General features: G+C 40.3%; 2 protein-coding genes and 1 long non-coding RNA gene across 6 annotated transcripts; 2 read left to right on the plus strand and 1 right to left on the minus strand.

Annotated features, from left to right (window-relative positions):
* The first annotated feature begins 40,114 nt into the window (after positions 1-40,114).
* Positions 40,115-41,526, plus strand: LOC309479502. The gene is made up of 3 exons (XR_014199238.1): positions 40,115-40,253; positions 40,761-40,835; positions 40,967-41,526. It is a non-coding gene; the product is annotated as an uncharacterized lncRNA (long non-coding RNA).
* A 1,131-nt stretch (positions 41,527-42,657) lies between these two features.
* LOC309479906 (uncharacterized protein) lies at positions 42,658-44,438 on the minus strand. Its single transcript, XM_082144178.1, has 2 exons — positions 43,995-44,438; positions 42,658-43,653 (listed from the first exon to the last, which is right to left on the minus strand). The coding sequence occupies exon 2, from the start codon at positions 43,581-43,583 to the stop codon at positions 42,663-42,665; it is 921 nt and encodes a 306-aa protein (XP_082000304.1). The 5' UTR covers positions 43,584-43,653; positions 43,995-44,438; the 3' UTR covers positions 42,658-42,662.
* A 9,246-nt stretch (positions 44,439-53,684) lies between these two features.
* On the plus strand, positions 53,685-107,392 carry LOC309479489 (uncharacterized protein). 4 transcript variants are annotated; one of them, XM_082143678.1, is made up of 7 exons: positions 53,685-53,907; positions 54,638-54,872; positions 56,109-56,163; positions 58,418-58,616; positions 67,445-67,500; positions 69,388-70,143; positions 70,388-71,788. In XM_082143678.1, exons 2-6 carry the CDS (start codon positions 54,828-54,830, stop codon positions 69,414-69,416), a joined length of 384 nt encoding a protein of 127 aa, XP_081999804.1. In that variant the 5' UTR covers positions 53,685-53,907; positions 54,638-54,827; the 3' UTR covers positions 69,417-70,143; positions 70,388-71,788. The 4 variants fall into 4 exon arrangements, 1 of the variants encoding a protein (XP_081999804.1); XR_014199228.1 differs by lacking the exons at positions 53,685-53,907; positions 67,445-67,500; positions 69,388-70,143; positions 70,388-71,788 and adding an exon at positions 106,886-107,392 and having other exon boundaries at positions 54,560-54,872; positions 58,418-58,494; XR_014199227.1 differs by lacking the exons at positions 54,638-54,872; positions 56,109-56,163; positions 67,445-67,500; positions 69,388-70,143; positions 70,388-71,788 and adding an exon at positions 106,886-107,392 and having other exon boundaries at positions 53,700-53,907; positions 58,418-58,494.
* The last annotated feature ends 36,787 nt before the right edge of the window (positions 107,393-144,179 follow it).

Here is a 144,179-nt window from a genome sequence, read left to right on the forward strand (position 1 = left end):
GTTATTTTTAGTGTAATACGCGCTGCTCTCAGGGCAGGAGTACTCAATAGATTCAAATTGCTTTTATTTGAGTGTATTAAGCGCTGCTCTCAGGGCAGGAGTACTCAATAGATTCTAATCGCTGTTATGTTAGTGTATTAAGCGCTGCTATCAGGGCAGGAGTACTCAATAGATTCAAATCGCTTTTATTTTTGTGTACTACGCGCTGCTCTCAGGGCAGGAGTACTCAATAGATTCAAATCGCTTTTATTTTTAGTGTATTACGCGCTGCTCTCAGGGCAGGAGTACTCAATAGATTCAAATTGCTTTTATTTTAGTGTATTAAGCGCTGCTCTCAGGGCAGGAGTACTCAATAGATTCAAATCGCTTTTATTTTAGTGTATTACGTGCTGATCTCAGGGCAGGAGTACTCAATAGATTCAAATCGCAGTTATTTTTAGTGTATTACGCGCTGCTCTCAGGGCAGGAGTACTCAATAGATTCAAATTGCTTTTATTTTAGTGTATTACGCGCTGCTCTCAGGGCAGGAGTACTCAATAGATTCAAATCGCTTTTATTTTTGTGTACTACGCGCTGCTCTCAGGGCAGGAGTACTCAATAGATTCAAATCACTTTTATTTTTAGTGTATTACGCGCTGCTCTCAGGGCAGGAGTACTCAATAGATTCAAATCACTTTTATTTTTAGTGTAATACGCGCTGCTCTCAGGGCAGGAGTACTCAATAGATTCAAATCGCTTTTATTTTTAGTGTATTACGCGCTGCTCTCAGGGCAGGAGTACTCAATAGATTCAAATCGCTGTTATTTTTAGTGTATTACGCGCTGCTCTCAGGGCAGGAGTATAGATTCAAATCGCTTTTATTTTTGTGTATTACGCGCTGCTCTCAGGGAAGGAGTAACGTTACTCAATAGATTCAAATCACTTTTATTTTTAGTGTATTACGCGCTGCTCTCAGGGCAGGAGTACTCAATAGATTCAAATCACTTTTATTTTTAGTGTATTGCGCTGCTCTCAGGGCAGGAGTACTCAATAGATTCAAATCACTTTTATTTTTAGTGTATTACGCTCTGCTCTCAGGGCAGGAGTACTCAATAGATTCAAATCACTTTTATTTTTAGTGTATTACGCGCTGCTCTCGAGACAGGAGTACTCAATAGATTCAAATCGCTTTTAGTTTTAGTGTATTACGCGCTGCTCTCAGGGCAGGAGTACTCAATAGATTCAAATCACTTTTATTTTTAGTGTATTACGCGCTGCTCTCAAGACAGGAGTACTCTAGATTCAAATCGCTGTTATTTTTAGTGTATTACGCGCTGCTCTCAGGGCAGGAGTACTCAATAGATTCAAATCGCTGTTATTTTTAGTGTATTACGCGCTGCTCTCAGGGCAGGAGTATAGATTCAAATTGCTTTTATTTTTGTGTATTACGCGCTGCTCTCAGGGAAGGAGTAACGTTACTCAATAGATTCAAATCACTTTTATTTTTAGTGTATTACGCGCTGCTCTCAGGGCAGGAGTACTCAATAGATTCAAATCGCTGTTATTTTAAGTGTATTACGCGCTGCTCTCAGGGCAGGAGTACTCAATAGATTCAAATCGCTTTTAATTTTAGTGTATTACGCGCTGCTCTCAGGGCAGGAGTACTCAATAGATTCAAATCACTTTTATTTTTAGTGTATTACGCGCTGCTCTCAAGACAGGAGTACTCCATAGATTCAAATCGCTTTTATTTTTGTGCATTACGCGCTGCTCTCAGGGCAGGAGTACTCAATAGATTCAAATCGCAGTTATTTTTAGTGTATTACGCGCTGCTCTCAGGGCAGGAGTACTCAATAGATTCAAATCGCTGTTATTTTTAGTGTATTACGCGCTGCTCTCAGGGCAGGAGTACTCAATAGATTCAAATCGCTTTTATTTTAGTGTATTACGCGCTGCTCTCAGGACAGGAGTACTCTAGATTCAAATCGCTTTTATTTTTAGTGTATTACGCGCTGCTCTCAGGGCAGGAGTACTCAATAGATTCAAATCACTTTTATTTTTAGTGTATTACGCGCTGCTCTCAAGACAGGAGTACTCCATAGATTCAAATCGCTTTTATTTTTGTGCATTACGCGCTGCTCTCAGGGCAGGAGTACTCAATAGATTCAAATCGCAGTTATTTTAGTGTATTACACGCTGCTCTCAGGGCAGGAGTACTCAATAGATTCAAATCGCAGTTATTTTTAGTGTATTACGCGCTGCTCTCAGGGCAGGAGTACTCAATAGATTCAAATCGCTGTTATTTTTAGTGTATTACGCGCTGCTCTCAGGGCAGGAGTACTCAATAGATTCAAATCGCTTTTATTTTAGTGTATTACGTGCTGCTCTCAGGTCAGGAGTACTCAATAGATTCAAATCGCTTTTATTTTAGTGTATTACACGCTGCTCTCAGGGCAGGAGTACTCAATAGATTCAAATCGCAGTTATTTTAGTGTATTACGCGCTGCTTTCAGGGCAGGAGTACTCAATAGTTTCAAATCGCTTTTATTTTTGTGTACTACGCGCTGCTCTCAGGGCAGGAGTACTCATTAGATTCAAATCGCTTTTATTTTAGTGTATTACGTGCTGATCTTAGGGCAGGAGTACTCAATAGATTCAAATCGCAGTTATTTTTAGTGTAATACGCGCTGCTCTCAGGGCAGGAGTACTCAATAGATTCAAATTGCTTTTATTTGAGTGTATTAAGCGCTGCTCTCAGGGCAGGAGTACTCAATAGATTCAAATCGCTGTTATGTTAGTGTATTAAGCGCTGCTATCAGGGCAGGAGTACTCAATAGATTCATATCGCTTTTATTTTTGTGTACTACGCGCTGCTCTCAGGGCAGGAGTACTCAATAGATTCAAATCGCTTTTATTTTTAGTGTATTACGCACTGCTCTCAGGGCAGGAGTACTCAATAGATTCAAAGCGATTTTATTTTAGTGTATTACGCGCTGCTCTCAGGGCAGGAGTACTCAATAGATTCAAATTGCTTTTATTTTAGTGTATTAAGCGCTGCTCTCAGGGCAGGAGTACTCAATAGATTCAAATCGCTTTTATTTTAGTGTATTACGTGCTGATCTCAGGGCAGGAGTACTCAATAGATTCAAATCGCAGTTATTTTTAGTGTATTACGCGCTGCTCTCAGGGCAGGAGTACTCAATAGATTCAAATCGCAGTTATTTTTAGTGTATTACGCGCTGCTTTCAGGGCAGGAGTACTCAATAGTTTCAAATCGCTTTTATTTTTGTGTACTACGCGCTGCTCTCAGGGCAGGAGTACTCATTAGATTCAAATCGCTTTTATTTTAGTGTATTACGTGCTGATCTTAGGGCAGGAGTACTCAATAGATTCAAATCGCAGTTATTTTTAGTGTAATACGCGCTGCTCTCAGGGCAGGAGTACTCAATAGATTCAAATTGCTTTTATTTGAGTGTATTAAGCGCTGCTCTCAGGGCAGGAGTACTCAATAGATTCAAATCGCTGTTATGTTAGTGTATTAAGCGCTGCTATCAGGGCAGGAGTACTCAATAGATTCATATCGCTTTTATTTTTGTGTACTACGCGCTGCTCTCAGGGCAGGAGTACTCAATAGATTCAAATCGCTTTTATTTTTAGTGTATTACGCACTGCTCTCAGGGCAGGAGTACTCAATAGATTCAAAGCGATTTTATTTTAGTGTATTACGCGCTGCTCTCAGGGCAGGAGTACTCAATAGATTCAAATTGCTTTTATTTTAGTGTATTAAGCGCTGCTCTCAGGGCAGGAGTACTCAATAGATTCAAATCGCTTTTATTTTAGTGTATTACGTGCTGATCTCAGGGCAGGAGTACTCAATAGATTCAAATCGCAGTTATTTTTAGTGTATTACGCGCTGCTCTCAGGGCAGGAGTACTCAATAGATTCAAATCGCAGTTATTTTTAGTGTATTACGCGCTGCTCTCAGGGCAGGAGTACTCAATAGATTCAAATTGCTTTTATTTTAGTGTATTACGCGCTGCTCTCAGGGCAGGAGTACTCAATAGATTCAAATCGCTTTTATTTTTGTGTACTACGCGCTGCTCTCAGGGCAGGAGTACTCAATAGATTCATATCGCTTTTATTTTAGTGTATTACGCGCTGCTCTCAGGGCAGGAGTACTCAATAGATTCATATCGCTTTTATTTTAGTGTATTACGCGCTGCTCTCAGGGCAGTAGTACTCCGATTCAAATTGACTTCAACATGCACTAACTGTGATAAGCATGTGACAATATAACTGTGTCCTTAGTGCTGTTTTGAGGGCATTATAAATGTATTTTAGCTTAAAGATCTTAAGATGTTTACAAGTAATTTTATTTGTTTACATTGGTACCACTTTACAATAAGGTTTCATTAATGTCCCTCGCACCAAGTTTACTCCACAAAAGAAATAGTCCAGGAAATATTTTAAAATGAGGATGTTCATTGTGCAATTTCCAAAACTGAAGCTTTCAGGTGAAATATATTTTACGTTTTGTTTTTTTATGACTATCAGCTTACATTGAAACCTTTATGTAATTCTTTTGCAGGAAGACCTACACTTCTGGAGAATTTAAGGAGGAACTGACAGACATTTGACCAGGCGACCCGTAGCGTTGGGCCTGGTTTAACGGGAAGCCCATTCAAGTTCAATGACACCCGTCTAAAAGAAAAATAATAAAGCAATTAAAAACCTCTAAGAATAATGATATGAGCTAGTTAAAAGTACAACAGTTTAATGATAGGCTACATATTTGCTATGCATTTTTTTGTGATATGTTTCTGTTTTATACATTTAATTCACAGGTAATGTTTTGTAATACTATAAAAAAATGGAAAGTCATAATTATGCTTGAATTGATTATTTTGTTGCAAAATTGGACCAAAAGACAGTTCAATAAAAATATAATTAGTAAACTAGTTATTTACAATAAATGTTTGTTCAGTCATTAAATGAAATCAAAATTCCATACTTTTGTAAGGATGGATTTCCTACAGAGGTTCAGGCTGCAAGACTGCCGAATGACTAAAGAAACGTTGTTATTATTATCCATTTTAAAATTCCATACTTTTGTAAGGATGGATTTCCTACAGGGGTTCAGGCTGCTAGACTGCCGAAAGAAACGTTATCAGTAAGATGGTGGAAAACTGTAGATTTCTTGTCTATTACCACCCACTGCTACTTATATCAACAACGGAAATAAGCGCAGTTACAAGTTGTAACAACAGCTAAATATGTGGCAGATTGCTGCTATAGAGTGACGATATTGTTTTGCAATAGGTAGCACTTCAAAGTCAATACCTAATCAAAACTAGTTAGCACATTATATGTAATTGAAAGGGTCTAATGACACTATATATGGTTACACTTAAAGTTACAAAATAGATGTGATGATAAAAACTTATCCCATCCCAAAATACCATTAATTGTACCCCCCATATATGTAAAGTGTTACCTGAGAGATATAAAGAGAGGGAGAGGGTGTAGAAAGAGACAAAGAAAGAGAGCCAGAGAATAAAAGGGACAGAGAAACTGTTATAATCTTTGATGCCTTCCTTGACCATGTGTCTGTAACCCAAATGTGAGACGTTCAAATCGACTAATCCGATAATTAGAATTTCCCCCATTGTAAAAGGTGTGACAATTCGTAGACCCCCGAAGTACACACATTTTGACCTACAGGCCTTGAGCACTATCAGCACCTCTGCCTTTAGGAATTCCAAATGGTACCCTGGGGTAAGAAAGGGGAATTGAAACAGTAAAAGAAAATTTTTTGTTCATTTTCAAATATCTTTAATTATTTTCAATCTTACACTTTTCCACACAGACTTAAAATTGCAATACTCTAGATTTTTCTAACCATATTAAACATTAATGATTCATAAAACATTATATTTTTGGCATACAGTACAATTAGTGTTGCTTTCGTCAACGAAAATTATGACGAAATATTGTCGTCAACGAACCGTTATCACCTGACGAAAACGATACGAGACGAGACGAGACGTAAATGCTGGTCATGTGACGATGACTAAAATACATGTATAATTCAATATCGTTGACGAATAAAAACGTGACTAAATGTGGTTTACAAAATAAAAACTATGCTAAAATGTCTCTTCATTTTCGTTGACCAAAACGAGACGAGACGAAATGTTATAACGTCACGACGAATGAGAGAGTTGTGCGTGAACCCATTGCTTGTCGGCTTTAAATTCTGGTTTGCGATCTGGTCACCCGATTATCAGCGAATTTAACAATATTACTCCATTAGTTATTCTATTAAAATGTCTCATTGATATATTTGACACATTCATAATCATTACTTTTGCCGGTTCTTTGTGACAGCTGTATGTTATTGGCAGCGTCTCTGGTTACATGAACGCGTCACCGCATCAGCACCAGAACATGTAGATTTTATTTTAGAGAATAATCGCACAACCTATTCGATATTCTATAATTAAATGAACTAATCGAATATCCAAAAATCGTGACTCATCCCTGCATGAAATCTCTTGTTTCTTTTCCCAAATCTTCTCTCACGTCTCACCCATTTTCTAAAGGGATTATAAACGTTTCTTCAGTGGTTCGCTTTTAATTAGGCCTATTATATTCGTATTCTTTACTGTGGTAAAGTAGAAAAACGCTGTAGGACAGATAGCCTACATTTGTACTTGCATGTCAAATTCTTTTTAACACAGTTTGTGCTTGTTATATTAGATATAGGGCGCGTCAAGTTTAGTTGTAAAGCGCGTTTCACACGCGCGGGTGATTTTTAGTTTCACTTTCTCTGGCAGCGCAATCTCAAACATAGCCTAAATATCTCGCCCTTGTGGAGGATAAAATTCGCTCTTCAGACCAATTTACATCAAGTAGAAAACACGAAGATATCATAAAGAGATCGATGGTCTCTTTCCTGCTCGTGTCCCACATCCCTCTCAGAGCGCAGATTGGTAGGCTATATCACGCGTCTTTGTGTGGAAATATAAAACGAGTTTTTATTTTATTTAATTTTTTTTAAATAACCCCCCAACCACCGCTGGTAGTTTGTCCATTACCGCGGTGGTAAAAAAAACTGCCACCGTCACAGCCCTAAATATAATAAGATAACCTTGTTTGAAATTCTATATTGACTGGGTTAAATAGAATTGCATTACTAAAAAGAGACTAAAATACAATTTTCATTGACTAAAACTAGACTAAAATGTCATCAGTTTTCGTCGACTAAAACTAGACTAAAATGTCATTAGTTTTCGTTGACTAAAACTTGACTAGACTAAAAAGAGTATGAACGTGACTAAAACTAATAAAAACTAAAACGACAGCTTGACACAAAGACTAGACTAAAACTAAAATTAAAACAGGCCGCCAAAAACAACACTAAGTACAATCAGTACAAAAGTTTTCTGGAAGTGATAAGCACTAACAGGATGAGAAGAAACCTAAAATGCTTTATAACCTGTGTGGTTTGATGTTGCATGACCACTAAAGCCTGGTTCACACGGGACGATTTTAAAATTGTCGGCCGATTTTCCAAACCTGAGAGACCCCACACACGGGGATAAAAAATCACGGGTCTAACAGTTTTGGTCGTACAGTGTGTGGTGCGCAGCCACACGGCAAAATCAACACATCACACACGAACCGATTTGACTCCCGAGCATTCCCAGGTCAGACGGGAAATCTCGCAAAATACCTCGAGATCAAACGTGACTTCAGAGTAAACAATCATGGCGGACGAAGAGGATGCAGTGTCGATAGTTTGTAGTTTGTTTTTAACCGAAAAAAAAAAACTTTATCAAAAGAAAGGCGATGATCTCTGACATCCACCGGACTTTCTGGTGCGCCATGCCGCCGGCTGTTTTGATTATGTTTACCGGTGCTTCCTCGCCATTTCGTCACCTCACTTTCTGATTGGCTACACTCCACAGTCCACAGGCTGCGTGCTCGGGGGACACCACACACGAGAAGAAATCGGGCCAAATAAATCCAACATGTTGGATATCCCCGATTTGAGATCGGAGCGGTCCCGACGTCCTACCGAGCAGACGAGAGCAGCCTTAACACACCACACACGGCAGGTGTTACGGCGTCCAGTGACATGCCTGTTATTCAGTCTCGAGCGCCGTCCCCTGAATACTGAGTATGCATACTTGGCCTAGTTTGGGGTTCCAGAAATCAGAGATAGGTTATATAGATTATCAAAGAATGCTCAGATATGCAACACAGTAGTGGAACAATACTTCGCAAGGAACACTGAGCTGATGAGCCAGATATACGCTAGAGCCCAGCGCTCATTGCGAACAGGTGCATCGATCATCAGCGCACGAATGGCCAAACTAGGACAAGTATGCATACTCAGTATTCAGGGGACGGCGCTCGAGACTGAATAACAGGCATGTCACTGGACGCCGTAACAGAGCCCCCTCCCTGGGAGCGACTCCTGGCGCGAAAACCCGCACGCGCTGATGATCGATGCACCTGTTCGCAATGAGCGCTGGGCTCTAGCGTATATCTGGCTCATCAGCTCAGTGTTCCTTGCGAAGTATTGTTCCACTACTGTGTTGCATATCTGAGCATTCTTTGATAATCTATATAACCTATCTCTGATTTCTGGAACCCCTGCTTGTCCTAACGACTCTGATTCTGTGCAGCCTGCCAAGTGAACCTCTGCCTGTGACCCGACTTCGATTCACGCCGCCTGCCCTGAACTAAGCCTGCCTGACCATTGAGAACGGACTGTACCAGCTACCTTGCCCTCTTTTCCCCTTAACCCTTTACCTTCACTCTAACCATTAATAAAACGTTGCACATGGATCCGTCTCAGTCTCCTGCTTCAAAACAGAATACTTCGCCACCACAGGATCCAGCAACAGTGTCCGTTCTATCTACTGCATTTAAAGCCCAAGCATCTCAACTCGCTACTCACCATCGTCAGTTGACCCATCTAACCTCGTTGACAGAGGAACTTGTGAAGGCAGTGCAGAGTTTACAGAAGCCCACGGAGGAAACCCCTGTGCCAGTCGCGCCAGTTCCAACGCCAGCCGCTGACTCTGCATCCTCCAGCACTCGTATTTCTCTTCCTGAAAAATATGAAGGGGATCCAGGTAAATGCAAGGGGTTCATGCTTCAGTGTTCCATGTATTTCGCCCGGCAGCCCGCTCAGTACGCTACGGACATGGACAAGATTACGTTTATCTGTTCTCTATTCACGGGGCGGGCTTTGGAGTGGATCACCGCAGTCTGGAGGCCGGATGGAACCGCTTTCGCCTCTTATGCCGACTTTCTTGAGCGCTTCAAGGCCGTTTTCGAGCATTCTGTGGAGGGGAAGGGATCGGAAGACCGCCTACTGGAGCTCACCCAGGGGAAGTGTACCGCTGCTGATTACGCGCTCAAGTTCCGCACTTACGCAGCGCAGACGGACTGGACTGATAGCGCCTTAAAGGTGGTGTATCGACGGGGACTCAACTACGACCTCCAAGCTGAGCTGGCCTGTCGCGATGAGGGGAGGAACCTGGATCAGTTCATTTACTTGTCCATTCAGATTGACAACCTCATACGATCACGCCGTTGCGGCATCCGCTCCTCGACTTATGCACACCATATCCCCAGTCCGCACTCTCCGGGTCCCCTGGCATCGGAGGCTGGAGAGCCTATGCAAATTAACGCCACACGGTTGACGGAGGAGGAGCGTGAACGCCGGAGGATGTTAAAGCTGTGCATGTACTGTGGAGGAGATGGACACTTCCGTTTGCACTGTCCCCAGCTATCCACACGCAAAGAAAAGACAACGGTGAGTCTAACTCTTGACAGTCTAAATCCTCTCTCCTGTGTTTCTGTGCCCCTTGAATTTACAAAGATTAATCAAATATTTTTTACTTCTGCACTGATCGATTCTGGGGCGGCGGGGAATTTTATGTCTCAAGAGTTTGCTCATAAGCACAAGATATCTCTAATTCCCTCCACGTCTCCTCTCACAGTCGAAGCCGTTGACGGACGGCCCCTTGGCACGGGGCGCATCACTCATATGACGCAGGAACTGCAAATGCGCACCGGACTGCTGCACTGTGAAAAAATTCAGTTTTACGTTCTTCAAGCCTCACATACTCCTGTCATACTGGGTCTTCCCTGGCTAAGGAAACATAATCCTCACCTGCAATGGTCCACGGGTCAGATCGTTCGCTGGGGTGAAGATTGTTTTTTCAAATGTTTAAGCCAAGTAAAACCATTGTCCGTTCGAAACATCTCAGCACTCAGTGAAAGCGCCGCTCTTTCCAGTCTCCCAGCGGAGTACAGCGATTTGCAGGAAGCATTCAGCAAAGTTAAAGCCACCCAGTTACCTCCACATCGAGAGTACGACTGTGCCATTGAACTCATGCCCGGATCCGCGCCTCCCAGGGGACGCATTTTCCCCCTTTCACAGCCCGAGACAGAAGCCATGGAGAATTACATCCAGGAAGAGTTGGCCAAGGGTTTCATTCGTTCTTCCACCTCTCCTGTATCAGCTGGATTTTTCTTCGTTAAGAAAAAGGATGGAGGTCTACGTCCATGTATAGATTACAGAGCCCTTAATGACTGCACTGTGAAATTCCGCTATCCTCTGCCGTTAGTTCCCGCGGCACTTGAGCTCCTCCGCACAGCAAAGTATTTCACGAAACTGGATCTGCGCTCAGCTTATAACTTGGTTCGTATCCGTGAGGGGGATGAATGGAAGACAGCGTTCTCCACAAGCACCGGCCACTACGAATATTTGGAGATGTCGTTCGGCCTTTCCAACTGTCCAGCTGTTTTCCAGTCATTCATGAATGACGTATTCCGAGACATGCTTCAGCGCTATGTAATTGTCTACATCGACGACATACTTGTGTACTCAGACACTTTGTCGGACCATGTTCAGCACGTACGGGCCGTGCTTCAAAGACTCATACAAAATCAACTTTATGCCAAGTTTGAAAAGTGCGAGTTCCACCAGACATCCACTTCATTCCTGGGTTACATCATCAGTCCTGAGGGCGTGGCAATGGATGATGGTAAGGTCAGAGCGGTGCTGGATTGGCCCCAACCTACCACTCTCAAAGAGTTACAGCGCTTCCTGGGCTTCGCAAACTTTTATCGGCGGTTCATCCGAGGTTTCAGTTCGGTGGCGGCTCCGCTGACTGCGCTGGTGCGTAAAGGTACCACTCGCCTTCCCTGGACTGAGAGCGCCACTCAAGCTTTCAATCAGCTCAAATTCTGCTTCACTACTGCCCCGATCTTGCGTCACCCCAATCCAGAGTGGCCCTTCATCGTAGAAGTTGATGCCTCCAGTACAGGCCTGGGCGCCGTTCTCTCTCAGCGCCAAGGAAATCCCGCTAAATTGCATCCGTGCGCATTCTACTCCAGAAAACTGAACCCTGCAGAACGGAATTACGACGTCGGAGACCGTGAGTTACTGGCCATGAAATCTGCATTTGAAGAGTGGCGGCACTGGCTCGAGGGGTCCTCTCATCCATTTACTGTGTTTACCGACCATAAAAATCTTGAATATCTGCGAACTGCCAAGAGATTGAACCCACGCCAAGCCCGGTGGTCTTTGTTCTTTTCTCGTTTCCAGTTTACTGTGACGTATCGCCCTGGATCAAAGAACACGAAAGCTGACTCCCTGTCTCGTCAGTACGACTCTGAACTCACCAGTCAGACTCCCGAAAACATTCTCCGTCCTGACCTGGTCATCGGTCCCATCCAGTGGGATATTGAGACTGAATTAGAACAAGTTAACACTAACTCCGAACCTCCGCCTGACTGTCCTCCAGGAAAAATGTTCGTGCCCGAAGCGCTCCGGGAGAAGGTGCTTAAACACGTCCATGCACTGCCTAGCTCTGGTCACCCTGGCATCACTACTACGATTCATATTCTCCGGAACCGTTACTGGTGGCCCACACTGCCTCAAGACACGACCAACTTCGTTCAGCAATGCCAGAACTGCAATACCCAGAAATCTTCACGGCTCCTACCTGCAGGTCTTCTACAGCCTCTACCGGTACCCCAACGCCCATGGTCACACATAGCCGTTGATTTCATTACTGACCTCCCTCCTTCTGACGGACATACAACAATCCTTACTGTTGTCGATCGCTTCTCAAAAGCATGTCGTCTTATTCCCCTGCCTAAACTGCCCACAGCCCTGCAAACTGCTGAGCACCTCTGTAATCTGGTCTTCCGTTTCTATGGCTTACCTGATGACATTGTCTCTGATCGCGGACCACAGTTTACCTCTCGTGTCTGGGCAGCCTTTTTCCGGATGCTCCAAGTGAATGTCAGCCTCACATCTGGGTACCACCCTCAGTCTAACGGGCAGGCTGAACGTCTCAATCAGGAGATTATCCGTTTCTTAAGATCCTACTGTCATTTCCACCAGGAGGATTGGAGTCGGTATCTCGTGTGGGCTGAATACGCTCAAAATTCCATTTGTAAGCACTCCACGGGTCAAACGCCTTTCAAGTGCATACTTGGTTATCAGCCACCTCTGTTCCCCTGGTCCGGCGAGCCCTCTACTGTACCGGCTGTGGATGACTGGATGAAGCGCAGTGAGGAGACGTGGAATCTAGCTCACACCCATCTTTTACGTGCCGTCAATCGCACTAAGAGACAAGCTGATCGTCACCGCCGTGCTGGTCCCGTCTATCAGCCCGGTCAGTGGGTGTGGTTATCCACCCGGGATTTCCGACTCAATCTGCCCAGCAAGAAACTCAGCCCTAAATTCATGGGTCCCTACAGGATTATACGGCAAATTACCCCAGTGTCTTTCCGCCTTGCCCTGCCCCGTCAGCTCCGCATTGCTCCCACATTTCATGTTTCTCTATTGAAGCCAGCCACTGCACCTTCCACAGTCAGAAATGTAGAGTCTGAGGATCCCCGTTCCCAGCCCATCCTGATAGAGGGCGAAGAGGCGTACCGTGTGCGCCATCTGCTGGATTCTAGACGTCGGGGCGGGCGTTTACAGTATCTTGTAGAATGGGAGGGCTTTGGTCCTGAAGAACGCTCCTGGGTGGACTCAAAAGACATTCTGGATCCTTTGCTCGTTCAAGTATTTCATCATGATCACCCAAACAAACCCGCTCCTCGTCCCCGCGGCAGACCTCGCCGCCGTCAGGGTTTTCGCGCCAGGAGTCGCTCCCAGAGAGGGGGCTCTGTTACGGCGTCCAGTGACATGCCTGTTATTCAGTCTCGAGCGCCGTCCCCTGAATACTGAGTATGCATACTTGTCCTAGTTTGGCCATTCGTGCGCTGATGATCGATGCACCTGTTCGCAATGAGCGCTGGGCTCTAGCGTATATCTGGCTCATCAGCTCAGTGTTCCTTGCGAAGTATTGTTCCACTACTGTGTTGCATATCTGAGCATTCTTTGATAATCTATATAACCTATCTCTGATTTCTGGAACCCCTGCTTGTCCTAACGACTCTGATTCTGTGCAGCCTGCCAAGTGAACCTCTGCCTGTGACCCGACTTCGATTCACGCCGCCTGCCCTGAACTAAGCCTGCCTGACCATTGAGAACGGACTGTACCAGCTACCTTGCCCTCTTTTCCCCTTAACCCTTTACCTTCACTCTAACCATTAATAAAACGTTGCACATGGATCCGTCTCAGTCTCCTGCTTCAAAACAGCAGGAATATCTGATCAGATTATTTTGCGATAATCGGAGCATCCTTAAGATTGTCGGAAGGGGTGAATCGGGGCTAAAATCGGCCTAATTATCCTGCCGTGTGAACCAGGCTTTAGTTAAATGGTAGTCTGCTCCTTTATCTGTTGCTGGTAGAGGGGTAAATGCACATTAATTTAGTGATATTCAAAAGAGACTCGCTTATCATGAAGACAAACAATCTCTAAATGATCACTTAACTTTTGACATGAATTCAATCTGCTTTTGATAAATGTATTTTTAGAAAATCTTAAATTTATATTTTAGAAAACAGAATGGTGGGAAAAGTATGGAAACTAAAATATTTTTTCCATACTTGGAAATTACTCTAATCAAATGCCAAACTTTTCCAAATTGCCTAGGAACCCTGAAATTAAAAGTCTTTGTTTCTCTGCAATACTCAGTGGAAAATTAAGTATTTGAACATAGATCCACATTTTGCAATCACATTTATGCATCACAAAGTCAACACTGAGATTGTGTGCTTGTATCAGGTGGAACCAAACGCTCTCCATCTTTGCATCCAGGCCTTAATCATAGACTGGGTAGCATCAGGCATCTTCAGTGTTGGCTCCTTTTATTCATCCAGTTTTTGCCAGCTCATTCAGGTAACTGAAGAATGAGATAAAATAAGTTAATAATAGACCAAAAAGAAATGTTCTACTTATGTAACAACAAAACGATTAAAAAGAATCAAATATAGCCTACCCTTAAAAATGTGTAGGGCTATAGATTTACTAGACTAAAAAACCAGCAAAAACATAAACAGAAAAAAAGAGTATTTTGTACTGTATATTTTGGTATTGTGGGACAACTTTGCTTTAGTTTTACAAAAGTGATGCCCTGAAGAATGCCCTGGGAGCTGACAGCCATGTTTACTGAATGTTTTTTTTTTTTTTTTTTTGAATGAACAATGATTAGTTATAGAGAAAAATTAAATTATTCTAGAACTGAGCTTAGTGTATCGAAAATGATTGCAGCACATAGTATCAATACTACTGTATATTCCTGCAATACAGGAATATTACAGGACCTCATTTCTAGGTAAATGCAAAGCAATTAGAATCTCTTGAGTACTCCTTCCCTGACAGCATGGAGTATTGCGCTAAAAGAACAGCGATTTGAATCTATTGAGTACTCCTGCCCTGAGAACAGCGTGTAATGCACAAAAATAAAAGCAATTTGAATCTATTGAGTACTCCTGCCCTGAGAGCAACGCGTAATACACTAAACATAACAGCGATTTGAATCTATTAGAGCAGCGCGTAATACACTAAACATAACTGCGATTTGAATCTATTGAGTACACCTGTCCTGAGAGCAGCGCGTAATACACTAAACATAACAGCGATTTGAATCTATTAGAGCAGCGCGTAATACACTAAACATAACTGCGATTTGAATCTATTGAGTACTCCTGCCCTGAGAGCAGCGCGTAATACACTAAAAATAACTGCGATTTGAATCTATTGAGTACTCCTGCCCTGAGAGCAGCGCGTAATACACTAAAATAACAGTGATTTGAATCTATTGAGTACTCCTGCCCTGAGAGCAGCACGTAATACACTAAAATAAAAACGATTTGAATCTATTGAGTACTCCTGCCCTGAGAGCAGCGCGTAATACACTAAAATAAAAGCGATTTGAATCTAGAGTACTCCTGCCCTGAGAGCAGCGCGTAATACACTAAAAATAAAAGCGATTTGAATCTATTGAGTACTCCTGCCCTGAGAGCAGCGCGTAATACACTAAAATAAAATCGCTTTGAATCTATTGAGTACTCCTGCCCTGAGAGCAGCGCGTAATACACAAAAAATAAAAGCGATTTGAATCTATTGAGTACTCCTGCCCTGAGAGCAGCGCATAATACACTAAAAATAAAAGCGATTTGAATCTATTGAGTACTCCTGCCCTGAGAGCAGCGCGTAATACACTAAAAATAAAAGCGATTTGAATCCATTGAGTACTCCTGCCCTGAGAGCAGCGCGTAATACACTAAAAATAAAAGCGATTTGAATCTATTGAGTACTCCTGCCCTGAGAGCAGCGTGTAATACACTAAAATAAAATCGCTTTGAATCTATTGAGTACTCCTGCCCTAAGAGCAGCGCGTAATACACTAAAATAAAATCGCTTTGAATCTATTGAGTACTCCTGCCCTGAGAGCAGCGCGTAATACACTAAAATAAAATCGCTTTGAATCTATTGAGTACTCCTGCCCTGAGAGCAGCACGTAATACACTAAAAATAAAAGTGATTTGAATCTAGAGTACTCCTGCCCTGAGAACAGCGCATAATACACAAAAAATAAAAGCGATTTGAATCTATTGAGTACTCCTGCCCTGAAGTAATACACTAAAAATAACAGCGATTTGAATCTATTGAACACTCCTGCCTGAGAGCAGCGCGTAATACACTAAAAATAACAGCGATTTGAATCTATTGAGTACTCCTGCCCAGAGAGCAGCACGTAATACACTAAAATAAAAACGATTTGAATCTATTGAGTACTCCTGCCCTGAGAGCAGCGCGTAATACACTAAAATAAAAGCGATTTGAATCTAGAGTACTCCTGCCCTGAGAGCAGCGCGTAATACACTAAAAATAAAAGCGATTTGAATCTATTGAGTACTCCTGCCCTGAGAGCAGCGCGTAATACACTAAAATAAAATCGCTTTGAATCTATTGAGTACTCCTGCCCTGAGAGCAGCGCGTAATACACTAAAAATAAAAGCGATTTGAATCTATTGAGTACTCCTGCCCTGAGAGCAGCGCGTAATACACTAAAAATAAAAGCGATTTGAATCTATTGAGTACTCCTGCCCTGAGAGCAGCGCGTAATACACTAAAAATAAAAGCGATTTGAATCCATTGAGTACTCCTGCCCTGAGAGCAGCGCGTAATACACTAAAAATAAAAGCGATTTGAATCTATTGAGTACTCCTGCCCTGACTCCTGCCCTGAGAGCAGCGCGTAATACACTAAAAATAACAGCGATTTGAATCTATTGAGTACTCCTGCCCTGAGAGTAGTGCGTAATACACTAAAAATAAAATCGCTTTGAATCTATTGAGTACTCCTGCCCTGAGAGCAGCGCGTAATACACTAAAAATAAAAGCGATTTGAATCTATTGAGTACTCCTGCCCTGAGAGCAGCGCGTAATACACTAAAAATAAAAGCGATTTGAATCTATTGAGTACTCCTGCCCTGAGAGCAGCGCGTAATACACTAAAAATAAAAGCGATTTGAATCCATTGAGTACTCCTGCCCTGAGAGCAGCGCGTAATACACTAAAAATAAAAGCGATTTGAATCTATTGAGCACTCCTGCCCTGACTCCTGCCCTGAGAGCAGCGCGTAATACACTAAAAATAACAGCGATTTGAATCTATTGAGTACTCCTGCCCTGAGAGCAGCGCGTAATACACTAAAAATAAAAGCGATTTGAATCCATTGAGTACTCCTGCCCTGAGAGCAGCGCGTAATACACTAAAAATAAAAGCGATTTGAATCCATTGAGTACTCCTGCCCTGAGAGCAGCGCGTAATACACTAAAAATAAAAGCGATTTGAATCTATTGAGTACTCCTGCCCTGAGAGCAGCGCGTAATACACTAAAATAAAATCGCTTTGAATCTATTGAGTACTCCTACCCTGAGAGCAGCGCGTAATACACTAAAATAAAATCGCTTTGAATCTATTGATTTCTCCTGCCCTGAGAGCAGCACGTAATACACTAAAAATAAAAGTGATTTGAATCTAGAGTACTCCTGCCCTGAGAACAGCGCATAATACACTAAAAATAAAAGCGATTTGAATCTATTGAGTACTCCTGCCCTGAAGTAATACACTAAAAATAACAGCGATTTGAATCTATTGAACACTCCTGCCCTGAGAGCAGCACGTAATACACTAAAATAAAAACGATTTGAATCTATTGAGTACTCCAGCCCTGAGAGCAGTGCGTAATACACTAAAAATAAAAGCGATTTGAATCTATTGAGTACTCCTGCCCTGAGAGCAGCGCGTAATACACTAAAAATAAAAGCGATTTGAATCTATTGAGTACTCCTGCCCTGAGAGCAGCGCGTAATACACTAAAAATAACAGCGATTTGAATCTATTGAGTACTCCTGCCCTGAGAGCAGCACGTAATACACTAAAAATAAAAGCGATTTGAATCTATTGAGTACTCCTGCCCTGAGAGCAGCGCGTAATACACTAAAAATAACAGCGATTTGAATCTATTGAGTACTCCTGCCCTGAGAGCAGCGCGTAATACACTAAAATAAAATCGCTTTGAATCTATTGAGTACTCCTACCCTGAGAGCAGCGCGTAATACACTAAAATAAAATCGCTTTGAATCTATTGAGTACTCCTGCCCTGAGAGCAGCGCGTAATACACTAAAAATAAAAGCGATTTGAATCTATTGAGTACTCCTGCCCTGAGAGCAGCGCGTAATACACTAAAAATAAAAGCGATTTGAATCTATTGAGTACTCCTGCCCTGAGAGCAGCGCGTAATACACTAAAAATAAAAGCGATTTGAATCCATTGAGTACTCCTGCCCTGAGAGCAGCGCGTAATACACTAAAAATAAAAGCGATTTGAATCTATTGAGTACTCCTGCCCTGACTCCTGCCCTGAGAGCAGCGCGTAATACACTAAAAATAACAGCGATTTGAATCTATTGAGTACTCCTGCCCTGAGAGCAGCTCGTAATACACTAAAATAACAGCGATTTGAATCTATTGAGTACTCCTGCCCTAGCCTGGTAATACCAAACTCTGCTACTTCGCTTTGCTTCGTAGACAGAGTCTGGAATGGCATAATAGAGAAGTGTTTTCTCTCCCGCGGGGGGGCGCTTGTCTGAAGTTTAAAATCATTGGTTACCCGTAAGCCAATCACATAACGTTTGGTTATGGCGTGTGTTATGCGCATGCTCAGCCGCATCTAACTTCCACTGTAAACACATGTATGATGCGAAAACAAAAACCATCGAGCGAAATATCGGAGTGAACATGGCTGTGAACGACTTTTGCAGATTATGTGAAGTAAATCTATGCATCCACGGTACAATCAGCGTCTACGTCACGGCTCTCAGCCCGCCCTCTGTTCGTTGATTGGCCCGGCTGTTTTCAGGCCGGAGGAAAACGGAAAGCTATGACGCTGTCTCAGACTGAGTACAGAAGCGAAATGAAATTGAGCGGAAGTACGAAGTCTGACGTAGTCAGGCTACTCCTGCCCAGAGAGCAGCGCGTAATACACTAAAAATAAAAGTGATTTGAATCTATTGAGTACTCCTGCCCTGAGAGCAGCGAGTAATACACTAAAAATAACTGTGATTTGAATCTATTGAGTACTCCTGCCCTGAGAGCAGCGCGTAATACACTAAAAATAAAAGTGATTTGAATCTAGAGTACTCCTGCCCTGAGAACAGCGCATAATACACTAAAAATAACAGCGATTTGAATCTATTGAACACTCCTGCCCTGAGAGCAGCGCGTAATACACTAAAAATAAAAGTGATTTGAATCTATTGAGTACTCCTGCCCTGAGAGCAGCGCGTAATACACTAAAAATAACAGCGATTTGAATCTATTGAACACTCCTGCCCTGAGAGCAGCGCGTAATACACTAAAAATAAAAGTGATTTGAATCTATTGAGTACTCCTGCCCTGAGAGCAGCACGTAATACACTAAAAATAACAGCGATTTGAATCTATTGAGTACTCCTGCCCTGAGAGCAGCGCTAAGGCGGGAGATGTATCATTTTGACCGTTGAAATATCGCGGAAAATTTGAACGAGTTCTGTTCTCGCATATCAATTTAACAGACAGCGAGGTAGCATTGGAAAAGCATGTTTTACACCAGTTAACCCATAAGCAGCTTTGTTTTGGTCGACTGATGAAACAGTCAAATCAAAATGCACAATACGACGATGATTATTAGTTCTGTGCATTTTTAAATGTTCGCTTATTATCTTAGTAAACGTTAGAAGATGTTGAATTGTAACAACATATTGTAGTAAATTCACTTACCTTGCAATAAATGCATTCTCCCACGAACATCTGTCTTTTATTCCGACTATTCCTCAAGAATCCCTCCGCACCGCAACGCACCTCAAAATCAAACGTCTAAACCCCGCCCTTGCTTCAGTTTCATTGGTTGAAGCTGTAAACCAATCATTTTCCTTTCTGCCCTCAGAACATGTTTGAGTAAGTAAAACTCCCATCTGCATGCAAAGCGGTGTCCTCGCGCTGACCGTTCTAATGGCCCGATGAGGTCCATACCAATTCGTTCGAAGGGGACCTGCATTAATGGTAGAGGGCACAATGGTGCTTTTGGGGTGGCCGGTGGATTCACCAACTGACATTCACGACAAGACGCGCACCACCTGCGCACATTCTCGTGAATGCCCGGCCAAAAGAACCGGGCCATGAGACGGTTTAGTGTAGCCGTTTGTCCTAAATGCCCGGCCATTGGATTACAATGAGCCGCCTGGAAAAGCATTTCCCGACGGCTTCTAGGTATCAGCAACTGGGTTGTATCTTGCTTTGTCTGGGCGTCTTGGGTCACCCGATACAACCTATCTTTTAAAATTGAAAAATAAGGATAGGAGAGCGGTTGATCAGGACGAAGAAGCTGACCGTCGATAGAGCGAACCTGATCAAAAGCATTTTTCAGCGTTTCATCCCGGGACTGTTCCAGGGGAAAATCATCATGCTCAGGGAGGATGGTTCGCTCCAGAGCACTCGGTTCCCCCGGAACAGGCTCCAGAGGTTCCGGCTCAGCTTCTCCCAACTGTGCAATTGCTATTCTACCCTTCTCTCTTTTCTCCCAAGAGGCATCCGAGCATAAATATCCCAATAATCTATTGAATGAGGGCCAATTAGTTCCCAAAATTATCGGATGCCGGAGGTGCGGATTAAAATAAATTTTTTCGAATACAACATTCGATAAAATGTCCTGGGTCCCCACAGCGCCAACAGGCCGGCCCAGACTTTACCGCCGCCCTGGCGGCAGGAAGCGGGTCAAGTGATTGGCGTGGAGAGAGCGGGGGTGGAGTTGGCGGTGTGACGAATCCCGTGGTCGAACTCCCTCCCCTGGGAGGAGCCATGGGTGCAGCTGTTGGCTCCATCGGATAACCCGTTCTCCACCGGGGCACTGGTTTTGGCGGGAGCCCTCCACGGGACCTAGGAAGGGGAACAGGTTTGGAGAGAGAGAGGGGAGGGGGAGAGAGAGAGAGAGAGAGAGAGAGAGAGAGAGAGATGCGGATGGTAAGGGATCGCCGACCCCTGGGCACGCCACCATCTGGTCCTCCGCCAGCTGGATGGCCTGGTTCAGCGACGTCGGGCGGTGGCACTGGACCCACTGCGCAGTCTTCCTTGGCAGCCTGGCCACGAACTGCTCCAGTACCACACGATCGATCACATCCTCGACGTCGCTACTGGCGGCCATCAACCATTTGCGGCAGGAGTCCCGGAGCTGCTGTGCCATCACGAAGGGTCGGCCGGACTCTTCCAGGGTCAGGGTCCTGAACCTCTGGCGATGTTGTTCCGGTGTCCGACCGACCCGCTGGAGGATGGCACGCTTGAGGTCCTGGTAGACCAGGAGGTTTTGAACTGGCAGTTGGTGGGCGGCTACTTGCGACTCTCCTGACAGCAGGGGGATGAGCCGCATTGGCCAGTCCTCGGTGGGCCATTCCCGATCCTCTGCCGACTTCTCGAATAAATCCAAGAACGCCTCCGGATCATCCTGGGGACCCATTTTGTTGAGCGGCAGAGGAGGTGTACTGTCCTTAGATGAGGGAATGGCCCGAACCTCCCGGTCTACCCAGCTCCGGAACAGCTCGCGGTCTTCCTGCAGGGACCGGAGGAGCGCCTCGAAGCGTTGATCTTGCTCCTCCTTGATCGCCAGCAGATGTTGGTGTTGCTCCTGGTGAAGACCGGCGAGCGACTGGATGATATCCGCAAATGGTGTGGCGGGCGGGGCCCGCATGGCGGCGGCGATCTTCTTCCTTCCCGGGTTTTCGGCACCAGTGTGATGAGGTTCAGTCCACTCAGGGTAAGGAAGGAAGAAGACAGGGGTCGGCTTGAGCTGGGACTCTTGTTTTATTTACGTTTCTTCGAGACAAACAAAAGGTGCGCACAAAGCGCGTTCACCGTGCACATGCACAGCAACAACCAACACAATAACTCAGAATTCTCGTGGTGATTCTTTCAGTTCACAGCAGCACACAAGGTCCCAGCCCGTCTCTCTCCCTCTCTCTCTGCCACGCTCCGGCTTATATCCGGTCTCTCCACGCCAATTACTGAAATCAGACACAGGTGTTTATCATCTGCACTTGACCTACTTACGTTACGCTCTGCTCCGTCCTCTCTCTCCCGCTACAGACTCCGCAAAACCACGCCCCCCTCGCCACACTGTATGTATATGTAGTTCTGTTCTATATTTTGTGATTACTACTCTTGAAATGATGCGCTGTCATTGATTGACATAAGAGTGATTGAACTGTTTTACATTGTATAAAAAAACAATACAGACTCTGATAAGTGAAGCAGCAGCAGCTCCGTGTCCTGTATTAATATATACATATATCTCCCCTCATCAGGCGGTGAGGGTACTACTACATTTTGGAGGCACCGCTGGGATAGATGTTCGATGGAGTGACTCCCTGACCGGTAGAGCCCATTTTGCAACATCGTCCCCTTAGTGACCCAGATGAGCAGCAGTGTGGGATATTCCGGATGAGTGGTGGTAAAGACTGATTGAGCAGTGTGTGCACTTGGAGTTGTCACAAGGTCAAGTCAGTAAGGTAAACACCCTCAAAAGCCTGTCTACATAGCAGCAGAAATGGAGGAGTTTAAACATCTTCAAGAGGAAATTTGTGAGAAATTATGCACACTATCACGGGAAAAACGGACAAAACTCAGTGTCTTTCTTCACCTAACACGAGAAGATGAGGCAAATGTGACTCGTTTATTCCTGTTGAGCCTCCTTAGTAACCATTTACTAAGAGCTGAGCTAGAGGAGTTAGAAGATGGCGGTATGGCTGAACTGTTAACAATTAATGACAAACTGATCCAGCTCACGGGAATCACAAGTAATGCTCCTGAAAAAGATACAGAGAGGGAGGAAATTAAACTTGGAGATGTTAACACAGCCCAGAAAACAATACAAGAAAGTGGAGAGAGTACAGCTGAATTGTTTTCTACCATGTATATTAGCCCCACAGCATTACAAAATACAGCAGATAGACAGACATATGCAGCCCAGAACCCAGCTTATTCTTCACCCACATATCAGAGACAAGTGAACGCGACATGGCAGAAAGACTTCAAAATTTCTGGTCTAATAGGAGATCTAGGGCAGAAGGACCGTCTCGCATTCTCCAGTCTGGCACGGCAGATAGAAGGTGGACTTAAAAAGGGCTATGCAGAACAGGAAATAGTAGATTCTGTCATCAGGGCTATCACACCAGGGCTTCAGCTGCGGAGCTATCTGGAGGGGAAGGCAGGGCTGACACTCCCGACGCTAAGGCGGATACTTCGTTCTCATTATCAGGAGAAAAATGCGACTGAATTATATAAGCAGCTCACCAAAGAAGCTCAGCACGCTAGAGAAACCCCACAAAGCTTCCTAATTCGAGCTCTTGATCTGAGACAGAAAATTCTGTTTGCTTCTCAGGAGGATGACTCCGGGTTGAAATATGATCCCGCCCTAGTTCAGAATATGTTCTTGCACACCGTCTTGACTGGATTACAAAACGACCGCATCCAAAGCCACCTTCAACCATACCTGTCAGATCCCGCTGTTCCAGACGAAGTGTTGCTGGAGAAACTCAATGTAGCTTGCTCCAATGAATCTGAAAGACAAAATAAGCGAAAATATGAAAAAAATGGTACTGTTCATGCTGTACAGTTGAATGAGCCTGCCCCTGAACAAAAGCTTCAGTCCAAACAGTCGAAGTTCGATTTAATGTCACAACTGAAAAGTGATGATATCATACAGATTAAAGAGTCCATCCAGCAGCCCTTACCTGTCCCTCAGCAGTGTTTTGCAGTTTATGACAAAGACCCAGCATCAGCAGTGTCCCAACAGACATCAGGATGGACCCAAGTCCAAGAGCATCAGACCTGGAAACCTGAGACGGCTACACACCAACGGCAGGGAAGCCCATACATGTCTCCACACCAGTTCTCACAAAGCCAACAACAGGTGAGGGAACAGAAAATACCTCCCCGACCTGCAAACCCAGTTCAGTTGTCCACTGTTCCACCAGAACATTCTCTCCAGTCACGTCAGCATTATTCAATAATAGAGACGCACCATGGACAGCCGTATGTGTATCCTTCTCCTCAGCAGCCCCCCATGTCCGTCAACTATGTAACTCAGCCGTCAAGCTTTGCAGCACCGCAGTATTATCCACAGCAGTATATGGAGCCACCACGACAGCACCCCCATCAGTTCCGCCAGTCCCGTCCCTCACGAGCCAGACAATGTTTCCATTGCCAGCAGCGCAACGCAGAAGAACCTTGCACCCATTGTTACCACTGTGGAAGCAGCGAGCATTTCTCAGCTGGCTGTAAGAGTAAAGGTGCCAGGCCTCAGCGTGGAGCTCTGTTAAACGGGAGCGGGTTACCTCCAAGGGACAGGGTGTGGCCTGAGCGGCAGAGAGGTCCCAGAAAAATGAGAAATGTAGCATGGGCCATCAGAGGCAGGTTGAGCCCCAGCCGCTGGATAGTATTTTAACTGCCCCTTGTCAGGTTAACCAGCATTCTGCCATCACGTCCTTAGTGGGAAAACAGTGCCTTGTTACCTGTTATCTACAGGGAAAAAAGACTGAAGCGTTATGGGATACAGGCTCCCAAGTATGCATTATAGATGAGGAGTGGAAAGCCAAATATGCACCTGAAGTGACACTGAGAAATATTTCCGAGGCGACCGAAGCGCCAGACAGTCTGCGCCTGGTGGCAGCAAATGGAGCGAACATGCCATACAGTGGATGGGTGGAGTTGACTTTCAAGCTGGCATCCCCTGTAACCGATGAGAAAGAGTTAAACATTCCTGTGCTTGTTTTGAAGGACCAAGAATTGCCCAGGCCTATCGTCGGGTATAACGTGATAGAACACATAATGAGACGAAGCGAAAGTGGATCCCTTGATGTGACTAATGCTTGTTTGTACAGAACTGTCAGAAGTGCTTTCCCTAGCATAAAGAAGAAAAGTGTACATACCTTCATCAATTTGGTGACTGCAGAGAGGCTCAGCGAGTACGTAGTAAGAACCAGGAAGGAACCTGTGAACATAGAGAAGCACACCATTATGCAAATTCAGTGTCTGGTAAAAATGCCTCACGTGACACAAGATACGGTGCTACTGTTTGAGCCATACGTTAACCCAATGTACCCAGATGGCCTTGAACTCTTTGATACTCTCTTCCTTCTGGAAAAGGGGGCCCGCCCAATAATTACTATCAATGTGCAGAATGGAACAGATTACGACATCACGCTCGGTGGTAGAACAGAGCTAGGAATTCTGCAGCCAGTTAAGTCTGTTTTACCAATATCAAATGCACAGTGTGAAGCCACAGCATCTGTTACGCAGGTCCTACCAGAGATCACTGAGGCAGCTCCCAATACAGATCGATGGGACCCTCCAGTGGATGTGAGCCATTTAACTCCGCCCCAACAACAACAAGTCAAGAGGATGTTACGTGAAGAGTGTCATGCCTTTTCGAAGTCAGACGACGATATCGGCTGTGTCCCAGGTTTGCATCTGAGTATCTTATTAAATGATTACACTCCTGTTGCCCGCACATACACATCAGTCCCTAAACCGTTATATCAAGAGATGAAGGACTACTTACATGACCTGATTGCTCAAGGGTGGGTGGCCAAGTCTCATTCCCCTTACTCGTCCCCAATTGTCTGCGTCCGTAAGAAGGATGGTAGCCTCAGGCTATGTATTGATTACAGGGACCTGAACAGCAAAACAATCCCTGATCGCCAGCCAATACCCAGGGCGCAGGATATCCTGGATGGGCTGGGAGGTAATGCGTGGTTCTCACTGCTAGATCAAGGGAAGGCCTACCACCAAGGTTTCATGTCCCCAGAGAGCCAGTACCTGACTGCATTCGCAACACCGTGGGGCCTATACGAATGGATTCGTATTCCTTTCGGCCTTATGAATGCGCCTGCAGCGTTCCAACGGTTTATGGAAGAGAGCCTGGAAGGGTTAAGAGACAAAATGTGCATACCGTACTTAGACGACATCCTAGTCTTCACTGAGTCCTTCGATGAACAAGTGGAAGCGGTGAAGAAAGTACTGCAGAGGTTACATTCCCGTGGAGTCAAGTTAAAACCAAGAAAATGTGAGCTCTTTAAGAAAGAGGTGCGATATCTGGGGAGAATTGTGTCAGCTGAAGGCAGTCGTATTGATCCCGCAGACACCGTTGCTGTAACGGCACTGAAGGAACAGACACCAAGCACGGTGGGGGAACTATGCAAGATTCTGGGCCTGCTCAGCTATTATCGGCAATACATTAAAGACTTTTCCCGAATTGCCAGTCCCCTCTATGACCTGCTAAAAAGTAACACCGAAGGTGCTGGGCCACAGAGAAAGGGGAGACACAAAGTAAGAAATAACAAACGAAATCATGTGGTGCCGTCAAGTAAATTAATTGAGTGGACAGAAAAACATCAGGAGATACTAGAAAAGTTGATTAACTGCTTGACTCAACCTCCGATCCTGGGATTCCCCGACTTCTCTCAACCGTTCATCCTTCATACGGATGCGTCCAACCAAGGGTTGGGAGCTGTTTTATACCAGCAGCAGAATGGCAAGCTGAGAGTAATTGCCTATGGTTCTCGGACTTTGACGGCAGCTGAGAAAAATTACCATCTGCACAGTGGGAAGTTGGAATTCTTAGCTCTGAAATGGGCCATCACTGAAAAGTTCAGAGACTACCTGTACTATGCACCAACCTTTACAGTTTTCAGTGACAATAATCCATTGACCTATGTCCTGACATCTGCGAAGTTGAACGCCACCGGGTGTAGGTGGGTGTCAGAGCTTGCAGATTTTCACTTCACCATCCGCTACCGTCCAGGTAAAGAAAACATAGACGCTGACTCACTCTCCAGGATGCCAGTGGATCTGGAAACGACGATGAGAGAATGTACTGAGCAGTTTTCACCTGACTGTGTGGGAGCCTTGATCCAAGCTGTGGAGTCCCAAGGGAATCCAGATGTGACTTTTGTATTAGCCTGTCAGAGTGTACTGGCAAGTGTGGAGAAAAATGAGGGACACCTCAAACCCCTGTCAAAAGAGGAAATCAGACAAGCACAAAAGGATGACAAGGACATTAGAGTAATAAGTGAACACTTACAAGCAGGATCTAGACCTCCTCAGCAGATGCATGATGAGATGGGTCATCAGGGACTCGATCGCACCACAAGCCTCATTAGGGATCGGTTTTTCTGGCCCTACATGCAGAAAGAAATTGAAAATTATGTTCTTAGAACCTGCTGCTGTATCAAACAAAAAAAGCCCTGTCGTGAGACAAGAGCGCCTCTTAAAAATATCAAAACGACCCACCCATTTGAATTGGTGTCCATTGACTTTCTCCATCTGGACAAATGCAAAGGGGGCTATGAGTACATTTTGGTAATCGTCGACCACTTCACTCGATTTGCCCAGGCCTATGCCACCACCTCAAAATCAGCAAAAACAGTAGCTGACCGGTTATTCAATGATTTCGCCCTGAAGTTTGGGCTTCCATCCAGAATTCACCACGATCAAGGGGGAGAATTTGAAAACCAGCTACTCACCCAACTCAAAAAGTACAGAAGCGTTGCCGGCTCAAGGACCACCCCCTACCACCCCCAGGGTAATGGACAGGTGGAACGATTTAACCGGACATTATTGCAGATGCTGAAAACCCTGACTGAAAGACAAAAAGCTAATTGGAAAGATGCATTGAACAAATTGATCTTTGCCTATAATTGTACCAGATGTGACGTGACTGGTTTCTCACCTTTCCAATTGCTGTTCGGACGCTCACCAAAGTTGCCCATCGATGCTCTCTTCGGACTCAACTCCGACAATAACTCCCAAAGTTACAGTGAGTACATGGAAAGATGGAAAAAAGGAATGCAGGAAGCTTGTGAGATTGCGAGAGAACAGGCAAATAAGTGTGCAGAAAGAAACAAAAGGAATTATGACCAACGAGTGAGGTGTACTGACCTGTTCCCAGGAAGCTGACTCCAAGAGGTGGGACCGGGAAACTGCGGAATTACTGGGAGGATGAAGTTCACGTTGTCACACGCCAGGTGGCAGATGATGCACCAATCTACGAAGTAAAACCTGAGCAGAGTAAAGGTAGATCAAGAGTTTTACATCGCAATCTTCTTCTTTCCTGTGACCATCTACCTCTTAACATCACACCACCTCAAAGTGTCAAACCAAAGCAAGGACATCAACCAAGAAAAAGCAGAACTCAGCCCACAAGAGAGAGAGAGAAAGATAGCCAGAGTGTGATAATGAAAGTGAAGAGGATGAGTACTACTTCAGAGTGGAGCCTTATGAGAATAGACCACAAGAAAGCAGTGATATCCTAGGAAACAGGGATCCATTACCTTGTAAGCCGCTATCTAGCTTTCCAGTGTCAGAACCATGCCCACAGTCACCTTCGGTCAAGTCAGAAATAAATCTTCAAGAGCCAGCCCTTGCACCTGTAATAAGACAAGAGTGTCATGAAAACGAACCAGCTGTGGATCTAATGGAACGAGACTTACCTGTTGACGAAACAACTGGAGCGCTTGAGTCCAGGTACAGGACCTCAGAGGAGGACAACGAGCACCAATTCACCAGGAGGAAGCGACGGCCACCCAAAAAGTTTACATATGACAATTTTGGGGTCCCATCATGCTACAATGTGCGAATGGTGGGAAATGACCATTACCCACACTATGCCTCTAGTGGAATGACTGCTGCGACACCCTGGTTAGCAACGCCACTTTGTTACCCCCAGCCCTCATATATGTGCTATTAACTCTGAAATGCACTACCACATGAAACCCCCACGTCACTAGTTACAGAATGGTCTGTGTTGAAGGTGAAGTATCGCTATACACCACACTACCCAGAGACTGTTTATTGCCCATAGTGTGAAACAAAAAAACAAAACAAAAAAAGAGCAAACAGAAAAACAATGGACTGTTACCAAATATTAAGAAAATGGACTGTTGTGCGGTCTTGAAACTGTGGACACTTTGAGTCACTTTGAGACTTTCTTGTTGACACTTTTTGAATCTTTTTTCTTGCTTTAAGGACTTTCTGCCATTTTTGCCGGGGCAAATTAATGGACTGTTTTTCCCCCCTAAAAGAGACTCTGTGGTGTTAAAAGAACTTTCTTTTTTGACACTAAACCATGGGACTTTTACGAACAAGTGCCTCTGGACTATTAAGTAATATGGACTCTTGTATGGTCAAATGATTGCTTGTGAAAAAAAAAGAATGTTGTGCAAGAAAATGTTGGTAACAGTGTTGTGAAATCTGATGTTACGTAAAACAACTGCTGGGTGGAGTTAAATATTGTAAATTGAGCATTGCTGTAGCCTAACTGATTAAGTCAAGTCAAGTCAAGTTTATTTGTATAGCGCTTTTCACAATACAGATTGTATCAAAGCAGCTTCACAGTATTAAATTAAAATAATACAACAAAGTTTGTTTCAAGAGGAATTTATTGATTGATAAAATGTAATTAAATATCCCCAAAATATCCCCAACTGAGCAAGCCAAAGGCAACAGTGGCAAGGAACCGAAAAACTCCATCAAGTGACCTAATGGTGTCCTAAAACTCCATCAGGTGACCTAATGGAGAAAAAAAAACCTTGGGAGAACCCAGGCTCAGTCGGGGGCCAGTTCTCCTCTGGCATTTATGAGCTAGAGGCCGGATTGTAGTTTGAACTGTAGGATTATATGAATGCCTGGCTGAAGAGATGCGACTTTAATCTAGTTTTAAACTGGGAGAGCGAGTCTGAGCAACGAACAGTATCAGGAAGACTATTCCAGAGTTTTGGAGCCAAATGTGAAAAAGCTCTCCCTCCTTTGGTGGTTCTGGATATCCTAGGTATGACCAAAAGCCTTGAATTTAGTGATCTTAAAGAGCGCGATGGATTATAGGGTGATAGAAGATCCGTTAAATAGACTGGAGCTAAGCCGTTTAGGGCTTTATAAGTCAGTAGCAATATCTTATAATTAATACGGAGCTTTATAGGTAACCAATGCAATGATGATAAAATCGGTGTTATATGATCATATTTTCTTGATCTCGTAAGAACTCTAGCGGCGGCATTTTGGACTAACTGTAGCTTGTTTATTGAGGATAAATAAATATAGCTAATAAAGCTAATAAAGCATTACAGTAATCTAGTCTCGAGGTCATGAATGCATGAACTAACTTTTCTGCATCAGAAACTGATAGCATATTACGTAGCTTAGCAATGTTTCTAAGGTGGAAAAAGGCTGTTTTTGTAACATATGAAATATGATTTTCAAAAGACAGGTTGCAATCGAGTATAACACCCAGGTCTTTTACTGTAGAGGATAAAGTAACAGGACATCCTATGATGTTAAAGTTGTATTGTGCGAGGTTTTGTGGGCGGTTTTTTGAACCGATAAGTATTATCTCTGTCTTGTCTGGATTTAATAAAAGAAAATTACGCGTCATCCAATCTTTTATATCTTTAACACACTCTGTCAATTTGGAAAATTTAGCGTTTTCATCCGGCCGTGATGAAATATATATTTGAGTGTCATCAGCATAACAATGGAAACTAATTCCATGTTTCCTTATAATATTTCCAAGTGGCATCATATATATTGAGAATAACAGAGGGCCTAACACAGATCCCTGCGGCACTCCATAGTTTACTGGAGTTATGATCGATTTTTCTCCATTTAAATAGACAAAATGGTAGCGGTCAGATAGGTATGATTTGAACCAGCTTAGTGCTTGTCCTTGAACACCAGTATAATTTTGTAGTCGATCTAAGAGTAATGTGTGATCTATAGTGTCGAACGCAGCACTAAGATCAAGTAAAACTAGTATTGAGATACAGCCTTGGTCAGAAGCTAAAAGTAAATCATTTGTGATTTTAACGAGCGCAGTTTCAGTGCTATGATGCGGTCTGAATCCAGACTGAAACTTTTCATAGATATCATTTTGTTGCAAGAAAGAGCCCAGTTGAGCGGACACCACTTTTTCTAATATTTTAGACATAAATGGAAGATTTGAAATGGGTCTATAATTTGCTAGATTATTATGATCTAATTGTGGTTTCTTAAAGCTGCCGTCGGCAAGTCTGGCAGATTGGGTCGATTAGCCAAAATGTTGAATGTTTACAACTCTCATGCCCCTCCCCACTACCAGCGAGCACCCTCCCATCGAGGTCGTGCTCGTCAGTGCGTCACTGTGCGTGTGTACCTGATTTTCTGTGAACGCGTCCGTCTCTTCAGCATCTATCAACACCATGGACTCGGAGGTAGGCTGCCCTGGTTAGTAGATTTTCTCTCCGCCATCACGCTTCATGCAATCTCCAGGCGAACTTCAGGCGTGGCGTGTGCATGTGATATTAACGTGCGCGAGTGAGGGGGGATCTGTGGCGTGTGCACGACCTGTGATTGACAGTCAGATCTCACACCCCCCTGCGCTGATTGGACCTGATGAAGCGGGAGCGCTGGATTTTTGCAAAACAAATAACACGCTCCAGGTGGAGTTAGAAGCTCGGGTTTTTTTCTAAAACCACCTTATTTATGTTGTTCTGTCGGATTATAGTGTCGATTACACTGAATATGATCAAAAAAATGTTGCCGACGGCAGCTTTAATGAGAGGTTTTATAACTGCCAGTTTAAATGTTCTTGGAACATGACCTAAAGATAAAGACGAGTTAATAATATTGAGGAGAGGCTCTTCCACTACAGGTAACACTTCTTTCAGTAGTTTAGTTGGTATAGGATCTAATAAACATGTTGTTGTTTTAGATGAAGTGATAAGTTTATTTAACTCTTTTTGTTCTATAGTTGTAAAGCACTGTAATTGTTCTTGCGGGGTGATAATTGAAGCTGAATTATAAGGCGCGATTGAAGATTGAACGTTTACAATTGTGGTTCTGATGCTTTCTATTTTCTCAGTGAAGAAGTTCATGAAATCATTACTACTGAACTGTAACGGGATATTTTGTTCGGGTGACGTCTGTTTATTTGTTAGTCTAGCCACGGTGTTAAATAAAAACCTTGGATTGTTTTGGTTGTTTTCTATTAGTTTGCGGAGGTGCTCAGCCCTGGCCGCTTTTAGGGCCTTTTTATAACGTGACATACTGTCTTTCCACGCGATTCTAAAGACCTCTAAATTAGTTTGTTTCCATTTACGCTCTAAAATACGGGTTTCTCTCTTTAAAACATGCGTAGTATTGTTATACCATGGTGCTTTATTTTTCTCTCTGACCTTTTTTAATTTAATAGGTGCAACAACATCCAATGTTCTAGAGAGAATGGTGCTCATAGTGCTAGTTAGTTCTTCTAGTTCATCTGTTTGTTTGGGTTCAGGCAGCAGCTGAGACAGATTAGATAAGCAATTTGAGAAATTATCTATGGTGGATGGGAGGATTGTTCTGCCTGGTTGATAACGCGACGCCGCATGACATATTACAGCAGTACGTAATATGCAAGTTACCATGTAGTGATCAGTGACTTCATCACTTTGTGGAATGATATCTATATCGGTTGGATCGGTTCCATGTGATATAATTAAATCGAGTGTATGATTATGTTGGTCCGGTGACGTTTTGCTTGACCCCAAATGAATTTAATAAATCTGTAAACGCAGCTCCTAACGCATCATTTGGATTATCTACGTGTATGTTAAAATCTCCAACAATTAATGCTTTATCGACATTGACTAATAGGTCTGAGAGAAAATCTGCAAACTCTTTTAGGAAATCAGCGTAAGGCCCTGGCGGTCTATATACGGTAGCCAAGGCTAGAGATAATAGGGATGTTTTTCTAACATCTAAGAGCGTAACATTTAGTACAAGTACTTCAAATGAAATAAACGTATAACCCGTTTTCTGAGTAACATTTAGAATATCTCTCAGGGCTCTCAAGTCTCACGCATTGGGCGTGAGACACACGCAATTCAACCAGTTCACACGCTCACACGCCACACCGTGTATTTCTCACGCTGAAAAGGCAATGCCAACCAAGTTGTCCTGCGAGCTTTATATATAACGTTGTATACGAGGCGCAGGCACACAAAGTGAAGTTTCCTGCCGCCAGCACGTATCTCGGCCAGATTGCGTTCATTACAAGGCAACACAGATGCGCGAACACACGGAAGTTGACGGAACATTCTCGGCCACCGTACGTTCGTTACTAGGTAACCAACAACATCGCGCGAACACACGTCATGATGGAGAAGGTAAGTTGGAAGAAAGCTCGTCTAACATTTTTAGGCTAGAACATTTAATATATTGCCCATCGTTTACATTATTATTGATGCAGTCAAAAACTCTACAACTACTCTGCAACCAGGCCAGAAGCTTTGGCTCAGTTTGGCTAGCTTACGTTTTCTTAAACTAAGGGAATGTTAGTGGGTATGGGAAGGAATGAAGATGTATTTCTTCATTTTATTTTAAATACATTTAAATTTGTTTATTTTATTTTAAATTATATATTATACTGTATTAATAGTCTTTCTAGTTACATTAAGGCTACATGTATTAAAGCAGAGTGCTCTGGGTAATATTTTATATCCTGTCAAAACATACATTAATCATTGCCATTGCATTTGTATTTTTCAAACACAAAACACATTTCATAAGCTGGAGTGTGTACTCACACACATACACACACACACACACACCTTAATAATACTCTAATATGTCATTTGTTCACAATGTCCCATGCACCACACAATAAATAATTATACCATTTTGACTAGACACATTCAAAATGCAAAAAGATTTGTTTTTCCAAACTGTTTGGAGCAATTTGTTATATTTTTGTAATTTTTGTATAACTTATTTGTCATTTTGAAATATAACATTAAAGAGTATATTTGATGTGATGAATTGCTCTGTCATTTATCAGATTTACCAATTGTTATAATTTCAATTTGGGCTGGTTAATTATGAACAATGGGTAAAATTGGGGGGCGGGGACATATGGGGGCGGGGACATATGGGGGCGGGGCTCCATTAGGGCTCCTCCCCTAACCGCATGTGATCTCACTCCGAGCTTTTGGTAAAACTTGAGAGCCCTGATCTCTATAAATGGTTGCAACACCTCCGCCACGACCAATCAGACGGGGCTCATGCTTATAACAGTATCCAGGAGGAGTAGACTCATTAATACCGAAATAATCATTTGGTTTAAGCCAGGTTTCAGTAAGGCAAAGTACATCGAAGCTATTATCTGTGACTATTTCATTTACAATAACTGCCTTAGGTGTGAGTGATCTAATGTTTAGAAGACCTAGCTTTAAAAATAGTTTTTGTTTACTAATAGCAACATTTTCTGTTTTAATAACAATTAGATTTTTCCTAGATCCTGCAGTAGATTTATTATTTGATCTCACTAAACGAGGAATAGACACGGTTTCTATGCAATGTTCTACACTAGTATTTATATCTGTTAAATTGGTGCAGCAGAGACTATGGCTGCGTTCCAAACCGCATACTTCCGTACTATTTAGTATGGGAAAAAGAGTAGGCGAGCGAAAAAGTATGTACGAATCCAAAAGAGTAGGCGAGAATTACCTGGGTGACGTATTAATTATCGCGAGATTCGGGCTTAAGTGCGTTCGAATATGCCTACTTTCCTACTATATAGTAGGCGAAAACAGTACGTGAAGGAAGCAGTACGTTCGAAACATCAGTATTCATAAAAGAGTAGGCGAGAAGCACTGCATGAAAATTGGGATTTCCGACCCCGTAAACGGCCGTAAATCTCCCTAATTTTCGGCAGTTAACGACAATTTACAGCCTGTGAACGTCGCGTTCGTCTGTGCCGAATATTGTCGGAAACGAACCATGACGTATGCAGAGCGCTCGCGCCGGAGGTGTGAATGGCTCTAATTACCATATGAATAGCAGCTCCCGCCAGAGAAAGGCTTGAATTTCCTCACTCACTATTGGTTGAACCCACGTGGTTTAAACAAGAAAAATCACTCGTGATTGGTTGGCAGATCTGTTACTATTGGTCACCCTCGCTCATTATAAATTCAAAAAATTATAATATTCATATAAATGATGATACATAAATAATTTTTTTATATTCATAATATGCTATTCTGTGGTATATTCATGTCATTGTTAACCTATGGACTACACTATTATTACCATCAAGGACATGAATTTATAAAGGAAAGGAAAATTTGCCAGGGACATGCTGTTTATTCAAAGAAAGAGCTTTATTAGCACAAACACAAAACAATATACACCTATGTACAAAGCATAGATCATCTGCACACACAACAAATTGGAAGCTCAGTGTCTGTTTTCATCTTCGGAGCTGTAGGTGACTAGCGGCGTTCTCTCTGAATTCGATCCACTTTGAAAACGTCTGTGGTGCGTTGCCCTGTATTTAGGAGTCGCCTCTAATCTCGACTGCAGCGTAGCACAGAGCTCTGTGAGCTGGTGGTTGAACTTCATCGGACATCAGATCTATGGTGGCGCACTTCCAAATGCCCACGTCATCCTCACCTAGCACACCGTCTCGCTTCTAGCAGCTGTAAAAACAACCAATACAGACAATCAGTACTGTGATGCACTGTGTATGGACACAAAACATCTATTAATGCACTTGAAAAATAGTCACATTGACTAAAAATCTTACCCTCTTTCTTCTCGCTCGACTCCGAGCTGAACTCTTCACAGCTTCGGCCTGCAGTGCCAGATCTGGTTGTTTGTACCTGAAGCGCCTGCGTACTGTCTCGTAGTACGTCTTACAGGCAGCTGGAAAACAATTAAATGAGAGTGATATGAATAAAAACAACGCAAGTCACAGTAAAATGAAACAAGGAGAAAATAGTCAAAGTTACTTATAATGTCGTCATGATCAGCGTCATGAAAATCTGGACTTGCAGACATAGCTCTGAGTAAATGTGAGGTTACGCCCTCGTTATGAGGCGAGGTTACTCTATGGAAACAAAATGTATGATTAAGATCGTAAACTATAACGGATCTATTTTCTTATACAAGAGAATGAAAGCATATTCTTTGAATCTTACCTTTAAAATGTTTGTAAGTTTTTATGAAAGTAAAAAAATAAAAGAATGTAAGATTCTTTAATTTTTTTTACCTTGCTCCAGTTCGTAGCGCCCACAATTTGTCTCAGAGTTGAGAAGATGGCATACTGCTTCCTGTAAATTACAGGATTATTTACAATTATTAAACAAATAATAGCCATCACTCCCATGACCTCTTGCTTTATGATGAAATCATGAAAAACTGAATATTCTTACATTTCACAAGGCCTGACAAAATACAAAAGTGACCGATGAGATGAATACTTACTGGGTGTCAACAGGTCTTTGCTCAGAGGTGCGCTAGCATCTTAAGGGCGAAAAAAACAAAGAATATTCAAAAATGTACAATTATTGAAATCAAACAAAAAGGTAAGAATTGCCACACTCTGCTCTTCTAAGCAAGACTGTCTGAAACATGTCATTAAGCCAATAAAATAAACTGTTACCAAACTTGATTCTCAAGCAGTAAGTAAAGACCAATTTATAGTTATGCGTCGACCTCCCGCTGTAGCTACAGAGTAGGCTGTGTACATAGCGTACCCTTTAGCACACCCTGACGTGCACCTCTCCCAAAATGTAACAATGCGTCAATTTTACGTGGACGGAAGCGCTGTGATTGGTCTAGAACGCCTCCCTCGGGTTTCACAGGCTTCTTTCTGCATGTGTAATTGTGCGTCAACAGGGACAACAATGCAGAAGTATAAATGAAACAGTGTAGCCTATAGCGTAGAGGCTCGGGCTTCGGTCTGACGCAAAAGTATAAATCAGCCTTAAAGGATTAGTTCACCTCAAAATGAAAATTTCCTGATAATTTACTCACACTGAGTGACAAGATATCCATGTCTGTCTTTCCTCAGTGGAAAAGAAATTAAGTTTAAGGAAAACATTTCCATATTTTTAATGGCATATACTTTAATGGCAACCAAAGATCTCAATGTTCCAAGACGGTTCAAATGTCCGTCTCAATGCAGCTTCAGAGTCTCTACACAATCCCAGTCGAGAAATCAGGTTCTTATCTAGCAAAACCATCTGTCATTTTCTAAAATTATATATACACATTTATGTATTTTTTAAACAATTGTTTGTCTTGTGCTAGTCTGCTGGCATTACAGACATTTGAACCTTCTTTGAACATTGGGATTGTTGGTTGCCATTAAAGTCCAATCTCTGTAGAAAAATACTGAAATGTTAATCCTCAAAACTAAATTTATTTTCCACTGAAAAAAGAAATAAAGGTTGGGGCAACAGATAAAGTGAATACTCACTGGAAATTTCCTTGCGCTGAAATCTGGCTGCACATTTCTCCGGGTCAGAGAAGGCTTCCACAAGACATTCAAAGTTTGACTTAGAGTCTGAAACACATGAGTCAGCCAGTAAGTTCGGTCATGTTGCCTATACTAAATTAATAATGAAATACTGGAGACATTACTACGCTTAATTAAGAGTGAGAAGAACCTACTCATCTTGAATGGACAAAAAAAAGCGAATGTTTTTGTCTCATCTTTCCATAGAACGTTTGAAAAGTAACTGAAACTACTGGACCTTCAAACGGGCAGAGGGACGACCAGACTCTGACCATAGAACGCTGCCCGTTTGAAGGTCCAGTAGTTTCAGTTACTTTTCAAACGTTCTATGGAAAGATGAGACAAAAACATTCGCTTTTTTTTGTCCATTCAAGATGAGTAGGTTCTCACTCTTAATTAAGCAGCTTAAATAACTCTGACCAGCACTGTATATATTTAAAATAGATTATTCACAAGCAGTAAAAAACTACTTGTCTTGAATGGAGTGTGACTTTGTGCAGAGCAATGTTTTGTGCAGGGGGAAAAGTACTTACCAGGAGTGGACATTTCACTGCCAGGACGCTCCACTTGGAGACACATGGCACAATCTTTATTAGATAAAACACATGAATAAGCCTGTGACTTATGTTGTACACAACACAATATTATGTTTAAGTTGTCATCAGTACTCACCAGTATTGTGCAACATGCTGGTGTCCTCAATGGGCTGCAGCTTCCTTCGTACATTATTGAAGGGGGTAACGTTATATCTTGACGCTTATACAGAGGTAATGTAAAATAAAATATATAAAGTTAAAGAATTTAATTTTTAAACTGCAATTATAAATGAAGAGAAAACGATTACCCCTGATATTCTCATCCGAATCCAATAATACTGCAAAATGTTTGTATAAAATTTCAGGCCCAATTTGTATCAACCGATTTTATATTTCATCTAATCACCTCATCGTCCTTCTCCTCTGCCTGGTAACGTTGTTACGTTAGGTGTCACATTCACGACGCACATTTATAAATTAGACAATTCACCTTTAAACCCACCTTGCATCATCTGTGAACCCCGTAGCAAGCTGCTATATGGACAAGCTAACTTAGTTAGCAAAGAGCTAAGTTAGCCAGTCAGACTCAGAACTCTATGCCATGCTGCTATCGGTTTACGTGCAGTTTAGTATCCCAAATTGACATAATCTCTCGTGTACAGCTAAAATAACATGGACACTGAACATGAACCATGAGCAGCAAGCTAACTTTAAAAAAAAAAAAAAAGCGCCAAAAGCTAACGAGAAGTTGTTTACACAGAGAGTGCGCGCGCGCGACCGGCTCTCTCTCTCTCTGGTCGTTCTTTAAGTTAAAACATGCGCCCCGTCACAAACGCAGCCGTTCATCTACATTACTCACCGATCAAATAAGACTTTGGCGGGACAAAAATTCACTTTGGCAGGCGCTAAAACAAGTTCAATGCAGAAAAATTCATGCGTAAGTTTCCATTAGACTCGCACGGTAGCCAGGCAAATGGCGAGCTCAGCTGTTGTTGACGCTGTGTGTGCTTCAAGATTATGACGCAAGTGCTAAGATTCTGATTGGCCAAGAGAAAAAGTGCTAAGATTCCGATTGGCCCAGAGAAATATAAATTATAAGATTTATCCAATAATGTTTCTCAATTCTAGCCTGCATGGCAGTTTACTGTGAGAATACAGGAATATAATTGTTTGTGTTTTGTTAGCTTAAGTTTCAGTGTGGATTGTTTGTGTAACCTTTAGACATTAATGAAGATAATTTAATATTTTGTCTAAATCATGCAGAAAACCATCTATCTTTGGATAAAAGCGTCTGACAAATGGATAAATGTAAAATAATATATATTGCCACTGTACACTGTAAGTCCAGATGTTCCTTTATGAACAACAGCCTTTTAAAGTGGATTTTAATGTGGTTATTCAATTTGTCCCATTTTGTCTGTTTAATAATACTGCTATCACAAAAAGGGCAGTAAAAATTTCTGCAACATGTTGTGCATTGCTCCAAAAGTGGTAGCGCTATTCAAACTCCACTGGCTACCTGTCACATTCAGGATTGATTTTAAAATGTTACTATTTGTTTATAAAGCTCTTAACAAACCGGCCCCCCAATATCTGACCAATCTCCTCTGCCCGTACACTCCATCTCGTACTTTGAGATCCAGTGATCACTGTCTTCTTATCGTGCCCAGATCCAGACTTAAAAAACGAGGCGACTGCACTTTTGCGACTGCAGGCCCAAAACTTTGGAACAGTCTACCCCTCTATATCAGACTAGCTCCCTCAATTTCCATCTTCAAAACATCCTTGAAAACTTATTTATTTTCTCTTGCTTTTAATACCCCTTGACTATGATACAACTATTGCCTTTTTTTTATTTTAGTATTTTTTTTAATTTTTTATTGTCCTGTTTCTGCCCTGCATTTTATCTATTGCCCTGTACAGCACTTTGGTCAGCCTTGGCTGTTTTTAATTGTGCGTTATAAATAAATATTGTATTGTATTGTATTTTTTTTAGAATTAAGTTAATACCTTTTAGTCACCTGGGATAAAACTCCCCCTGCTACCCTCATTTGCATTTGTAAAGCTCACAGCAGTCTCATTTACATGTTAAAGCATTAGAGGGAGGGGGGTCACGGGGCAAGCAAGTCCCACGTCAATTTCCGACAATTTCCGACAGTTTGCAGTGTTGCCTGTAAATTGCCGTTTGCAGTCGTAAACCTGAACTTCCACGACAATCTACAGCGCCGGTAACTGTCGAAAATCCCACTTTTCATGCAGTGAAGTTCCCGGATGGCTTACTGCTTCCACACAGATTTTTGAGTGCTGATCCGATGGATACTCTTCTATCCCAGGAGGCCACGCGAGAGGACACGTCATTATCAAACATAGCAGAGATCAGCGACGCGGGTGCTTTCAAATGTGAGTAAACACGGTTCCTTGTGTTAAAATTGCATGTGTTGAACTACTGTAGAGTAAACTGTTGAATTGTTGAAGGTGTAAAGACGTTACACAGTATAGTATAGTTGTGATTTTGCTGTAAAAACACGTTTTATTATGTATAACGTTAGCTAACAGGGGAGCTCCAGTAAGGACACGTAAGTTACGTCTCTAACGTGGATTTACATAAACCATATACATCTTAAAGACGCTTATTTTAAATGTCTATTTACATCTGACAGGAAAATCTTCAGTAAGTTGCAGAAGAGCACATCACAACATGAAATAGACATCTGAGTGATGAATGTGTGCTAGAACAAATCTATAAAGTAACTAAACATAAGTTATCTATTTTATTTGTCCATTATGTTGATAAATTGAGGAACATTTATGTTGGATAAAAAGTTAAAACAACCTCAACATGTAAATGTAGTGTTGAGCTCATAAATCACAGAGGTAATGTGAATCTTGTCTGTCTGGATGTTACAGGGTCGGATGAACAGATGTGTGTTTATCCAGTGGAGAGTGGCTCATGAAGCTAAATGCTGCCATCAAAGGCTTTGAGTGAGTATACTACAGAAATGAATAACAACAACTATTTAAATATTAAGTTGTAGTTTATTTTAATTATTGTAATTTCAAACAGAGCTATTACAGCACTTTTCTGATTCTTGATTTCTGTGCATTTGCTGCAGATCTTTTGTGGTGGAGCAGGACCTGCAAGGAAAGATGATGGCGGCATTTGTGAAAAACAACGTTTTTGTCTTCTAAATAATACTGAAATCAAATGACATTGTGCGGTTAAAATGACTGTTTTTGTGTTATGTTTGTGCATTTTTGTAGGATCTGAAATGTCAGCAGGCTGGTGTGAGCACTGAGGATGAGGAGCCCAGAGCTGAATCCTGGAGATGGTGCCATGGATGAGACCTTCCATCACTCCACCTGCCCTCAGATTGTGAAGCACAACGCATCACGCAACAACCTCAGGCACGAAAGCACGGCTCACCTCTGGCGGTCAGCTGATTCATCAGAATAAAACCGCAGAATGGGAACCGCTGTGTTGAGATGGCAGAAGGATGTGGGGTTCAGTGCCTGTAGCCTACATACATAACTGTAGTTTGAATAAAGCTTTGTTTCATGTGTTGACTTGTATATGCATTTGTTTATTGTGTGATGGTGACTTTGATTCATTCTTTTACTAATTTATTAATATTTCTCATTGTTGTCAGTAAATAAAATATAATTATTTAATTAATGCTTTATTTATTGTTTGAATGAAAATGTAGATATGTTTACTATATACACATCTAAAGTGTATTCATGCATAGCTATGTCATATGACACATTACATTTTGTTTGTTTTATTGAATTATTTTTAGTAAAAAGTAATATAATTAAGTATTGGTCAGCATTTATCGTTGTTATTATTGTATGTTTTGGGGTGGGATAGCAATGCAATTCATTCTGGGGTAATATTCATTTTTAATATCATTATACATAAATTTTTCGAGTATAAAATCAACAGTTTTCTCTAAAGGCGAATCTTGGCACAGCTGCCCATCTCCTTTGTGCAGACATTACAAACGCTGAAGAAAACCGTTCTAGGTAGGGCTGTCGAGTTACTGGTGTTATGAGGTATGTGTGTATATATATATATATATATATATACACACTTATATCAATCATGGGTTTGCATACATAATATGAGATTTTATACACAGGAAAAAATAACCTACAAGGTTGAATATCGTAATATATATTTTCTTAAATAATTAGTTATAATACACTTAAAAAATTCATTTTTTTGTTATTTATAGGCCTAGGCCTGAGGGATGAAACGAGAGTTAAATTCAGCAAGAAAAAGAGGAAAACATAAAGCAGTTTGCCACTTTTGCTTGTGGATGAAAATGTTTGGATATAAAATAAAGAAATTAACAACATATTCAAGAGATGACAATTTTGGGATTTCGTAATAAAAATAAATAATATCATTAAGGATATAACGGTGGGTCACATTAGTAGGGTTAAATATAAGAACTTAAATCAACCCTAAATGTATTCACAAAATAAATGGGCAGCAGTTTCTTCAAAAAGACCACAAAATGAGCAAGTTTAATCAATATCAAGATATTTACAGATAGATGAATTAAACGTGTCGTTCAAATCTTTTAAGTTGTTGCGCGTGTGATAACGCGTCGTAGGTCACATGACAACGTCAACATAGCAGATGTCCGGTTCGCATTCATACCTATGATTCATACTCAACGAGATCTGGCTATAAAGTACCTACTCTTTTAGCGCTCGTTAAGTAAGTACTTATTGAAATTAAGTACCTACTCACTGAGTATGCGGTTTGGAACGCAGCATATGATTTGGACTTTTGGTTACTAGTCAAAGGGTATTTAACATTTTGGAGATGTTATCTGACAGAAGATCCGCTCCGAATCTGCTTGGGTGTAAGCCATCAGCACGGAAAAGCCTAGGACGCTCCCAAAACAGATTCCAATTATTTACAAAGAGCAGTTTCTGCTCATTGCACCATGACATTAACCATTCATTTAGCGCAAATAATCTGCTGAACTTTTCATGCCCTAATCGGTACGTGGGAAGCGGTCCTGACACAATGATCGTTGTTTCAGGCGATGTGCTGCGTACCGTATCGATTAGATTCCTGAAGTCTTTCTTCAGAATCTCCGTCTGGCGCAGCCTGATGTCGTTCACTCCTGCGTGCAGGACCACAGTTCCGACGCGCTCGTCACCGTTCAGGATCTCGGGAACGTGAGCAGCGATTTCAGAAACACGAGCACCAGGAAAGCAGTGACTGTGCACCTTACTTTTACCTAACGTAGCGTGTACGTGCCGAACGATGGAATCGCCGATGATCACAGCATCGCGTTCTGTTTCGCGTAGAGGGGAGAAGCGGTTTTGTGTGGATAACTCGAAAACCGGGAGGGTCGGAGAAAGTCTTGGTCTAAACCTGACTCGCGTCTTCCGCTGCGGAACCACCCAGGCTTCGTGGTGGCGTGTTGGAGCCGGAGTGAACGAGACCATGGCTGATTGCGACCGATGCTGAGGAACGCACGGAGTAGACGCGGTCGGAGTCAGCGGGTTAGTAACGTTAAACACTGATTTGTGTGCATCGGCGCGTGATGTTTCAAGAGCCAAACACCGGTCTCTCAGCTCGGCCTGTCTCAATAAAAGGTCGTGGATCTGTTTCTCAACAGATTCCAGCTCAGACTGCAGTGCGTGCAGCTCAAATGTGTCCTCACCTGCACCAAAAGGTAGACTACTTACATTTGATATATTCGCCATTTTAACAGATGAACAGTGAGTTAGCAACGAAGCTACCAGTGATGCTATCAATATTAATACTAATTTATGACTGAAGTCTTGGATATAATCCGTTTATTTTATTTTATTTTATTTATTTATTTTAATTTAATTTTTTTTAGTGGTAGGGGTGTAGAGTAGACGCACGATAGGCGAAAAAAATTTTTTTTGTTTGTAAGTGAGTGTGGAGAAGACGCGTTCAGCCGTGATCCACGGACGTACCTTTAAGAGTATCCAGCGTTGGATCACTAATAGGCTTGAGACGTGTCTGCTCAACAGTCCGCGTTGTAACTATGAGGTTTTTTAGTGGTAGGGGTGTAGAGTAGACGCACGATAGGCGAGAAAAAAAAAAAAGAAAAAAAAAAAGAAAGAAAAAAAAGAAAGAAAAAAAACCCAATGTTTGTTTGTAAGTGAGTGTGGAGAAGACGCGTTCAGCCGTGATCCACGGACGTACCTTTAAGAGTATGCAGCGTTGGATCACTAATAGGCTTGAGACGCGTCTGCTCAACAGTCCGCCTTGTAACTATGAGGTTTGAGCAGTAGTGCTTCTCAGTGAGGAAAAGTAGAAAATGTTCGTTGTAAGCGAGTTTAAAGAGAAAAATCAAGAATTATAAATCAAATCGATAGAGCTCCAAAAACAACAACGCATTCAGACGCGACGCATGATAATAACAGGACAAGACATTACTCACCGTGTTTGTTGAGTGATTCTTACTCACCTGAGCTTTTATGAACTCAAAGGCGCGAGAGAAAATAAATAAATAAAAATAGCTGAGCGCACGGGTGGCGCGTTAACAGCCTAGCGAATTACTAGCGTGTTGTGCTAGTAGTAACGGAAGCTAGCGATGTCAGGTTAATCTGAGATGTTGGGTAAGCTGTATTTAGTAGTAGTATAAACAACTACAAATTGTAGTAGGCCTAAATGATGGTTCAAAACAAGGAAATACGAGGCTATAGACGGAGCTTACAGCACCGAAGCAAACACACTCACAGCAGGCAGCGAGGCAGACAGGAATAAGGAACTAGTGAGAATGTTTTTGGAGATTACTTAAACAATGATGTCGGGACGACATCTTATTTTGAGGGGGAGAGTGTGGTGGTTACAAAAGTAGATACGTAATTGTAAATCATTAAGTAGATAAATAGTAGTAAATATGTTATATGTAAGATATATGGATGACAAGAGAATTTATTCCTTAAATGTGTTTATTTCGTTGATTAATGTTCCCTGCTCAATCGTTCGATTAATTGATTGCTTTTCCTTTGGGAGGTGTTCGCCTGCTTGAGGAGCATAGTTGCCAAGTCCGCTTATAATACGCGACTTTGGGCTTTTTTTTTTTGTAAGTCGCGTTAAAACAGCACGGGTTGCGGGTTGCGTTTTTTTGGGCTTATTAAAAAATATATGGTTGCTTGTTAGGAAAATCTGACAAGCAACTTCGTTTTCTTTACATCTATGGTGGTTGCCGTTTTCAATACATTGATTGACACTGTCTGCTCACAGATATAGCCAATCAGTGCAATCATATAAGGGCTGTGGCGTAACATTCGTCAAAACATTCAGCCGAAACCGCCCCCTTATCCCCCTCATTGGAGAAAAATCACGTTCAACGTGCAGGCAGCGCGCGCGACGCTGTAATCCAGCTATGATCGACAGAAATACACGTATTTCAATTTCCACAAACAATGCCTCCAACGAAGTGGTCCAAATATGGCAAAAAGTACAACAAGGACTGGGAAAAGGATAAACAACTTAAAGACTGGATAGGCCAAGTGGTTGGTGATCAGACTAAAGCGATGTGCAGGTACTGCAAAACGGAGATTCGTGCTCACCATGGAGACCTACTACAACATGTAAGCACAGACAAACACAAGCGGAATGCCAAACCATTTTCCTCAACACGTCTAACAGACATCGGTTTTACAGTGTCAAAACCTTCGACTACAAATCAAATGGCTGAGCTTCAGCTAGCAAGCTATATAGCTTGCCACACAGCAATTAGTTCAGTTGATCACTTAGGTGAATTGGTAAATTCGGCTTTTGAAAAGGATGTGAGCATCCATCGTACAAAATGTACAGCACTTATCAGCAATGTCATAGCCCCCTGCATGTTTAAAGACTTGTTAAAAGATATTGGAGAGGCTTCGTATTCACTGGTAATCGACGAGAGCACAGATGTCGCGTCGGTAAAGCAGCTGTGTGTGGTAGTGCGTTACTACAGTGTCTCATTAAACAAAATTGTTTCAACATTTTTGGGTTTAGTGGATATGCAGGGAGAGACGGCAGAAGCAATCGCGACAACACTGACGCAGTTTCTTGACAGTATCGGTCTGGATTTCAAGAGGTGTGTAGGCATCGGAACTGATGGTTGTAGTGTCATGGTTGGACGGAAAAACTCTGTTTATACTCACCTTCTCAAAAAGAATGAGAAACTACAACTGCTTAAGTGCGTGTGTCATTCAATTCAACTTTGTGCCAGCAAAGCCGTTGAAACACTGCCTCGCAATCTCGAGTTTTTAATTTCACATTCGCACAACTGGTTTTCTCACAGTGCACTGAGGCGCAGAGAATATGCCAAAATTTACCAATTAATCAACCCCGATGAAACGCCATTGATGCTAGTGCAGCTTTCAGGCACTAGATGGCTCTCCATATATGACTGCTGTGTCCGTGTGTTAAAGCAATGGGATGAGCTGAAGTTACATTTCCAGCTGTGTAAAGATGCAAAACGATGCTATGATGCAGAAGTACTCTACCAGATGTACTGTGATCCTGTAAATAAACTGTACCTGGAGTTTCTTATGCCCATCTTACATGAGTTTTCTAGAGTCAACAAATTGTTCCAACTCGAAAATGGGAATGCGTTTAAAATGCTGGACTGCCTACAGTCATTTTTCCGTACACTTATCTCCAGAGTAATCACACCCAGCGCCATACCTCCTTCTGATTCCAAACTCCTTGATGTCAATTTGAATGACACAACCAATCATCTGCCCGTGTGTGCGGTTAATTTCGGCGTGCAGTTTACTATTACTCTTGGAGAGGCAAAGCTGGACAGCACTGCTGAAACAAATATGAAGAACAGATGCCGGGATTTCCTTCTGGAAGCAGCAAAGCAGGTGCAGAATAGGCTCCCAGCAAATATCAATACCTGGAAATCCATGTCATCGTTCAGCCCATCTGTGATTCTATCACAGAACAAACCACAGTTAGCCACAGTATCCATGCTGAAAATGTACACTGGTGATCTCGGGGCCCTGGATGCACAGTATCAGGCAATCAGCTTCCATGAGTGGAAAATAAAGGATGACTGTCAAGCAGAACAGTTCTGGGCGGAAGTTCTGAACTACAAGGACAGCAGTGGGGAACAGTGTTTTAAAGATCTGGGCCTGTTTGCGCTGTCTCTTCTTGCGATGCCTTTAAGCAATGCAGATGTTGAAAGGGTTTTTTCACAAATGAACCATGTAAAATCTAAATTGCGGAACAGAATGGGGCAGAAAACACTCAGTAGCATATTGTACATTCGCTACGGCCTAAGAAGACTTGGAATTTGTTGCAAGGACTTTGTCCCAAGCCAAGAAATGTTGCAGCGCTTTAGTGTTGGGATGTACAGAGGTGGAGAGGAGACCGCTGGTGAGATGATGGACAGTGCAGGGGAGGAGAGGGATGACCTTCTTTTGTAAGGTAAATTTGTAATTTTTATAGTGTTTTTGTAATATATTAATTATCACAGGCTTTAATAAAAAACAAGTAGGCCTAGTCCTATACTATACTAACAGAAAATACATATGGTTCAATTTTATTTTATTAAGCTAAATATATGTTACAGCTCCCCTTAATGCTCTTGTCTTTCCCTTCTTGTCTTTTTGTCCTTTTCCTTCTCTCCAATCCTATTCAGCCTCACAGGTGATCAGAGATGAGGAAAGTGCGTGCCCTCCGCTTTGTTGCAGTTCGCTGATTTTTTTTTTTATCCTTTTTTTCCTAATCAGTTTATCCTTTTCTAATAAAGGAGTGGTTTCAGTTTAATATGTTGCAGGCTCATTTATTGGTAATAAATGATAATGCGGAAAATAAATAATCTAATAATATTGGGCTTGTTTTGGGCTTGTTTTTGAAGCTCCAGTTGCTTATTTGTCTCGCGAGAGTTGGCAACTGTGTTGAGGAGGGGGCGCGCGCGCGCTGCTCAAACAATACAGACTCTGATAAGTGAAGCAGCAGCAGCTCCGTGTCCTGTATTAATATATACATATATCTCCCCTCATCAGGTATGAATTACATAAAAGCAATGAGAGTATGTTTTTTGACATGTAAGAGTTTAAGAAATGTTAACTACATTGTTTAAAGTGTTTAAGTTTACTGTTATTACGGACATGTAAAAGTTCGCTTCAAGTCACGTCTGTGTGCTGCGTCACGCGTGCTAGTTACACATTTCCATGCTAGTGATGGAGACTGTGCGGTCTCAGAGAAAATACGCAATATTAGAGTAAAGTCCACAAATAACGTGTTTTGGTGAAATAATACAATGAGTAAGTTGTAAGTGCCAAATAACTGTGAAAATGAGTGTCTGTACTAAAAAGTGTATCAGAAAGAATAATTCTGGCAAACATGAACACATTTTTAGGATTTATTCACATGGAAAATGTCATAAATGTTATCAGTGAATATCTCATAGTACATAATGCTTAATCTGTAGACACAGCAGTAAAGGGAAAATACTGTATATGTAGTTCTGTTCTATATTTTGTGATTACTGAAATGATGCGCTGTCATTGATTGACATAAGAGTGATTGAACTGTTTTACATTGTATAAAAAAACAATACAGACTCTGATAAGTGAAGCAGCAGCAGCTCCGTGTCCTGTATTAATATATACATATATCTCCCCTCATCAGGCGGTGAGGGTACTACACCAGCACAGCCTGTCTCATGATGACCCGTGCTGTTGTTTCAAACACTTGATGATTACGAGTGATGAAGTCCAGCAAGCTCTCGCAGGGTTCGGGATACTCCATAACCAGAGTGAAATCTCTAGGATCTTCAAACCACTCGAATAGTCGTATGACGAAGGGGCTTATGGGTTCTTGCCTCATCATCATCAGCAGCGCCACTTCTGTAACGAGAGGTTCGGGATTCCCAGGCTAGAGAGAAGTAGCAGACTGAAGGTTAGCTGGGTAAAAATCTGAAGAAAACATCATTTTGAAATGTACTTTTCTTTGATCTTTTTAGATCCGTTCAAAAGAGCCTTTTCAGCTCAAAGTTATTTGGTGCCTCTAGGCTTATTTGTTGATCACATTTACACCTAATGCTTCCTACGGGTGTATTAACTACAGTAATCTGCACTTAAACAACTCAATACACATTCAGCTTTTGGACAACTTACAATATTAAGATAACGATCGTTGTGAATCTTGCGCATCCGCTTGATGGCAACCTGCAAAAAAAACAAAACATCCCAGTTTCAATAACAGTAACAGTATTCTAGCGCCTGAACTTGCACTGAGTATTAAACCATCTGTAAATTGTTTTAAATGTGTTTTGCAAGAGCAAAATGTTTGTACAATTAAGTAAGATTTACCTTTTTGCCATCAAATCTGCGTGTTCCCAGGTACACCTTGCCAAATCCTCCGGATCCAATCATCTTTCCCACATTATAGAGAGACTCAAAGGACTCTGAAAAACAAACAGAATAATATGAGACAATTATTAGCTTGCTAGATCCAGTGCTGGTCGAGAAAATAATATTATAATGGGGGAAATAATATTAATATTCTCTAAAAAACAAGCCTTATTTTGAGTGGAAACCAAGATAATACTGTTGAAAATAATGTTGGAGAAATAATGATTTACCATGATTTGGCTTGACGCCGGAGTGATCTGGAGCGGGTGATGATGGTTCAGGATCAGGAACAAAAGCCTCCACAACATCCACAACACTACAGGAACAGCAGCAGAACACACACTTCAAAGCCTTCCAGAGCCGGAGGAAACAACCAGCTATTTCCCTCTTCCTGCGTTCTGGAGCTTTTTCTGAAATGAAGAAAAAACTATTGAAAACAACTATTAGACACATCTCTGACGTCAAATTAAGCAATGACATAACTTACATTTTACTGTTAAATTCTTATCTGTAATGTTACAAATCTAAAGTAATGGGAATTGTTCACGCTATCCCCCTGACTTCTGCTTAATGCCTGCATAAATGTCCCAACATCTTATTTCACAATATTAATAGTCATTTTATTTCACAATTATCTCGATTACGAGGGCGGAGCCTGGTGATTCCGTGTCAACGATAAAGTTCATTTTCTTATTTTATCTGATCTTTTATTAAAAAGAAAACATACATTTCCAGGCTTCATTTGGCCAACTCTGGCACATGTGTGGCTCAGTTCTGGTAATGGCAAAGATCATATGGGCCATATCTTAAAATATATTTATATTATATTAAACATTGACTTTTATTAAATGCATAGCAATGTCTTATTTATGACATAACCGACTCTGTAATGCTCGGCACGACAGCCATTTTGACAATTCAAGAGCAATAAGTGGCGAAATATAATTATTTTCTGGATCGTATGCTGTCGAGAAGCGGCTTTCTGTGTGTGTGTTTCTGGTGTGTGTCAGACAGCGCAAGTGCCATCAAGTTCATGCCTTATTGAGAGCGTTTTGCTAACATTCCCATTCAATTAAGGAAACATTATTTCTAAATGTTCCCTGAACGTTCAAAACGTCCAGTTTTTTCAACGTTTAAAACATTTTCTATCTTGGTTAAAGGAACATTCTATTTTATAATTTTGCATTATGGGAACGTTACTTTTGAAGGTTCTCGGAATGTTCTGAAAATGTTAGATGAATGTCCAATTCAAATATTTTAAAATATCTCACCTTTTGAGCTCTTGTTCACTGGAGAAGCCTCCACGGCACCCTGAGCAGTTCGGCCATCTGAAGTCTCTGTTGGCTCGACAGGAACTTGACCCGGCAGCGGAGGACACAGAAACCCTTCGAGGCTGTCGGAACTGGACAAACCCTGTTGGTTTGGGCTCTCCAATCCATCGCCACTCCACCTCCACTCGACGCTGTACGAGCCTCGGCTGCTCAGACTCAACGGCTCTCTACACCTCCTCTCGACAGGGACCTCAGAGAGGAACGAACCTGAGGATGACTCTCTACACCTCCTCTCGACATGGACCTCAGAGAGGAACGAACCTGAGGATGACTCTCTACACCTCCTCTCGACAGGGACCTCAGAGAGGAACGAACCTGAGGATGACTCTCTACACCTCCTCTCGACATGGACCTCAGAGAGGAACGAACCTGAGGATGACTCTCTACACCTCCTCTCGACAGGGACCTCAGACAGGAACGAACCTGAGGATGACTCTCTACACCTCCTCTCGACAGGGACCTCAGACAGGAACGAACCTGAGGATTGTAATATATTTGAATAACATGAGGAGACGTTCGTAATCTGGTGAACCTTTACTGAACAAGGCAACATAGAACGTCCATCATCTGGGTTCTGCTTCGCCCTCGTCCAAACCTCCTGACCAGCCGTCTGAGAGAAAGCAGCTCTCCATCTGGAGTGGTCTGAGGATGGAATATTTCACACATCACATAATTAGTAATGTTTTAATAATAATAATCAGTAATCAATGTCTGTGGTCAATTACAAATTTTTACTTCAGTTACTCAAATTCAAAAGTTTATTTCACATGCAAGGAATCAAATAAATGTGATCAAATGGGTTCTTCACATTAATGTAGTCAGTCATTGTACAACATCATACCATAAACCATAAATGAAAAATTAAAGCACTCACCTCCTCTTTCGCCCATCATGTGAGCCATCGACGTTCTCCTGCAAACTGAAATAAAAACTATACAAAATACAACACAAAATACAATACAATACAATACAAATCTCCTCAGAAATACTCCCCTAAAAATAAATAATAAAAGAAACAATTAAATAAACTCCTTCTAAAATTAGAAAAGAACAATCAAATAATAGTATTCTCGGAAATTATATGATGCTTTCAAAAATATAACTCTATAAAAAGGATATATCCTCCCGATGTCCTTCTAGAATAAAAGTCTCCTCTCAGAAATCCAGAAAACAGCTTCAAAGTCTCAAGATTTGCATAGAAATTTCTCTGCAAAAAGTCTGTCAATTCGCCTCGTCTCTCAATCGACAGACTGCGATATGTTCAAGTGTAAATATACATGCAGATTGCAGATTGATTCATAAAATGCGTCGCCATAGCAACTAAAATTCAAATCACTCATATGCGCGCACAGATAGCGATTGGTTCAAGTGTAAATATAGGCAGTATAGGCATGCACGCGCACATCGAATCTGATTATTAATAGTTACACATTTAATGTTTTCTTTAATATGAGATTATTTGTTTCAAACCAGTTTTATTATTAAAATCCGTGGAAAATGCGCATAAAAAGGCACAAGGGAGATTAAATCGGACATCATCTTAAACTCTAGATTAATTAAATTTGCCCATTTCCGCATATATAACCATTAAGGCCAATCAGCTTTCAGTATCACTAATGCGTCATCAAACCAGTTAGTAGTAGTGGTGAAGAAATCCAAATTTGAGAGAAAAACAATTATGGCCAAACTTGTATTGGATGGAGTTAGCCTTATTGATAAAAAAATGTAATAGTAAACTTATAAAGCTATTGTTACATTACACAGTTTACACATCCCCTCGATGTAAATCTTTCTGGAATAATTTTTTTGACAGTATTCACTGGAAGAGGGCGTGGTTACTCTCAGAGAAATACTGTATGTCCAATAAAAGTAGAGAGGTACACTTTAAGATTCTTCATAATGTTTAACGTTACCCAACCAACTCACAAATTGCCTCATTTGTTGATCTCTCTGACCTGTGTGTATTTTGTAAAGTTGAGGAAGAAACTTTGCTTCATTTATTCCACCACTGTAATCAGGTTAAGCCTCTTTGGGAGAGCTTGGGTTGTTATCTTTCTCACTTTATCAAATGTGATTTCAACTTTTCATTGAAGAATATATTCCTCTATTTTTCTGGGAGTGACTATGCTATTGATAATGTTGTTAATTTTTTTGTGTTTCATTGTTTTTTTTATTCACAAAAACAAATTTCTCAAGACTTTGCCTAGATTTGATGTCTTTATTGCTGAGATTTCCCTTATTGTAAAATCTCTTGAACTCATTGATAACAGTAAGAACAACAAGTTTCTTAAGAACTATGTACGTTTTTTTTCTTACTTGTTGAGGAGTCAGTTATTGTTTTGTTTTTTGTTGTTGTTTATTTTATTTTTTTCGGTTAATGTATTCAATGCAGTGCTGTTTCTTCTAAAGAAATTTAAAAATATATATATAAAAATCCAAATTTTTGTTGAATTCTCTATTAAAATTGTTCACAATTACTAGTACCCAGTTAACTATAAACTTGCTAAATTTGCTCTGCAAGTGAACGTCGTCTTGTGGGTCCATGATCTCAAAGAGGCACAAAATCACTTCCACGGACCTTCACCTGGACTGATCCTGCTGGAGGAATGATCTGCCTAACTCAGTCAGAGCTGCTGAGGCCGTGGACATTTTCAAGAAACGGCTGAAGACGCATCTTTTTCAGCAACACTTGATCCATTAATACTAACACTTTCTCTTCTATTCTAGATCTATTTATATAAAAGTACATGTACTGCGTTAGATTAAACCGGCAAGGGTCACAGCACTTGCATATTGTTGTCCTATTGTTAGTTTAACTGCTTCTATTGTTCTCATTTGTAAGTCGCTTTGGATAAAATTCTTCTATTCTTTGAATTTGATTTCTGAAGGATCATGTAAAACTGAAGACTGAGTAATGATGCTGAAAATTCAGCTTTGATAACAGGAATGAATGACATTTTAAATAATATTAAAACAGAAAACAGATATTTTTAAGTGTAAGAATATTTCACAATAAAAAAAGCCAACTTACTGACAGTTCTCCAAATAAACATAAAACAGTAAAATGAACTGAGATATTTTTATTGGAAGTGTTCATGCATCATACTAAGTTGATTCAACAAATTCATTACTTAAATGATGAAAACGTACAATGTTTTGTTGTTCAAACTAAATCTATAACTAAATCGTTTTAGTTTTCATTGAAGTTCGCATGTTTTGCAAGCGCGTGCGCAGTTTGAACCCTGAACGCATGCGCAGTTTGAGACTTCAGCTCCTCGGCGGTCACGTGTCTGTCTGCTGCTGGTGAGAAGTCGGTAGCGGAGTCCTGCCTTCAATTCAGCGTTTCTGCAGAATCACTGGTATGTGTTAATCATTTTTATAATCGACTGTATGTTATTTGTCATATATAATGTATATTGTGCTCTTCCCAAACTGATGGCCTGATCTAATTCACCAGTGCTGCCGATTTCGCACACTTTTGGGTGCTTTTGTCAATGCTGTTGTTAACTAGCGGTGTCCTGCCTATTCAATCCAGCGTTTCTAAAGAGTCACTGGTGTGTATTAACGACACACTGACGGGAATATTGTTCTTTGTGTTGTTCACTGTATCGCTTGTTTATACAAAGGGTTTGTTACCGCCGGCGCTCTCTGGAAGACTACATTACCCATCACTGCCTAGAACTACAGCAAACTACGGCAACTCAAATAGCTCAAAATACACAGCACGTTTAGTTTTTTTTTTTTTTTGGTGACTCTCCCTGCATTCCAAATGGCATAATGTTATGTATTTTAAAAATAATAATTTTTATTGTGAATACATTTATTTTAAATTCATTAATTAATTAATGATTTAAGTAATAATTGATGTGCTATATTAGACATTTTTGAAGTAGAAATTTGAAAGTTCAAAACACTGATAATTACAATAACTAGGTTTCCTGAAATAAATATTGTTTAAATATTGCTTAAGTACAAAGACTTGACTTGGCCTTTAGGGACTTGTGAACATGTTCTGGTATTTATCATTTTTATAATCAACTGTATGTTTTGTCATATCAAATGAGATGTTTGCTCATTATGTATTTACAGTAGTTGAGGAGTTCAGAGAGAGATGGCCTGCCGACTGCACCTTTTCTAAAGGATGAGGTAAACCATTTAATAGCAACTGTCAATATTAATAATTATTCTAATTATTATTTCTAAATATCTTCAAATGCATCATATTTTTGCCAGTGATGAAGATCTTTATTAGTTGAACATCTTCGTATGCTGTCTGTGAATGAATGATTCCACAGGACGATATATTCGATTTCATTTCACTCAGGTAATACATTTTACAACCAAACAGATTATTACGCCACAATAGCACTACTAGAAAGTATGACATTACCTGTTTTTTTGGACATATACATTAATTTATACATTAAATAAGCTACCATTGTTCACAGTTTATGAACACCCGCCATCCCGCGGTAGTTTGTGTGTATTGTTGCGCAGTGGCGTGCGAACTCGACTTGAAAACGAATGCCTTTGCCTGCCGTAGACACAGTTAACCAGTTTAAACATGCTTGCAGAAATATACATTTGATTATATTTTGGAGAACAGACAGAAGAAGATCCGGTGATGTACTTTTGTTTGTTTTTTTGTGTTCAGATGTTCAGTAGCAGTCATGAGCGCGAGCACATGTGGAGAGTTTTAACTCTTTCTTCTCTGTGTCAATTACATGCCTTTGAATGCAACACTCTGCAGATTCACTTTATTTCTACATGTCTAATAATCCAAATGTAGTTGTATAAGTTACTATTATACAAACCAAAGGACAGGCAATGATTTTCGGGCTACAGATGGCAGAAATAATGCTTGTCTCTTCTGTTTTTGTTGCAAAGATAGCCTATCTACTTATGATAATAATAGTCATTTAAATTAAATGCAAGAGATGCAAAAGCCTCTGAGTACCATCTGAAATTTTCTACTAAAAGAGCATTTTTATCAAGCTATGTTTATGTTCAGTTATTTCACTTAAATGGCAATGTAAAGTACCTATTAATTGTCATTAAAGTGAAATTACTGAACTTAAATATACAAGCTCGATAAAAATGCTTGTTTTAGAAGAAAGTTTCAGATGGCACTCAGAGGCTTTTGCATCTGAAGTCTTCATATATATATATATATATATATATATATATATATATATATATATATATATATATATATATATGATTATTACTTTTACTTTGAGTAAATATTTCTATAAGTACTTGTACTTTTACTTGAGTACAGTTTTTGGATACTCTACCCACCTCTGGTTAATTGATGCACATGATGTTGTATAACGTTAATGGTCGCCGAATATAACCACAAAATGGCGTTAACTGTTATCTACATCACAAGAGAAATGGACGAATCAGTCATATAAAAAAGTTATTCAGTAAATCGCTTTGGACAAAAGCGTCTGCTTTGGCCTGTTTAATAACATATAGATAATAGATGGACAATAACGAATGTCACCCATAACATCTATAACTAATGGTTGCCCTTTTCATTTTTCTTTCCTCATAGGTTCAAATACTAATAGCTGGACTGAAGTGGCACTACACCATGCCTAACAACAAAGGTAAGCCATGTAGCTATAGTGTAATTTAGATTAAAGTCAAATATTGAAAGCAACACATTGACCGTAAGAGAGAATAAAATAATAAATTACCCTTGTGTAATACCTATACTGTCATATTATTATTTCAATGAACAGATAAGAGCAATTAATTTGTGTTTTATTGTATATCTGCATTAGGGGTGTCCCCGACTATGGATTTTCATAGTCGAATCAGAATCGTCAAGTCTTGCCTATAGTCGACTAATAGTCGAATCATGTGTATGGGGGCGGGGCTTTAACATTTCAAAGCCGCGATGTACAGAAAATCACACAAAGATATAGAAGAAAATGTATAAAAACATTTTGGATCAATAAAACTAAGAAATAACATTAATAACTCCAGAAAGTCCACACTGCAGACAGGATTTACATTTCACATGCAAAAAAAAAAATTTCTTTTTAGCTAAACATGTTCACAGCATCCAAAAATCTAATTTTTTATTAACTAGTTTTGAAATCACTTGTACCCAATACCTGATCGAGAGAACAAATCCAGTCTTTCACTCTGTCTGTGTCCGCTGGAGTCTTTTGTGCGCGCGGATAAAATACACTCTAAAACACTTAACGTGAAAAACGTTTAACGACTCAATCTCCTAAAATAGTTAAATTAAGGAAAACCATGATCGCACTTCTGCCGGCCAACGTTAACAAGTTGGTTTTCCACGGGACATTCTAAAATGCTTAAAGGAACACTCCACCGTTTTTTGAAATAGGGCTTATTCACCTTCTTTCCTACATTTAGATAGGTGGGCAAATGCATTTTTGTCTCAGTGCATGCCTTGTTTTAGTTTTACAGGGTTGGCGCTAGCTTAGCTTAGCATAATGAATGGAATCCTTTGTTGCCAGCTAGCATGTCCTGAGTAAAAGTGATATAAAAAAAAAAAACCCCACCTAATTACTTCTTGTGGCCTGCGTATTCACAACGAGTACAAATAGCGATGCAGATTAACACTAGGCGATTTCCTATGCAGATTTTGACTTGGGACTATATTAGGGGGAAGCACAGGCGAAGCACTGCTACTTGGGCGCAGAGATATCACGCCCAAGTAGCAGTGCTTCGCCTGTGCTTCCCCCTAATATAGTCCTTAATATATAAGTCAATATCTGCCTAGGAAATCGCCTAGTGTTAATCTGCATCACTATTTGTACTTGTTGTGAATACGCAGGCCACAAGAAGTAATTAGGTAGGGTTTTTTTTTTTTTATCACTTTTATTCAGGACATGCTAGCTGGCAACAAAGGATTCCATTCATTATGCTAAGCTAAGCTCACGCCGACCCTGTCAAACTAAAACAATGCATGCACTGAGACAAAAATGCATTTGCCCACCTATCTAAATGTGGGAAAGAAGGTGAATAAGCCCTATTTCAAAAAACGGTGGAGTGTTCCTTTAACGTGAAAAAAGCTTTTAAAACGCTTAAAGGCACTTTAACGTGGCTTAATGTACACAGTAGCCTACACACTTTATGTGCAGAGAAGCAGATGAACCCAGAATATGAACGCAATGCGTTCCTCCTATATTTTTTATTTAACTATTTTAGGAGATTGAGTCGTTAAACGTTTTTCACGTTAAGTGTTTTAGAATGTATTTTATCCGCGCGCACAAAAGACTCCAGCGGACACAGACAGAGTGAAAGACTGGTTTTCCTGATGCTAAATCCAGCCTTGGAGAATATCCTTTCTGATGGTGTACATGATCCACACTTTAGATTTTCTTATCCCAGACATTGTTAAAGATTTAAATCCTTGCCGCCAAGACGCTCCTCTGTCGGTCACGGATTGAAAGTGAAACTTAAATCTGTCACGGGGTGTTTGCATTTATTCACGCACGTTAAAAAATATTTAGAAAGCTTCTTTCTTTGCACATTTTATATACAGCATTATCATAATAGGCTGAATATTAACGTATTGACAGAAAACCGGTAGTTCTATGTGAAATCAGACATTGAGCGCCCTCATATAGCCAAAGTGGCATGATCCTCGTTTCATAACACCTCAGCGAAGATTCGAGCGTGAGATCGGTAGTCGAATCAGGCTCCTCCAATCGAAGCATCGAATCTTCGACTATTCGGGGTCACCCCTAATCTGCATATCATTTTTTTCTGTTTTGTTTGGATAGAAAGAAATCAATGGCCGACACAAGTTACTTGTGTGTGTTAAAATATGTGTACTGACAAAACAATGTTTTGATTGTGATTGCTGTATGCTATTAACAGGTCCAGTGATTTGGATCATGGGCAGCAGTTACATTCGTCGTGGGGAAGAGAGGGCCAGAGAGACCATAGGGGCCAAGGTTCACTGGTTTGGCTGGGGTGGACTTCGATGGCACGGACTCCTTCCTTTCTTCTACCGGTCCCTTAGAGGAAGAGCAGCCCCGGATGTCCTGCTGATTCACTGCGGCGGGAACGACTTACAGTAAAAAAAAAAAAAATTGAACATTGTTACACGTTACATGTAGTTCATACAAAAAGAATTCTACAGTAAAAACTGCTTAAAATGTGGATTTCGTTGGAGTTGTGCCTCTACTATGATGGGATAATGTCCACTTTAACGCACCCTCCGAGACTGCCGTGAAATAGCACCGCGAATTGTGCAGAAAATGCAATAGGCGGCTCTTTGTGCATTGTGTAATGTGAAGTTCAAAAATTCATTCAAAATAATTCTACAGTAAAAACTGCTTAAAATTTGGATTTCGTTAGAGTAGCAGCTCTACTATAATGGGATTCCTTTTTTTTCTTTTTCCTTTTTTCTGCACCCGATGGATAGACTCGTTTCATTTTTGCGGTCAAATTTCCAAGACAACGATTTTACACGGTCGGTTGACTGTTAAACCGCGGCACCGGCGAGTACCATCTGTAGTTAGGGGGCCCGCTAGTGGCGGCGGGGCCCTAAGCAGCCGCTTAGTTCGCTTATAGGGAGAGCCGGCTCTGAGTGTGAGCGATACACACAGAAAGTGCTGTAAACATTATTTGAACAGGAAGATGTGCACTAAAAACACCATACTATTGGGGATGGAAAAGTATTAATTTGTTCATCCTCCTTCTCACAAGAGCCCCTGATACTTTTTCAGTTTCTCGCCTTGCCAAATGATGAAGGCGTATCTTGCAGTACATGGAGGCTGCCATCTTAACCAAGGTGTGAACATGATTGTCCTCAACACTGGTCTCAAACATGTGGTCGTGCAACTCTGAAAAAATATTCTTGTCAGCACAATCACTCAGAACCTGAATTATAATGGCAGCTGTCACTCCTTTTCCTTGAGGAAGCTTTCCTCCACTAGTATTCAGTAGTCTTTGAAAGCACCTTTCAGAGGCTTTACACACCTCCACAATGCTTGTTGGTGGATTCTGTAAGCCTCCCCTGTTCTTCAGGGCAATGAAAGCATGCATACTGGATCAGAACTCAGTGCAACAGAACAGGGCATGCACAAGAATTTCTCCTTCATCTTTTTCACCACATATCCAGCAATGTAATGGATAGCGGCGTCCTTGAACTCGGATATTGAATCGACATAATGTGAGATGCTGTAGTCGTGGTCAGAATCCAGAGGGAGTGCTGGTGTGACATCAAATTGACGAGAAGCTGGACCGACTGTCACTGCCAACATGTTGGTTCCATCTCTAATGAGACGGTTCCCGGTTCCATTTTTCACTTGATGTCTCACTAGGAGGCGTTTGTACGCAGCTTTGAACTGTCGGGCTGTAGGGTTGTTGTTGTTGTAGCCTCCGCGTGCCCTAACTGCAGAAAAGAACAGCTCAAGATGATCCTGACTGAGTTTGTAAGTGAGGAGATACTTACAAGGTGCATCCTGTGCTTCAACCAGCTCTTTAAAAATGTTGGAAATGCTTCTGGAGCTGGCAACAAATCCAATGGGACCCGTTTTCCTAGGACCTGCATGAAGATGTCTCCCAGAGCTATCTCTGAGCTGCAGAAGGACATTTTCAGCTCTCTCCAACAGACTCAGCATGTGAAGTTTATTACAACTTTGGAAGGAGCTTTGTAACCCTTTGCCAGAGGGTTCCTGCTGTTGAGAACATCAAAAGCTAAGTCGATTGTTCTCAGAAATTCGACGGTTTCCTCTGAACCATGAAACTGAGGCAAGTGAAGTTCCTTGTTGCAGAATTCAAGGGCATCTGCAACGCTGCTGCTGAAAACTTGAGCAGCAAGATTTACCTTCATCTTCTGATGTCTCCACAGAATATGTGCCATCTTCAGCTTATTACCCAGCCTCAAGGTCTATATGTCAGGAGAGCAACTCTGAGAAAATGTTATATTCATGCCAGGTCTATGCGTTTCCGTGTTTCTCTGCCGTAGTACAGTAAGATTGAGCTTAAATCAAGCGGCAACCTCCCCGTCTCTCTCTTGAAACCAACACGGAAGTGAGTTAAACTGCAATTCATTGACTGGCCGCTTGAGGCTGGCTGCAGAAGTGAGTCAAATCTGTATCTCCCCCATGTTAAAATGACCAACTTTACAGCAGAAAAAAACATGTTTACAGCCTGGATCTCTATGTGGCTTTGGTCTATACAGCTAATTTTGCCCTTCATGACAACTGTGAGGGGGTGAATTTTTTTATAACTCATCCGTTTAGTTGATTAATATTTAAAGTTCTGCATAATTAAGGGTGTGTCCACTTTTGAGTGACAGGTGGATTCCCACTGATGTCAATGCTAGCCGTTTGTCTGCTATTAGCTGCGTGCCTGCGTCACTTCACCTCAGCAAATTTTAGCTGCTGAACTTGCCATCTCTGCAGTGTTTGTGCTTTTCTAGGGATTATTTCATACTATTTAATACACCCATTACTTCGCCCACGGCTTAGGATTCCGTCGTTGTCGTCGAGTATCGTTCAAGAGAACAACCAGCGCTGTATTTCAGTTGTTTTCCTCTGTGAACATGCACTAATGGATGTCTGACAATTTCGTTGATTTTTTTTAGTTTTCAGATGTAAAAACGTCTATAGATATAAAGGCTTGTTCGTTCTGCTCTCACGGAACAGATAGATTATAATATGCTTATGTACCGTCAGATGAAATCCTGCAGGTGTCGTTGCTTTCTCCGTCCATGTAATAAATGCACATCCTTGAATGAGCGCAGATTTCTAGCGCATTTAACGTACTTGAACTTCATAGGTAATATATCTATGGTTTAACTCATTTGAGAGGCGGCCAAATCAGAATTTAAAATGGACTGAATAAGCTCTCTACGAACTTGACGAGCGATGCCACGCTGACGGACCATAGACTATAAAAAAGTGTACTGACATGTAACTGTTATGCACATAAATCACTGTCACACACACTCTCTCATATTAAGTTACTGCATAATACATTTTCAACTTGCAGAATAGTACAGAATCACGATACACAGTCTCACTTGTAGCCATGTCTTTTAACTATTATAATATTTCGAAGGGCAAAAACAGGAACTTTTAATTGGCTTTACATCATCAACTGTCACTTTAGCGCGAGGCTCTGTGCAGTCGCAGACTTGGTACTGTCAGTAGCATATAGCATTACCTCCCTGAGCTAACTCTGGTAGCCAGGCTACTCACGCCCCGCCTCTTTGCCCATTTTCTGTTATCCAGGAGTGACGTAAGGTGACACGAGGCCAAGATGGCGACGGCCGAATCCGCCCACTTTAGGCTTCAAAAATGCTCTTCAGAAACCTACGGGTGATGTCACGGACACTACGTCCATATTTTTTTACAGTCTATGGCTTAAATACACAACTGAACGACTTTCGACTTCCTTGTAAGGTGGAAAAAACATTGTTTAAAGATAGAACGTATATGCTAATGCTTACACATGATACAATCCCCTTTCCACATTAAGAAACTATTTCTCAGTGTATATTAGTGGTATACAAATGCTACATTTGCATCAGTCGAAACATTCATTTTCTTGCAAAGAGCAAACCAAGTGTACACATCTGAAGTATCATCATCACTGGAACTCTCTGCTAAGTGAACATTGCATTTTACTCGTACCTTTAAGCAGGAATTTTGTCAGTCAAAAGTAGTTGATCTCCGAATATATATTTATAAACATGTCCCAGAAAAAAACTTTACTGGTGTGCATCTTGTGAAAAAACAATTGCACTGACATATTTTAAGATACGTTCTCATTTAAAACAGCTCAAACATGCAATTTAGTCTAGGACTAGCCTTGTCTGTGAAGCCGGGTATAAAATGAATGGGCTATTTTCTTATAACGTGTTTTAATTGAATATTAGATTCAAACTAAATAAAAATTCTGCAAGAAAAGGTATATTAAATAAAACCCCTAAATATCATGACTGTGTGGACTATTACACCTTTGTTTTTCTGAAGTATGACCACCAGCTTTCAATTCGTTGGTTTGTGGTTGAGGAGTCACACTGTACATATGGCCTGAAGCCCCTGCAAGGTCATCATCTGTGTGTGACTGATCCCAGAACAGTGGATTGCAGCCATATTTCCATCTAAACAGAACTGGAACCTTTGTAAAATATGCGCTCGTCTTCACAAAAAACTAAATGCAGGGTTTTTAAACTTCTCGTGTGGGGAAAATGTTGTTTATTCTGGGCAGTATGGCAAGCCATGGCAAAAAGCAGGATAACTTGTAGGCTATAGCTTACTTGAAAGAAAAAGAAATTTGCCGAGTAAAAACAGAGTTTGTGTTGTTGAGTCATATTTTTTTTCTAGTAGACTACAGAGCTCATGACAAATAAAAGTTCCAGATGGACAAACATTAAATAAACCAGTGTGAATAACAATATCTTAAAATAAACTAGAGAGTGGATACACAGATATGGCCTATTATGAATGAAATTAATGCATTTATTTGTCATTTAAACTGATGCAAACAGGGAAAGAGAGTAGAAAACACGTATTATCCTGTCGCTCCCTCTAGTGGACAGCATTAAGTATTACGGCCTTCATTACTCAGATAACTCAAGTCGATGGATTTTTTTTGGGAAAGTAAGTCTGACCAGTTAGAAAAGATATAAGCAGACCAGTCTGAGGGTCTGAGCTGAGGCTGGTGAAGCATTAAAGTTCTAGCCGGAGTCAATTTCTCATAATAATAATAATTAATCCCAAACCTGGTAATTTTGTCAGTATTAATTTACATTCACTGATTCTGGCTTCTCTCTTTTCTGTCTCTTTCTTTTAATGCAAACTGAGTAGGCTACACATGCTTATATTCAAAAATATAAACTTTATTTCTATTCAATTTTCAAAATTATTTATAGCCCATAGGCTGTGTCACACACGCCTACCTGCCTTTTGATGTAAATATACCTTAATAAAGTGTTTTTGTGACATTTTCTGCCATTTGTCTTTAGTAGGATTGGAAGCAGTGCTAGAGGTAGCATATTGGTATTGACACTCAATAATGTTATTGCTGAAGAGTATTTTAACACTTAATGTTGTTGTATTCACACTACACTGGTGTTAAAAAGTATTAAAATTAAAATAAAAAGTATTACTCAATAACACTGTAATTTAACACTAACACTAGTGTGGTGTAAAAACAACAATGTTAAGTGTTGAATAGTGCTAACTTTTAACAATATACAGTGTTGAATTAACAGAAAATTAGTGTTAAAAAATGAACACTTTCAAAAGTGTAAATGTAACACTGTGTAGTGTGGACACCAGGGCTCGAGACTAACGGCGTCATATCGTCCTGGGGACGATAGAAAATGTGTTTAGGACCAACAGAAATATTCTCCAGGACGCCTACAGGACGAAAGACATTTTTGTATGTGTGTTCATTTATTACTAGCCTATTAGGGTAACTTACTTAGAAAATGCCAAATTTAACCGACCAAGCGCTGACTACAACTGAGCGCGTCTTCTCATGCTGTTACTATAGTTACTATCACTGGCCGGCTACTCACCCGGAGACTTGTTTCGCGGTACATCTATCACATGGCTTATTTTCACAGACGAAAACGAGACGATAACTAAATAAAACTAGTTTTGAATGACAAAAACCATGACGAATAAAAACTAGACAAAAATGTTAGATAGTGACGATTTGGGAAGCGATCCAGTCAGAACTGATGTCCTGCGTTTGTGGTAGATGCGCACATTTGTACTGTGACGTGCTGATCTACCCAGCGGCAAAGGGGTTGATATGCGCTGCATGTCTCATAAAACGTTAAAAAATTTTAACATCTGGGAGAATGAGTAGAGCAGACATATAGATCTGAATGAAAGTGACGAAGCAAAAAAAGAGCTCTATTCGGTACGGTTTTCTGTGCGCACACACCCGACCCGAAGCGTGCAGCCATGCACAGAGACACCTATACACCGCGCGAGTACTGAATTGAGCTCTCTTTCGTGTCTGAATGGACAAATACACACAAATATGTCTAAATGTCCGTTTTGGAGAGTATTCACGTAAACTATGTTGGTTATGTCTTAAACAGTTTTGAGTGTATCGGATATGCATCAGTGCAATTGGATCCGCATGTCATTGGACATGATCCGATGTCTTAAAGTGACAGTAAAACCTAATGCGGTCTGTGTCCTTAATATTGATCAAGCAACAAAAGAAAAAGAGAAAAGCATTCACTGCTCGTTAATAGCTTTAATAGTGATTCATTATATTTAATTCATACAAATAAATATGTCTGCTGCTTAGTGGTGCAACGGATCATCATTGATCCGTGATCCGTTCGGATCAATATCTTCGGTTCGGCACTCACGTGATCCGCGGATTGATTTATGAGAAAAAAAGTTGTGCGCATGTTCAGTCCACACACAGCGTGGTCATGGCGAGCGTTATGAACCGCAGAGAGCGTGACGCCTCATTCGCGCCGCAAAACCTCCAGACGTGCGTAAACGCGTCTTTACATTGACTTCACATTGAAATCACTCGCGCCAGACGCTCTATTCGCGTTTGGTGTGAACGCAGCATGGGTGACGGCGAGAGAGAGAGAGAAAGAGTGCCTGCGAGTGCGAGCGAGCAAGGTAATACGTTGTCAAATATGTTTAAACTTAAATGAACTACATATACAAGTAGTTATGTCTCTTTGTATTAATTTGTCCTGTTATTGACATAGGCCTAATGCGCGTCATTGACAAAATGCGCAACCAGATGTTCGACTAATTCGAATATGTGTTTTTTAGAGGGAATATTCGAACGTCATTTTTGAGCAATTTTGACAGCCCTATATGACAGTGGAAACACATAAAGCATTGGTCCATGTTTAAAGGAAGGAGATGCCTTTTTATGTTGCACTTTAAGTTGTTTTTCATGAATTATGTTAAAAAGAAGATATTATGCCTTGTGCACTTTAAGATGATTTTATATATTTTAATTTAATAATTTAAAAGTGTTAATAAAAAAATTAAATTAAATTTTGCTGATCCGAAAAATGATCCGATCCGTGACTCTGATCCGAGAAACGATCCGAACCGTGAGTTTTTTGATCCGTTGCACCCCTACTGCTGCTTGAAAGAATAAAGAATGATGATATTTTTAAGATATGTTGTCACCAGTATTTATTTGTTATTTTTTAATCCAACCAACTCAAAAACGTTTTGAGCTGTATGTATTTGTATCTTATTTTTCGTATATGTAAAAAAAAAAAAAAAGAAGCATTTTTTTTTTCTGCATGAATACATATAGCATTTAACTCCTGTTATTTTTTATTAAATCTGTTTTTTACCTGTTTACAGATAACTACTTTGAATGGAGCTAAATAAATATAATAATATATATCATAAACATTTTAATGGTGTTTTTATTATGTAACTAACAACTATAGATGATAATAACAATGTACAGAAACAACATGTTTATTTTGGGACGGTTGACATTCACTTTAGGACGGTTCAAATCGTTTTTCAGGACGGTTCCAGGACGGAGGTGAAAAAAGTTAGTCTGGAGCCCTGGTGGACACATATACACACTTTGCTGGTGTTAAATTTGACACTGTAGGTGTTATTTTAACACTGGGGATTTTGCTGTGTAGAGTGGTAAATGTTAAAGACATATTATCATGGTACAGTTCAGCCTATTATTGATTTTTATTTCCACTTCCCTTTTATCCAAAGAGACGGAACTATTTGCACTGTATTTATCAATGGGAAATATGCTAATATAATCTGTCATACTGTAGTTCACATTAATGGGGTCGCTTGCAAATCGCAGCAGCACGAATTACGTGACCAGCAACATATTTCTGCTTCAAATATTGTGTGTAGTTAACAGTGAGTGGTGGTTTCAGACATTATTTTATTAAAGTGCATTTGTCAGTGCCGCACTCGTACTGACTCTTATTCTGCCTGACAGAAAGAAAAGCTCATAGCTTACTGAAGGCGGAGCGGTTTGACCAATCAGATGAAAGGGGCGTTTCAGCGCCGCCCATGTGTGCAAATGAAATATCGAACCCATAAACCGACTTTTAAACCATAAATGAAAAATCGAGCCAAAATCTAATTTTTCGTTTTTTAAGCTAAACTAAAAAAACGAATAAACGAGCTGGTTTTCATTTCTCGTTATTCCATTCCAAACAGGAAATGAAATGATCAAAAAGTACACAGACCAAGTACTTGTTCATTCAACTTTCGACCTATAACCCATGTTGAACTTGCAAAACCTCAAATCAAATCTGAGATTTCTCAACGGCAATCGGGTGAAAGAGACAAATTTAGCCGTCTTGCCCCATAGACTCCCATTCATTTTGCACTCATGGGCGATCGCCCCCAGTGGAACTCTGGTGGAACTACAACCAAAATTCGGTACGATAGGACTTAAAAGGGAGTGGCCAGGCTCTCCGTAGACGGGCTCTGGTATTGCTATGTATTGCTGGACCCAGATGCTTCAGAGGTGAAAAACATTCCAGGAACAAAAAGCCCTTTCAAACTACAGCTGTACAAAGAGGCACTCGGGAAGGCTTATCATTGAATAACACTGTTTATAAGCACATTTCAAGACTTTTCAGCCAGTGGTGAGCATATTTAATTTAATGAAAATCTTACAAAGACATATGTATAAAAGACTATTTACATGAATGGGTTTAAATCAAAGTGAATTTTCATTACTTTCATTGTTGTTTGAAGACTGTACCAGGGATTCTTCTAGCGAAGACAATGAAGTGCACGTAAAGTCTCACAGTCCACATTATGAGAGTGACACTTTTGTGGGTGCATTTAATTCCATGTCTCCTTACATAAATATAACGTTTAATTGTAACTCATTTTAACACGTGACTTTTTTAAAAAACATTTTTTAATTTTTTTTATACAGATATGGGATGTTCCAGATGAAGCAAGCACACCAAAGAAAGGAAGCACATCAAACAGGTATTAGTTAACAAGACATTATTTGGAGGTTAGGAGTGGAGTTGCTCAAATTAATACATAGTTGGGTAACACTTTAGAATACTGTATCTTACTTACTGCATAACTAATAAGTAATTATTGAAAAACTAATAGGTAATTATTCATTAACTACTTCTTCACTACTGTTAACTACTGAGGAAGATGTGTTAACTAATCAGTATGTAATATATTTTTATGATTGTGTTAAGTAACAGTTAGTTAATCAATAAATAATGAATTCTGTCATAACTCTTGAAGAAGAACTACTAATTATCTACTAATTAAGGTTCAAGAAAAATAACTAAGAAGTAACTACTAATGAACAGTCATACAAAACTAACCTCAGATTAGTTTTTATATTTTATATACAGTAGTGTGTGTGTGTGTGTGTGTGTGTGTGTGTGTGTGTGTGTGTGTGTGTGTGTGTGTGTGTGTGTGTGTGTGTGTGTGTGTGTGTGTGTGTGTGTGTGTGTGTGTGTGTGTGTGTGTGTGTGTGTGTGTGTGTGTGTGTGTTCCTCAGCATAGAATGCCATTGAGTAAATTCATGTTTGAGGCAATGACTGAGGGAAACTGAAAATATAGGGAACTTATTAGTAATTCATAAATAATTATCAAATAATTCTGCAGGAATTACTTAGAACCTGGAACAGTATTCTAAAGTGAGAATATAGGGAACTCATTAGTAATTAATAAATAATGATCAAATAATTATCCAGGAATTAGGCTACTTATAACCTGAAACAGTATTCTAAAGTGAACATATAAGGAAATTAATTGGTAATTAACAAATAATTATTAGATAATTCTTCAGGAATTACTTAGAACCTGGAACAGTATTCTAAAGTGAGAATATAGGGAACTCATTAGTAATTAATACAGAATTACCACATACTTCTGACTCAAATCAAACTTACTGTAAAAAAACACATTATTAACGGTATTTTCTAAACCTTTGTAAAATAGATAAGTTATCATACATTATGATACATTTTGCTAATTAAATAAAAAGTTTGCTTATTTGCAGATCAATATATAGCCTAGTAAATGTCTGCACTTATCTTTCTTATTAGTGCTGAACAATGACTAAAACTGGCTAGAAAATAAAATAAAAAACATTGATCAGTGCTTTTTACTTTTCAAGTAATTACCTTTGTACTTTTACTAAGGTAATTTTGAAAATGAATAGGCCAATAGTTTATCATTTTACTGGAGTAATATTTTATTGGGTTATCTGTACTTTTACTCAAGTACTTGATTTGTGTACTTCATCCACTCCGCTGCTAAAATAAAACGGTTTATTGTAGTGACTACTGTGTATGACTGTTCATTAGTAGTTACTTCTTACTTATTTTTCTTGAACAGTAATTAATAGGTAATTAATAATAGTTCTTCAAGAGTTATGACAATTCATTAGTTATTGATTAACTAACTGAAACTTAACACAATCATACAATTCTATTACATACTAATTAGTTAACACATCTTCCTTAGTAGTTAACAGTAGTGACTTAAGTGTTAATAAAGAATTACCTATTAGTTCCTCAATAATTCCTTATTAGTTATGCAATAAGTAAGATACAGTATTCTAAAGTGTTACCCATAGTTGTTGTTTTTCAGACCCCCTGATCTCTCTCTGCCTTTTTTGGACCAAGTAAGTTCATAATGTTCATACCTTGCTAAGTTACTTTGTTACAACAAATGAAAAAATGTAGTCTGTCTTTATAATGGTCAGTTCTAATGTTATTTTAATAACTGTAGGAAAAAACTGAACAAATATCCAAGAACACACACATGATTGCTTTACAAGTAGCCTAATTACATTTGTATGTCCATTGATGTAAATTCCTGTTAATCTTTGTCTTTTTACAGCAGTTACACACGTCTCTATGCACCAATAATAATCTAAAGTGACTGGGAAGAGTCAGATGAGAGCAGACAACATGTTCAAGAAGAAATGTTCTTAATTCATTTATTAATTACTCCGTCTCAATATCATGTTCCCAAATTTATTGACTATTTTTTTTTAATTTCATCATTAACTTAATCAAAACCTCTTTATTTATTACAGCACAGATGTATTAACTGCTGCAGATATTGTGTCAGATCTCTCATTGAAGATCATAAAAACGTCTTGCAGCAGATTCAACATGAATAGAGCCAATGTTTGGGATGGAGCAATTCGTGGATTCAAGCATCATACGACCCATTACACAACATGCTTGTTAAATTCACAGATGACGAAGGCACAACTGAAGATGCAGTGGACACAGGTGTTCCCAAATGCGAGTTTCTAACCCTCCTAATGGACTGTTTATGGGCACGGAGAATCTTTGATGGTCCAGAAAATAGGACATTTCTCACCTTTAACAACACAAGTAAATGATTTACTTACATCTACCTTTTATCTGCCCTGTTCATAATTGTCTTGTTTTATACTAACTGGACAATAACAGTTTACTACAGCTGCCAGAGAAGATGAATACTTCCTTGCTGGGCGGATGATTGCAGTTTCTATTGTTCACGGTGGTCCAGGTCCAGGTGGTGGACGATCACCTCACTGGGAGAGTTGGCATTAATGGAACAGTTGAAGATAAAACAGATGAGAAAAAGGCAGCTTTCCTTGAGGTGCACTCAATTTTTATATAGTTTAAAATATCTGTCCAGATTACAGGCATATGTTATAGCATAAAGTAATTTTGTTAAGTGAGAAACCTTATTAAAGGTGTAAAATCCTAATAGCAAAAATAACATAGCTCTAATTCATCTAACAATATTAATGAAAGCAGTTTACATATGATAATAATAATTTAAATTAAGAGTTATTTTTCTGAAAGTTATCATAATGACTAGATCTTTCTGTTAAACACAGGGCCATTTGGACACACCCACATAATGAAAGTTGGTGGCCCCACATCTACGCCACCTGGACAGACGATGATTGGCTGAAAAACTTCAGAATGGGAAGAGGCAGTTTCAAACTACTGACACTCTCCGGCCCTGGCTGACATGACAGACCACTCAATTCAGACAGGCTGTGCCTATAGAGGCTCGTGTTGCAATTTGTATTTGGAGGTTATCCACAAACCTGGAGTACAGATCCATCTCACAACTGTTTGGTGTTGGGTTATCAACATGTTGCACTATCACCCAAGAGGTTGTGACTGCCATAAATGTGGTAATGAAGCCTCTGTACATAAGCCTCTGCAGCAGAGTTCAGGCAGATAATACAGGGTTTTCGTGACAAATGGAGATTCCCTCAGGTGGCAGGTGCGATAGATGGAAGCCATATGAAGATCAGAGCTCCACCTGACAACTCATCTTGTTATTACAATCGGAAGGGAGACTATTCCATCATTCTGCAAGGTGTGGTGGACCATAGAATGAGACATTAATGTTGGACGACCAGGTAAGATACACGATGTCCGTGTTTTCTCCCTCTCATCATTGTATGAGCGTGGCAGTGCAGGCACTCTTTTACCTCATTGGACTGAAACGTTTGAGGGGGTCGACGTGCCTGTTTTTCTTTTGGGTGATTCGGCTTACCTTCTACTAACTTGGCTCATGAAAGCTTACCCAGAGGGAGGAGCAGTAACACCACAGCAGCTCAACTTCTACCACAGATTGAGGCAAGCCCGTATGACCATTGAGCGTGCCTTTGGGTGCCTCAAAGGACGCTGGCGTTGCCTTCTTAAAGAAAATGAGACCCACATAATTTTTGTAAGCCGCATTGTGTCTGCTTGCTGTGTGCTGCATCATTTCTGTGAGATACAGAAGGAGGAATTTCTGGAGGCAGAAACCGTTGCAGAGGAAGAAGGATCTGTACATGATGAGCAGGGACACGCACAGCAGCAACACGACATTAGAAATGCATTGTGTAGCTACTTCACTACTATATGAATGGCCAACACCTGCAAATACTCTGCATTTAGTATTCACTATGTTAAATAGTTAAGGTGTGTTATCTCCCTTGATGAGTTCATTTTCACTTATTCTTATGTGCTAGTATAGGAACCACCACATACTGAACCAGTTTTGTCTGATTTAAAATGGATGGGATGGGAATACTTTTTAGTTTGAAATACTGTTTTATTTCCTGTTTAATTAGTAACAAATGTAAAGTTGACACATCTGAACAAACATTCTTTTTCTCCATTTCGAAAATAAAATGTTGTAGTAGACAGTCCTGCATCAGCAATGGTGTTTGTGACATCTCAGGAAACGCTGCTTGAATCTCCCACTGTTTATTGAAATACACAATTTCTCTGTGTTACTCGTGTCATTTTAATGCAGAAAAAAATATATCACAATGCATGTTGCTATATACACAATGCAGTGTGAGTGAGTGAGTGAGTATAACGAAGAGAATATAACATGAAAACAAGCAACAGGTTTATTTAGCTGCTTTTGGTTAATGTGAAGTATCCTAACTGGCTGTCATATTGGCAAGGCAAAGTATACTATCTATGCCTAAAGTTACGCCATAACTTCTGAAACAAGTGGTTGGTATTGGCAAGTGCAAAAACTAAATAAACTCACCGTCAACCTCTGTGTCAGTGCGGTATAGCCCGGTCAACTGTGCTAGCATCAGTAGCATCATTGTAATCTGACGATGGCAATGTTGAACTATCATGGGACTGTAGTGGATTTTTCCCCCTAAACCCAACTATTTAGAATAAAACTGTTGCGTCTACTCATCGACACAGAGCGTCTACAAATCGACACTTAATAACTTTTATACTCCAGCTCTTGCGTCTTCAGTCGACAACTGGCCGAGTCTCTTACCCTAACTTACTTGCTTCCCTAAACTGACCTGCTGCACAGCAGAAATTAACAGACAGACAAATGTCCTCTAAATGCTTCAATAACGGCCAGGAGAGTCTTATAGCAGTTCTCAGGGAATCTCTCCCAAGAAGCAAGGCCGGAGGATCTCAGACTAATTCCATTGAGAATCCCACCATAAAACACATATACAACAGTTTTTATAGAATCGAGAAAACAAATAAGACTAACATGTCACCTTCAATATGATTGGTTCAAAAGCCCCAACCCTTTTCCTCTGTCACTGGCACAAGCAAACTTTGTTTTAATGATGACTTCATTCGTTAATCACAAGATTCTAACAGACTGTCTAGTTTCATTTCCCAAACTTTGTTATTTTTACATATACATACGCACACAGTCAAAGACACAAGTTTTCCATTGGTTTCGTACAGTACATCCTGTTCAAATAAGGTTAGATGTTAGAAACATGGTTAGTTTAATATACAGTTTAAAATTTTCACGACAGGACTCAACAACATCGACCGGATCAACGTCAGGTTTTGTCCCAAGTGTTTTGTCGAGGTCATCGTACCAGGGGAACTTGTCTTTCTCCTTACCTGAGCTGCCTGTTTTATTAAGTGCATCCCGCACTTGTATGCACTGCTGGCGAAGGCTCCACAGACCTGTTAAATCCCCTTTCCCTGAGCTGCTTGCTAAACAAAGCAAATATTTCGCTGTTCTTGTGTGGGTTTTTGACAGTTGGGACCTAATATGGTCATCAGACCAAATATCTATCAGGCTCCGCAACTCCTCACAACTCCAAGTGTGTCCGCGAGCTGCCATGCTTAAAGTGCAATCTGTCAACAAACATTTCTCCTCATCCCATAATGCACAGCGCAGCTGACTACGGCAACTGGTTTAGTTAAAAAATGTGCAGTTCTTTTGCAGTTGGTTCTGTTCGAGGTCAGATCACGTTCTCACCACAAACGAACCGCTCCAGAGTTCGTTTGTTTGGTCCGCTGTTGGTGCGCACCCGAGTGCGATTGCCGCATTCACACCTGCCCAAACGAACCGCACCAATGGGGAAAACGAACTCTAGTGCGATTCAACCGAACTAAATGAGGCAGGTGTGAAAGCACCCTCAGACGTGAATCATGGCAGAGTCGACGAAGAAAACGAAGAAAGCGCGGTCGGAAGAGTGCAGAGACGGCTCTGCGTGAGTGGTATTTACGACAGTAATGTTAAACACAAGTACTCTACAGCGACTCTAGGGGTCGATGTTTGACAAAAACGGAAACTGCATAGTGTGCCTTTAACTGCCCTAATGGTGTGAGTGTTCTTTGCATTCATTAAAGGGTAACTCTGGCCAAAATTGAACCTAGGCTCTTTTTGTTAATCTGCCCGAGTCAAACTTTCGTGTAAAAGCATAAATAGGATGGAAACGCCACTTTTAAGATTGACTGTATTTTCGTTTTAGTTCAAAATGCCTTTTGAATGGGAGTGAATGGGGCACTGCTATGATAGCATCAAAATCGCTATTTTTAAAACACTAATGCGGCTCGACACAACATCAAACTGTGCTGAAGTATCACCAGAGGCTCTACACATGAACTCCAGCATGGTTTGTGGACACAGAGTTTACTAAAAAGAAAGGTTTTAGGACTCACTTTATCAGTTTTCCGGTGGCTGGAATTTTGTCAGTCAAAAGTAGTCGATCTCTGAATATATATTTATAAACATGTCCCAGAAAAAAACATTACTGGTGTGCATCTTGTGACAAAACAATTGCACTGACATATTTTAAGATACGTTCTCATTAAAACAGCTCAAACATGCATTTTAATCTAGGACTAGCCTTGTCTGTGAAGCCGGGTATAAATTGAATGGGCTATTTTCTTATAACGTGTTTTAATTGAATATTAGATTCAAACTAAATTAAAATTCTGCAAGAAAAGGTATATTAAATAAAACCCCTAAATATCATGACTGTGTGGACTATTACACCTTTGTTTTCCTGAAGTATGACCACCAGCTTTCAATTCATTGGTTTGTGGTTGAGGAGTCACACTGTACATATGGCCTGAAGCCCCTGCAAGGTCATCATCTGTGTGACTGATCCCAGAACAGTGGATTGCAGCCATATTTCCATTTTCAGTGCCACAGTCTGTGCGAAGAAGCTTTGGTATGACTCCAAATTGAGTGGCACACTGTAGGTAATAAGCAGCTATAATGTCTGGGTTGTTATTGCTAGCGCCACAGTCACTTTGCGTGAGTAACATCTGTTACGAACTCTTATGATCTAAGGCCAGAAGAGGTAACTTTGAGGTCATGATAACATTTGGTGTGATTGGGGTGGCAAGAGACAACACGTAATGAAGTGATGTGAAAGAAAGATGATTTATTATACATAAGTGAAATAATTATCCAAAAAGATGGAAAATAGTAATAATAATAATGGTGAATATAAGCAAGGAAAAATAAGCAAAACATTTACAGATCAAAAAGATATAAGATAAATAAATAACCCAAGAGAAAAAGGGGACGCAATTAGTGAAGCCAAAGAAATGAAAAGAACAAAACAAAACTCATTCTAACTTGTAATTAAACCTCTAATCTAACTAATAAAATAAATAAAGGAGAATACATCAAATCTTCAGCGTCAAACACCCTAACTTACTGTAATTACTCTAACTAATACAAAACATACAGAGGGCATTCACTTTCTTACCTGGGGTATCTATACATCGAGTTACATAGGTGTTGTTTCACGTGACATTTAACCTGTCCACTTTACTCTATCAAAACGCCATCAAAAGGCAGAAAGAAAACGTAAAGTGAGAAGAATCAAAGCAATATTCAAAACGAGATGGCAACTAAAAGCAACAGGGTTACAGGGCTTTAATTAGTCATAGCCATCAATGTGCCAGACATGATTTGGCCCCAGAGAATGGTAAACCCTTCTCACAAATCTTCTTCTTGAGTGTTGTTCAATGCCTTATGGATCAAGGTCTGCCATCATAAGCATTACATCTTGCCTTCTCACTGTAAGATTGTTTTTTTGACGCAGGGTCCATTCAACTCAGTCAATAATAGCTGTCCGGACAATGTCCAAAGGCGAGTAGTTTTTCCGTTTTTACAAGGACAGTCTGTTCACTTTTTTTTTTTTCAGGGTACGAAGGCTCATTTTAATGTTGTGCTTCGATATCGAGAAATCCACAATGACACTGTAACTGTGTCCATCTCTTCCGAAGAAGATCGTCCTCACAAACAAAGAAGGACATACATAATACTAAATTTAATTTGACACACTAAAGCTTTCAATATATAATAGAAAGAGTATTATTGAGTAACAACTTTAATTGGTAGAAACACCTGCCTAAGAATTCAGTTAATAAACAGTGTGCTCCAATAACACTAACTCAAGGTTTAGGCCCTGTCCCATTTCTCCCCCCTTAAAACTTCCACTTGGTTTTGAGTGCCCTCGAAAGTAAAGTCCCCTCAACGAGGGAAGTGGAGTTTAAGATCTTTCCCTATGAAATGGGACACCACTACTATGTGAATACATGCACATAACTATCCCAGTTATGATCAGGATATAAGTATCCATAATAATATGCTAGAAATCTAATAAAGTAATCAAATGTAAAATAACACAGCATAGTTTATTATAGATAGATTAATGCTTATTAAAGCTAAAGTTATTCATTCAAGAGCTGGGATTAATTTTCTCTTTGCCTTTAGTTGTTGTATTCACATTAAAGGTGTAATCATTAGCAGGTTTATTAGACGCTGCCACTTTAAGACCGAATGCAGATCTAATAATACACATTTTCTCCCAACTATTCCACAACTAACTCCCATTTAAGACATAAACTGTGTTAAAGTGAATCTCCAAACCGGTCATTTAGCCATATTTTTGTCTGTATTTGATCGTTTAGACGCGCACATGAAACCCAAAGTATAGTTTGCTTGTCTCGTTGCAGTCCGTTTCTGAACGCGCGCGCGCCGCCATGGGAACAGCGTACGTCTCTTGCGCGGATCATTGTGCTTATAAAAGCTCTTTTTACAATCAAACACCTCCCGCAATTTAGAATCAGCAGACACTGCATTTTACAACAATCACTGATTGTGCTCAGTGCTGTTTGGGTTTAACGTTAGGAAGAAGTGACAGCGCGCAGTAAAGAAAAAAGATGAAACACTAGACGAACGCGGCTAGTTTTTAATCGTTTTACCTCACATCTTCTTTTTAACATCCTTGGAAGCCAAAATCGAAAATAAAATTAGATGAACTACCCAGATCTGATGTATATTTGATGGGCAGACTCTCTCGAAGTACTCGCAGATATCATGAACATCGTCAGATAGATAGCTTCGTGAAATATTTTCTAACATTAGTGTTCAAAACTTAACAGTCCATTGGATGTGCATCAAACTAACATATTCCAACATATTTAGAAATTTTAACATGCTTATTTGCGAAAATATACTTAAAATTCAATTGTTCCTTTCCAGCGGTATCCGCCATCTTGTTTAAAAAAATTTACCGGCTTGCTGAGTCTGCAAGGTATCCTGGGTAATTTCATCTTCCACTTCGTTTTAAGCCTGCATCAGACCGCACTATGTTTTGAGGGTTGATTTTAAGGGGAGAATAGCACTCCCCCTTGCTCTTTAGAGTATTGGGACACCCTACCCCTACACGAGAACGCGCAAAAACAAGGGTTAGGGCAGAAATCTAGGGTAAGGGGAGGTATTGGGACAGGCCCTTAGACTTACACTTTAGGTGCCAAGGCAGACTTAACGCGTACTTACCAAGTTCAACTTCTTCAGCCAAAAACTGGACATTAGAGCCACACGAGCTGCAAAAGGCTGTAATAGTTCTCAAATAGTAGACAAAACATGCCAGCATAGGAAGACAACGGTTGAAATGATAACAGTTCAGCTAACGTTAACTATCAGTGGGTGTTCATGAAACAAGAGCAGAGAAAAATTGTCTAAATCGAAATTAATGTATCTATCTTCTGCTCGTTTCATGAATCAATACATTAAGATTCTCAGGATATCAAAACATTTAGTACAAATATTTTGTTAATTTAAAAATCAATTACACATTAAGATCACATCACTTACACAGAGAATCTCTTATCGTGTCTCGACTCCCGAGGAAATATCGGCTTTTCAGTGCCGACACTGACCCCTAGTGGTCGGGAGCATTTCCGTTGTGTTGCGGCTATTTCGTTGTGTTGTGAATATATGTTTGCTTTTTAAATTTTGTTGTGTTGTACACTACTGGGCCACCGTACATTACAGTTTCATAATTGACTTAAGATATGTAGGCTTCTTATACCATAGAGGATAAATGAAGTTTTTAAAGACCAGGCTGTAAACTCTGGGCATTTCAGGAAGGCCAGCATTATAGATCCAGGGTACCCCACATTCTCCAATCCAGTCACCAAAAGAGGCCTTCAATATTAGATCACCATTTAATTTTTCATCAGGTTAAATATATAGGTGATAATAGGCTACCTGTTACAACTTTAACTTCACTTCATTATCTGGCAAGACTATTCAACTGCCTTTCCTGTCCACACATCAACAAATATAAAGCCGAATGAAGGGCTTTAATGCCTAGGCCTCCATGAATCCGGTGACCAAGCAATGAGTTTTCTTCATGTGTAAAACCGGTTCTGTTTTAAGGCTGATTGGTTGTAGGCAAAAAAACAAACAAAGTCTGGCCTTTTTTTCCCTTTAAAAATTCCAAGTGCTGACAGTCTCAATCATTGCCTGATGGAAACAAAATTATATTTCATAATTTTTTACTCGTAAACAAAGGACAGATGAGAATGCTAGGCAGTTTGCCTTGGCACTTCATGAATTGAGCAGTCGGTTGGAGAATAGGCACCACTAGGGGGAATATCTTACGGGACTAACTTATTTTAGGGCTCTGTGATGCAGGATTGCGTAGGGAACTTTGGGGTATGGTTAGAGCGGCACCAGATTGTTCTGTTGGGGAGGAAAGGCAACCGTACAGTTAAAACCAGCCCCAGATACAACAACATTGGTTGAGGAGAGCAAACAGGACGTCTTCTTGCAGTTAAAATGAGAAATAAAGGAAATAATGGCCGGAATGATTAAAGTTTGTGAAGGAGTGCAGAACTTACAACCAAGCAGTGATAATGCAGTGATAATGCAGTGATAATGCAGTGATAATGCAGGGATAATGCAGTGATAATGCAGTGATAATGCAGTGATAAAATACCAAACTTTTCTACACGAGTATGTGTTTCCAGTCTCCAGCTTCGTATACATATTAAAGCTACACTGTGTGATATTTTCCCCCATCTAGCGGTGAAATTGTATATGACTATCCAGTGAATATTAGTTTCTGTTCCTTTCAATTTCGAGGGCGTTTTAACTCCTACGGTGGCCGTATTATTTCAAGATTAACATGGCTTCCAGTTCGACTTCGTCCAATAGCGCCTTTAAAACTATCACCTGTGATCCGTCGCAGCACAGATTTATGTTACAAGGTAAACAATACTTTTTCACCATTGACGTGAGGAAAAGTAACACAAGTTATACTAGAGGTCGTTCTGGCGTTATGCACAACCATGCTATGGTTAGACAAGCAACTATAAAACTTTTTAAAACGAATTTACACAAATAGGCTGGATTACCTCTCGAGAGGAAAGCAGGCAACTTCGGCGTCCGTTTTAAAATCTTTGCTCCTCATGAGCTCTTTCCATCTGGGAAAAGTTACTCCAGTATTGACTTTGGTCTTGCTGATTTGCCTGTCGCGTTGACGTTTTAATTCTCTCTTTCGCTTCCTTGGCGACTCGGCTACATATCCTCGAAAATAGGCGTGATCCTCCATCAGCAATCTTTCAAATCTGCCGGCAGTCGCGAGTAATCTCCCCCTCGCATTCGTCTCTCCGTCACTGAGTGTGAAGCGCGAAAGGCGAAGCTTGAATTTACAGGTATGTCCCTCTTTGGCTAATGTAGTTTCAAGATGGAGGGGCAACATGGCGACCGGCATTCGAACCCCTCACCCGTATGTACTTTCAATGGCAGATTATAAACTTATGAGAATACTTTATTACTTGAAAGAAGTAAATATACATTAATGAGCACATATATTTTTGAAAGAACTAAGTGTTTTTTGCTAAGAATCAACTAAAAAAATTACACAGTGTAGCTTTAATGGAAGTCAATGGAACAAAAAGTGTAGTGTGACTGCCCCTTCCAGCTTCGTACTTTTTATTATTAAAGTATAGGTCAATTTTGTATTTATTTTTTAAAGGACATTATTAACCGGTATTTTTTTCTAATCAAACAGTTTTCGGAACGTTAATGTTACAGAAGGAACGCATGAACAGAAACTAGGGTGACCACCATCAAACAAACCAAATGTGGGACGATTATAAGTTTGTGTGGGACAATGTGGGACATGTTACCGACACTAAAACATAACCTGAAACTGTTATATAGCCTAATGTTGATCTAAATTAAAACATTTGTATTCTGCCTTTCAGCTGATAAAAATTCTTTGTTCTTTAGTCCCTTCCAGAAAACACCATTGCACAACAATGTAACATAACTGTAATGTTTCTTATTTCAATGAAGAAACTGTTTGTAATTAAACTTATCTTTTAATTCACTTTCAGGTCGCTAGCAGGAACAGCAACAACACATGTGATCGTCTCACTCACTGTCTGTATATTCTGCAGGTAAGTATAATAATACTGACACCTAGTGGTTAGTTTCTGCATATACAACTATACTATCACTACATCCCCTCTCCATTAGACATAAAGAACAAGTTATTACAACTAATAACTTCTGGATTATCTAACCACTAAGTAAGCACTGTACACATTATACAGGATGTAATGTATCAAATAACAATCTCCAGAATTATTTACTTTACAATCACAGTAACAATAATCAACAGATTACATTTTCTTTTATCTTTTCTTTTATGAACATTCTAATGCTTCTGATCTGTTTAAGCAATATTCAGAGGTTCAGTCTATCAGGAGGCTTTACTGTGCGGTTGGATCTTCTCAGCACGGGTGAATGCATTTCTTTAGCTTGCTCATTGTGATGCAGTACTGGAAGTGTTTCAGATGTTGACTCTGCACAGTCAGTGTCACCTGTATGTGTATTCTCTACTGTCTCTTTTGTTTTTAGCAAACTCCTCCGGTTTCTCCTCAGGATCTGACCATCTTCTGTCCTGACAGTGTAAGACCTTGGCTTCACCTCCTCCAGGACTGTGGCTCTTTTAGTCCAGGTACTGGAATCCTCAAGTCTTACTGTGTCGTTATTGGAGAGTGGTTCTAGGCTTTTTGATGCCTTGTCATAGTTCGCTTTTTGTCTCAGTTTCAGGTGCTTTTGTTTTCTTTTCAGGTACTTTCTCTTGTTTTGTGTTGCTAAGCACGGAAGTGTGGTTTGTAATCTGCGCCCCATCAGTATTTCAGCAGGAGACACACCGTGTTCTAGTGGAGAAGCACGGTAATTCAGCAGAGCTAAATAAGGATCTGATTGACTGTCCACTGCTTTCTTGAGTAGTAGTTTCACTATGTGAACTCCTTTCTCTGCCTTTCCATTCGACTGCGGATATAATGGGCTCGATGTCACGTGTTGAAACCCATATTCCTCAGCAAACTTCTGGAAGTCCCTTCCACTGTAGCATGGCCCATTATCACTGCAAACCACCTGCGGAATGCCGTGTCTCGCAAAGATGGATTTCATGTGTGTTATCACACAAGCAGAAGATGTATTGGAAAGCAACGCAATCTCTGGGTAGTTTGACAGATAGTCTATCACCAGCAAATAGTTTCGTCCGTCCAGGAAGAATAAGTCCGTCCCAACTTTCTGCCATGGTTCATCCGGTGGATCAGTGATGATCATTGGCTCCTTTTGTTGCTTAGCATGATGCTTCAAGCACGTATCACAGGTTGACACCATCCTGTCGATGTCTGCGTTTATTCCGGGCCAGTAGATTGCAGTTCTAGCCCTTCTTTTACATTTCTCGGCCCCAAGGTGTCCCTCGTGCAGTTTTTTTAACATCTCCTGTCTCAGTGACTGAGGGATAATGATCCTGTCTTGTCTCAGCAGAAGTCCCTTAACAACACTCAACTCTGTTGTGATGTTGTAGTACTGAGCACATTTTCCTCTAGGCCAACCTTCATTCAGATTTGTGATGACCAATTGCAGACATTTATCTTTTCCAGTCTCCACTGCAATCTGTTTGAGTTTTGTGTCTGTGACTGGAAGAGCTTCAGCTACCATGTTCACATGCTGAGTCACATCAGCCTCTGTGGAACTTTCACATTTTCCACTCTGTTCCACAGCTCTGGACAGAGCATCCGCCAGAACTAGATGCTTCCCTTGAGTGTACATTAGCTCCATATCATACCTCTGCAGTCGCATCATCAGTCGCTGGATTCTTGGAGACATTTGGTTCAAGTTCTTTTTAATGATGGCAATTAATGGTTTGTGATCTGTCTCTGCCACAAATGTCGGTAAGCCGTACACATAGCCGTGAAATTTCTCCAATCCATACACTAAGCCCAGGCACTCTTTTTCAATCTGTGCATAGCGACGTTCCGTCGGAGTCATCGTTCTCGAGGCATATGCGACTGGCCTCCAATTCTCTCCATCCGCCTGCAGTAGAACTGCACCCATTCCATCTTTGGAAGCATCCGTCGAGATCTTTGTCTTCTTTGTCGGGTCAAAGAACGTCAGAACAGGCTCTGTAGTGAGGAGAGTCTTCAGTCGTCCCCATTCTTGTTCATGATCAGCTGTCCATTTGAACTCGCCTTTATCGCACAACAGTTCTCTCAAATAAACAGTTTTTGAAGACAGGTTAGGTATGAACTTCCCGACGAAATTGATCATCCCCATCACTCTCAATACCGCTTTTCTGTCTGTGGGTCTGGGCATTTTGAGTATAGCCTGTATCTTACTCTTGTCTGGTTCCACACCCCTTTCTGACAGCGTATCTCCAAGGAACGTGATTTCCTTCGCTCCAAACTGACACTTGTTCCTATTTAACTTGAGCCCATACTTCCTTACACGCTGTAGGACGTCCATGAGCCTCTTGTTGTGCTGTTCTATTGTGGATCCCCACAATACAATGTCGTCCACATAAACACGCACGCCCTCGATGCCTTCGATTACGTGTTCCATAGCCCTGTGGAATACTTCAGGAGCTGAGGAAATTCCGAACGGCATCCTCAAGAAGGAGTAACGGCCAAAGGGCGTGTTGAATGTGCAATACCTTGTGCTGTCCTCATGTAGTTTCAGCTGCCAGAAGCCCTGAGATGCATCCAGCTTCGTGAAAAACTTAGCACCTGCCATCTCACTTATAATTTCCTCCCGTGTCGGAATCTGATAATGTTCTCTCTGTATGTTTGCATTTAAGTCCTTTGGATCCATACAAATACGTAGATCACCATTGGCTTTCTTCACACACACCATCGAATTAACCCACTCCGTTGGCTCTTCCACTTTTTCTATGACTCCCATTGTTGTCATTTTATCCAGCTCTTGCCTCAGCTTTTCACGAAGTGGTGTTGGAACCCGTCTTGGTGCGTGAACTACTGGCTGTGCATCTTGTTTCAACTGTATTTTGTAGGTGAATGGTAATACTCCAAACCCTTCAAAGATGTCTGGAAACTGTTTCACGATTTGTTCCACACTGTTCTGTGTTTCTCCATTCTTTATGGTGTATATTCTTCTTACCAGACCCAGATCTTCACATGCCTTGTCTCCCAACACAGAATCATGGCCATCTGGAACAACCACAAACATGAGGTAATGTTCTTTGTTTTTAACTTTTACTCTGAGAGTACATGTTCCTTTTGTTGGAATGTTCTGGCCATTATAGGCTTTGAGTTGCACAGTTTTCTGACTTATGCGCGGCTTGATTTTCATTGCTCCGACATCATACTCTGAAATCAGATTGACTTTTGCTCCTGTGTCTAGCTTGAGTGATACTGTTACTCCATTTATTTCCAGAGCAGTCACCCACTTGTCCCGTGCAACACTATTCACATCAGTCTGTTCTGTTCTTTCTTGACTGATATCGGCCTGCTGCACCATTCCAACGAAGAATGTGTCACTGAGGGATGTTTCTTCTACTGCATGCACACGCTCTCTCTGACTTTGTCCACCTTTCGAAAAGCATTGTTTGGCAAAATGATTCTGCCCTTTACATTTAGCACAGACTTTGCCATAAGCTGGGCACTGCTTTGGCAGGTGTCTTTTGCCACATCTCTTACAGTTAAACAGTTCTTTCTGCTGTTTCAGTTTACTCATTCCGCTTTTCTGCATCTTCTCTGTTACTGCAGCTACGGCTGAATTGTCACTCCCGCTCATCTTTGTGTGTTCACCAAAGGTTTTAGCATGCTGAATAGCTATCTCACTGGCATGACATATCCGCACTGCTTCATTCAAGGTTAGCTCCGTCTCTCTCAAAAGCCTCTCTCTCACTTTTTTATCATTGATGCCGAACACAATTTGGTCACGGACCATTGAATCTTGCAACAGTCCAAAATTGCATGTTTTAGCTTTCAACTTTAAATCAATTAAGAAACTGTCAAACGTCTCTCCTTGTTGTTGTAGACGAGAGCGAAAAACATACCTCTCAAAAGTCTCGTTTTTTCTTGGTGTGCAGTGCAAATCAAACTTTTCCATCACCACGTCATATTTGCCTTTGTCCGCGGCTTGTGCAAACACGAGTGTGTTAAACACTTCTATTGACTGAGGTCCCGCGACGGTGAGAAGCAATGCAATCTTGCGTGCATCCGACGCTTCATCCAAGCCCACTGCTTGCAAATACAGCGTGAATCTCTGTTTGAACATACGCCATTCGTGATCAATGTTTCCAGTCCAGTTTACAGCGTCAGGCGGTTTAACACTTTCCATGACGACTGTCAATGTTGGTGATTATCACCACTCCTGGTACCATGTAATGTTTCTTATTTCAATGAAGAAACTGTTTGTAATTAAACTTATCTTTTAATTCACTTTCAGGTCGCTAGCAGGAACAGCAACAACACATGTGATCGTCTCACTCACTGTCTGTATATTCTGCAGGTAAGTATAATAATACTGACACCTAGTGGTTAGTTTCTGCATATACAACTATACTATCACTACAATAACATGTCTTTATTTTACATGTCATTTAAATTCAACATCACTGAGCCCAAAGGTAGCAGGCATCATGCAGATCACTATTTTTGAAACAGTTCTGACCAAGTCCAACTAAAATCCAACAAACTTAATAATGAACAAATAAAATACAAAACAACATAAAATTAGATCATTGACAGTCTTATATATTAAGGGTCCGTGTATCATCTGATCATTTCATTTCCTGTTTGGAATGGAATAAAGAGAAATGAAAAGACGGATCGTTTATTCGTTTTTTTTCCCCCGTTTAGTTTAATAAACGGAAAATTAGATTATCGGCTCGATTTCTTGATTTTCGTTTGTGGTTTACAAATAAGTTTATGGCTTTGATATTTCGTTTGCACATGTGGGCGGAGCTGAAACGGCCCTTTCATCTAATTGGTCAAACCGCTTCGTCTTCAGTACAGCCAGAATAAGAGTCCGTACGGCACACTCAAATCCCACTTTAATAAGCTTTTGCACCACTCGCTGACATTTGATGCAGAAATATGTTGCTGGGAACACAATTAGTGCTGCTGCGATGCTTCGCTTCTAATGTACGACACTTGAGAGATCGCAAGCCATAGGCTACAATATGCTGACATGGAGTTTGGGGTTTTATAGCCTATTTAAGAGCACTGATTTTGGAAGTAGGTCCTACCTGTGTTTCATTGTCCCATTGAAAAATGCAATGAAAATATCTTATATAAAATGGATAAAAATAAAATGTTTTACTCATAGCCTATTATTGTATGGGCAACAAGGATTGGACTTAAAAACAATGATAAACATGACCGTGATAACATATCCATAACATTTCCCACTCGCCTTTTAATGAAATCAGTAGGTGTGTGTGTGTGTGTGTGTGTGTGTGTGTGTGTGTGTGTGTGTGTGTGTGTGTGTGTGTGTGTGTGTGTGTGTGTGACACCAGAAGCTGCTGTGTGCTCTTCCTAATTAAGTATTATTCCAAGTATAATTTCTACAAACTGAGCTCATAACTCATAGGACTGATTAATAACAAGTGTATTTAAAAAAAAAAAAAAACATACCTAATGTAACTCTCGTATGCAAAATGTATTTGCATTTGTTATAATTTATATCTAATTTAATTTCTTTTTTTCGTTCATGGAGATAGCATGGACAATGTGCCATGTTTTAGTGGAAGATTGCTGCCATCTACTGGAAAGCAAACACATTTAAAATTAAAATAACATGACATTTGAAGGACAGCCACTAGATGGCAGCAGCGCATCACTCACTGGCTCGTTTGCCATTTCCATTGTTTCCATCATAGTAGGTATTCATCTTCATCAAGTTTTCATTTAGATTTGTGTTTAGACATTATAAAATCATTATTATAACAATAAAAAAAAAATCTTTAGTCAAAGTATCTGAAATATCATTGTTTTTTACAATACAGTCAAACCTGAACATGGTGTTGTGTGTGTGTAGGCCTATATGTGTGTGTGTGTGTGTGTGTGTGTGTGTGTGTGTGTGTGTGTGTGTGTGTGTGTGTGTGTGTGTGTGTGTGTGTGTGTGTGTGTGTGTGTGTGTGTGTGTGTGTGTGTGTGTGTGTGTGTGTGTGTGTGTGTGTGTGTGTAGGCCTATATGTGTGTGTTTTTGTATTCGTTCTGCATTGTGGATGTTTTATGGTGTAACCCCTTCATTTCTGTGTCTGCTCCGCATTGTAGCTGATTTATTTTTGGGACAAAATATGTAACAGAGAGCAATCCTATGGATGACTTTTGGGGGTGGGGTTGTTTGTGTTTTGGGTGAGCATTCCCCAATGTGGATGTGTTAACTTGGTGTCGCTCTCAAATCATGTTCAGTTTTGGTTGCATGCATTGTTGTGAAAATAAAAAACATTTTGCACATTACATTTTCAATTGTATTGACTGACTCACACATCTGCCTGCAGACACCCAGCTGTGCAGATTCATTTATAGATTTAACAACATTTAACGGTTAACCCAAGCCAATGGTGACCAATCACGCTTCTGGAGGACCAATGTCCTGCAGTTTAGCTCCAGCCTATTCCAACACAATTCATCAGGAACAAAAGCTGTAACTGGGGTGGTAGCCTTATATACAGTATATATATAACATCCCAGTGACGGCTTTTGTACCCTTTGTTTCTGAGAGTGTATAGCCTGTATATTTCTAGTAATCCTGAAGACTTGCTTAGCTGGTTCAGATGTGTTTATTGGGTTGAAGCTAAACTTTGCAGGACAGGACACCCCTGACATAGGCCCTTTACATTAATTGAATGTGATTTATCAACACCTAGTACATCTTAAAATATAGAGTTCATGACAAATGAAAACAACATAAAGAAAGTATTTTAGTTGTTAGAAAATACTACCAGAGCTTTGATGGACAAACATTATATGCATAAAACAGTGGGAATAAATAATACCTTGAAAGAAATTAGCAAATCTCAGAGAAACATCAAACAATTGAGCATGTAACAATAATAACTTAAAAAGTGCTGTCTTATATTTTACAGTGTTAAAAGGCTTGGTTTTAAATGGTTAATTTTGAATTATTTGTTTAACACTGATTTTAATTTGAACCACTGCAGAAACTCTCCTCAGATCACAATTCATTAATTGCTATTCTTGTATTATAGGCCTTAAATTGAAATATGAATATGAACTGTACTGTTAACGTTATAGGCTAGAATACACTAAATTACTGGTTATAAAAAAAAATGTTGTTAATAGTTTACTTTGGATTAGAAATGCAATCCAACTGTTACTCTCAAACCCTGATAATTTTGTCAGGTATTCAGTATCCTACAAGTTCAACTGATTCAATTATCTTTTTTTATCTCATTCTATTTGTGTGAACTGAGTCCTCAACGCTTACAGTCATACTGTTACATTTCTATCTATTTTCACAATTATTTATTCAGGTGTCTCTCTCTCTCTCTCTCTCTCTCTCTCTCTCACACACACACACACACACACACACACAGAGAGAGAGAGAGAGAGAGAGAGAGAGAGAGAGAGAGAGAGAGAGAGAGAGAGAGAGAGACAAAGGTTAGACATGTTATCATGGTCATGTATATCATGTTATTTTTGATGCTCATACAGTAATTATAGCCTAGAGTAAAAAAAAAAATTGCCTACATTTTAAGTTTAGAGATACTGAACTATTTTCATTTATCGAAGGGACATATAGGACCTCACCTACAGTACAAAAAAAAAATCATACGTTGCTCTTGAGTCTATAGAAATAATACATAAAACCCCAAACTCCATGTCAGCATATTGTAGCCTATGGCTTGCGATCTCTCAAGTGTCGTACATTAGAAGCGAAGCATCGCAGCAGCACTAATTGTGTTCCCAGCAACATATTTCTGCATCAAATGTCAGCGAGTGGTGCAAAAGCTTATTAAAGTGGGATTTGAGTGTGCCGTACGGACTCTTATTCTGGCTGTACTGAAGACGAAGCGGTTTGACCAATCAGATGAAAGGGCCGTTTCAGCTCCGCCCACATGTGCGAACTAAATATCAAAGCCATAAACTGATTTGTAAACAACAAACGAAAAATGAGAAATCGAGCCGAAATCTCATTTTCCGTTTATTAAACTAAACGAATAAACGATCCGTCTTTTCATTTCTAGTTATTCCACTCCAAATGAAATGTTCAGATGATACACGGACCATTAAGAATATATTAAACCAAAAACTTTCAAAGGATGTTAATTAAAACAACCACAGAAGGGCATAAATTCTGTAGAATTTACCGAATTATCCATTTGTTTTCTGACAGGAAACACATGGAACGAATCACCGCTCCACATTTTGATTGACAGCCGTCACAACCTTCCAGTGACCGTGTTTACTCCTTTCTTTTCAACCATTGGATAGGATTTAGAAAACGGCTGTTGTATTTGTACTTCTGATGAAGCGCTGTTAAATATAGGGGGAAAACTACGCCGGAAAAATTATAAATAAAATGCTTTCTTAAAAAGGCAAAATAACGCATGCACGTTTTCTACATATGATAATTAAAAACCAACAGACTGATGAAAATGAGGGACATTTTCTCAATATGCGACGTGCGGGACAAGGGGTGAAAATGCTGTGCGGTGCAACCAGAGCCCGTCTACGGAGAGCCTGCCCACTCCCTATTAAGTCCTATTGTACCGAATTTTGGTTGTAGTTCCACCAGAGTTCCACTGGGGGGCGCTCGCCATGAGTGCAAAATGAATGGGAGTCAAAGGGGCTAGACGGCTAAATCTGTCTCTTTCACCCGATTGCCGTTGAGAAATCTCAGATTTGATTGTAGGTTTTGCAAGTTCAACATGGGTTATAGGTCGAAAGTTGAATGAACGAGTACTTATGTTCTTTCGATTTCTTACAGGTTGAGTTGTTGTTGCCCATAACACGCTAGCATTCTGCTAATGAACGCTGATTGGTCAGTGAAGGACTGATTACGACCAGAGATACAGCTTGATGGCATCGTGGCATCAGAAGCGGGACCAGAAACAAACAAAACAAAAACTCTTCTAGCACGTGTATTTACCTGTGTCAGCTGTGTTGTGTATTTACCTGTGTCAGCTGTGTTGTGTATTTACCTGTGTCAGCTGTGTTGTGTATTTACCTGTGTCAGCTGTGTTGTGTATTTACCTGTGTCAGCTGTGTTGTGTATTTCCCTGTGTCAGCTGTGTTGTGTATTTCCCTGTGTCAGCTGTGTTGTGTGTTTACCTGTGTCAGCTGTGTTGTGTAGTTACCTGTCAACTGTGTTGTGTATTTACCTGTGTCAGCTGTGTTGTGCGTTTACCTGTGTCAGCTGTGTTGTGTTTACCTGTGTCAGCTGTGTTGTGTATTTCCCTGTGTCAGCTGTGTTGTGTATTTCCCTGTGTCAGCTGTGTTGTGTGTTTACCTGTGTCAGCTGTGTTGTGTATTTACCTGTGTCAGCTGTGTTGTGTATTTACCTGTGTCAGCTGTGTTGTGTATTTACCTGTGTCAGCTGTGTTGTGTATTTACCTGTGTCAGCTGTGTTGTGTATTTACCTGTGTCAGCTGTGTTGTGTATTTACCTGTGTCAGCTGTGTTGTGTGTTTACCTGTGTCAGCTGTGTTGTGTATTTCCCTGTGTCAGCTGTGTTGTGTATTTACCTGTGTCAGCTGTGTTGTGTATTTACCTGTGTCAGCTGTGTTGTGTATTTACCTGTGTCAGCTGTGTTGTGTATTTACCTGTGTCAGCTGTGTTGTGTGTTTACCTGTGTCAGCTGTGTTGTCGATGCCTCGAGAGAAAAGAAAGTGCAGAGCGCGAAAGCACCAAAGTGACTGAAGGATCGCCGTAAAGCAGTATCTCTGGTCGTACGATGTGTATGACGTCATTGACACTTTAAAATACTTTTTAAAGCAAATAAGTGACTCAAAAAAATCTAACACCCAGCAATGTGTAATTTCTTTGCATCCCCTTTCGAAAACAACATTCAAATTACTCGACAAAAAAATATATCCTGAGAAAAGTGGATTTTGAGAGCAATATCTCCATAGACCTCCATTCATTCTGCACTCGTCCTGTGAGCGCCCTCATATGGAATCAGAGTGGAACTGCAACCAGTTCAGAAGCCGGAAGTTTACTGAGAGTGAAACTTCTCGCCATATTAGACATTCTCTGGTGCAACGCAAAGCGGGACGCGTGGTCACCCTAACATAAACGTTAAAATACGTCTAAAATATTACAATATTTTTCGGTCTTAAGCCCTGGTTCAAATGTTTACCTCATTGCCTTGCCTTGAATAAGACATTTCTCCTAAACAATAATAAGCGTAAAAAATGACGCTGATTAACTGCAGGTTAACTTACCATATGCAGTGAAAAACGGTTTAACAATATGTAATTTACTGTAAAAAACTGATTCTGGTGTCTTATTTTGCATTGCATGTTGTTTAGTTAATGTTTAGTGCATGATTTCAGTGGTATGTCTTCTACTCTGATGGGTTTAGGGTTTGTGTGTGGGATACTGTCTACTGTATGTGTTTATTAGCTCATGGAAAGATATTACTCAGTATGTCATCTTCAATATAAAGTAGAGATCTGTCTTCGGGATCTCTGGAATGTTTTATTTTAATGTTTTGTTTTATGTTTAGTTTAATGTTTATTTAAGGTTTATTTATAAAAAGGAGCAAGGAAAGTCTTGAGCTGAGACTCGGGGTGAGGATACAGTGTCATTGCAGGGAGTCTTCAGGATCCTCTGATCCCGCTTTGTGCTTCTTTTAATCTTACAGTTCAAAATACAATCCGGCCTCTACTTCATAAATGCCAGAGGAGAACTGACCCCGACTGAGCCTGGGTTCTCCCAAGGTTTTTTTTCTCCATTAGGTCACTTGATGGAGTTTTTCGGTTCCTTGCCACTGTTGCCTTTGGCTTGCTCAGTTGGGGATATTTTAGGGATATTTAATTTAATTGTATCAATCAATAAATTCCACTTGAAACAAACCTTGTTGTATTATTTTGATTTAATACTGTGAAGCTGCTTTGATACAATCTGTATTGTGAAAAGCGCTATACAAATATACTTGACTTGACTTCTTGTGTTGAAAGAGAGATAAAGTAGACAAAAACAGGAGAAATTATACAGTAGCAGTATATAACACAGTTGTTGTATTTAATATGATTCCCCATTTAGCCTATATGATTTATGTTTTGAAACTGCTTGCCTTTTTTAAACTTGAAGAAGGAGATCTTGTACTTCTAAAAGACAATCAGAGCCCTCGTAACAAGTGGCCTATGGCTCTTGTGTCCCAAGTATTTAAAGCACTGATGGGAGAGTACGCAAGGTTCAGTTGAAAGTTACTAAAAATGGATCTGGAAAGGAAGTAAAGGATCTCAGACCAATTACAGAGGTTGTTCTTCTGTTCCCTAAGGAAAATTAAGACTTAAATGAGACATCCTTAGGATGTCTGGCGGGGAGTGTTCTGCTTCTAGTTTAAATGTCACTCAACAATGTATGGTTTTGTATAGTTGTTTTAGTTATGGCGCCCCCTGTGGGAAATATAAGTGATTCAACTTATAAATTATAACTATTAACAAACAATACAAAAAATATTAAGTTGAACATATTTGTCAGTGAAATCATTCTTAATTTATCTGTAATATAAATATGATACTAAAATTGTTATTTATACAGAGATACTGTCATTCAGTTTTTTGAAGAATTTGCATTAAACTGAATGACAAAAACTTACTTCAGCTTATATTGACGGCCATCAACTGGCCACCTATATTAAACAATGAGCTTGACCAGCAAAGTTAATCACAATTATTCACAACATCTACTTATTTTTCAAAAAATCTAACAATATAGGCTAAGTGTGTTGTGGCATTTCACTGAATGACATGCGTTTGTTACTCAGGTACACCCAAAAAGGGTCAAATTTGACAAGCTATAATAAATGATCTGGGGGTATTTTGAGCTGAAATGTCACAGACACATTCTGGGGACACCATCGATTTATATTACATCTTGTGAAAAGGGGCATAATATGTCACCTTTAAAGTAGACTTTACTTTTGTAAATTTAATTTGATGCTGTAGACTTGGAATTAAGCCTTTTCCCCGTTATTATTTGATTCACGGGACTGGACACCAGTTATCTTGCTAAGAAAAATATTTATTCTTATATGTCAGGAGAGAAACTCTGAGAAGATGTTATATTCATGCCAGGTCTATGCGTTTGCGTGTTTCTCTGCCGTAGTTCAGTAAGATTGAGCTTAAATACACAACTGAACGACTTTCCACTTCCTTGTCAGGGAGAAAAAACATATTGTTTAAAGATAGAACGTATATGCTAATGCTTACACATGATACAATCCCCTTTCCACATTAAGAAACTATTTCTCAGTGTATATTAGTGGTATACAAATGCTACATTTGCATCAGTCGAAACATTCAAGAGCAAAACCAAGTGTAGACATCTGAAGTATCATCATCACTGGAACTCTCTGCTAAGTGAACATTGCATTTTACTCGTACCTTTAAGCAGAATACATAATCCTCCCAGCTACCCTCCTTGTGTCTAAAATATGTTCCTTAAACACTTGTGTCCATGCAATCTATAGTCTAACTCGTGCATTTTACACTTGATAATACAACTGATTATGAATATTAATAAAGAATAATACAGATACATAATATTAAATAATGAAATTTTATTCAAAGATGAAATTTTAGTCTTCAGATGCAGACACAAAATGGTGACATATCGTCTTTGACCCATATTTCTATCACAGATGGAGACAGTTCAAATGAGTGAAGTTTGTTTAGCAAGATCTGGTGGTTCACTGTGTCGAAGGCTTTATGGAAATCAATAAAAATAGCTCCAGTAATGTGACCTTTGTTAAGAGCGTCACGTAATTGTTCAGTGAAAAGTAATAACGCCGACATGGTTGATCTCTTATCACGAAAACCGTGTTGACAGTCACTGAGCCAGTTATTAGTTTCAAGGTAAAACCTTAGCTGGTTATGCAAGACTTTTTCCAGCAACTTAGACATTGCTGGAAGTATTGCAATAGGTCTGTAATTTGAAACTGTCATGATTCTGCCCTCGTGTCCTTGATTTTCTCTAGTCTTGAGGCAGGATCATGACAGACCCGTGTTTTGTGTGCAAGCACATGGTCTTTTGTTTGGGCCATGTGCTTGTGTTGTCTCGTTACTTAACCCCGCCCCCTTGTTATCCTCGTTTTGTCATTATTGCTTTACCTGTGTCACCTGTTATGTTATCATTAGTCTCCCTATTTAATCCCCTTGTGTTTGCTGTCCTGTGCCGGTTCATTATCTTACCTTGTGAGTATCTTTTCAAGAGTATTGTCTAGACTAGAGAAAGTGCTGATTCTGTATTTGCTGTTGGTTTATTGTCTAGTTATCTGTCAAGTCTTAGTTAGTGGTGGGCAGATCGAGGCTTCGTGAAGCAATGAAACAGTTGAACCAAATGGGCCATATTGTTTCGAGGCTTCGAATCAATCCGACACCCGTCTCAACGGTGACACCTAGTGGTCACTTGCAGGTGTTGATCTGAAACAACCTTGACGAGCCATTAATTTTTTTTTTTTTTTTGTATTATTGTATTTTTCTAATATGTGAAGCTTGTAACCTATAGGCTCCTCACTGTGCATAATGTTATTTTGGTCCTGCAAAATTAATATTAATAAAAGAAATCAAGCCACAATGTCTCACTATTTCAGAGATTTTTATTAAAAATAAATTTCTCTGCTGTGGAAGGACTTAGCCTACTACTTTTTTTTACAGATAATTTATCCAGCCTTTCAAAAACTCCTCTACAAGGGACACTTGTTGCTGGCATGCAAATATATTTTTCAGCTAGGACATACAAATGAGGAAAGATTACTGCTCTCTCTTTCCAGTAAGTTAGTGGATCATGAGTTCTGGGCAAATACGCAAATTTCAAATTCTCCTCAAATGGCGCATCATGGATGATGTATTGTTGCAGTAGGCTAGCTGCCGATCACAATACACACATCTCACTTTATTTGGGGTTTCTAAACGGAAATGCTCCCACACCACAGATGTACAGCATCTCTTCTGGGGAGCCTCCATTTTATCTATCTATCCAAATCTATGTATCTATATATGAATCTATAATCTATCTATATACAGTATGTATCTATCTATAATCTATCTATGTATTTATATATGTAGGCTATATATAATCTATATATGTATCTATCTATTAATCTAGCTGTCTATATATATTTATATCTATGTATCTATTAATGTGTCACTATATACACTCTGTCTGTCTCTAGCCTATCAGTCAATGTGTTGTGTAAATTTAAATGTAAGCCTAAATAGCCTATAACTAATCAAATCGCACTATGTCACTATATCACCAAAAATCCGCTATCTCAAAATCAAACTCCTCTCACAAAAACCCACGAGGTCATATGCGATGATTTCACTTTTATACAGATGTGCGATTGTGTGGTCTGTTCCCGACCGTGTCAATCAAACGCTGATTCGGCGGACCACACCTGATGAAACACTAGTGAAACACTTCGAGGCTTCGTTTGGCCATAGTCACGTGACATGGGTGTTTTGAATCACGCTTCGGATCAGTGTTTCGAAACATCTGCGCTTCGGGATCTCGCAAAGCTTCGGAACGACTGTTTCGCGTCAGCCATGTCTTAGTTTAGTCACTCCTTGTCCTGTCCATGTTTTGCCCCCTCGTGGGTTTTGTTTTCCCTGTTTTTTGTCCATAAATTAGGGATGGGGAAATGAAGCCTCATGAATCACTGAGGCTTTCTCCTGACTGTTCCGGGAAAAGATTCAAAGCTTCGAGAGTGTCGAGAACTGGTCGAGAACAGCGCCATCTGGTGGTTATTTAAAATAAAGCAGCCAGAAGCCTGTGTTAGAAGCTCTGGCAGATCAAGCAACCACAACACACTCCATAGTTTCAATGTTATGTGTACAAATAAAAACCTTACATGTTTGTGTTTGATTTGTTCATTAAATAAATTATTTTACCCATTAAAGTGTGACAATTAAAATATAAAATGAGCTTATATGATTCAATAAGATCTAATGTAGGCTCTCTCTCTATATATTTCTCTCTCTCTCTCTCTATACACACATAATGAATAAGGACATTGTCTGATAGGATCATCTGTTATTAAATGTGCTTATGACACTTGTTACTGATAGTGCTTAATCAACTGTAGGAATGACAGAAAGTTGATAAAGTTTTTAATTATTTTTATATTTTTGGATGTTGCCATTGCTCTAAATACAAACCCTTCACCAAACACCAACACCCCTTCCCCCCTAATCCCACCCTAAACCCCAATACCAACACCAAATTACCTAAAATCACCAAAAAGTGCAAAGATTTGACAAAAACAAAAAGACACAACAACAAAAAATAATAGCCTAAGTAGCGAAAAATTTATTTTGCTTATTTAAATGTAATATATTGTTTAACTTTCAAAGTACAGCACTCTCCTCACAAACACATCAACCAGACTGAGGCAACAATGACTCGTTAAATAAGATCTGGAGTTCGAGCCTTCTGACACCCAAAGCGAAACGCCCACGTGACTGGAGAGAAAGTGAGGCTTCGTTTGTCATCGATCACGTGACTCTAGTAAACCGATACACGCCCCGATACGGGGCTTCACTACAAATTGTTTCGCTTGTGTGATATGCGCATCGAAGCTTCAGTGTCATATGTAACATCACTACCATAAATAAACTGTGTGTCAAGCATCATGTCTGCGCTTGGGTTCATCCTCAAATTCATGACAGAAACAAGGGTGTGATCATCAGATTTAAAGTTGGAGTAATTTACAGTTTACAGTTAGTTAATCATGTATTAATTTAGGGCACAACATATCGCCGGCGTCGGGTCGTCTCTTCCCAGGCGTGGCGTCGTCTCTTCCCAGGCGTCGCGTCGTCTCTTCCCAGGCGTCGCGTCGTCTCTTCCCAGGCGTGGCGTCGTCTCTTCCCAGGCGTGGCGTCGTCTCTTCCCAGGCGTCGGGTCGTCTCTTCCCAGGCGTGGCGTCGTCTCTTCCCAGGCGTCGGGTCGTCTCTTCCCAGGCGTCGCGTCGTCTCTTCCCAGGCGTCGGGTCGTCTCTTCCCAGGCGTGGCGTCGTCTCTTCCCAGGCGTCGGGTCGTCTCTTCCCAGGCGTGGCGTCGTCTCTTCCCAGGCGTCGGGTCGTCTCTTCCCAGGCGTCACGTCGTCTCTTCCCAGGCGTGGCGTCGTCTCTTCCCAGGCGTCGGGTCGTCTCTTCCCAGGCGTGGCGTCGTCTCTTCCCAGGCGTCGGGTCGTCTCTTCCCAGGCGTCGCGTCGTCTCTTCCCAGGCGTGGCGTCGTCTCTTCCCAGGCGTCGAGTCGTCTCTTCCCAGGCGTCGCGTCGTCTCTTCAGCTGTAGAATAAAAGGTAAGTATTATGTGAATGCTAATCTAGTTTTAAACTGGGACAGCGAGTCTGAGCCTCGAACAATATCAGGAAGGCCATTCCAGAGTTTAGGAGCTAAATGTGAAAATGGAGCTGCGTGTTTTGCCTATTCTTGTTGGATCCTTAATTAATTGATACAGTCCGAGTTTCATTACAATAGCTTTTAAAGATTTTGATGAGCTATCATTCCAGTCAAGGTTGATATCGGCCAGAATTACAAGCTCCTTTGATATAACAGATTTAATTATGTCAGAAAGCTGAGATAGATAAGAACTTTCACTGACATTAGGGGGTTTGTAGGTGACAATAATGGTAATTGCATGTTGAGGTGTAAAATGTACGATCAGTTTTAATGTTTCGGTTTCAAACTTTGATATCAAGTGTGCATATTTCCGACTCACATAGAAGGCCACTCCGCCGCCGGTCTTGCTAATGCGGTCTTTACCATACAATTCATAAAAGAATCTGTAATATTAGGAGTTAACCATGATTCAGAGATTGCCATTACATGTGCTTTCGACTGCGCAAGCAAGATTTTAAATTCGTCTAGTTTGGGAACAAGGCTTCGGGTGTTTAAATGGCAAATCTTAAAGCCTCTGGTGCTACCGAGTTGACTTAAATTAGTTGGACTTTTTCTTGGATGAGGTCTTCTTCTTTGTACTTTAACTGTTTTGACTAAAGGACTAGAAGAAGATACTTCAGAGGGTAAGATCGGAAAAAATGGGGGAGTAAAGATAATCGGGGTTGGAAGTCTAGAATGGAGGAAATATTCGCGAGTTATCAGTAAAAACATGCGCTGTGGTTGCGGTACAGCGGTAAGAAATCTGCTATAGTTTGCAAATGCTAATAGTCCCCACAAATGCAATATGCCTAAAGTTGTCAAAAAAGTATTTGAGTCCGGCCCGGGATTTAGCTCAACATTTCCAATAAACAGGAGAATAGTTATTAAAAGTCTTGATGCACTTAAAACGTATTTAGACTTATTTTCATTTTCATCAGAGTCATTTGCTTTAACATCAGTTACCCACCGGTGAAAAATAATAGTTTGGATGGAGAAAGACAATGGCTGATGAGAAGCTGATTGGCCAGAGTTTTTAAACACAAACCTCTTGTCAGAGCATTGTAGGTTGCTAACCGGTGAACTAGTCCGCTGACGGCCGGGTACGTGGTAGTCGGACACACCCGCGCAGAGCAGCCGCCTGTGAGCTGTGATTTCCTATCCAATACAAAGATGATATGAACAAGTCAACTCATGAATGATTTTTTAGAGCTAGAACAGAATTGAATTCTGCTTGGTTCACTGATTCTGTTATTCTCCTGTTTACTACAGTGAAGCCGCTTTAAAACAATCTGTATAGTATCAAGCGCTATATAAATGAAGGTGACTTGACTATAACAAGAACATTACAATGAACACACATTTGAAAATCTCACTACAAATAATCCAGAATTTAAGACAAAAGATAATAATCCTTCTCTGCCTGTTACACTTCCTCACACCTGAAACTGATGGTGTGAATCTCCTGAACTTCTCCAATCTACTGTAGACCATTACTAATCCATTTATGTTGTAACATCTGCTCTAACGTCGGGCGTTTAGTCGGATCCCGCGCTAGACACTGGCTAATCAGATCCCTGCATTCTGTACAATAAGGAGAGAGCTGGTTAGTCATGAGCATGTGACCTGGCATTTTTGAAAACAGCATCTAAAACATGATTAATATACTGTAAAATGTTCCTTATCTTCAGTTTAAAAGTGAAGTATGTCGTTTCTGTGACACTAGTGGCAGCGAGTGGAATAAATGACCAAATAAAACAGCTATATATAAAACATCTTACATACTTCACCTTTAACTGTTTCTGTACAAAGCCTTTGCTTTATGTGTGTGTTTATCAATGTTATCAATATTATTCACTCACTTTTGGATAAGTTGGGTTTCAGAAATGTAACTTTGGCTTGTGTGATTTCCGTTCTATTGTGAAAAGGAGAACATCCGTTCACCATCTGGTACAGCAACACTCCTAGAGACCAGACATTTGCTGGGACGGCGTGGAATCGAGGCTCTGTCAAGACTTCAGGTGGGCAGTAATCCGGAACTCCTGGAAGAAAGACATTTGCACATTGTTGAGCTTTTTTTTTTTAAAGCATCAAATAATTAGTAAGTCTATACATTCAGGTTTCCACACTCCCAGAATGCTCACCAATGTATATTTTGCTGTCGTAGCCATCGCTACTAAACAGCTGACCGCAGCCAAAGTCTATCAGCTTGAGCTGTAGCGGGGGTTTCTTCAACAGGAAATTCTGCGCATGAATGTCATTATGGAAAACGCCACGATGGATGCAGTGTTGCACTGCCAGCACAGCCTGTCTCATGATGACCCGTGCTGTTGTTTCAAACACTTGATGATTACGAGTGATGAAGTCCAGCAAGCTCTCGCAGGGTTCGGGATACTCCATAACCAGAGTGAAATCTCTAGGATCTTCAAACCACTCGTATAGTCGGATGACGAAGGGGCTTATGGGTTCTTGCCTCATCATCATCAGCAGCGCCACTTCTGTAACAAGAGATTCGGGATTCCCAGGCTAGAGAGAAGTAGCAGACTGAAGGTTAGCTGGGTAAAAATCTGAAGAAAACATCATTTTGAAATGTACTTTTCTTTGATCTTTTTAGATCCGTTCAAAAGAGCCTTTTCAGCTCAAAGTTATTTGGTGCCTCTAGGCTTATTTGTTGATCACATTTACACCTAATGCTTCCTACGGGTGTATTAACTACAGTAATCTGCACTTAAACAACTCAATACACATTCAGCTTTTGGACAACTTACAATATTAAGATAACGATCGTTGTGAATCTTGCGCATCCGCTTGATGGCAACCTGCAAAAAAAACAAAACATCCCAGTTTCAATAACAGTAACAGTATTCTAGCGCCTGAACTTGCACTGAGTATTAAACCATCTGTAAATTGTTTTAAATGTGTTTTGCAAGAGCAAAATGTTTGTACAATTAAGTAAGATTGACCTTTTTGCCATCAAATCTGCGTGTTCCCAGGTACACCTTGCCAAATCCTCCGGATCCAATCATCTTTCCCACATTATAGAGAGACTCAAAGGACTCTGAAAAACAAACAGAATAATATGAGACAATTATTAGCTTGCTAGATCCAGTGCTGGTCGAGAAAATAATATTATAATGGGGGAAATAATATTAATATTCTCTAAAAAACAAGCCTTATTTTGAGTGGAAACCAAGATAATACTGTTGAAAATAATGTTGGAGAAATAATGATTTACCATGATTTGGCTTGACGCCGGAGTGATCTGGAGCGGGTGATGATGGTTCAGGATCAGGAACAAAAGCCTCCACAACATCCACAACACTACAGGAACAGCAGCAGAACACACACTTCAAAGCCTTCCAGAGCCGGAGGAAACAACCAGCTATTTCCCTCTTCCTGCGTTCTGGAGCTTTTTCTGAAATGAAGAAAAAACAATTGAAAACAACTATTAGACACATCTCTGACGTCAAATTAAGCAATGACATAACTTACATTTTACTGTTAAATTCTTATCTGTAATGTTACAAATCTAAAGTAATGGGAATTGTTCACGCTATCCCCCTGACTTCTGCTTAATGCCTGCATAAATGTCCCAACATCTTATTTCACAATATTAATAGTCATTTTATTTCACAATTATCTCGATTACGAGGGCGGAGCCTGGTGATTCCGTGTCAACGATAAAGTTCATTTTCTTATTTTATCTGATCTTTTGTTAAAAAGAAAACATACATTTCCAGGCTTCATTTGGCCAACTCTGGCACATGTGTGGCTCAGTTCTGGTAATGGCAAAGATCATATGGGCCATATCTTACAATATATTTATATTATATTAAACATTGACTTTTATTAAATGCATAGCAATGTCTTATTTATGACATAACCGACTCTGTAATGCTCGGCACGACAGCCATTTTGACAATTCAAGAGCAATAAGTGGTGAAATATAATTATTTTCTGGATCGTATGCTGTCGAGAAGCGGCTTTCTGTGTGTGTGTTTCTGGTGTGTGTCAGACAGCGCAAGTGCCATCAAGTTCATGCCTTATTGAGAGCGTTTTGCTAACATTCCCATTCAATTAAGGAAACATTATTTCTAAATGTTCCCTGAACGTTCAAAACGTCCAGTTTTTTCAACGTTTCAAAAATGTTCTATCTTGGTTAAAGGAACATTCTATTTTATAATTTTGCATTATGGGAACGTTACTTTTGAAGGTTCTCGGAATGTTCTGAAAATGTTAGATGAACGTCCAATTCAAATATTTTAAAATATCTCACCTTTTGAGCTCTTGTTCACTGGAGAAGCCTCCACGGCACCCTTAGCAGTTCGGCCATCTGAAGTCTCTGTTGGCTCGACAGGAACTTGACCCGGCAGCGGAGGACACAGAAACCCTTCGAGGCTGTCGGAACTGGACAAACCCTGTTGGTTTGGGCTCTCCAATCCATCGCCACTCCACCTCCACTCGACGCTGTACGAGTCTCGGCTGCTCAGACTCAACGGCTCTCTACACCTCCTCTCGACAGGGACCTCAGAGAGGAACGAACCTGAGGATGACTCTCTACACCTCCTCTCGACAGGGACCTCAGACAGGAACGAACCTGAGGATTGTAATATATTTGAATAACATGAGGAGACGTTCGTAATCTGGTGAACCTTTACTGAACAAGGCAACATAGAACGTACATCTAGCTCGGCCAAATCCCAGAAACACTCTGGCAAAAAACACATATTCCCCCCAGACATGGACCTCAGAGAGGAACGAACCTGAGGAAGACTCTCTACACCTCCTCTCGACAGGGACCTCAGACAGGAACGAACCTGAGGATGACGTGATGCCCGGAGAAGAATCTGTGAAGCAGAGGATGGAACATTTCAGACATCAAAAACTGTTTTTGTTTCATACATTTTTTATAATATTAATAATCAATATCAGTGGTCACATCAAATTGTTACTTTGGTTTCACTTTATTTTGGTCCCTTTAAGATATTCGGTTGTCTATAAGTAACACTGCACTTACATGTCTACTAACTCTCATTAGAGTATTAGTAGAGTATTAGTAGACTGGTAGGGTTAGAATAAGTTGACATGTAGTTGTAAAGTTACTTATAGTCGACAGAATATTCAAAAGGGACCATCAAAATAAAGTGTTACCGTTACTTTAGTTGGTTCAACTTTCTATTTTCAATGACAAATCAGCCATTGAAAATAGAAATAGAAACTAAGCCATTACTTCTTTATTAAAAGCCTATTCTGACCTCTGAGAGAGTGTTCAGATGAAGTGGACGGACGTCCATCATCTGGGTTCTGCATCACCCTCGTCCAAACCTCCTGACCAGCCGTCTGAGAGAAAGCAGCTCTCCATCTGGAGTGGTCTGAGGATGGAATATTTCACACATCACATAATTAGTAATGTTTTAATAATAATAATCAGTAATCAATGTCTGTGGTCAATTACTAATTTTTACTTCAGTTACTCAAATTCAAAAGTTTATTTCACATGCAAGGAATCAAATAAATGTGATCAAATGGGTTCTTCACATTAATGTAGTCAGTCATTGTACAACATCATACCATAAACCATAAATGAAAAATTAAAGCACTCACCTCCTCTTTCGCCCATCATGTGAGCCATCGACGTTCTCCTGCAAACTGAAATAAAAACTATACAAAATACAACACAAAATACAATACAATACAATACAATACAAATCTCCTCAGAAATACTCCCCTAAAAATAAATAATAAAACAAACAATTAAATAAACTCCTTCTAAAATTAGAAAAGAACAATGAAATAAAAGTATTTTCGGAAATTATATGATGCTTTCAAAAATATAACTCTATAAAAAGGATATATCCTCCCGATGTCCTTCTAGAATAAAAGTCTCCTCTCAGAAATCCAGAAAACAGCTTCAAAGTCTCAAGATTTGCATAGAAATTTCTCTGCAAAAAGTCTGTCAATTCGCCTCGTCTCTCAATCGACAGACTGCGATATGTTCAAGTGTAAATATACATGCAGATTGCAGATTGATTCATAAAATGCGTCGCCATAGCAACTAAAATTCAAATCACTCATATGCGCGCACAGATAGCGATTGGTTCAAGTGTAAATATAGGCAGTATAGGCATGCACGCGCACATCGAATCTGATTATTAATAGTTACACATTTAATGTTTTCTTTAATATGAGATTATTTGTTTCAAACCAGTTTTATTATTAAAATCCGTGGAAAATGCGCATAAAAAGGCACAAGGGAGAATAAATCGGACATCATCTTAAACTCAAGATTAATTAAATTTGCCCATTTCCGCATATATAACCATCAAGGCCAATCAGCTTTCAGTATCACTAATGCGTCATCAAACCAGTTAGTAGTAGTGGTGAAGAAATCCAAATTCGAGAGAAAAACAATTATGGCCAAACTTTTATTGGATGGAGTTAGCCTTATTGATAAAAAATGTAATAGTAAACTTATAAAGCTATTGTTACATTACACAGTTTACACATCCCCTCGATGTAAATCTTTCTGGAATATTTTTTTGACAGTATTCACTGGAAGAGGGCGTGGTTACTCTCAGAGAAATACTGTATGTCCAATAAAAGTAGAGAGGTACACTTTAAGATTCTTCATAATGTTTAACGTTACCCAACCAACTCACAAATTGCCTAATTTGTTGATCTCTCTGACCTGTGTGTATTTTGTAAAGTTGAGGAAGAAACTTTGCTTCATTTATTCCACCACTGTAATCAGGTTAAGCCTCTTTGGGAGAGCTTGGGTTGTTATCTTTCTCACTTTATCAAATGTGATTTCAACTTTTCATTGAAGAATATATTCCTCTATTTTTCTGGGAGTGACTATGCTATTGATAATGTTGTTAATTTCTTTGTGTTTCATTGTTTTTTTATTCACAAAAACAAATTTCTCAAGACTTTGCCTAGATTTGATGTCTTTATTGCTGAGATTTCCCTTATTGTAAAATCTCTTGAACTCATTGATAACAGTAAGAACAACAAGTTTCTTAAGAACTATGTACGGTTTTTTTCTTACTTGTTGAGGAGTCAGTTATTGTTTTGTTTTTTAGTTGGTGTCTATTTTATTTTTTTGGTTAATGTATTCAATGCAGTGCTGTTTCTTCTAAAGAAATTGAAATATATATATATATAAAAAGAAGAAATCCAAATTTTTGTTGAATTCTCTATTAAAATTGTTCACAATTACTAGTACCCAGTTAACTATAAACTTGCTAAATTTGCTCTGCAAGTGAACGTCGTCTTGTGGGTCCATGATCTCAAAGAGGCACAAAATCACTTCCACGGACCTTCACCTGGACTGATCCTGCTGGAGGAATGATCTGCCTAACTCAGTCAGAGCTGCTGAGGCCGTGGACATTTTCAAGAAACGGCTGAAGACGCATCTTTTTCAGCAACACTTGATCCATTAATACTAACACTTTCTCTTCTATTCTTTGAATTTGAAAATTCAGCTTTGATAACAGGAATAAATTACATTTTAAATAATATTAAAACAGAAAACAGATATTTTTAAGTTCACAATAAAAAAAGCCAACTTACTGACAGTTCTCCAAATAAACATAAAACAGTAAAATGAACTGAGATATTTTTATTGGAAGTGTTCATGCATCATACTAAGTTGATTCAACAAATTCATTACTTAAATGATGAAAACGTACAATGTTTTCTTGTTCAAACTAAATCGTTTTAGTTTTCATTGAAGTTCGCATGTTTTTTTTAGCGCGTGCGCAGTTTGAACCCTGAACGCATGCGCAGTTTGAGACTTCAGCTCCTCGGCGGTCACGTGTCTGTCTGCTGCTGGTGAGAAGTCGGTAGCGGAGTCCTGCCTTCAATTCAGCGTTTCTGCAGAATCACTGGTATGTGTTAATCATTTTTATAATCGACTGTATGTTATTTGTCATATATAATGTATATTGTGCTCTTCCCAAACTGATGGCCTGATCTAATTCACCAGTGCTGCCGATTTCGCACACTTTTGGGTGCTTTTGTCAATGCTGTTGTTAACTAGCGGTGTCCTGCCTATTCAATCCAGCGTTTCTAAAGAGTCACTGGTGTGTATTAACGACACACTGACGGGAATATTGTTCTTTGTGTTGTTCACTGTATCGCTTGTTTATACAAAGGGTTTGTTACCGCCGGCGCTCTCTGGAAGACTACATTACCCATCACTGCCTAGAACTACAGCAAACTACGGCAACTCAAATAGCTCAAAATACACAGCACGTTTAGTTTTTTTTTCTTTTTTTCCGTGGTGACTCTCCCTGCATTCCAAATGGCATAATGTTATGTATTTTATATATTGTGAATACATTTATTATAAATTCATTCATTAATAAATGATTTAAGTAATAATTGATGTGCTATATTATACATTTTTGAAGTAGAAATCCGTTTTGAAAGTTCAAAACACTGATAATTACAATAACTAGGTTTCCTGAAATAAATATTGTTTAAATATTGCTTAGGTACAAAGACTTGGACTTGGCCTTTAGGGACTTGTGAACATGTCTGGTATTTATCATTTTTATAATCAACTGTATTGTTTTGTCATATCAAATGAGATGTTTGCTCATTATGTATTTACAGTAGTTGAGGAGTTCAGAGAGAGATGGCCTGCCGACTGCACCTTTTCTAAAGGATGAGGTAAACCATTTAATAGCAACTGTCAATATTAATAATTATTCTAATTAATATTTCTAAATATCTTCAAATGCATCATATTTTTGCCAGTGATGAAGATCTTTATTAGTTGAACATCTTCATATGCTGTCTGTGAATGAATGATTCCACAGGACGATATATTCGATTTCATTTCACTCAGGTAATACATTTTAAAACCAAACAGATTATTACGCCACGATAGCACTACTAGAAAGTATGACATTACCTGTTTTTTTGGACATATACATTAATTTATACATTAAATAAGCTACCATTGTTCACAGTTTATGAACACCCGCCATCCCGCGGTAGTTTGTGTGTATTGTTGCGCAGTGGCGTGCGAACTCGACTTGAAAACGAATGCCTTTGCCTGCCGTAGACACAGTTAACCAGTTTAAACATGCTTGCAGAAATATACATTTGATTATATTTTGGAGAACAGACAGAAGAAGATCCGTCGATGTACTTTTGTTTGTTTTTTTGTGTTCAGATGTTCAGTAGCAGTCATGAGCGCGAGCACATGTGGAGAGTTTTAACTCTTTCTTCTCTGTGTCAATTACATGCCTTTGAATGCAACACTCTGCAGATTCACTTTATTTCTACATGTCTAATAATCCAAATGTAGTTGTATAAGTTACTATTATATAAACCAAAGGACAGGCAATAATTTTCGGGCTACAGATGGCAGAAATAATGCTTGTCTAATGCAAAGATAGCCTATCTACTTATGATAATAATAGTCATTTAAATAAAAAAAATATCATTTTATATATATGACGACGTCAGATGCAAAAGCCTCTGAGTACCATCTGCAATTTTCTACTAAAAGAGCATTTTTATCAAGCTTGTATGTTTATGTTCAGTTATTTCACTTAAATGGCAATGAAAAGTACCTATTAATTGTCATTAAAGTGAAATTACTGAACTTAAAGGGACAGTTCACTTTGAAATTAATTTTTGGTATGTTTTAGCTTACCTCAAGGGCATCCAAGATGTAGGTGTCTTTTTTTCCGCAGTAGTTTCAATTTTGATATTTTTAGGTCAAACCGTTCTTGTCTGTCAGTCATAATGCAGGTCTATGGTCATTATCTCAAAACACAAGCACAGAGTCCAAATTAAACAATTCCCCATCGTAAGTACACATTGATGGCCTAAGACACGAAACGAGCGGTTTGTGCAGATGTCGCCTTGTCTACGGCAGTTCATTGGAACGAATGTCTTTAAGGCGACATCTAGTGTATATATCTATGCACCAGTCTGCGTACACGTCAGATCAGATCACTTGGACATGGCTGTGTACAAGAGGTAAAAACTATATAAATACTGTTCGTTTTCTCACACAAACCGCTCGTTTCGTGTCTTAGGCCATCAATGTGTACTTACGATGGGGAATTGTTTTAATTTGGACTCTGTGCATGCTCTTTGAGACAGTGACCATAGACCTGCATTATATGACTGACAGACAAGAACGGTTTGACCTAAAAATATCAAAATTGAAACTACTGTGGAAAAAAAGACACCTACATTTTGGATGCCCTTGAGGTAAGCTAAAACATACCAAAAATTAATTTCAAAGTGAACTATCCCTTTAAATATACGAGCTCGATAAAAATGCTTGTTTTAGAAGAAAGTTTCCGATGGCACTCAGAGGCTTTTGCATCTGAAGTCTTCATATATATATATATAGATTATTACTTTTACATTCGTCGTGGGGAAGAGAGGGCCAGAGAGACCATAGGGGCCAAGGTTTGAGACTTCAGCTCCTCTGCGGTCACGTGTCTGTTTGCTGCTGGTGAGAAGTCGGTAGCGGAGTCCTGCCTTCAATACATACAGTCGACATCTAGTCATAGTTGGGGGCGTGGCGAGGGTGGAGTCGGCGTGGGGGAAAACACTGCGAGCATCGTGTGTATTTGAATGACAAAAATGTGATATTGCGAGTCATTGACTCCTGCCGACCGGCAAACGGTACATTGTAAAATTAACTGCAATAGGTTATGCTAGGCCTTATTTAATTAAAAACTGGGTCAATGACCCAACCAAATGGCCGGAGGTGTCGTTTCCAGACATATTTTGTGAGCTGGTTGAATCTCCAAGACATCGCGGCAGCTGTAGCGGTAACATTAGCCTATAACTCAATCAACTTATGTTGCATGCTATAACTCCATAAAACCTTGTCACTTACCAATTGTACGTATGCTTCACTCCAAACTATTAATCCTTTTGTAAAACGGTGATCACTTAAGAAGTTATAAAGTCCTCTAGTAACTCACAGACTGCAGTCTACTCCATAGTTTCACGGCTCGCATCATGAGCCTTCAGCTGATAACGCTGATGTGAATGAGACATCCCTTATGAAAAACAACTATAGGAATCTTGTAGTATTTTGGGACAAAATATTATAGTAATAGTGCAGCAGATTAATGGCATATTTCAAGAGAATCGTTCAAATTGGTATAAAAGCATGAAATTTGGCACAGATACTCTCTAAGGGTCACTTTTTGGGAAAAAGGCGTTGGCCACCGAAAAATTCAACATGGCAGCCATTTTTTCAAGATGGCCGCTATTTCTATAAAATGCTCATTATGTCAATTGTTAAAACAGTGATGTAGGCATAACATTTTGTGAAAATACTCTTCAGAATGTTTTTTTGGAAAACGGTGCTTGTCCCTCAAAAATTCAAGATGGCTACCAGTTTTCAAGATGGCCGCCATTTCTCTTGAATCCTTACATCTTTTTTTCAAATGGTGCTGCTATCATGAAATTTGGTACAAATATTCTTCAAGGAACATTATCATGGAAAAAGGTGTGTGCCGCTCAAATTCAAGATGGTGACCATTTTCAAGATGGCCACCATTTCTGTCAGAGCTCAATTTAATGTGTTAAGGAAGGTTTTGTTTAATAGAGTGAACGTCATTACACAACCAGGGCACACTGGTGACTTAACTGCTGTGGAACTCAGCATGGGGTTCAGTGTCAGCTGATCTAGTTTTACTTACACTGTAGTTCTTGACTAGTAGTAATAGTATAGCTAAGTTTAGTGTCCCAAATGCTGTCTACCAGCCCCTCATCAATTAGCTAGTAATAGATGTAGTTAGATAGCCGCACCTGAATTGACAGGTTGTGCCAGCGCGGGAGAGCCGAGCCAAGGGTAAGCGGGGCAATACATGACTTGTTCATGTATGCTTACCTGGAAGGTGTACAGATCACACGGGACTTAAATGGCACTGGATGAATGATTGGGCTAGGTGTAGGTGACCCGTACCTAGTTGTATCCCATACCTGAATGTGTACTATGTCTATGATTGAGGTGGTAAAAGGATAACCCCTCGGCCTTAATCAGACAACAAATCCCAAAATGGCAAATGAAAATCCCATGTCAGCCAAGAGGCCAACTGATTGGAAGAAATGTTGTCTTTGTCAGACAGACACAAAGGAAACCCTCCAATCACCACCCATCCATCATGTTTCTCAACATGATGGCTATAAAATGATTGCCACCAACATTCCACTCTTACACAAGATGAACAAAATGCCAATGACCCTGGACCTGGAACGACTGGATGAAGGTGGTGGTATAGAAGCTTTGAGAAGGAACCAAGCGAAGTATCACTACAATCGTCGACTTCGGTTCAACAACACAAAGTTACTTCGTGCCCAGAAGCAACAATCCGATGCTCAATGTAGTGAGATAGATGAAGGCCAAACAAAGCATCGCAGAACCATGATGCAGAAAAGTCTAGATGATCAGGTTTGCTTTCTTTGTGATAACATATCTCCTGAATCTGACCTACGTCAGGTAATGACACTGCAACTGAATGAGACTACATGAATGTGCACAAACACTGAATGATGCTAAATTATTGTCTCAACTAAGTGGTGCTGATGCCATTGCACAGGAGCTGAAATACCATAATTTGCGTCTCATTCATCTTTACAACAGAGAGAAACCTCAGAAGGCTTGAGAAAGAGTCACAGAGTGAAACGATTCAACCAGCCATCTTTCCTATGGCTCTTTCTGAACTGGTCACCTATATTGTTGAAACCAGTCTCAATTCTGATGGTCCTTCCGCCTTCCGTCTCGCAGATACAGTGGGGAGAACAAATATTTGATACACTTCTGATTTTGCAGGTTTTCCCACTTACAAAGCATGTAGAAGTCTGTAATTTTTATCCTATGTATTCTTCAACTGTGATTAACAGAATCTAAAACAAAAATCCAGAAAATCACATTGTATGATTTAAGTAATTAATTTGCATTTTATTGCAAGACATAAGTATTTGATACATCAGAAAAGCAGAACTTAATATTTGGTACAGAAACCTTTGTTTGCAATTACAGAGATCATTCGTTTCCTGTAGTTCTTGACCAGGTTTGCACACGCTGCAGCAGGGATTTTGGCACACTCCTCCAGACCTTCTCCAGATCCTTCAGGTTTCGGGGCTGTCGCTGGGCAATACAGACTTTCAGCTCCCTCCAAAGATTTTTTATTGGGTTCAGGTCTGGAGACTGGCTAGGCCACTCCAGGACCTTGAGATGCTTCTTACAGAGGCACTCCTTAGTTGCCCTGGCTGTGTGTTTCAGGTCGTTGTCATGCTGGAAGACCCAGCCACAACCTATCTTCAATGCTCTTACTGAGGGAAGGAGGTTGTTGGCCAAGATCTCGCGATACATGGCCCCATCCATCCTCCCCTCAATACGGTGCAGTCGTCCTGTCCCCTTTGCAGAAAAGCATCCCCAAAGAATGATGTTTCCACCTCCATGTTTCACGGTTGGGATGGTGCTCTTGGGGTTGTACTCATCCTCCTTCTTCCTCCAAACACGGCAAGTGGAGTTTAGACCAAAAAGCTCTATTTTTGTCTCATCAGACCACATGACCTTCTCCCATTCCTCCTCTGGATCATCCAGATGGTCATTGGCAAACTTCAGATGGGCCTGGACATGCACTGGCTTGAGCAGGGGGACCTTGCGTACGCTGTAGGATTTTAATCCATGATGGCGTAGTGTGTTACTAATAGTTTTCTTTGAGACTGTGGTCCCAGCTCTCTTCAGGTCATTGACCTGCCGCGTAGTTCTGGGCTGATCCCTCACCTTCCTCATGATCATTGATGCCCCACGAGGTGAGATCTTGCATGGTGCCCCAGACCGAGGGAGATTGACCGTCATCTTGAACTTCTTCCATTTTCTAATAATTGTGCCAACAGTTGTTGCCTTCTCACCAAGCTGCTTGCCTATTGTCCTGTAGCCCATTACACAGCTCTCTGGTCTTGGCCATTGTGGAGAGGTTGGAATCTGTTTGATTGAGTGTGTGGACAGGTGTCTTTTATACAGGTAACAAGTTCAAACAGGTGCAGTTAATACAGGTAATGAGTGGAGAACAGGAGGGCTTCTTAAAGAAAAACTAACAGGTCTGTGAGAGCCGGAATTCTTACTGGTTGGTAGGTGATCAAATACTTATGTCATGCAATAAAATGCAAATTAATTATTTAAAAATCATACAATGTGATTTTCTGGATTTTTGTTTTAGATTCCGTCTCTCACAGTTTCAGTGTACCTATGATAAAAATTACAGACCTCTACATGCTTTGTAAGTAGGAAAACCTTCAAAATCAGCAGTGTATCAAATACTTGTTCTCCCCACAGTATGTGCAACCTGTACCAGCAGCGTATCCTTTTTCTAACAGTGGCACTTACTCTCTGTGGACTACACCTTGCCGTGGTGGAGAGGCTTGTGTACTCCAATGAACCTGAGACCTATGCCGGCGGGGATTTTATATCCCTGGCAAGTTTAACTAAGCTGGACAGGTCAAAGGAGAGGAGGCAGACAAAGCAGACATTATGACTATTTGACAGAAATGGTGGCCATCTTGAAAATGGTGTCCATCCTGAATTTTTGAGTGGCACATACACTCTAAACAAAAATGGTGCTAAATAGCACTGAAAGTGGTTAATTGGCTTGTAATCATAGGGGAACCACTTTAAGTGCCATATAGCACCTACCTTTGTCAAATGGTGCTATGTAGAACCATAAGAGGTGCCATATAGCACCTTAACCACCCCAAAGAACCGCTAAAGAACCGCTGAAGAACCAAACTGGGCTTAACAGGTTCTTTAAATGGTAGTGGTGCTATATAGCACCTTAACCACCGCAAAGAACCCCTGAAGAACCGCTGAAGAACCATTTTTTTTTTGTGTGTACCTTTTTCCAAAAGAGTGTTCCTTGAAGAGTATTTCTGCCCAATTTTATGCTTGCATCACCATTTAAACACTTGAAATAATTAATATTCGACAGGAACGGTGGCCATCTTTAAAAATGGCGGCCATCTTGAATTTTTGAGGGACAAGCATCTTTTTCTATTAACATGTCCTTTAGAGAGTAATTGTATAAAATGTTATGCTTGGATCACTGTTTGTTATGCTTGATCACTGAAAAATGGCCGCCATATTGAATTTTTGAGTGGCCAACGCCTTTTTCCAAAATAGTGGCCCTTAGAGAGTATCTGTGCCAAATGTCATGCTTCTATACCAAAGTGAACGATTTTTTTACTAATCTGCTGCACTATAATCCTATTGGAATACTACAGTATTTTGGGACATACTATAGAAGTACTATAGAGGTATTACAGAACATCACATAAGTATTATACACTACTATAGAAATCTTATAGGATTACTAATAGTTCTTTTTCGAAAGGAATGTAGACAAAACTAGCCCACCACTGCCTAATACGAGTTTAACACCCACTACTATATCACACAGGGATCTACTCACACAGTAATATTAAAACATTTTCCTCATTTCCGGTTCTGTGTGTTTATTAGGAAGAATGTAGAACATCAATTCATAATTTGTTAGTTTATTGGCGGTACGGAAAACGACACAGCAACTCTTCGGCATGATTGCCCCGTGTATTTCAATGAGAGCCGAGGCAATGTTTTCCCCCACGGGCTAAATTCACATCACGTGACGGGGCGTTCCCGGGGGCGTTCCCAGACCAACAGTCTGTATCTATTCAGCGTTTCTGCAGAATCACTGGTATGTATTAATCATTTTTATAATCGACTGTATGTTATTTGTCATATATAATGTATATTGTGCTCTTCCCAAACTGATGGCCTGATCTAATTCACCAGTGCTGCAGATTTCGCACACTTTTCGATGCTTTTGTCAATGCTGTTGTTAACTAGCGGTGTCCTGCCTATTCAATCCAGCGTTTCTAAAGAGTCACTGGTGTGTATTAACGACACACTGACGGGAATATTGTTCTTTGTGTTGTTCACTGTATCGCTTGTTTATACAAAGGGTTTGTTACCGCCGGCGCTCTCTGGAAGACTACATTACCCATCACTGCCTAGAACTACAGCAAACTACGGCAACTCAAATAGCTCAAAATACACAGCACGTTTAGTTTTTTTTTTGTTTTTTCGTGGTGACTCTCCCTGCATTCCAAATGGCATAATGTTATGTATTTTAAAAATAATAACTTTTTATTGTGAATACATTTATTTTAAATTCATTCATTAATTAATGATTTAAGTAATAATTGATGTGCTATATTATACATTTTTTTTAAGTAGAAATCCATTTTGAAAGTACTTAGGTAAAGTTGGTTTTATATCCGCACATTCGCGTTAAAGAACTTTTTCAATTAAATAGTCAATAAAGTAATTTTTTTCAGATTCTAAGCAGCTACATGATATTGACAACAAAGATTGTGAACTACAACCAGACTTGGGAGGGTTACTTTAAAAATGTATTCCGTTACAGTTACAAATTACTTCATAAAAAAAGTATTCAGTAACGTAATCCAAGTACCACAATATGAAAGTAATGTAATCTGATTACTTTTGGATTACTTCAAGGCCACATATATAAATAAAGTCAAGCAAGAAGAAATATAATTTTTTTGAAAACCTTTTTTTTATTAAGAATTTGGTCCGGTGTAAAATATTTGCAAAATATAAACTATTTAAGAAAATGTCTTATAGCTGTAAGTAACTATGTTGTAGCTAAAAACTTATTAAAACTAAGCAATCATGTCTCATTTCCACAACTTGGGAACACACAGCCCTGCATATTTATATAAAGGGCTATACAGACATCTAGTGGCTACTGTATGGTATTACAGATTATTTTATTTTTATTTTTAACTAACATGTACAAGGAAAAAACTAAATATTAGTTTATTATAAAATAGGCCTAGGCTACATGTTGACTAAAGCCGTGATCTTTCTTAATTTGCCTGACTAAACTTGGGGCGTTGGCAGTGGGAGTTCGTTACCTAGGCAGCGAACATCCTGTTAAGTGAGAAGAGATTAAGAAAGGACATTTTGGTACAACCATGTTGTTTGCATTTTTTTTTTGAAAACAAAATGTCAGCGGAGTTTCCATGAATTGAAAGCGTTTTTGTCCCGCGGGCATCGTTTCTACTGGCAGCAGTGATTCATTCAGCGTCTGAGGAGATTGTAGAAAGCTGTTATTTGCACACGCACCAGCGGGTGGCACACGCGAGTCATTACTGGCAACAGAACCAGGAACTACTGTATAATCAAGCAGCGCTTAATATAGTGTTATTATGCCAAAATACTGATTTATTAAGTTTTAAATTAAACCATTGTAATCCTGAAAGTATTCCCCCTTTTTTCAAAATGTAACTATAATCTGATTACTACGTTTTTTGACGTAACTGTAACGAATTACAGTTACTGGATTTTTGTATCCTGATTACATAACGCCGTTACATGTATTCCGTTACTCCCCAACCCTGACTACAACATTTTCTACAATCGATCAAAATGGGCAAGTATATTTTTAATGCATACATACTTTAGTAGAATATTCAATGTAGTGTGGTAACCAAGATAGGGACCGTCTAAAAAGTTCATATTGTTTTTCATTGTGTGCAAACAGACAACTACATTTTAGCCAACTGCAGATGTACTGGCAAATATCTCTCACATTATGTGTTCTGATGCTAACCACACCCCCATAACTAATCCTAAACTTACCAATAGAGGGTAATAATTTGGCGGGGGTTGAAATTTGGCACAACGCATGTTTTTCGCACGCTGGAAACGGCACTGTCCACGGTTCTGCATTTCATACATTATCCTGTATTCCAGAATCCACTTCTTCAGGACTTCATAACAAAAATTTAACTTGAATCATTACAATAAGGGTGTTGCTTATTTATAACGTTGAAAATATGATTAATCTAAAGTATCTGAATTTCTTTAATCAATGAAAGAAATGTGTTGTACAAGGAACAGCAGTTATAATACATACTTTTACCTAATACATTGATCAAAGTTAATTGAGTAGAGTGATCACTATGAACATGCTATAACCTCTGGAACATGAAAAAAAGTGAAATTAGAATCATTTCTTCAGAATATGATTGTAGTTTACTTACAGTAAGGTAGGTATTGGCAGTATTCAACATGTAGCAAGTCAGTCTGATCACTAGGAAATTACTACAACCATTGGAATATATATATAAAAACACTATAGGTGAATTACAGTTTATTACATAAATATATTTGATAATTGTACAGTAAGGGAGTTATTGTCCAAATTCCACCTGTAGTAAGTCAGTGTGGTCACTAGGAAAGCACTACAGCCTTTGGAACAGGAAAAAATACTTTAGGGGAATTACAGTAATTTTTTCTTGAACTTATTGGTTTATTGTACATACAGTAAGAGAGTTATTGTCCAAATTCCACCAGTAGTAAGTCAGTGTGGTCACTAGCAAAGCCTTTGGAACAGGAAAAAATGATTTGATTATTGTACTGTTTGGGGGGGGGTACAGTTGTAAGACCTAGGACCAGATATATGATGAAATTAGACCAGGAGTCGTGAAATTCAATCAAATAAGTAAAATTTTACTGAAGAATAGTCTGCAGTTAAATTGGTAGAGCCAGCGTCAAAGTTACGAGGAGGTCGCAAGCCAACTCTACCTTACAAACAAATCTCACACAATTATATCTTTTCCAAGGACATGCATTACATAATCGTTTACTTCTGATTGGCTAAGAGAACGCAACATTTTTGATAGATAAGTGGGTATATCGCCGTTAATCAGAATATTTGTCGTCCATTTCCGAGATTTAAGTCCGTGGTGACCTTCTTCCAGGGTCCGAGAATGTTGTATATCACAAAGTTCAGAACCTGCAAAGAATATCAAACGCACACACACACAGAACACTGACAAACAACAGTTCTCTTCGAGGCTGAAGAAGGCCTGAGCTCATTATCAGAAGAGCAGTCCAACTTAACAGGCTGATAAAACATTTCACTCCAGGAAAGCAGAAACGATAATATGCCCCTTTACTCCCTAAAGAAATACACATGAGATGTTCACTTAATGAAAATAAGGTGAAATTATGTATAAATTGACCCTCAATCTTATACAAGTCAACTAAGACAGATATATAGATGCAGATATGTGGATATTGTTGTGAAATATGCAATTATTCTATTCTAATCATGGCTTTTGGTATATGAAGTATTTATGGGTCATAGTAAACCACAATTGTAACTAATAAAAAGTGGTTTTATAATGAAAGGTACCATAAGTAGTTGTTAAACAATTTGTGTTTACTGTAAAACACTTGTATTAATAATCATTGTAACCATATATTGAGAAAATAGTTTATTAAGAAAAACACCTGAACTTGTTTTATAAAGATTTTTATTATGAAGCTGGTTTATAAAGGAAAACATACCACACTGAATGTTGTAAGCATTTATTAAGCAGATGATGGTGGCAGAGTAGAGAGGAATTGAAAATGTATTAGAAAGAGCTTTGCAAAAGAAAGGAGAAAAATGCCATCATTACCGTCTATGTGTTGCGGACGAGATACAGAAGATACAGCGATGATGGAAAGGTCCTGAAAAAGAGGACAAAGAGACAAAGAGTTTTATATGCGAAAGTCCTAAGGGGTCTTCCAGAAATAATGACAGTTCAAGATTTTATGTTTGACCAATTGGCTGTAAAAGACAATGTATGCAGAGGGAGTTTCCAGGAGGGGATTTCTGAACATGTCAAAAAGTTGATGGACTTTAAAAAGGACTGTAAAGGAATGTCCAGCCAGACGCAGATTCACCAAGGACGTCTCCGGTGTTAGATACCTTGCCATTGCACCTCATGAAGTTAAAAGCTTGTAAATTATTTGGTTTTGATTTACTTACAATATAATATATATGCAATACATGAGTACAGAGTCTCTCTCGCCGCTCTCTGAATCCCAAGACAATTATCATCAAAAGGCCCCTTGCATGTGAACACAACCCAAGGGCACACACTGAAAAGAAAATGAATACAGAAATGATTAGGATACATACTTGATTGTTGAATTTTTAATAAGAATAAAGTAATCATTCAAAAGGATATATATAATTAAATGGAAGAGACAGGGGATTCTGACCCCAACCCTTCAGGACGTACAGTAAGGGAGGTATTGTCGAAATGTCACCTGTAGTAAGTCAGTGTGGGACAGTGTAAGTCAATAGGAAAGCACTACAGCCTTTGGAACAAGAAAAAATACTTTAGGGGAATTACTGTAATTTTTAAAAAATTAATATTTGTATACTGAACGTACAGTAAGGGAGGTACTGTCAAAATTCCACCTGTAGTAAGTCAGTCTGGTCAGTAGGAACATACTACAACCTTTGGAACATGAAAAAAATCTCTTTGGTGAATTACTGTAACTTTTACATAAAACATTTGTGCGTACTGTATGTACAATAGCCTACACAAAAGTACACTAAAGCAGCAAATATCAAACCTGAAACTATTTTTACCCTGGATGTTTTTTTTATTTTTTACTTGACTATGTTCATAGTGAAGGTCCTACATGATCAAGTCTGCAACTTGGGTAAAGTTGCTTTTTATATTCGCTTCGCATATTCGCGGAGTTCCGCGTTCAATATCTCGTGAGCTGAATATTGTTACTACACAAATAAATATTGTTTAAATATTGCTTAGGTACAAAGACTTGACTTGGACTTGGCCTTTAGGGACTTGTGAACGTCATGTCTGGTATTTATCATTTTTATAATCAACTGTATGTTTTGTCATATCAAATGAGATGTTTGCTCATTATGTATTTACAGTAGTTGAGGAGTTCAGAGAGAGATGGCCTGCCGACTGCACCTTTTCTAAAGGATGAGGTAAACCATTTAATAGCAACTGTCAATATTGTAATGTCTGTAGATGTCCTTTACAGCAGTGGTTCCCAACCTTTTTTTGTCTGAGACCCCCTTTTTCCCAAGAAAATATTTTAGGGCCCCCCTTCACATTTAATGATATTTTCGCTCTTGTAAGCTTGCAGCAAGGATGACAAAATATGTTGTTACAAACGGTATGTTTACTATAAACAGATATGTTTATGCACAAATAATAGCCTATAATATTGAAAATACAATAACAAAAACATTAGTAGGCCCTTTGTAATTTAAAAATGTAAGCCTAGGAGTAGCCTATAAATTTGCCCTATTTTAAATGCAATAACAAAAATATCAGTATTCACACTTGTGTGTAGGTAAAAAAAGAATGAATATAGGCTATTACTAAATTACTTCTGTCTGGGGCCTCAATACTTGCATGTTATTTGTGAGGCTTTATCAATGTGAGGCTTCATTTTTTAGGCTTTTGGCGCTATAGCGAGCGATAACAAACTTGAGTTTATTAACAGAATAATGCGTCTTTCGGAAGAACATTGTAGCCGGAACTACTTCTCTCTCTGTGTGCGTCTATGACGAGTCACACAGGTACTGGGCTACTCCGCAGCGGCAGCGATCCGAACCAGGGTAAAATAGTCCCAATGTAATCACTTATAGTGTACCATAGTGATTCAGGATAAGACAAAAACACGGTTTGGAAAATGGATTCATCATGAACTCGCTCATTATATACATTTTGAATAGAAAAAAGTTAAGGACTTTTATTTAATGCAAATTGCTCAAAACTTTTCAAAATATGACGCGACCCCCCACAGAGCTCGCTGAGGCCCCCTTGTGGGCCGCGACCCCCCTGTTGGGAACCGATGCTTTACAGGCATCTATCAATACTTTAAAGACAACGACTCGTGAGTTCTCTCTGTGTTCGGTTTATTAGTTTTCCAGCATGAACAACAACTCAAAACATCCCGTCTATATCTCTTCTTCGGCTCCTCCTTCCCGACTAGAACAACGACACCTCTCAGTCACTACCTGTCATTACATCTCCCCCGTCAAAGATGTTGCCCTTCTTAATTAACATGAACTGTTAGTATAAGCAACAAACATGTCTCTATCTTAACAATATCTCGTATTGTAAAACACAACTGTCTTGTTAACTTCCAACCTCAATGGTGGCCAATGAAAAAATAACCATTCCTACTCATCTTAGTTCTACAAACAACACAGTGCATTTTCTGAACAACAAATCAGCACTTAATCAACCGTCACCCCTCCTTTACATTTATTGTTTTATTTTTTTTAAAGTCCATACAAACCATTCCCTTGATGGAATTTAGCAGATTGCAGATTGTCCTGCAGGGTGGGCAAGGTGGTCCTGATTTTCCTGCCCATTAGCAGTTCAGCTGGACTGACTCCTGTCGACGAAGTGGGTGTGGCTCTGTACACCATCAGGGCAAGGAGGGGGTCCTCCTGTCTCAGTATAGATTTCGCTACCTGAACTGCCCTCTCTGCCTGCCCATTACTTTGAGGGTAGTGTGGGCTGGAAGTAACATGAACAAAGCCATATTCCTTGCTAAACTCCCTCATCACTTCCGGAATGCCAAAACGAGCAAATGTAGCTTTCAGCTTTGCTACAACTTGGCTGGTAGTAGTTGTAGGCAGATTCAAAATCTCCAGATATCTGGAGTAATAATCTGATACTACTAAGTAGTTTTGCTTCTTACTCTCACACAGATCTATAGCCACTTTCTGCCATGGCCTACAGGGGAGCTCACTGGGTATTAACGGCTCCTTCTTCTGTGCGTTTCTGTTTTCTCTGGAAAATTCACACTGCTGTACTGTTTTTACAATCTCATCAGACATTCCAGGCCACCATACGGATTGGTAAGCTCTTTCTCTGCACTTTACCAGGCCTTGGTGTCCGTCATGGATTCTCTCTAAGATGACCTTCCTCATTTCTGTGGGAATGACGATGCGGTTACCTCTAATGACCAAACCATCTATCTCAGATAGTTCTCCTCTCACTTGGTAGAAGTCCTTGACTACCTCAGGCACCCTTCCAGCATAATCAGGCCACCCATTCTTGATGAAGCCCATGACCGTCTGGAGCTGTCTATCATTTCCAGTGTGCTGTCTTAGCTCTGCCATCCGGTGCGGTGTGGCTGGGACCTGACTCATGACAGCCTCGATGTGTACTGCCACTTCCTCATGACAGACCCCATCCCCGCAACATTGCTCTGGGCTCCTAGAAAGCGCATCCGCCACTGCTAATGTTTTGCCTGGTGCATGCTCAGCTGTAGCATTGAAGCGCATGAGTCTCATTAATAGCCTCTGGCACCTGATTGGGACACAGTCTAAGTCTTTACTGTTCATGAGAGGTACCAATGGTTTGTGATCAGTAACCAATCTAAAGCCATCCAGTCCATACAGGTATTTATCAAACCGTTCACAGGCCCACACACTTGCCAGGCACTCCTTCTCGATTTGCGCGTACCTTTTCTCCGCGTCACTTAATCGCCTTGAGCAGTAGGCCACGGGCTTCCAGTTATCTCCGTGCTGCTGGAGAAGAACGCCGCCCAGCCCGTAGCTGCTGGCGTCTGCTGACACTATGGTGGGCTTGTTGGCATCGTAGAAGGTAAGTACCGGAGCTGTGGCTAGTGCAGTCTTTAGGTTCCTAAACGCCTCGCACTGAGCAGGTCCCCACATCCACTCCTTGTCTCCTTTCAGTAGTTCGTACAGTGGGTGGGCCACTGTTGATAACTCTGGAATGAACTTGGCTAAATAATTAACCATCCCTAAGAATCTTTTGAGTTCTGTTGTGTTTTGTGGCTGTGGAAAGTTCCCTATTCCTGCGACTTTAGTTGGGTCTGCCCTGACACCTGCCTCATCGATTAGATGACCCAAGAAGCGAACCTGTCTCTGTTTGAACTTGCACTTTGCCTGGTTCAACTTGAGCCCTGCTTTCTCAATGACCTTCAACACCTCAGCCAGTCGTCGGTCATGTTGCTCCTCTGTCTCTGCGTGAATCAAAATATCATCCATAAAGATCTCTGTCCCTTCTAGGCCAGCCAGAGTTTCCGACATTTTCCTCTGGAAAATTTCGGGAGCACTTGTAATTCCGAAAGGAAGACGGCGGAAAGCATATCTCCCAAACGGAGTGATAAAAGTGGTGAGCATCCTGCTCTCCTCGTGCAGAGGGATCTGATCAAATCCACTTGCTGCGTCCAGTGACGTGAACACTTTTGAACCGGCGAGCTTTGGCATTATTTCCTCCACTGTGGGCAGGACATACTTCTCCCGTTTCACAGCTCTGTTCAGTTTCCTGAGGTCTGCACAGAGACGGACCTCTCTCTTATTGGGTTTGAGCACCGGGACCATAGCAGCGCACCATTCTGTCGGCTGTATTACTTTTTCAATTATGCCCTCATCCTCCATGCGCTGCAGTTCCTTTTTTACCAGCGGTACCAGTGGCAGGGGTATCCGCCTGGCTGTCGGCACTGCATATGGCTGGGCATCGTCGCGCAGGGCTATTCTGACTGGCTCAGTTTTCAATAATCCGCTTGATCCAAACACACCACTGACCTCACCCATCCTTTTCACTAGCCCCATTTCCACTGCCTCCTCGCGGCCCAGTAAACAGCTTTTTCCATCTGTCACAAACACCTTAAGGGAGTACTTTCTCTCCTTATAGCTGGTGGTACCCTGGAACATGCCTATGCAGCTGAGATCTGGTCTGTAGGCTCTAGTTTCATTTTAGGAGTCATCTTTTTAAATGTCTCTTTATCAATAATGGTAGCGTCGGCTCCTGTATCAATTTTAAAGGTTACTACCACATTGTTTACAGGTAAGCCTACAGTCCATGTATCCACATTATCCTCCCTGTCAACTGCTCCAAGGAAGTATGTCTGTCCAGGCTGTTCGCTTGTGACTTCTCTCACTGCTTTAGAATGACATTTACGTTCCCAATGTCCTCCTTTGTGACACTTATTACACTTGCTTTTTAATGCAGGACAATGTCTTTCATCAGAATGTTGTGGCTTACCGCACCTCCCACACTCCTCCTTTGTGTTGGGTCCATGGCTGTTGTTCTCTCGTCGCTGACTCTTTTTTTTCTATACTGTCCAACCTTCCCTTTGACATCATTAACATTGGCCAGCTGAGCTTCCGGCCGATTGGTTTGAAGGTTGACCTGCCGCGTTATCGCCTCTGTCTGACGCACACTTTCAATCACTTGCGTCAACGTCAGGTCTGCTTTGAGCTGGAACTGATGGGAAAGTTCCTTGTCCGCTATTCCTACCACAAGACGATCCCTTATGTGTTCATCTCTTGTAGCCCCGAATTGACAGTGCTCTGCTAATTCATATAATGTCCTGATGTACATTTCCGCCGTTTCCCCGGATTGCTGATTCCGTTGGTAGAAACATGCGCGCTCGTGTATGATGTTGCGTTGTGGAATAAAGTAGTCGTCAAATTTTTTCATGACAACTTCAAATTCCTTCTTTTCATCTTCCGCTGCAAACTCAAATGAACTGAATATCTTTTCAGCTTCACTGCCCATCGCGTAGATCAGCGAACTTACTTGAATCTCGCCATCATCTTTGTTTAACACTCTGGCCATTCGGTTGGGCTCTCAAACTTAAACTCTCTCTGTGGGCTAAACTTCGCCATGTCTTCTGTAACGTTACCGACACACAGGCTATTCTGACACCATGTAATGTCTATATATGTCCTTTATAGGCATCTATCAATACTTTTAAAGACAACGACTCGTGAGTTCTCTCTGTGTTCGGTTTATTAGTTTTCCAGCATGAACAACAACTCAAAACATCCCGTCTATATCTCTTCTTCGGCTCCTCCTTCCCGACTAGAACAACGACACCTCTCAGTCACTACCTGTCATTACAAATATTAATAATTATTCTAATTATTATTTCTAAATATCTTCAAATGCATCCTATTTTTGCCAGCGATGAAGATCTTTATTAGTTGAACATCTTCGTATGCTGTCTGTGAATGAATGATTCCACAGGATGATATATTCGATTTCATTTCACTCAGGTAATACATTTTACAACCAAACAGATTATTACGCCACGATAGCACTACTAGAAAGTATGACATTACCTGTTTTTTTGGACATATACATTAATTTATACATTAAATAAGCTACCATTGTTCACAGTTTATGAACACCCGCCATCCCGCGGTAGTTTGTGTGTATTGTTGCGCAGTGGCGTGCGAACTCGACTTGAAAACGAATGCCTTTGCCTGCCGTAGACACAGTTAACCAGTTTAAACATGCTTGCAGAAATATACATTTGATTATATTTTGGAGAACAGACAGAAGAAGATCCGTCGATGTACTTTTGTTTGTTTTTTTGTGTTCAGATGTTCAGTAGCAGTCATGAGCGCGAGCACATGTGGAGAGTTTTAACTCTTTCTTCTCTGTGTCAATTACATGCCTTTGAATGCAACACTCTGCAGATTCACTTTATTTCTACATGTCTAATAATCCAAATGTAGTTGTATAAGTTACTATTATACAAACCAAAGGACAGGCAATGATTTTCTGGCTACAGATGGCAGAAATAATGCTTGTCTCTTCTGTTTTTTTTTTTTTTGCAAAGATAGCCTATCTACTTATGATAATAATAATAGTCATTTAAAAAAAAAAAAATCTTTTTATATATATGACGACTTCAGATGCAAAAGCCTCTGAGTACCATCTGAAATTTTCTACTAAAAGAGCATTTTTATCAAGCTTGTATGTTTATGTTCAGTTATTTCACTTAAATGGCAATGTAAAGTACCTATTAATTGTCATTAAAGTGAAATTACTGAACTTAAATATACAAGCTCGATAAAAATGCTTGTTTTAGAAGAAAGTTTCAGATGGCACTCAGAGGCTTTTGCATCTGAAGTCTTCATATATATATATATAGATTATTACTTTTACTTTGAGTAAATATTTCTATAAGTACTTGTACTTTTACTTGAGTACAGTTTTTGGATACTCTACCCACCTCTGGTTAATTGATGCACATGATGTTGTATAACGTTAATGGTCGCCGAATATAACCACACAATGGCGTTAACTGTTATCTACATCACAAGAGAAATGGACGAATCAGTCATATAAAAAAGTTATTCAGTAAATCGCTTTGGACAAAAGCGTCTGCTTTGGCCTGTTTAATAACATATAGATAATAGATGGACAATAACAAATGTCACCCATAACATCTATAACTAATGGTTGCCCTTTTCATTTTTCTTTCCTCATAGGTTCAAATACTAATAGCTGGACTGAAGTGGCACTACACCATGCCTAACAACAAAGGTAAGCCATGTAGCTATAGTGTAATTTAGATTAAAGTCAAATATTGAAAGCAACACATTGACCGTAAGAGAGAATAAAATAATAAATTACCCTTGTGTAATACCTATACTGTCATATTATTATTTCAATGAACAGATAAGAGCAATTCATTTGTGTTTTATTGTATATCTGCATTAGGAGTGTCCCCGACTATGGATTTTCATAGTCGACAAGTCTTGCCTATAGTCGACTAATAGTCGAATCATGTGTATGGGGGCGGGGCTTTAACATTTCAAAGCCACGATGTACAGAAAATCACACAAAGATATAGAAGAAAATGTATAAAAACATTTTGGATCAATAAAACTAAGAAATAACATTAATAACTCCAGAAAGTCCACACTGCAGACAGGATTTGCATTTCACACGCAAAAAAAAATATTTAATCGGCTAAATTACCTGTGCGAGCAGGCTCTAAGTACAGCACAACATCAATGCACCGAAAAAATAAACAATTAATTAAATATGAACAGAATATACTAGGGCTGAACGATTAATTGCATTTGCGATAATATCGCGATATGATGAAATGCGATTTTTTTAAACCGCAAAGCTGCGATTATAGTCTGGTCACGTGACACGCGAGAGTAAACCAGTCTGATTTACAGATGAAGCATCAACTTGGCACGCGACATATACTATTTTTTACAGTCTATGGACACATATAGACCTGGCTACAGGAAATAACAGTTTATGTTTAATTTATGTTATATTGTGTTATAGATTCTCTCCAACGATTCTGTATTGTATATGTCTGAGCTTAGTTTTAAACACAGACGTGTACGACGCGCGTGCTTTATAAACAACCGTATTCTGCTTGCTTCTAATTCCTCTGTCTCTCTCACACACACACACGACACCACTCGAACATTACGAGAAATAATCTTTAATAAAGTTCGGAAAAGTTGAAGCGAGTTACAAGGACATTCAGGCTTCATTGCGCAAGATATGAGATACGCGCGGTCTGCGTGATGTTACTTCAGTAAGTTAGTGCGCGGTCTCGCCCGCCGGTATTTTACTAACAAATGTTCTACGAAGGCATCATATGTCTTGGAATGCAGTTGGCTTATATATTAAAAATATGAAAATCACCGACAGAAGCTGCTTTCAATTTCAAATACTCACGTGCGTTTTGCGAAGAGCATTTGAGCATGCGGCTGTGAGCGAGTCTACGTGGTTAAATGTACGTTTACATCTCAAAATGCTTTTATGATGCGAATTTACCGGTAATGTGACACAGTCAGTTATTAAACAAACAGGACAAACCACATCTTATCATTTCAAAAGAGATGAACACGTTCAGACAGCCTACTCTTAAATACTGAAAGCACTCTTTGTTTATTGCTTGTAATATTTTTTTCCCTCTTTGTTATTTGTTTTGAAGCTATATTTGTTAAAATTATTAACATGTAATTGCATTAATTTAGTTGTTTAATGTGTAATTATTATAAGTAGGCCTAATTATAATTATGTAATTAAATATTTTAAGTTTTATTAATAAGATCAATTAAAGAAAAAAAATGTATCGGCTCATGAGGTGCCTAAAGATTCCCTTCCCTATTTTACAATGATTTATTGCTTGTTTTTGTTGAAAAATAGAAAAGATAAAGAGCTTAAAAAATAATCGCATATTAAATCGCAATCGCAATATTGGTAAAAAAAATCGCAATTAGATTATTTTCCAAAATCGTCCAGCCCTAGAATATACCTTTCTAATAAATAAAAATACAAAACGAAATAAATCAGAATCAAGTCACAAGATGAGGAGCAAATGTGTGCAAAATGCCTAAAGTGCAGGGGAACATAATATTCAAAACACAAGCCACAAATAGTTAGATTAGATAACCCTGACAGATCAATAAATACAATTAAAATAAAGAAATTATTAAAATAACGATAGTAGCCAGAATTTTCTACTTTGTCTTTTTAACTGCAGAAACAACAATAAATGCTAAACTGGAGTCGCAGTCTTTTTAGCTAAACATGTTCACAGCATCCAAAAATCTAATTAGAACCGGCTGGAAAGTTTTGAAATCACTTGTACCCGATACCTGATCGAGAGAACAAATCCAGTCTTTCACTCTGTCTGTGTCCGCTGGAGTCTTTTGTGCGCGCGGATAAAATACATTCTAAAACACTTAACGTGAAAAACGTTTAACGACTCAATCTCCTAAAATAGTTAAATTAAGGAAAACCATGATCGCACTTCTGCCGGCCAACGTTAACAAGTTGGTTTTCCACGGGACATTCTAAAATGCTTAACGTGAAAAAAGCTTTTAAAACGCTTAAAGGCACTTTAACGTGGCTTAATGTACACAGTAGCCTACACACTTTATGTGCAGAGAAGCAGATGAACCCAGAATATGAACGCAATGCGTTCCTCCTATATTTTTTATTTAACTATTTTAGGAGATTGAGTCGTTAAACGTTTTTCACGTTAAGTGTTTTAGAATGTATTTTATCCGCGCGCACAAAAGACTCCAGCGGACACAGACAGAGTGAAAGACTGGTTTTCCTGATGCTAAATCCAGCCTTGGAGAATATCCTTTCTGATGGTGTACATGATCCACACTTTAGATTTTCTTATCCCAGACATTGTTAAAGATTTAAATCCTTGCCGCCAAGACGCTCCTCTGTCGGTCACGGATTGAAAGTGAAACTTAAATCTGTCACGGGGTGTTTGGATTTATTCACGCACGTTAAAAAATATTTAGAAAGCTTCTTTCTTTGCACATTTTTATATACAGTATTATCATAATAGGCTGAATATTAACGTATTGACAGAAAACCGGTAGTTCTATGTGAAATCAGACATTGAGCGCCCTCATATAGCCAAAGTGGCATGATCCTCGTTTCATAACACCTCAGCGAAGATTCGAGCGTGAGATCGGTAGTCGAATCAGGCTCCTCCAATCGAAGCATCGAATCTTCGACTATTCGGGGTCACCCCTAATCTGCATATCATTTTTTTCTGTTTTGTTTGGATAGAAAGAAATCAATGGCCGACACAAGTTACTTGTGTGTGTTAAAATATGTGTACTGACAAAAAAAAAAAAAAAAAAAAACCCCAAAAGACAGGTATTTGCCTCATATATGTACAATATGTATTTGATGAACTCTTAAAGCCTATCTTCGTGAAAAAAAGGTTAAATATTATTATTTTTAATGACATTCATGTGCAATGGGGAGAGTAATACAATATGTTCCTATGAACCACAGCGTGTTTAACACACAAACGATAAGTTCAGTTCAATTAAAGGACAAGTTCGGTATTTTACACTTAAAGCCCTGTTTTCAGATCGTTTCTGATGAAATACAATGGTTAAGATTGAAATTTGGACAAATGCTGCTGGCCCGAGAATTTTCGGTTTCTGTGGTAGCACCCCCCCCCCCCCCCCCCCCCCACCTCCACAATCGTAGTTTTTGTCCAACTCCATTGACTTGTATTGGATGAAAAACTACGATAACACCTGTTGGAAAGCATCTTTTGCAGCGATTTTTGTGTGAGCATATCAGTGAACACCCCTGACCACTCGGTGAGTTTCACGTCTTTGTAAACGAAAGTTTAATGCGTTTTAGGAAGGATTATTCCAGTGCACCTATGCAACCATTGTGGAGGTGGGGGGGTGCTAACACAGAAACCGAAAATTCTCAGGCCAGCAGCATTTGTCCAAATTTCAATCTTAACCATTGTATTTCATCAGAAACGATCTGAAAACAGGGCTTTAAGTGTAAAATACCGAACTTGTCCTTTAAGTGAAATTAACAGTTTTGTTTTGATAGCTGGTAGCTTTATTCCTTACCCGTCGAAGTTTATGGTTTGAATCGATCTGCCATGTTTTCTGTTTGTTTGTGTTTGTGTTTGTTCTTTGCATCTTTTATCCACACTAGTTCACTTTCTGTTAATTTATTTAAGTGTTCAAAGCTTCCATGCAGGATCTGGGTGATTGCTGTGTGAAAAAAGGGCGCGCGATTTAAACTCGCGAGGGGGAGTGCGATTTGTCCGGGGAGACGGATTTTGGGCGGATTTCCGAGTGGGCGGGTTTTGGTGAGCTTTTGGGCTGGAAATCCCTGTCCCAATCTGGCAACACTGGGCGAGGACAGTCTCCGCAATGAAAGCCCGTTGCAGAAGCCGAGGGAAACGCTTTATAAAGCAGCTTTCTGCCATTGGAACTCATTCTCCTTCACCGACGATCTCCTTCTCTTCGCTGAGACTCTCCGAGAACTGAAGCATCAGACAGCAGATCCAGCGATCTCTCCTCGATAATAACACTGAAGTCAATATGCCTTTACCGGACTCTATACCTGAAACACCTGTAACCCGGCCAGCTTTGTCTGTTTCACAGATACTGCAGTGGTTTGCTTGTGTCAGTGGTTTGGTTTCAGCTGGATTTCAATGCTCGTCTTCTCCAAAGCTACAGCTCGTCGCACAGCTTCCAGAAAGTTCCTGACAGTTCTTGACAGGGGCGTCAGACAGGGGGTAATAGTGGAACTGAGTAACGGGCCCTTGGCGAAGGGGGGGGCCCACAAAGATATATTGATGTATATTGGGGTTGTGAGGGGCCCACCCCTTGGTTCTGTGACTGGGGCCCAACATTTGGTGCTACGCCCCTGGTTCTTGAGATCTAGCTGTTAGGTTGGTGTAGAGTTGATAAATGTTGCTAGCCCTTTAAGGTTGGGGTTACATGGGAAGGTGGGTGTGATCCGGTTGGACCGGCGGGAGTGTAGAACAGGTGAAACAAAATAAAAAAGACGTAACACGTTCGGTTGTTAAACCTATCCTGCGTTGTGTCAGTTATTGAGAAATCTACATGGTGTCAGAAGTGATCGAACATGGCACAAGGTCTCCGCCGTATTGATCCATTAATTTTCGACGAGCACATTGCTGACAACTGGAGCAAATTCGAAAAAGAATGGCGCATATATTGCAATGCTGGTCTATCAGACAAATTGAAGAAGGTGTAGGCGTACACTCTGCTGAATTTAGCGGGCCCCGACGCGGTGGAGAAATCCGAGGCTTTCACATTTGCCGAGGGAGAGGACAGAGAAGATCCCGATGTATTACTGCAGAAGTTTGCTGAACTCTGCTTGCCTACAAAGAACATTATAATGGACAGACACGTCTTCAACACGACTAATCAAAAACCTGGTGAGTCCATTCAGTCGTATGTTTCCAAACTAAAATTACTCGCAAAAAAATGTGACTTTGGAACTTTAAATGACGAGCTAATACGTGACCGCATAGTCTGCGGGATTGAAAGTGACGGTGTGCGGAAACAGCTGCCAATGTATGCTTGTTATATGAGCAATCTGAAAAGAGCACTGAAGCAATGAAGGGGAAAGTCATGGCAGAGCGTGCAGTGCGATCCGCCAAGCATCTGCTCGAGAAGTGCCATAGATTCAGGCTGCTTTACTCCACCTGCGTAACCTTCCACGCGCTGACCTGCCATCACCTGCCCAACTGCTCCTCTCCAGGCGTACGAGAACTTTTCTTCCTGAGCTGAAAGACAGACTGATGCCCTCTGTATGCTGCAACGTCAAGGCAGTGCTTACCAGGAGGAGAAAGGAAAGCAAAGCATACTATGACCGCAATGCCCACACCCTTCCACCCTTACAACAGGGTCAGACAGTAAGGATGCAGATGGCTCGCGGTTTCGACAAACTGGCAGTTGTACAGGGCCATGCTGCTCAACCTAACAGCTATGTGGGGACCTCTCAGGGCAGACAGTACATAAGAAATCGACGTCTCCTCCTCCGTGTTCAAGAGCCTGCGCCCACTGAATGTTCAGAAGATGATTATAGACCACTTCCACCAGCGTGACCTCTTACAACCCTCCTGTCATCTACAGTGTTACCATCTCAGAGCGAAGCACCTGCCACTGGTGATGTTGCTGCAACTGCCCAGCCTGTAGTGACTCGTTCAGGGAGAGTTAGCCGTCCTAACCCACCTTATCAGGACTATCTCACTGGTTAAGGATACCCTTTCTATATATTACATGTTATACTATCCTTATTCACACGTTCAGTCGGTGAATGTTAGCTTAAGGGAAGGGATGTAGAGTTGATAAATGTTGCTAGCCCTTTAAGGTTGGGGTTACATGGGAAGGTGGGTGTGGTCCGGTTGGACCGGCGGGAGTGTAGAACAGGAGAAACAAAATAAAAAAGACGAAACACGTTCGGTTGTTAAACCTATCCTGCGTTGTGTCAGTTATTGAGAAATCTACAGTTGGAAAACTCCTTGTAATGGTTGATTCAGTCTGTAACTCAGAACACGTTTGGACAGCAGTCAGTCTGATGTGGTTTGCCTAATGCTGATCGATTTCATTGGTGTGAAGTTCACTGTGAACGGAAAAGGGAAAAGAAACTGTATTTCACTGCAAATATTTCATTCCCTCACAATGGCTCTTATTCTGACATCTTGTCTCGTATCGAGACCTTCTTAATGACACATTCAGTCAGTCTGCAGTTTCTTTTGTGCTTAATCCAGTGTTAAGTCTGAATATTTATGGAAAACTTTGTAAAAGGTAGGTTAAATACACGCAGAGAACAGATGAATATGATGGTAAGTAGAATAAGAAGGTAAGATGATTTTATCCAAAGTTTGCAACTTTCTTCTGTGGAACAAAAGACCCCATTCAGCAAACCCAGATCCATCACTCGTTCTCTCGGGGAAGAACAATCATTTCAACAACAGTATTTTGTTTACTTTAATGAACATTTGGCACATAATGTGTTTCTCAGCGTGTGTGTGTGTGTGTCTGTCTTGTTTCTTCTTCAGTGACGAGGAACATTATTGACGGGAAACTTCCAGAAGCTTCTGTGAGCATCGACCAGAAACATCACAAAACATCTTGAAGAGCTTTAATCTGGAAGAAGATCGGCAGAGACCGTAACTAAACCCCTGAGAAAGATAATCTGTGTTATTTGGTTTACTCTGTGAGATTTGTGTGTGTTTTCTAGCTGACATTGAGGAGCTTCTGGAGCATTTGATTGAAGAGTTCATCAGTTCTCTCTAGATTTCTACCAGCACGAGTTTGACTTCAACATCAACAGTATCTCAACATTATAAAGTACTTGAAACACTGAAATCAGTGCATAAAGACCCTCATGTATCCCATAATCAGTTCTTCTCACTGTCCACAGTATAAGATTCAAACCATTATCCAACAAAACAAATATAAACACATTCAGTACAAGCGCTACATAGCTCATGACAAACAGGTGTGTGTCCCACTGAGAACCTGTAATATGTTTATTAATTCCCCTAAAATCCCAGTCACACGAACCATCATTTGATCCATCAGTAAACAGCCTCTCTCCTGTTTCAACACAAGCACTTCTTATAAAATATTTGCATATTAGAGTTTTGAGTTTTATGAGTGTGACGGCCCCTGTGTGATTGTTAATTATCTTTGTTCTGTTGAGATGATTGCTGATTGGTAAGGATGGCTGAAGCGAAACAGTCGTTCCGAAGCTTTGCGAGATCCCGAAGCGCAGATGTGTCGAAACACTGATCCGAAGCGTGATTCGAAACACCCATGTCACGTGACTATGACCAAACGAAGCCTCGAAGTGTTTCACTAAGTGTTTCATCAGGTGTGGTCCGCCGAATCAGCGTTTGATTGACACGGTCGGGAACAGACCACACAATCGCACATCTGTATAAAAGTGAAATAAACGCATTTTGACCTCGTGGGTTTTTGTGAGAGGAGTTTGATTTTGAGATAGCGGATTTTTGGTGATATAGTGACATAGTGCGATTTGATTAGTTATAGGCAATTTAGATTTACATTTAAATTTACACAACACATTGACTGATAGGCTAGAGACAGACAGAGTATACATATAGTGACACATTAATAGATACATAGATATAAATATATATAGACAGCTAGATTAATAGATAAATACATATATATATATAGATAGATTACAGATACATATATAAATACATATATTATAGATCGATACATATATAGATACATAGATTATAGATACATATCTAGATACATAGATCGATTCATATATAGATAGATTTGGATAGATAGATAAAATGGAGGCTCCCCAGAAGAGATGCTGTACATCTGTGGTGTGGGAGCATTTCCATTTAGAAACCCCAAATAAAGTGAGATGTGTGTATTGTGATCGGCAGCTAGCCTACTGCAACAATACATCATCCATGATGCGCCATTTGACAAGCAACAAGTGTCCCTTGTGAGAGGATTTTTTCAAAGGCTGGAGAAATTATCTGTAAAAAAAGAAGTAGGCTAAGTCCTTCCACAGCAGATAAATTAATATTTTTGAATAAAAATCTCTAAAAAAGTGAGACATTGTGGCTTGATTTCTTTTATTAATATTCATTTTTCATGACCAAAATAACATTATGCACAGTGAGGAGCCTATAGGTTACAAGCTTCACATATTAGAACATTATAATAATAAAAAAACAACAAATTTTTTTAATGGCTCGTCAAGGTTGTTTCAGATCAACACCTTCAAGTGACCACTAGGTGTCACCGTTGAGACGGGTGTCGGATTGATTCGAAGCCTCGAAACAATATGGCACATTTGGTTCAACTGTTTCATTGGTTCACGGGGCCTCGATTTTGCCATCACTACTGATTGGGTGCACCTGGAACCTGTGAACCAGTGGAGATAAAGCTCAACTTGGTCAAACTACTCGAGCATTCTCTTCTCTGCAACACAGACGTCAACCATGGCCTGATCACTCCGACTACTATTTGTTTTGAGTTTACTTATGTTATAGAGACTTATCATTAGTGGTGGGCAGATCGAGGCTTCGTGAAGCAATGAAGCAGTTGAACCAAATGGTCCATATTGTTTCGAGGCTTCGAATCAATCCGACACCCGTCTCAACGGTGACACCTAGTGGTCACTTGCAGGTGTTGATCTAAAACAACCTTGACGAGCCATTAAAAAAATGTGTTGGTTTTTTATTATTGTATTTTTCTAATATGTGAAGCTTGTAACCTGTTGGCTCCTCACTGTGCATAATGTTATTTTGGTCCTGCAATTTGAATATTAATAAAATAAATCAAGCCACAATGTCTCACTTTTTTAGAGATTTTTATTTAAAAATATTAATTTCTCTGCTGTGGAAGGACTTAGCCTACTTATTTTTTTACAGATAATTTCTCCAGCCTTAGAAAAAATCCTCTCACAAGGGACTCTTGTTGCTGACGTGCAAATATATATTTTTAGCTAGGACATACAAATGAGGAAAGATTACTGCTCTCTCTTTCCAGTAAGTTAGTGGATCATGAGTTCTGGGCAAATACGCAAATTTCAAATTCTCCTCAAATGGCGCATCATGGATGATGTATTGTTGCAGTAGGCTAGCAGCCGATCACAATACACACATCTCACTTTATTTGGGGTTTCTAAACCACAGATGTACAGCATCTCTTCTGGGGAGCCTCCATTTGATCTATCTATCTATGTATCTATCTATATGAATCTATCTATGTATCTATAATCTATCTATGTCTCTAAATATGTATCTAGATATAATCTATGTATCTGTATCTATCTATAATCTATCTATGTATATAATCTATGTATATATGTATCCATCTATTAATCTAGCTGTCTATATATATTTATATCTATGTATCTATTAATTTGTCACTATATGTATACTCTGTCTGTCTCTAGCCTATCAGTCAATGTGTTGTGTAAATTTAAATGTAAGCCTAAATAGCCTATAACTAATCAAATCGCACTGTCACTATATCACCAAAAGTCCGCTATCTCAAAATCAAACTCCTCTCACAAAAACCCACGAGGTCATATGCGTTGACTTCACTTTTATACAGATGTGCGATTGTGTGGTCTGTTCCCGACCGTGTCAATCAAACGCTGATTCGGCGGACCACAGGTCTGATGAAACACTTAGTGAAACACTTCGAGGCTTCGTTTGGCCATAGTCACGTGACATGGGTGTTTTGAATCACGCTTCGGATCAGTGTTTCGAAACATCTGCGCTTCGGGATCTCGCAAACCTTCGGAACGACTGTTTCGCGTCAGCCATCCCTACTTATCATTTACATTTAAATAGTTATGTTTGGTGACTCTTTTGTTAAATAAATCACTTTTGATTATTTATGCTGCCTCGTTCCCTCTTTTGTCATGACCCTTGAGCCAGGTTGTGACAAAATGGGGGCTTGTCTCGGTCTTAGAACTCGGGCAATTTAATAAGATATCAATGTTTAATACGTAGACCTATGTATTGGGGTCTAGTTTGTTGGGAGCGTGGCAGCCCGTTGGAATGGTAAGAAGCTTGTTTTACTTTGGTAATTGTTTGTTCGCTTGTTTGTTCATTTGGGGTAGCGCTGTGGTGATATACAATAGGTTTGTTGGTTGAGCAGGGTAAGTGAAGGTTTGTTTACTGCATTTGAAAAACTTGTAGGTGATTTGTTTGTTTTTTACAAATTATTTATTGTTTCTACAGTCAACAGGTAATCCAGGTGACTGTTGTAGGTCCTTGTGTGCATATTGTAGTTAAAAGCGGTTGGAGTTTTCTCTTGTAGGCTGTAGCGACGGTCCACTTTTGGGCTTGTTGTGCGGGTCCTTGGTAGTGTTGTGGCGAACGTGGGTGAAGCTTTTAGCTTGGGAGCATGTCCGTGGTTTTGGGAGGGTCGCTAGTGTGCTAGTTGCTCTTCCATGCCAGCGGTCATTAGTGCATAAATACCCACCACAAGTAGCTGCATGAAGACTAGGGATGAGTTAGTTAGCTGGGTTGATCAAGATAGCGGGAAAACTCCATATCACGTGAGGTTTAGTCCTTTTAGTACGCACGAGGAAGCTACACTGTCTTGCTGTGTCTGTGGGTCTGTTGCTGTGGTTTTGATGTGCCAATTGTAATTAGGTGTAATGGCAGATTGTGATGCATTTATTGCAGCTCCGTCTGAAGAGGCGTTGGTATGAAGGTAAAACAGTAGCAAAACTCGAGAGCACGTAGATGTGAATTTGAGAACTTGTACTATAAATATTTGTACTTGTACATGAACATTTACACTCACAGCTCCAATGTGAAAACCTGTAGAATAAAAATCTGAAGTTGAATGTTGAAATTCGCACTCGCATACAATAGTCACAAACCTGTATTCTGAATCTGAAGCTGCAGACAAGTAGACACAAATGTGTAAAATGCCATTCACAGAAATACAACGACAGACACAAACTTGTAATATATATTTTGCGTTTAATCTTACGTTCACATTCGCAGTACTACCTCAAATAGGCACTTGCAACTTCTCACATCTGTCACTGCAATTTCAAATTTCCAGCCTTGACTTTTGCTACTCTTTTCGCGATATATCAGGTGCAAAACTAACTTGTGCACTTGAAACTCAGAGGCGGCGAGAGAGAAAGGGGGGCGGGAGTGGGGGGTTCAAAGGAGCCGTTTTATTGGTTGGCAGCTAGCCAATGAAATGGGACTTCGATGATGTCACGAAACCCGCGTGCACTGAAACGCTAACATGGCTTAATGCATTAGACTGATATTAAAAGAAATAAACGATATTATCAAACTCAGTAAACACAATGCTTATAATGCATACTACAGAAAAGCAGATGAGCACAGAATATGAACGCAACGCGTTTAATTGAGACAGTGGTATAAAAAGACCAAACTCAGGAAACACCATTCAAATAAGCGGCCATATCACCCTGTAGCCCAAGACTGGTTGCCCACTGAAGCTAAGCAGGGCTGAGCCTGGTTAGTACCTGGATGGGAGACCTCCTGAGAAAACCAGGTTGCTGCTGGAAGAGGTGTTAGTGAGGCCAGCAGGGGGTGCTCACCCTGTGGTCTGTGTGGGTCCTAATGCCCCAGTATAGTGACGGGGACACTATACTGCCAAAAGAGCACCGTCCTTCGGATGAGACGTTAAACCGAGGTCCTGACTCTCTGTGGTCATTAAAAATCCCAGGATGTCCTTCGAAAAAGAGTAGGGGTGTAACCCCGGCATCCTGGCCAAATTTGCCCCTTGGCCTCTGTCCATCATGGCCTCCTAAGCATCCCCATATACTGATTGGCTTCATCACTGTCTCCTCTCCACCAGTAAGCTGGTGTGTGGTGGGCGTTCTGGCGCAATATGGCTGCCGTCGCATCATCCAAGTGGATGCTGCACATTGGTGGTGGTTGAGGAGATTCCCCCATCTATGTAAAGCGCTTTGAGGTCTCAGAAAAAGCGCTATATAAATGTAACAAATAATAATAAAAAAATAAAGCATACAGAAAAGCAATTGAGCACAGAATATGAACGCAACGCGTTTAATTGTACGTTTTCCTCCCATAGAAAACCAAGAAAACGCTTAAAGAGGCTTAATGGACCAACAGTTATAAAAAAAAAAGATTATTAATAAAACACAGGCAAGTTTATTTGCACTGAACACACATTTTCTTTCTTTTGTCATATTCTGTGCTCATCTGCTTTTCTGTAGTATGCATTATAAGCATTGTGTTTACTGAGTTTGATAATATCGTTTATTTCTTTTAATATCAGTCTAATGCATTAAGCCATGTTAGCGTTTCAGTGCACGCGGGTTTCGTGACATCATCGAAGTCCCATTTCATTGGCTAGCTGCCCACCAATAAAACGGCTCCTTTGAACCCTCCACTCCCGCCCCACTTTCTCTCTCGCCGCCTCTGAGTTTCAAGTGCACAAGTTAGTTTTGCACCTGATATATCGCGAAAAGAGTAGCAAAAGTCAAGGCGCGAAATTTGAAATTGCAGTGACAGATGTGAGAAGTTGCAAGTGCCTATTTGAGGTAGTACTGCGAATGTGAACGTAAGATTAAACGCAAAATATATATTACAAGTTTGTGTCTGTCGTTGTATTTCTGTGAATGGCATTTTACACATTTGTGTCTACTTGTCTGCAGCTTCAGATTCAGAATACAGGTTTGTGACTATTGTATGCGAGTGCGAATTTCAACATTCAACTTCAGATTTTTATTTTACAGGTTTTCACATTGGAGCTGTGAGTGTAAATGTTCATGTACAAGTACGAATATTTATAGTACAAGTTCTCAAATTCACATCTACGTGCTCTCGAGTTTTGCTACTATTTTACCTTCATACGTTGGAGCGTTGTACTAGAGAGCAGCTACTGAAGATTGCAGAGCACTTCTCTATAGTGGTAGGTGACAAACGCCTTAAAGAGAATATTAAGGTAGTTTTGAAGTCTGAGTTGAGGGAGAAGGGTGTGTTGGCTGTAGACGAAAAAGATGATTCTCCAGTTTCCGCTCGTGTACTTATCCAGACTCAGGGCTTAACGTTTGACCAACAAAAGGAACTGTTGATTCAGCTTGATCATGACAAATGTAAACATGAGTTGCAAATTAAAAAGCAGATTGAGGTGGAGAGGATTCGGCAAGAAATAGAGGCAGGCCAAATTAGATCTGGAAGGGCACCGCTTATCTTTGGCAAATGATAGTAAGGGGTCCACTGAAGATCAGAGCGGGCAGTTGTCTAGAGCTATGTGTTCCTTTGATATTAGTAATTTAAGACTACTGCCACAGTTTAATGAAAAGGACCCGGATACTTTTTTTATATTATTTGAGCGTGTTGCTAAAGCTAGAGGTTGGCCTAATGCAGATTGTGCTTTGATGCTTCAGTGTGTGCTGACAGGACGAGCGCAGGAAGCTTATTCATCCTTGAGCACAGAAGATAGCTCTAGCTTTGTAAAAATCAAGTCTGCTGTGTTAAAGGCGTATGAGCTGGTACCAGAAGCGTATCGCCAACGCTTTAGGTCCTGGGAAAGACGCACTGGTCAAACTTATATGGAGTTTGCTCAGGACGTGACTGGTCATTTTAAACGTTGGTTGGATGCGCTGGAGGTCACTACTTTTGAGTATCTGTGTGACCTTGTTGTTTTGGAGCAGTTCAAAAACATGCTTCCTGGCTACATTGCAATATATGTTAGTGAGAGAAAGTGTGTCACGGCGGCAGGTGCGGCTGCATTAGCAGATGAGTATTTGTTACTCCATAAAGGGAGTTTTAGAGAGCGTGCTATAACACGTGAGCGTTCTTGGAGAGCTGGTGCGCCAAAGTTAGAAGCAGTTTCGCGAGGTAATGTTGACACTAACTGTAACTACTGTCATGAAGAGGGTCACTGGAAGGCTGATTGTCCGCTGCTGCATTTTAGAAATAAAACTGTAATATCTAAGGTTAATCCTGTGGCAGCAGCTGCACCGGTTGTTACGGACTGTGTGTCTGAGTTACTTACAGCGGAGCTTGAACCGGATGTCTTGGCAGCTTATGCCCCTTTTATTAGAGATGGTTTTGTGTCACTGGTAGGAAGTGAGGTTAGGGTTCCAGTAAAAATTCTGAGGGACACAGGGGCCTATGACTCTTATATTGTGGGATCTGTGTTGTCGTTGTCAGAAGAAACTGATACGGGTGACTGCATACTAAGTCGTGGCATGGGTTTAACTGTTTTGCCCATACCGTTACATAAGTTGATCTTGGACTGTGAACTGGTAAAAGGAGAGGTAGATGTAGGTGTGCGTCCAGCGTTGCCCATTGAGGGGATTCATTTCATTCTGGGTAACGGGCTGGCTGGTAGCCGTGTTTGGGCTGACACTACTCCCTTGCCAGTCGTTGCATCTTGCCCAGTTAAGTCTGTTGTTGACCATATTGCCGCTGATTTACCTCAGGTTTTCTCAGCTTGTGTAAGTACACGAGCTATGAGTCTGAGAGGGAATCTGATGAGAGTGAAGTAGAGTTCGTGACTCCATCGATGTCGGACTTTCCACTATCTGTGTCAAAAATTGAGTTGTTACAGGAACAGCAAAGTGACTCTTCCCTTAAAGAAATGTTTAATTGTGTTGTATCTGCTAAGGAGATCAACAGTGTAGCAAGTGGGTATTTTGTACAAAAAGGCTTGTTGCTTAGGAAATGGTTGATTATGGGTACTGACTTTGTTGGGGATGCTGTCGTTCAGTTGGTGGTACCAACAAAATTTCGTCCCCTTGACTTAAAAGTCACTCATGATGAGAGTGGGCACTTTGGTGTGAAAGACTTATCTTAATGTCTTGAAGCATTTCTTTTGGCCACGGTTGAAAAAAGATGTTGCAGCATACATTAAGACATGTCACGTGTGTCAGTTAACGGGAAAGCCCAATCAGTCTGTTAAACCTGCTCTATTACAACCCATTTTGGTTAGGAATGAACCATCTGAGCACCTGATTGTGGACTGTGTGGGTCCGTTACCATGCTCTAAGTCTGGCTGTAAATACCTGCTGTCTGTGATGTGTCAGAATACTCGGTATCCTGCTGCGTATCCATTGAGGGCAATTACCACTAAGGCGGTAGTGAAAGCTCTAAGTCAGTTCATTTCGGTCTTTGGCATTCTGAAGGTCATCCAGAGCGATCAGGGGTCCAATTTTTCTTCGCACGTGTTTGGTCAAATTTTGAAGTTGTTGCGTGTCCGTCATAACCAGTCATCAGCCTATCATGCACAGAGTCAGGGGGCCTTGGAAAGATTCCATCAGACTTTGAAGTCTCTCCTGCGTGCATATTGCACAGAGCTGGATAGAGACTGGGAGGAGGGTCTTCCCTGGCTTATGTTGGCTGCAAGAGAAGCTGTGCAGGAAAGTATAGGTTTTAGTCCTAATGACTTGGTTTTTGGACACAAAGTGCGTAGACCCTTGGCTGTTTTAAAGGATGGCCTGGTGGAGGCAGAACCGCCCAGAAATTTGGTTGATTTTGTCAATGGCTTTAAACATCGTCTGTTTGTAGCAGGTGAAATGGCGAGGGAGAAATTGCAAGTGTCACAGAGTAAGATGAAAAATATCTATGATCGCCTTGCGGAGCATCAAGAGTTTAGTCCGGGAGATCAAGTGCTTGCACTGATGCCTGTTGTGAGCTCGCCATTTCAGGCTAAATATGCTGGTCCTTATACAGTTGTTGAGAGAAGGTCTGACCTGAATTACATAATTGCAACACCAGGACGGAAAAAGTCAACACAGTTATGTCATGTCAACCTTCTCAAACCATATTATAAACGTGAGGCTGAGGTAAGCCAGACAGTAAGAGACAAGGTGCATCCGGTTCTGCTTGTGAGTTCGGTGTCAGAATCACAGGAGGCAGATGGAGTGCCAGAACCAGATGACAGTTTGTTATATGGTCGTCTAAAAAATTCTGAGACACTTCGTAACCTTGATAGTCTGTTGTTGCATTTGACTGAATCTAAGCGTGGTGAGTTGTCTGATCTGATACAGAAATATCTATGTCTGTTTGATGATGTTCCTACATGCACAAATTGGATCGAACATGATGTTGATGTTGGAAATGCACAACCAATTAAACAGCGTTTTTACCGCATGTCTCCAGAGAAACTTAAACATCTAGACTCTGAAGTTGCTTACATGCTGGAAAATAATATTGCAGTCCCATCACCTTCTAGTTGGTCTTCACCGTGTATTTTGGTTCCAAAGGCTGATAAATCGCCTAGATTTTGCACAGACTTCAGAAAGGTAAACTCAGTCACTAAACCAGATTCCTTTCCGTTGCCGCGTATGGACGACTGTATAGATCAGGTTGGTTCTGCCAAATTTGTTAGCAAGTTTGACTTGCTTAAAGGATATTGGCAGGTTCCGCTGTCTGCGCGTGCTCAGGAGGTGTCGGCATTTGTTACACCATCTGGACTCTATTCCTATAGAGTCATGCCGTTTGGTTTGAGGAACGCTCCAGCGACATTCCAACGATTGATCAATCGCGTTGTGTCAGGTCTGGAAGGTTGTTCCGTTTACCTAGATGATCTGGTTATTTATAGTGACACATGGCATGCTCATCTTAAACGCATTCGAGCTTTGTTTGACAGGTTGTCTGAGGCACGTCTGACTGTAAATTTGGCCAAGTGTGAGTTTGCGAGGGCAACGGTGACATATTTGGGAAGTGTAGTGGGGCAGGGCCATGTAGCTCCGGTCCAGGCCAAAGTCAGGGCAGTAGAACATTTTCCTAGGCCTACAACTAAAAAAGAGTTACAACGATTTTTGGGTCTCGTTGGATACTACAGGAGTTTCTGTAAAAACTTCTCTACAGTTGTTTTTCATATGACTGAGTTGTTAAAAGCTAAGGTAAAGTTTGTGTGGTCTAATGAGTGTCAGCAAGCCTTTGAGAACATTAAGTCCCTGTTGTGTTCGTCTCCTGTGTTGATAGCGCCACAGTTTGATAAAACATTCATGCTCCAAGTAGATGCAAGTCAGGTGGGTGCAGGTGCTGTTTTGTTACAGGAGGATTGTCAGGGAATGGCGAGACCAGTTAGCTTCTTTTCCAAAAAATTCAACCGTTATCAGCTGAATTATTCAGTGATAGAGAAAGAAGCACTGGCACTTGTTTGGGCTTTGCAGCACTTTGAGGTGTACATTGGAGGAGGGCGGCCACTTGTTGTGTACACAGATCACAACCCGCTGACATTTTTACAGTCACTGAAGTGTCCCAATCAGAGACTCATGAGGTGGTCGTTGTTTTTGCAAGCCTACGCACTGGAGATTAGACATATTAAAGGTGTAGACAACGTAATAGCAGACGCGTTGCCACGTGCCCCTATGCTTTAAGTTGTTGATGCCGCTTCTTGTTGTCTTAAGACCTGTTTTTTCCTATGCCTGTCTTCTTAATTTGATTCCCAGGTATCGGGGTTGTTGAAGATGGAACAACAACTGTGTGATTGTTAATTATCTTTGTTCTGTTGAGGTGATTGCTGATTGGGTGCACCTGGAACCTGTGAGTGGTGCACCTGGAACCTGTGAACCAGTGGAGATAAAGCTCAACTTGGTCAAACTACTCGAGCATTCTCTTCTCTGCAACACAGACGTCAACCATGGCCTGATCACTCCGACTATATTTTGTTTTGAGTTTACTTATGTTATAGAGACTTATCATTTACATTTAAATAGTTATGTTTGGTGACTCTTTTGTTAAATAAATCACTTTTGATTATTTATGCTGCCTCGTTCCCTCTTTTGTCATGACCCTTGAGCCAGGTTGTGACATGAGTACTTCCTGTAATCAGCAGTTTGATTATTGCCTTCCTTTATATTCATTTACCTCTTCCCTTTCTGCATCTTTTTTTTTTTTTTACTCATTTACAATTCTATGTAAGGATTATTCAATTCAATTTGATGGAATTTTACTATTATTTGAAATGCGTAAATCAAAAACATAACATTTTTTAGTGTAGTTTTAGACTTCCAGTAGAGTTTATGAAGCATGAGTGATTCCAGCCACTTCAGCACAAAACTCTGAGTGTCACAGATTTAACATCCGGACATTTGTGACTTGTTTGTTTTTGCAGCTTCGGTTCATGGCTTATAACGCTTTAACAAAGACTTTATGGCACTCTAGGTGTCTGTGGCCAGGGCCACCAAAGAGTCTTAATCACCACTGTGGACAGACTTCGTTTCAAAGTTGAAGACAGAATCATACATCCCTCCTGAAACAACTCTACTTCTGTCACTGATTCATGCGCGTGAGCTTCAGACTCCACATCATCATCATCATCATCATTATCATCATCACTCCGAGTGGCATGAGAGAAGAAACTCTAGCAGGGTTTGGGAGATCCATCGGTTGCTCTGGCTGAAATAACACTATATTGGGACTGGAGAGGGTGCTCAAAGCTCCTCAGATCATATAACTTGGTGGAAAAATTAAAGAAATGATCATTGAATGATCAAACGTAATGCACACATAAGAATGTAGCTCTTTTTTTTTTTATGTGCATACTTTCAACCCCAGTGATGTTCTGTGTGATTACAAATAAACAAATATATGCGACTGAATAAGCACATTTGTCTTTTTTTGTGAAATAACGGTAAATACCACTTTATTTCTCTGATTAATGTGCAATCCTGACACAAATTAGTTATCATTGTATCACTTTTTATTGTAAAACATCAGTGCTTGTGTTTTAAATCTAAGCAGGGTTTCTGCAGCCATCTTCAAATCTAATTTAATGCTTTAAATGCCATTTTTAATGCCATACACTTACAGCCATCTAGTGGCTTTGATGTATTCGTCGTGTGACTGTATGCACCGAACAGTGACGTCCGTACCGTACATTTCGGGACGAATACATGTACCTACCGTTGCACCCCTACTATAAATGGTAAATGGTAATGGTAATGAATTGTAACCATTCGGTTTGACGATGATGATTTAGAAACGGCTCACGAGACAGCTTAAAAAGTCAATTTTTATTTGCAGACATAAAAATGTCAAATTCAATCAGCCTGAACTTTTAAAGGCTGAAACTTAATCCGTAAAATTCATGTGCTAAAGAAATTGAACAGTTGTAACTTTGTAAATAAAAGAATGCATGTGCCCTTAATTCACTCCCTTTTAGTTTCAACTCCGACTCAAGATTTCTCAGACGAGTCTGGGCTTCAACGGTTTCTGATTCTCTCTCCACCAGAGTTTTGGCCATGATAACAGCAGGAGGAGCTGTTTTTTTTTCGATTGCTAAACGACAGTGAGCACAACTGGAGCTACATGTGCAAAACTCTAACTACAGTCGGCACTACCATCAGTCACCTGAGCTAAACAGTTCACATCACCTGCAAAACTCACTCCAAGCAACACAACTCTTAACACATGGCTCAAAACAGCTCAGTGCAGCCAAACACTACACACAACCCTCACTGAGATAACACACACTGTCACTCAGAACACACTGCTCAACCCTCACTGAGATAACACACACTGTCACTCAGAACACACTGCTCAACCCTCACTGAGATAACACACACTGTCACTCAGAACACACTGCTCAACCCTCACTGAGATAACACACACTGTCACTCAGAACACACTGAGAGGAAACACACTACACACAACCCTCACTGAGATAACACACACTGTCACTCAGAACACACTGCTCAACCCTCACTGAGATAACACACACTGTCACTCAGAACACACTGAGAGGAAACACACTACACACAACCCTCACTGAGATAACACACACTGTCACTCAGAACACACTGCTCAACCCTCACTGAGATAACACACACTGTCACTCAGAACACACTGCTCAACCCTCACTGAGATAACACACACTGTCACTCAGAACACACTGAGAGGAAACACACTACACACAACCCTCACTGAGATAACACACACTGTCACTCAGAACACACTACACAACCCTCACTGAGATAACACACACTGTCACTCAGAACACACTGCACAACCCTCACTGAGATAACACACACTGTCACTCAGAACACACTGCACAACCCTCACTGAGATAACACACACTGTCACGCAGAACACACTGCACAACCCTCACTGAGATAACACACACTGTCACTCAGAACACACTGCACAACCCTCACTGAGATAACACACACTGTCACTCAGAACACACTGCACAACCCTCACTGAGATAACACACACTGTCACTCAGAACACACTGCACAACCCTCACTGAGATAACACACACTGTCACTCAGAACA

This window comes from Leuciscus leuciscus (assembly GCF_965113295.1).
Source record: "Leuciscus leuciscus genome assembly, chromosome: 17".
In the NCBI taxonomy this organism is placed as follows: domain Eukaryota; kingdom Metazoa; phylum Chordata; class Actinopteri; order Cypriniformes; family Leuciscidae; genus Leuciscus; species Leuciscus leuciscus.

Bases quoted from the DNA above. Each gene is read 5' to 3' on its own strand.
- LOC309479489 (XM_082143678.1), top strand. From the start codon at position 54,828: ATGAATGATTCCACAGGACGATATATTCGATTTCATTTCACTCAG. The intron at 56,164-58,417 runs GTAAGCCATGTA...TGCTATTAACAG, and splicing joins CACCATGCCTAACAACAAAG to GTCCAGTGATTTGGATCATG. The intron at 67,501-69,387 runs GTATTAGTTAAC...GTCTTTTTACAG, and splicing joins AAAGGAAGCACATCAAACAG to CAGTTACACACGTCTCTATG.
- LOC309479906 (XM_082144178.1), bottom strand. From the start codon at position 43,583: ATGGCGAATATATCAAATGTAAGTAGTCTACCTTTTGGTGCAGGTGAG.